Here is a 144,179-nt window from a genome sequence, read left to right on the forward strand (position 1 = left end):
CTAACTGATACGCAGGAAGTTCCACCTGAACACGAGGAAGAACTCCTTTACTGTGCAGGGGATCTAGCACTGATACAGATGGCCCAGAGAGCTTCTGGAGTCTCCCTCACGGGAGATACTCAACCGTCTGGATACAATCCTGTGCCACGTGCTCCTGAGTGACTCTTGCTTGAGCTGGGAGGTTGGACCCGATGACCTCGTGTCTCCCAGCTTGACCCACGCTGTGACTGAGCCGCGGCCAGCGGGGCCCGGCGCTGCCCGGTGTTGGCAGCCGGGTGGCCGGGGCGCGGTGCAGGGCGGCGCTGGCTGCTGGGCTCGGCGGGCAGCGGGCAGCAGCACCCGGCTCTCGCTCCCGCACTGTGCTGAACTGAGAGCAGGCTCGAAGCGGTTCCCCCTCGCCCCCGGCCAGACGTTTCCTCCCCTTCCTTTGCACTCCGTTTTCACGGACGTCATGTGCTTGAGGTTACGTAACTCAATGTTCTGTACAGGGTTTACGAAGATGTGCTGATTATCTCTGTGGAGAGGGAAGCCAGGTGACGTGAGATGATGCCTTAGGGAGCTACGGTTTTAGAGCACAGACTGAATGCTTGCTGCTTCAGGCCAAAATCACCAATGTAAAATACAGTGGCTAACGTGCTTTACTGACCTGGTAGAGGCTCCCTCACGTAGATTTTGTCTCCAAGGTTTTGGAAGACAAGGTAGAAATTAAAATAAAAGCACTAACTTTATCCATCATTCTTTCTATCCAGCATGCTCAAAGTACAGAGCACTTGTGCTTGGAGGAAAGCAAGAGGAGAAATATCAGTGAGAGCTCTTGTTAAACCAATGTCATCAACCTACTTTATCTGAAAGAATAAGTTATCTTTAGGTCAGTGGCTCCTGAAATGTCTGGTGGCTCACGGCTGCACTGTACTTATATGTAATTCCAGGGATGATATACAACTATATAACAGACATCTTGTAATGATCCTAATGTTATGGTGGAAAGAACAGATCATTATCGTTGAGCCTGATAGTAGTTAAAATATCTGTATATGAAACCTAGCTGTCTTAAATACAGCAGACAGTGATAGCTTTACCAGCATTCTTCTGTAGAATGACAGTTGCTTTTCAGGTGAATTCCATTTTTAGTTTCAGGAGAGAAGGGCTGTAGTTGATATAATCATTTCACTATGATTTTTTTTTTAAACCCAATATTTTAAAAAATTACTTTCTTTCTGAAAACGTTTGAAGTTTGTCATAGAGTATTCCACTACCAAATACCTATTTGTGGTGCTGTGCAGACTGAATGGTTGCAATTATAAACTGACTTTTGTGAAGTAATTATTGCAGTGGATTCATCCTAAATAAATGTAAGCAATTATCACTTTGCTTGGCAAAAATACCGAGCAACAAAAATGAACAGCAGTTGGTTGTGTGTGTGGGAAATGACCATAGCAGTTAAAAAAGTTAATACATATTCACTGCAATAAGGTGACATGCTTTGCTTTGAGAACACCAAAGCACTTCAGCCTAAAATGATACAATAAAGTGCATTGACAGAATGCTGTGAAGGACTGATGTAACTTCTGCTACATGTGATATGCACATGGGAAAACCAAGAGAAACAAAATCACTTTTTATTTATTTTTAGGTTACAAGCAAAATTATTTTTGTAGGGATAGTTTAGAAAAATCACTAGTATTTAAGATGCCTCGGAGTTTATTACAAAAATATCCCTTGTTTCCATAGTCTAGTATATATGTGTACGATTCACAAAGTAATCCTCAATGTTAAGCAAAACTGTAGAAAAGAGTAACCTTCAGATAATACTTGCTGGTTATGTCCAACATGTGTTTTGTGCTTCCATCTTGGGGAAGTGGGAGTAGATCAAGAATTATGAGGAACTTGCTTCAGTATTAATTATGGAGTACCTTTGTTCCTGTAATACTGTAAGAACATGTCATCATATACTTGACTTAAATAGGCTGCTTTGTTTAAGAAAACTGCAGCTAGCTGTGTACCAGTTTAGAGTGTAGTTAGTTGACTGACTGCTATTTTTGTCTTCCTAAAATTATGTTACATTAATTTTGAAAGTACTGATGTATTTTGTATGAGTTGGGAATACAGGGTGTCTATTTTTACACTGCAGAAACTCATACTAAAGCATTATGAATTTTTTAAGGATACTTTTAAGAGGAGAAGTGAGCAAACTTGTCCTCTACTGTTTGGCTTAAAAAAAAAATTCTTGTAGAAGGAATTTTGATTGGCATAAGCAAAAAAGGCATCTCTAGTGTTTGAAGTACTGTGTGAACAAAGGTAAATTAAGTCAAATGGAAAAGCATGATCTGCCCATAAGTTCTGTTAATAATGTAATCTATTGTTCTGGATAAGAGCATTCTTAAAGCATGCTAAGTAAAAACAGATTTAAAAGATAAATCTCCTTTGTTTGCTCTAAAGAATTTGAAGTGTATAGAATCACCTATTTGCCTGTACAAAATTACAATTGTTTATCATTTTCTGAATAGCAGAGAACTGTCTTCTCCCTCAAAAACTGTCCTAAGTCTGTAAGGAAATAGCCATCTGCTGGAAGATACCTTCATAGCCTTGCCCCAAGAAGGAGGTATTTTGTATTTGTTTCTGAAGATTATTCTTTACCTTTTGCCTTAGTTAAAGTAATGCTGATTTTTCAAGAGTTTAGCATTCCTTTGGATAGCCTTCTTAGTGGAAGTAATTGGTGCAGGGAGAAAAGAGAAAGTGGGAGATCTCAAAGTACGCAAATACCTTAATAAATAGAAAGGTGACCTTTAGGTAGGCTGAAAATGATACACATACTTTTCTTTTTTTTTTTAATATTCTTAGTATGGAGGTTCTTGTTAGACTGAAACAGATGAGATTCACTCTTGGTTTTGGTTGCGTCATGGAGGGGGGATTATGTTAATATTCTGCCTGCATAATAAATGTGATTGTCAGTAGGCATATAAAAAAATGTGCCTGACTTTCGCTTGGAACCTGTGAAACACAGTGCATCACTGTAGAAACTTGTCTTCTTCCTGCTCTGAAAAACAGTGCCCACTCCTTCCCACCCCCAGTCCCCAGAAACTTAGATAAAAATATCCACCAAATCTATACATTCTGAATTGTGTGAAGAATATTGATGTGTTATTTCATTTGTAGTATTACAAGGGCTGAAGTAGCTGAATGAACCACAGATGTGAAGTTGAACTAAAATGTTTTTTTATGCACTGAAACACATGCATAACAGAGCACAAAAGATCATCTCAAAGGTGAAAAAGAAGAGAGGCAATGTTGTTGAAATACAAAGTGTTCTGACTGATAGGATACATTAGAGATAGGGAGTCAAGGACAAATTCTTCTGCATGTATGTAGGCAAGCGCTGGCTTCCAAATGAAGGAGTGATTGTTACGAGTGATGGAGAGTTGTTAGCTTTATTCATTATCTGGAACTGACTGGATCTGTTCAGTAATGGGAATATAGCAGCAAGCAAGGCAGATTTAACTAGAAGAGGTTAAGTTTTAATAGGAAACAATGATTATCCAGTTGGTAATTGCCAGGAACAGGATAGGATCTAGAAATGTTTACATGTTGCTACCCACTAAATTATTTTGAAGACCTTTTTCTTATTCTCCTTGCTCTTATCATGGAATCAGAGAATTTCTAAGTCTGGAGAAGTCCTTCAAGTCCAGCCATCAGCTTAGCACCACCACCATGTTCACCATTACACCATGTCCTCCAGTGCCATAGCCACACATATTTTTGAAGACTTCCAGACACAGTGACAGCACCACTTTCCTGGGCAGTCTGTTTTAATGCTTTACAACCCTTTCCTACTCCCAGAGAGGCTAACCATTATCTTTACAATTTTTTGTGATATTTTAGCTGTATGGTCTGATCCTGGAAGTCATGCTGTATAGCTTATTTAGTAGTAAATACTTTTTTAGCGGACTATAAAAGTGCAGTTGGGAGTGAGGAGCCTGTCTTTGTCTGAAAACTTGTGTGTCTGCATAAATGTCACTAATCTGATTCAATTCATTGCTTGTATTGCCTTGTCAATAATACTAAATGAACACAGTATGATTTATGTAAACATATAAGCTTCCTTTTTAGCTTATGACACTTCTGATGTCCTTGCCTTTTAATACGGTGTGTAGATTGGCATATATTTGCTACCTTGCATAAGTGCTTGGATTGTCCCATTAAAAGGTATATTCCTATGACTGGATTTCCTACAAATTGTAAAATTATTAAAGTTGGAAAAGACCTGTGAGTCTGAGCTTTGACTAAACACTATCATGTCAACTAACTCATAGCCCTAAGTTTCATCTCTCGTCATTTATTGAACACTTCCTGGGATGGTGACTCAACCACCTCCCTGGTTAGTCTGTTCCAATGCTTAACCACTCTTACTGTGACAAAATTCTTCCTGATGTCCAACCTGAACCTGCCCTAGCACATCTTGAGCCTGTGTCTTCTTCTCTGGTTGCTATCTGCCTGGGAGAAGTGGCTAACCCCTGCCTGCTATGATCTCCTTTCAGGTAGTTGTAAGAGAGTGATAAGGTCACTCCTGAGGCTCCTTCTTCTCCAGGCTAAACACCCCCAGCTCCCTCAGCTGCTCCTCATAAGACTTGTGCTCCAGACCTTTCATCACCTCCATTGCCCTTCTCTGGACACGCTGCACACTCCTCAATGTCCCAGGTCAGAATCTGCTGTTGACCCCCAGGTGTTTTTCGGCTGGGCAGCCTCTCTGTCCCAAGCCTGTCGCAGTGAATGGCATTGTTGTGACCCCAGGGCAGGACTCAGCACCTCACCTTATTCAACCTCATACCATTGGCCTCAGCCCATCAATCCGGCCTGTCTAGAACCCTGTACAGATACTTCCTTCCCCCCAGCAGGTCAACACTGCCACCCAACTTGATGTCGTCTACAAATTGAGGGGGCACTCAATCCTCTTGTCCAAATAATCAATAACAACATTAAACAGGACCAGGCCCAGCAGTAAGCCCTGGCAAACTGCAGTAGTGACAGCTGTCAGCCAGGTGTAACTCCATTCACCAACACTCTCAGCCCAGCCATCCATCTAGCTTAAAACCCAGAAAACTGCACCTGTCTAAGTCATGTTCAGGAAGTTTGTCTAAGTTTGTCCAGGAAGAAGATCTGGGAGAGAGAGAATATCAAAGGCTTTACTGAAGTCCAGGTAGTCCTTTCTCTCATGAGCCTTTCTCTCATCTGCTAGGTAGGCCACTTGGTCCAACCTAGAGACTTAATTTTGGTGGAACCCATTCTGCTCCAGAAGACAAGTATTACCATTGCTGGGATTTTCAGAGATGCGTGCCTGGCTCCCCATGAAGCTTTTACTTGATGGCTCTATAATACGCTATCACCTTATTTTCCAATTTATGATTTGCGCTGATTAAATAAAATGTAAATTTTTTGCAATTGTTTTGTATGCTTGTTAAAGATTTTATTTCAAGTGGTAAAAAATTTCATAAAATCAAAAGAATAATGAATCATTATATTAACTACATGGTATCACATAAATGTTCAGAATTGTGTTTAACATGATTTTTACCTATATCTTTATGAAAAATTCAATAGATAAATAATTCACTTTTGCACACAGGATTGTGTTTGAAAACAAATAAAGCTGGCACATATTCCTTCAGTCTCATATAAGTAGAATGCATCTGAATTTGTGAGAATTGTTATGTAAGTAAGAACAGCAATGGCCTGCTACTCCATTTGTACACCAGAGTCAGGTTTTCTAAAAGTAAAGTTGTTCTCTGTAGAAATATATCCTAAAAGTGGGACCAATATACCTGCCAAAAAAAAATAGTTAGAGATTCGGTAATTCAGTGACCTTTAACTTTCCATAAACAAATGTTTAGCTAGTAAAAACAAGTTCTGCATAGAACAGTATTTTGGGTGAAATAATCGAGATGAATGCAGCCTCCATATCCAATTATATTCTGCATTTTTTGTTTACATTAACAGTGAAAAAAGTTCATGGATTTCAGTAATTGATACAAGTATTTTAATTAGGCCCACTACTATAATTCATTTATACTTGAATGATATTACACTTTTGCCAGTCTTCAATTTATTGGAGCTACTGCTGGGTCCTCTTTCTTCAGTAGAGAATTCTCATATTTTTAACTGGTTTATTTTTGTCATGTGCCAGGACATATACAGAGCTGGTTTAGAACATTGTTTTCATAACTAACTGAAGTAAACTGGCTCTGACTTCAGCTTCAAAAAATTTGAGAGATTTTCATCTACACCCCCTTTATTTGTCCTTTACTTGCCAGTGCCTGCCTGATGCTATTTTTGTCTTTGCCTGAGTCATACTTGAGTTTATTCCATGTCTTCTGCTTTGCTTTAGACAGAACTATGCATTTAAAATAATTCCATTAATAGAATTCACAAACAACTTGTAGCTGTACTGACTTCTGTTTTAAGTGTTCTCTCTTAATCATTTCCCAATGTGACCAGTGTTCTCGAACAAGCTTGTTCCTACCCGTTACCAATGTATGGGTAAAGTTCTGCATTCTGATAATGTGCTCTTCTCATTCATGCTAGGTAACTGGAGAAACTCGTTAGAGAGAGAGGAATCTCCTTCCCAATACACATATGTTTCATGATCATAGTCCATAGGTTTATGAGTTCTAGGAAGCATAATTAATGTTCAGTTATTTGCTGGAGAAAGACCATGTGAAATAACAGAATAAATGGACATCTGACTATCCATTTTTGTCAATATGGTAGGATGGAGACTTAAGAAAATGTATATAAGCTGTTATGCATAAATAGGAGGTAGGAGGACGAGGGTCTCCCATCTGTCATACCTAGACAAAATTAATTCAATGCTCCTCACTTGCGTGGTTTCTGCTGACTTGCCAGTAAAGCAGCTTTGATCTGTGTCCATAAGGTATGGATGTGTATGCTTTCTGTGCAGATCATCTCTGTACCATTGCATGGATAAGCAGAACTTACCTTTCTAACACTGTAACCTGAGTTAAAGGACTAACAAACCATCAACCATTCTTCAGGTGACTCAGTCCTATGGAAGAGTTGCAAATTATCACACAAAATGCATGGCTACCTCTTAGACAGTAGAAAAGTCTTGGCTATCTTTGCTCTTCCCTTTGTGAGCGGATTGAATGATGTGTGTAGGACAGGAGTTGCAAGTTCTGTAACCAGGTACATGTACTTTGAAAGGGAAGATGAATAAAAGTGTAAATTTAAAGGATCTGAAATCTGATTTTTACTGAACAAGAATTAGAATGGGTAACTCCATGGATACACAATGTTATTGGGGAATTAATTTTGTATATTTCTAGTAGGGATTGTGCCTTTATTATTGGTGTAAGTGTGATTTGAACTAGATTGCCGTTTTCTAGCCTTCAGCAAAGGGCTGCTTTTGCCATATAAGTTTTCTATACTATCAGTATAAAGATTTGGCTGCAGATTCCTAGCGCTTTCTTCATTTGAGGATCTTCATGAAAAAGGAAATACTGTTCCTGCTTTTTTTCAGTTTTACAAGTGTCGGGGGGGGGGAGGGAGATTAAACTACCCACTTCCAGAAGTAATCAGCGATACTGATGCATGGTTCAAAACCAGGTTCCAGGCACACGGAAGTTAACTTGCCATAAAATGTTTATTGAAGCATATGAGGTATTATTCCTCTTTTGCAAAGATTTTGAGGGGAAAGGCGTGGGGGGGGGAGGAGCACGAGAAGGGCATACAAAGTCGTTGACTAATAAATCACCATGAGTTTTCATACTTGCTTCTGTGGTTCCTCAGTACCGTGGGCAGTAGGATTCTTTGGGTTCAGGTACTTACCTGCCACAACAAAGTGTGTGTGAAGGTTGGGCTGAGGGGAAGCGCCCCGCTAAGGTACTGCAGAGTCACAGAAGTGGTCAAGTTGGAAGGGACCACAGTGGGTCATCGGGCCCAACCTCCCTGCTCAAGCAGGGCCATTCCAGAGCACATGGCACAGGATTGTGTCCAGACGGTTCTTAAGTATCTTCCTTGAGGGAGACTCGACAGCCTCTCAGGGTGACCTGTGCCAGTGCAGTCACCCGCACGGCAGTTCTTCCTCGTGTTCAGGTGGAACTTCCTGTGCATCAGTTCGTGCACATTGCCTCTTGTCCTATTGCTCCCGGGAACCACCGAGAAGAGCCTGGATTCATCCCCTTCCCCCCACCCCCCCTTAAATACTCGTATATTTTACACAGGTATGGGCTGCTCAGGCGTGAGTGGCTGATGCGGGGGGCGGCGGGCGCGGCCGGCCCGGCAGGTTCACACGCCTCGCCCGGGGCTCCTGCGGCCGTGCGGTTGGCATGGCCAGCCGGGCCGGGCACCGCGCTCCCCGCGGCGGCGGCGGCGGCGCTTGCGCGCGGGCGGGGCGCGGCGGGGCCGGTGACGCGCTGCGGTGCGGGCAGGTCCTGCCGCCGCCGCATGAGCACGGCGGGGGCGCAGCGCGGAGCCGCCGCCGCCCGGCGCCCCCGCCTGAGCGCCGCGGGGTGAGTGGGAGGCTCTCCGCCCGCCGCCAAGGTGAAGCCCCGCGGGCGGGCATCGCCTCGGGCGGCGCGGAGCGGGCCGCAGCGGGGGCAGGGCCGCGGCCGGGATCGGGACCGGGACCGGGACCGGGGCGGGGCGGGGCGGGGCTCCTGCGTGCCGGGCTCCCCGGGGCTGCCGGGCGCTGGCCCGTCGGGGAGCGGTGGATGCGTGCGGGGCCGCTCGGGCACGGCGAGTCTCTGCGGGAGCCGCGCCCTGTGCGCTCCCGCCCGCGGACATGGTCGCAGGCCCTACGGTAGGAGCGGTGCTTGGTGTCCGGGCCTGGCGGGGGTCGGGTCTGCCCGCGGCACGGGGTGAAGCCGCCGGTGTCTCGGAGCCCCGCGCGGCCACGGGACGAGCTTGTCCCTGCGCTTCGTGGGGCGCGCAGCCGGTCCGTGCGCGCTTCCCGCTCTGTCGAGCGACCCTGCGGCAGCACAGGCTGCGGGTGACCCCCGGCCCCGCCGGCCCCGAAGCGCTGCGGCTATGCCCCCCTGCCCCGCCGGAGGGGTGTCCCAGCGCGGGCACTGGGTGGAAAATGCGGCGGTTGGGATAACATTTGCCTCGTCTGCCGTGCAACTTGACCTGCCAACGTCTGCTTGACTTAACGCTCCGTGGGTAGGAGTTTGTTAACATTTGGGGTTTGGTTTTTCTTTGTTTTTTTGCGTTTTCCTGCCTTGTCTTGCAGTGGTGGAAATCTCGCACAACAAGGATTTCTTTGTAGGCGTCGGTTCAAATGCTCAGCAGAGAAGGTCTGAGAAATAGGCTGCACATCGGGGTGGGGTAGTGTTTTTCTTCAGTGTTAACTGTTCTCAGGCACCGAGCTTTGTGAGATGTTTAGAAATCCTCAGCTGGACCAGCTGCTTGGATACTTAGAACAGTAAGCTCTCTATAGTGTTAAAGGCAGAAAGTGAATTCCTGAGTACCTGTGTGGTGTAAAAACACCGTGTATAGCCTTGTGGTGTGAATGTTGATTTTTGTGTATTTGTTTTTCCAGCATTGTGAAATTAGCTATCCAATGAGAGTATTCCTGTGAACGATGTTTCTTTAAAGAAATACATGCATGCACTACCTTTATAGGTTATATGTCGTTGAAAGGCTTCCCTGTTTTGCAGGTAGCTTGCAGTGTGTGTTTTGTATGATGCTGGGTGACTGGATGTTGCTGATAGGATAGCCCCACCTTTTGGTTCATCCTTCAGTGAAATCTTACTTATGACCAAAGAGTTTTTCTGAAAACTATACCTCATGCTGTGTCTTGTGAGTGTAAGTCAGTGTTGGAATATTTTTTTATTTCTTGGGCTGGGGATGGCAAGATAATCTCTTTTCCTGGAGACTTTCCTATTTAATGTCAAGATAATTTTAACATGTAGTTTCTGATGTTTCAGTTCACTACTGTGATTGGTTTTCTTATGCCAGCATAAATTAAGCAAAATACTTTTTTATAAAAAAAAGCTTCATTAAAAAAAAGATTCTGTCTATTATTTTCAAAAGGGGTGGAAATGATCTCAAACCAAGGAGTAGTCTTGGTGTGTGAAGTGACACCTAATATATGTTTGTGTGAAGCGAAACATGATCTTAGGCTTAACTTTCAGTTCAGATGTTGGAGGTGCCAGTGCTCATATATTAGTTTTCATGTTCAAGAAATTAACAGATTATTTTGCACATTGAAGCTTTTGAGCTTGAAAAATACTCAGTTGTCATGGCAGAAGATTTGTATTAGTTACATTACTGCCACTGGGAGCAACTTCTGTGAAATTTTGTGTGAGAAGCTACATCTAAAGAGAAAAAGGAGAAAGGCTCTCTAAAGTCCTTGTAGCTTACAGAAGAGTTTGCTATTTCACCTTGAGTTTAGGTTTTACTTTAGGAAAGGCTTTCAGCTTGTCACTCAACAGCTTGTCAGCAGTGCGTCTCATGATTAGAAACTTCGCAGTCTTTAAAATTTATGGTGATACTCTGCTCGACATAGCTGGGGATCACCTGTTTTTTGGCTCTCGACAGGTTATTTGAAACGTCTTCTTGAATTCCAGTGTCTGTGAGCTGCTTTCTCTTAGGAGATATCTCCTGTGATATGAATTGCTAATGTCTAGAAACACTGAGCGCTAATCAAGTCACCCTGGCTCTGGAGTATAACTGCAGTAATTGAAGTGTTGAAACTCCTTAAACAACTTAGAGGGGAAGTCAGGTTTCTTGGAGTGAGTGTGAGAGTGCTGAGCTAGGCAGCTGGCTTGTGTGAATGCTTAGGAGAGATTTGTGATGGCAGTGTATCTCTGGGTATGTTTTCAGGCTCTGCAACTATCCACAGCTTAACTGTCCAATACCCTGTGCTAAGCATCAAGAAGATTATGAACTGTCCAGTGTGTGTCCTGGATACGTGGATGATTCAGCATGGTTTCCATTTGGAAATGCAGTTAACCATAGAAAAACTGGAAGCAGGGGGGAGGAGAAAGCACCCAAACATCCTTCCTTTCTTTTGCAACAGCTGCAGAGGCAACAGGCCTGAAAATGTAATCCTAAAACATTTAGTGTGTTACTACACACATAAAACTTCCACTACATCCTTTATAAAACTTAGAATTTCTGAGAAACAGGACATCCAGGGGTTTGCATACTGGAGGTAGGTAATGCTGTTTCAATTGTTCCAAGTGTAATTCATGAACTGAATGGTGTAAATCAAGATTTCGAAAGTGACAACATTTGCTGAGAGTATTATGGGTTGTTATGATTGTGTTTTTGCACAGTAGTGAGGTTGAAGGGTTTGAAATGTATTTGAGTAGATAAATCTGCAACATGGAGCCATGTTGTTTTTTTGGTTTTTTTTTCTTTTTTTTCATCTAGATTAAAGCCAGGATTGAGGGTTTACTTCAACTCAGTTAGTGAACTAGGAAGTTTAGATCTGTAAGTTGATTTTTGTACAGACTAACCTTAACCATCAAGACAGTGTAATCCAAAGGAGCAATCACTGGGTTAGGTGTTACAAAGCGCCTCTGACGCTTAGCACTGAATGAAGCATTTCCAAGAGCTGTCAAAAGTTACTAGGTTTCCAGTTCTTGTTCAGTTCTTGGTGTAGGGAAATACTTAGTCTCTGCTATGGTTGTCCTTTTCCTTCTGGCTATTTTTATTGCATCCTTCTCCCTCCCTGTTCCATTCACCTTCTACCTGATGAAAGGGCTGGCTGGACAAGAAATAGCTGATTTTTGCAGTTTATCTGTCGGCTTAAATCACGTAAGCTTTGAACGTGATACTATGTGACCCTGATGACAGCAAGTTTGTCATATCTTGAAGTAACCCTATGCTTGCAATTCCAGTAACTTTCTAGGAGCTTCTTTCCAGCCAAGAAATAAAGTACTCGTGGTTTATTTTGCTCCTTTCCTGGCAAATGCTTTGCTTGCTTGTTTGCTTAGCTTTTTTGGCTACTTGTGTCAGACTTTGTTTTTATAGTCAAGTGGACTAGTGGTAATGGCTGCATGACATAGTTGGCAACCTGCTGTGAAGGACTTTGGTGCTTCAGTCTTCTGTGAAGCTATATAGATGTAATTTTGAATGTCTGATTGTATGCTGCAGTTTATCTAGTCACGTCAAAAAGTCAGCATTTTGCTATAATGCAGCAATGGGTAAGCTAATCAGCTGACTTTTTTGTTCCCTGCTATAAATATTTATAGCAAATGGCATAAGGGAAAGGCAGTAACTGATTTTCAGAAGTATTTTTTCTTTGACTGGTAAAGGCTATTAGGCTGTTCATTTTGTTTTAGATTTACAAATTAGATTCTGTGGTGGTTTTGATTGGCCCAAAACATCAGTGAAGTGTTTTTAACATCTAGGAGAAATTTGGACCCCTCAGAAGCTGTTGTAGTAGGCCTGGGGAGGTGTCTGAGGGGTGGGGAGTGGCACAAAGATGGCTCCTGTGTGTCCTGAGTGAAAGTTCTGGAAGCTTTTACATCAAGTCTGGCAGAGCCAATCTCTGATGACTCTGAAGGTGATGGACATGCTGCCGGCCAAGTTGGGGCCAATTGGAGGTGCTAGTTACGCCTCTGTGAAAACATATTTAAAAAAAATTCAAAACAAAGCAGGCACACACTTCTTTCACTTTGTAGTTGGAGGAGGAGGAGGTGCAGGTGAAAATATGTGACGGAGAACAGCATGGAGATTGCCAAGGTCAGTGAAAAAGGAGGAAGAAAGAGGTGCTCCAGTGCTTCCAGCGCTGGAGCTGAAACTTTCTGCTAGCTGTGGTGGAAGCTATGGGGGGAGCAAGAAGTTTCTCCTGCAGCCCATGGAGTCCATAAGGATGCAGAAATCCACCCACAGCTCACTCCAGAGGAGGAGGTGGATGCCTGGAAAAGACTGTGAACCAGTGGGAGTCTCATCTAAGAGTTAAAACTGCAAAAGGCCTTGACTGGGAAAGAAAGGCCTTTTCCTTGCTCCTGGCATGGAAGCAGCCTGGCCTCAGCTCAGGAGAGTCTGCACAGCACCTTATGGACAAAAGACTCATGTTGCAGCAGAATTCGGGTGGGAATGTTGCTCATGAGATTGGACCCACGCCAAAGAAGTTCTCAGAGGACTGTCTCTCGTGGGAAGGACCCCTGGCTAAGTAGAGAACCTCTTTTCCTGATTGGACTGACCAGAGGACCCCTCAACCTGCCCCCTGTCTGTGTTGCTGGTTTGGAGAGAGGGAAGGGGGGGGGGGTGAATGCAGAGACTGCTTCTTAAGAGGGTGGGGGTGAGAGCAGAAAACTGTCTAGAGAGAGAGAATAAAACAAGTAGAGATAAAGTATTTGTAGTAAAAGAATTGTAGTGATGAGTAAATTTTAGAATCTGCTCTGAAGACTGAAAAGAAACCCCACACCCTGCCCCCCCCCGGCTTGTTAACTGTAAAAGAAGAAAGGGGGTGAATACTATAAGTTCTTAAGAGGGAGGGGAGAGTGAACCAAAACTGTATGAAAAGTTTATTTTTGCCTGCATTTATCCTCCAACTCTGTTAAGTAATTAAACACTTTTTGCAACATTAAGCTTGAAGCCTAGTTGCCCTCTTTTCATGCGTCCTCCTGGCAAATGTCCAGTCTCAAATCCATGACAGATTCTCTTCCACCAAAAACTTCAGATTATTCTTTTCTGCCTAGAGGAGTTGGGTAGTCATTAGATAAGGGATTATTTTTTGTGATTTCTTCATAAAGTTGTACAATTACATCTGGAAGAAAAGTATCTCCAGTTTTTCTATCTTGAACAAACTGTTTCTCATGGAAGAAATACTTCTGAGGTACTTCAAGGTATATTATAATATTTTGATGGCACTAAAGGCTTTTGGTACTGCTGCGTTTTAAAATCTTAGGAAGAGATAACTGTTCAGTGTTTACTCAATGCCATTCTGTCCTATTTTACAATTTAATTAGAAAACAGCTGGTCCTGAAAATTGACTCTGTCTGGGCTATTGACTAGGACTTTTAATTTATATGAAACTTCCACAAGGTAAGGTTTGGCATGGAGTGGAAAGTCTCTGGTTTGGTTTTCCAATGCTTGTAGAAGGTTCAGGAACTGGGCTAGGAATAGTCAGCTTCAGAAAACAAATTCTCATTACCACATTAGTTATAATTCTTTATGTATATGGTTCTCTTTACTAGATTGTGAAAGAGTACAATGCAGTGTTTGCCAGTTTGAAACTTAATGGTGAAGCTTGAAGGATTTCCCCTGATTTTTATGTTGGTTTATAGTTAACTGAAACCTTTATTAATTGTACTGTGCATAGTGTTTTCAGGACATAAAGTAGTTGGTACAAATAACTGGCATCTCCAAGTAGCTTTCTGAGATTTTTTGCCTAATATTAGGTGTCATGTTCTTATTAAGGGAATTGTTCACATCCAATAACTATTCTAGTTTGTATGGCTTTAAAAATATCTGCTTTCTCAGAGGAAAAAAACCCAGAAAACAGCCCACAAACAACCAGGTTTTCAAAACCATAGTTGTGTGAGTTGTCACTTGGGACACTGAACTTGAAAACAGTGTGTCAGGTGTGAAAGAGTAAAGGGTTAAATATCCAGAGGGGCTACTTAGGATATAATTGCTGAGACTTTTGCAAATGGACAGTCCTCGTTATGGTGCAGGAAGCTGAGATGATGAGACTGCACGACTGTATTAATAGCAGTGGCCAGTTCTTACTGCTGTCAAAGGAAGAGCGTTCTGCTGTCCTGATGAATAATTTTTTTGTGTAATGTCAGGTAACATACTGCTCATTTCTGTATGGTGTGTGTTATTTGTATGGTTTTGCCATATTTAGGATGCTGATCATCATGGTTTTTACCTGCTCTCTACAAGCTTTTTGGGTAGGTTGCTTTTGGTGCAGACTCGACGACTCTTGCTGCCACGTGTTGCTGGTTATCCTAAGTTGTTAAAACTATATATTCCTATAAGTGTAAATTTACTTAGGTGAATAGTCTGTTCTTGCAAACAATTTACTTCTGTGTTTAAAAATGTAAACCACAAGTGGTATTTTGGAATTCAGATTGCCCAGAGCACGAAGAATGCTGCAGAAGTCTTTTTATATGGTTTTGTTTAAATAGGCTTATAAGTATTTTGAAAAAGAATATTTTGACCTGTGAACAGCTTCTGAGACTTTGGGATGTATGAAATGAGATACTATGAAAGGTGCTTTTGCTTCTGATTTAATCTGCGCTGAACTGGGGGAACTTCTGTGAGAGGTGGGAGTGCTTTTGGAAGCATACCTTAGAATACAATCACCTGATCACCTTCAGGGTTTCAATGTAGCTTTTTTTCTGCCTAGCATTTGTGAACTTCGAAATAATTACATGTTTTCTCAATTCATACAGATGATTTCTCTGTTTAATTTTTAATTCATTGCGTTTTGACACTATTCTGTCACCTGAGATTTTGTATTCCTCCCTTTTTTTGCATACTAATTTGCCTCTTTTTATACTGTAGTATTGAGCAAAGATTTTGCTCAGCTACTTGCTTGCACTATCTGATAAATAAATACACATCAACGTAATGACTTACTTGCTGCAGACCTATTAATGGTTACTTTTTTTCACCTTTCACATCAAGAGTTCATGGCAATCATAAGTGAAGTCCGAGCTTTGGCTTAGAAAATATTTTGGGATGCACCGAGCTTTGGATACAAAGCAAAACATGGAAATATATGTATATAGATGACCAATCTTACAGGTTTTGCAGAGCTATTGTGGTAAATAAACATAAAAAAAAAAATTCTGTTTTTTCTCTTGATGAGTATAATTTGGTAAGTGGTTTCAGCAACTTGTCTATTTATGATAATAAATATATATTTAATAATTATATAGTTTATATTTAATGATTACATAGTTAAATAATTATATATATTTAATATATAATGAAGAGACTAAAAATACATATTTGTATATAATGTTCATTAAAAAATAAGTTTCTGGAAAATAAAACGAAGAAAATAGAATATAATTCAAGTACAACAGATTAAGTAGTATTGATAAATTTCGTGTATCCATACTTGGTTTTGTTATTTGTGGTTTCACTTGGAAAAAACTGTGTTCTTTGGAATGTAGTTACAAAATACATTGCAGAAAAATCATAGTATTAGCCATGGAAAATTTCAGGCATCTTTGGCTCTTTCAAGTAATCTGTTATCTGGTTGTGGGGTTTTTTTGGTTGGTTTTTTTGGAGGGTTTTTTTTGGTTGGTTTTTTTAAAAATAATTTGGTTGTTTTTCTTGTGTGTGGTTGCTTTATTTTGCTGGTCTTTTGGGGGGATTTGAGAGGTTTTTTAAGTGAAGAGAGTGCAAAGATACCTTTTTTTTTTTTATTGTTAGTTATCCTACCAAGGAAGGCATGTTGTGTGTTAAAGTGTTTTGGTCAATTGAAGCATGTGAATTCTGTTTATGTAAACTGAGAATGTCCTCCAGCTTCACTGACAGAGAGATTTTCCTTGTTTTCCTGAGAGAAGTAAGCAGCATTTTAGCATAAAATCTCTCCATGGTACCTCTTTGAGAGGTCTGATTTCTGCCAGCTTTGAGGAAGCAAAAGCTAACATGAAAGTAGAGGTGCTGCTGGTTAAAATAAAAATTTTGAGCCTCAGACATGGCATTACTGTGTATTTAATTTCTTTTAAATTCGATGTTATCAAAACGACAGCAGAAATGCTCGGCACTAACGTATTGTAATGGTGACTGTGTGTTTTTTCTTACCATGATTTTAAATGAAAGCCTGAAATTTGGTTTTGTGTCTGCCTTTTTTATTGTCCATTAGTGGTTAAGGGGAGAGAAAGGGAAAGCAATTTATACTGAATACACTTAATGGCAGGTTTTGGTGCAATTGAGCCTCAATTATTGTATTGAGTTTAATTTGTTTTCTTCAGTTTTGTTTAAAGATAGCTCTTTCCTATCATGTATAAACTCCACCTGTTGGTTTGCAATACAAAAAGGATATACTCAGTTTCCCCTGAAATACATGCATCAGTTTAAGTACCAGAATCTTAAAAAACATTCAAGAGAATTATGTGACAGTGCATGCAATATATATGGTTAGCAGCATTTGTTTGTTTTTAATTCACTCCTTCTGTTATTAGGTACTATGCACCAGATACAGATGGTGGGATCAAGCTGCCCCTAGCAATGATTTGGGACAAGAAACATCATGAGTATTTGATGTGCAATACTCAGTAATTGCTGTAAGGGACAAAACCTCAGTTTAGTAGTTGTCAAAGAAAAGCCCAAGTCTAGGAGTTCTTTCATTCGCAGGAGAGAAACTGGGGCTGAAGCTGTTTTTAATAAAAGAGTACAACAATATCTGGATTCTGTGGCTCTGGTCATAGTCACTGTATGTTTTCTTGCTGGAGCCCTGAGGTCCAGTCACTTTGCTAGTGGAGTGGCATTAATGTCCAGCATTAAGCACACAGTATCAGGATTACTAATTCCCCTTTCACCCCACATACAGGCCACTATTGATCTTTGTAGAATATTAGGTTTGGGTTGGAGGGAGGCTAAAGACCATCTGGTTCCAGCTCAACCAGCTGGGGTGGGAGTTTCTTCTGTCAGATCAGGTTACTCAGAGCCCAGTCCAGCCCTTGAGTGCTGCCAGGGCTGGGGCATCTACAACTTCCCTGGGCAGCCTGTTCCTGTGCCTCACCACCCTCACAGTAAAGAATTTCTTCCTAATGCCTAACCTGAATCTTCCTCCTTTCAGTTTAAAGCAATTGTATTGCTTCTTGTCCTATCACTACATGCCCTTGTAAAAAGTCCCTCTCCAGCTTTTTAATAGGCCTTCTCTGGGTGCTGGAAGGCTGCTCTAAGGTCTCTGCAGAGCCTTTTCCAGGCTAACAGTCCCAACTCTCTCAGTCTTTCTTTATATAGGAGAATTTTTCCACCACTCCAGTCATTTTTATTGCCCTATTCTGGACTCATTTCAAGTCCACATCCTTATTGTGTTGGAACCCCCAGAACTTGTGTCAGTAAAATCTCTGACTCTTGTTACAATGTCTGACCAGAATTATTGCTGCCTTGGAGAAGTTGAGTATATTGCTGTTGTTCTAGTACATATATATCAACTGAGTATTCAGGAAGATGGAATTTGTACAAGTCCTCTGTAGACACTTCCAGTAATGCCTGATAGACACATCTGAATATGAGGTGTGAATGAAAAGCTGTAAGTTCATTTCTTTATCAATTGTTTTTAGCAAAAGAATATTTCTTTGTGATGGTCCTTGCCATTTTGTAGAGTAGTTTTGTGGTTAGAGTATTTATCCAAGAAGTAGGAGTTCCATGGGTTCCATGTTATTCTTACATTTTGGCAAATGCCGAAACTTTATGTGGAAGGTAAATACTGGAGGGGATATCCTCTTTCCTTTTGCATGTACTTTGTCAGTGAGTGTCAAATTTTCATGGTATTGAAGAGGTGGATCAGCAGAGAAAGTGACTCAGTAGTTCAGTGACAGAGAATTCACCTAGGAGTGAGGCAAATACATGCTGTTCTCAGGAGGAACGGAAATGTGAAAATTATGTATAACTTCATGCAGTCCATTTAATTTATTGTACTGTTGATAGTGTTACTACAGCCAGTGCAGCTTTCTGATTTGGAACCTTACTTGTCTGGAGAAATTTCCTGTGGACTGCCTATTTTCCTGTGTAGATGGAAGGATGGATGAGACAACATTTCACAGGCAAGGTGGAAAGGCAAAGGGAGATTGCAGAGAATCCAGCATCTATCAGTTTGGAGTTGTACCTAGTCAACACTTGTTGATCTCCTCTGCTTCCCTCCAGCTTGAGGTCCTTTCATTCAGTTGTTGGTCCTTTACAAGCAGAACTAATGCTAATTTTTCATCTGCTCTGCTACTGCTGGTAGGCAAGTAGCATTGTTTAAAATACCTGTAAATTCATTCACCTTCTGCCTTTAGCTTCCTATCAAGTGTTTATTCAAAATAAAGATACTATCAAAAGTTTTAAATTAATTTGGAAGGTTTTTTCATCACCTAAAGAGAACTTTAGTAAAATATTAAAGATAATTTTTTTTTGCTTTAGTATGCATAGATGTTCCACCACAACTCTCTGGATTGCTGCTGTGTGCATTTCCCTTTTCATTTTTTCCCTGCTCCTTCTGATTGGTTGTTGGTTGTGTTGGTTTTTGTTAGCTTTGTTCTTGTGCTTTTTCTTTTTTACTTGGCTTTTACTCTTGACTTGGAGCATCAGTAAGCACTTCAGTGCTTACTGAAATATTTTGTGGTGAATTTAGACAAACAGACTGAGACCTCACAGTTCAAGAGGGTTCAGCTCAGTAGCTGGCTCCACTTGTACAGCAGTTCAGTACACTATAATATATAGACACTATTGGCACTGGCAGACTGTTCATCATCTGCATGACAGCAGGTCATACTTTTGCTGCAAGCAAAACAGCACTTGGCTATTTGAATCCAAGAGTCTAATTTCCCCCCAGTAAACCCGCAGCCTGGTTGAAATAACCCAGACTTTATAATTCATGAAATTTTCAGTATTGTGGTGGACACTGCTCTTCTCTTGTAACTATTTATTTTCTTTAAAGGATTTCAAGATAGCTTACACTTGAAGGGTACTCAGACAGACTTAGGACACCTGTTAACTTGAGTCAAGCTGGAATTCTTGTGAAAAATTAAGCATTTCTTCCTGACTGCTGGGAAAAGATTCCACTTTCAGGTGAGTCTGGAAATAAGCTTGCTTCATACTTCATCTGCTTTAGGCTTTTAGCAGGAGTTATTTTGATAATTTTAATGTGCTAGACAATAAGGATTTTTGAGAGGTTTTACACCTTTCTTTGGGGAGAAGGGAATGGGGGGCAGCTGTGTGTGTGTAATTGGCTGGACTTCTTGCCTGCATTTCTCAAGAGAAGACTGCTTTATCTTAAACGTTCTCAGCACCCATATCTTTGAACATCCATTTCCCCCTTTTCTCTGTCTTCTACATTTAAATTAACCACTGTGCTCTTGGGGGACACTGTTTTTTTCACAGTGAGAGTATTTGTCTGTCATTCATGCTAGATCTCAAATGGAAGTACTGATGTTCTGTTAATGGTCCTGTAGACTGCAACCTTAATTACATGGAGGAACCATTTGAGGCAGCAGTGTGCTCTGAGGACACTATGTCCTTAAATGGGTAGGAAAATTGAGTCCTTGGCATGATGTGGTTTCTGTCCAAGAAATGTATTCAGGTCTTGCTTAAATAAGAACACCAAATACTCCATGTTTCTCACTAGTCTAGTTACTCTAGTCTTAGTACGTCTAGTGTTAGTTACTCTATAGATACATGAAAAGGCAGTCAGAAATAGTATGTTGTGGCATTGGCATCTTGTAACATTGTCAAATAAGTTCAAAAAGTGTGTTTATTGGCTTCAGCAAAAACTTGATAAAATTCTGTCATTGTCAGGAAAATAATGTCTAGTAAATGACTGATAGAAGTTTCTGTTTTATTGTAATAGGACTTTCTGAACTTTGGTAGGCCTGAATTATAATGCAGAATCATACTCCATGTTAGAAGGCAATGGTTTATTTTAAAAGCTCGATCAAACAGTTCTGCTTGAACAGAGAAGAGCTTGTGACTGCATGGAGAAACATAATCAGTATGAATTAACTTCTTTAGCATTTCTAGTGCAGGGACGTTCAGTATGGTGGCAGCATTTTATCTTTAAAGAACAAAAGATGTTGACAATATGTAGTTGTTTAATATCTTACAGGTTATGAGAGATGGTGATTTGAAGAATCATATTTCCGATATGAACAAAGTAAAAACCTCAGCTGAAAAAAGGTAAATACAAAACTACAGTCACGTCTTAACATCAAGCTATTTGAGATTTGTGAAAAAAATTCTTTATTTTAATAAGAAGATAAATAAAATACACATTGTAAGTTCCTAGTAGGAATGTCTAAGTTGATGTCCTAAAACACTGACAGAGTCAATATTAATGCAAAGTATCTTCACATTTAATAAATAACATTTTATATCTAAATTTTCAGTTAGTGTTAGACATGTTCAAATATAAAATACATATTACATTTAACTGAAAATTTAATTAATAATTTTGTTAACATATTGGCATGCAAAAATTATTTCTACTGAAGGAATTAAAGAAGTTTATAATGCTGTGTAAGAAGTCATGAATTTGTCATAAGATGTGTGTCATCCTGGAACAATCTTGCAATCCAACACATTGCAAGGACAAATCAGAGTGGGATGAAGAAGATGTCCAGTTGAAAAGTTATGTTTGTTATTTTCATGTGAACTTGTTTTAGCAAGCATTTGAGAAATTTTTGAGATTATCTCTGGAAGGCAGTTAAGAATCAGGAAACTATTTAAAGGCTTTCAATCTTACCTTTTTCTTAAGGTAGCACAGATTAAACCACCGTGTTAAATCAAACCATCTAATCAGATTTTAAAAAAAAGCGAAGTCAGCAAAATTGGGAATTTTTCTTCAGTCTTAGTTTTTTGAAGTAGCAATTATTGTCTGCATGAGGGGGTGAATTTCACGAAGAGCATGCTCTGATGTGAATTAGTTTTGTATCTTGGCATCTATTCAAAATTTGAATTTAAATTCTTGTATGTAGAATCATCCTCACTTTTGCCAACTTTGGGTGCAACAGCTTGATATGAGACTGGTTATTCCTGTTTTTGTGAGGGGCAGATCAAAATAAATGGTAAAAAACCTCTTGTGTTTTGTTCTTGGGGTAGATTATCCCCTTAGGCATGATGATAAGCAAAGCAAGTTCTCTGTCAGCAATGAGTATTCTTGAAAATACTACAGATTACAATGCATAAAATATACTATCACAAAGAATATTAGTTGTTTGCAGAGTAGCTACTTAAGTGCCATTTATTCTTCTTATAGAGATAAAATGAAAGTTTTTATCCCTGCAATTGAAAACAGTTGTTGCCTAAGTCATGAATAAGTTATGGTGACTCTGTGTACAGAGATAGCTATGAACTAACCAGAAATACCAGCTCTCTAAAGATTACTTGGTAACTGTGGAAGTGGTTGGGAAAAAAAATAGTTTGAAATTATCTGCGTTGGAATAAAGAAACTCATGAGAAGCCTGCCTGTTTTAAAATAGGTTTTAAAGGCTCACTGTAACATGTCGAAATACAGATCTGTTTGCTGCGGGGGAAGAAGGAACTCCCTTATACATCAGTGTGCTGGCTGACTGCAAACAGCAGTTTCAGAGGAAGTAGGTACACTTGAGAAACTGATGACATCCTTCATTTGACTATTATATTTTGTAAGGCTTCTTTCAAGGTGAATAGCCAAGAACCATTCTAAGATAACAGAATTTTTATAAGCAGCTGTGACTTAGAGTTATCTTTCTGTTTGTGAGTAGATACTTAGAAAGCTAGAGTGATGTGTTTTAGCATTTGCGCCGTGAAAGTGGCATACAGTGAGTAATGGAGGATTGTAAATGTAGCACTTCTTCATGATCTGAATTTGAATGCTTAAATCTTTTGGAAGTGAAAAAAATGTCCCTGTAGTGAGGAATCTTCCTTTGAGAAGATGTTTTCTTGTTGAGAAAGTTCTATTTCAAAGTGAACCTCTTGTTGAGGTAGTTCTCTTTCAAGTGTGACCCTCCGAAGTCCTCTGTTACTCACTTTCTGGGCATGCTTCCTTCTTATCTACTTGTAGCTTTCCTGACCAGAGAAGAAGGAAATCCACAAAGCTCTCTGGGTAGCTAGAGTCATGTTGTAAGTTTTGGTAACTGTTGAGATAACGACAGGGGTGTTCAATGCTTCCTTTATGCAAGCAAAGTGGTGGTGTGACAGGCATTTTAAATTGTGGCATTTGAATGTGGGAGGAAGAAAGAATTTCCTGCTTGGGGAGATGGGAACTGTACATAGTCAAATAAGCCTGGTGAACTTCATCTCAAGATGCTTAAAGTCCAAATCTATCCTCAAATCGTAATTATTGGTTGTTTTTGGACAGAGTGGAGCACTAACTGGGTACCAGATCAGTAGTAGTTGATTCTGTCAGAAAGAAATGGTGTACAGTTTCTTTTTGGATGTTCTTTTTCTGGTTATGGCTTATGATGGGAAATATTCTGTTTCTTTACTAATGATCTGTAGGAGAAGAAAGTTGTTAAAATTACAGAAAATTTGAAGCTGGAAAGATCTGCAGAACTACTGGAGTACCACATTATTTCAAAATACACTTGTGAAAACAACTACATATTGGATGGAAATATGTGCAAGATACTTGTGATGCAATGATACAGTGGCACAGCTTAGAGAGCTGTGTCACTGGAACAGATAAAAGACACAGCTTGGAGATCTGTGTCACTGGAACAGATAAAGGACAGTCGCATTAGTAATAAGTGCCAGAAATGTCACGATTAAACCTCAGGGAGAAAAACGTTTCAAATGAAGGGATACAAAGTGTTAGAATGAGATTGCCTTTGGTTATTGAGTCATTTTTGCAGGTTGTCAGGGACTGGTTTGGCATATATATGTCATGAAGAGTTTGTCCAAATCTGAGGCGAATAGTTTTATGGTGTTACAAAGTTTCTCCTGGTGCTCCTTAGTAATATTTTTTAGTAACTGCAGGCAATAGAGACTCTATGTAACCCTCAGAGTTCTCTTGTAAGAAGGTTTTAGAATGGATGGGGTGAAACATGTCACTCCTAGTAAAAAGAAGGGTTCTTCACCTTGTGGAAAACTAGTCTCATATTGTCTCTGCTGCCTTCCAGCGTCAGTGACAAGCTCAGGCACTCACTGCAGCTGGAGACAGCTGCATGTTAGTGTGTGAGGTCAGTCTGGATCATCTCATTCCTCCTGACAGTGGCTTTTGACTGAGTGGAAACCATAGTTAGTCCTCTTCTAGTCTGGTGGATGATGACTCACATTTATATTGTATACTCCAGGCAGATTTCTTGTGTGACTGGTTTGCATTGCACTTACACCTAGTTTGACCCTAGGTTTCCTTTAGCAGATTAGTCTCCTTTAGTTTCAGATGTCTCATTCTACACACTAGTTTATTTGTGGTGCAGTAATACAGAAACAGCTTGGATTGGTGCTTCCGAGGAGTGACCACCAACAGAGGAACCCCTGGGCTTTTATGCCTTCACAGTCCAAGCATGGGAAAGTCCCAGCTTCTCCTCCTGAGTCTTTGGCTCCTTCTGTGTCTGGTCACCATGAAAGTCTGGCCACAGTCTTCAGGGTATTAATTTGAGGTTCTGCAATGTTGGCAGCTTGAGAGAAAGCATACCTCTGACAGGACAGAGCTCATTCTGACTGTTTCTTGCTGTTGGATTTGAAATACCAAATTCCATGGTGCCTCTCTGTTTTGGAGAACTGTCTTCTAGGTTTGGATCCTGAATAGTTCACTGGTCAAAGTACATGTGTTTGCTTTACAAATATGAGAGAGTCTCGTTACAACTTGGGCTTTCATTTTGTTCTGAGGTCAAATGGTGGTCACAGTGATATTACTGACTCTGCTTCTGTATGTCTGGCTGGCTGCCATAATTACTGTCCTATGGCCTTTTTGATGTGCTGTGCAGGCATTGAAAACTGTCAAGTAGTTGTAGAACCACTGTGTATATTAGTACAGAATATTACTGTAGAATAATATTGGTAAATAAGAGTATAGTTCTTGTTTTAAGAAGAAAACTCAGCTGTACCTAAGAAGAAATAAGGACTTTCATTTATATTTCAGCATCGGCTGGTGTTAATTTTCAAGGATACTTTATTGTGTATGCTGAAGACGTGAAGTGTAGTTGACTATATTTATGTTGGAAGACTTTGTAAAAGATGAATAGCCTAAAACCATTCTAAAGATATCTCTCCTGTAATAAACACTTATTGCTGTTGATAGAAACTCTTTCTCTGGGAGGAGATTATAACTCTAAATCTGAGAACTTGAATTGTTATACCACCCAGTACTGAGATTGACTTACCGTACCTAAAACTTTTAAAGCTTTTATTAGCTATGGAGAAATTATGTTAGATGCCAACTTCCTGTACATGGTAAATTGCTTCCATGTGTCAGTGTTGCTTGAATTTTCCAGGCTACAGCAGTCAAAAATCAGGTTTGCTCTGACATTTTAGTGCTTATAAATGAATTTTATCTTTGAAAAAACTTAAAAAAAATATTATTCCTGAGCATCAGCTTTGCTTTCTTGGCAAACTACATTTACTTTCTTTTAAACTGCATTTATTTCATTGTGAGACCAATGAAAAACCACAATGGTAATAATACACATACACACAAAAGTTGAAGCAAAAGTTCTCTTACACATCGGCTTATGTGTGGGTTGGTTGGACTCTTAATTGTTTTCGTTGTGGATCTGGTGAAGATAACATCCTATATAAGTTTGCCAATTTGTGTATTGGATCAACAGAGCTTTATGGATTTCATTACAATTTCGGGTTAATTTCGGAGCATTTCAAGTTCAGTGGATAAACAAAGAAGGAGAAATAAGCAAAACAACGCTTATGCAAATGATAATGGCTTTATACTATTTAGCCTGTTGTTGGATGATGAGAAAGGATTGGAGTGATTATGCTTTACTTATACTAGGAAATTACTGTTTCAGCACCCAAGACAGATTTAATTTAGATTAAGAAAGTGCTTCGAAATCAAAGTCTAGCAAATAACTGGAAAGGTGATACACTTAATTCACATTATAAAATCACTTTTATTTAAGAGTTGTAATTAATATAACCATTTCTTATTCCTGTTGTTATCAGCTTCTAAGTGTCATCTGTGATCTGAAACTGATTTCTAGCTATGCTTCTCATTTAGATGTCAGTGTGGAAAAGTGAGAGTGGTGGAAGCAGTTTCCTCAGCGGCTCTTACATCAATTTACTTTCTTGGCAGTAGAATGTTTGCACTCAGATACCTTTTTCCCTTGATTTTAACATTTTAGTAGAGTTAACTGTAAGTGTGAAACATTTACGCAGGTGTAAGCTATAAATCAAGGAGTAATAATTCCTCATTGTTATAAACAAAACTAACTGTATTTGTAAAGCTAATGTTGTAGAATTTAGTTTTATTGTAGGTAAAGCAATGTGTGTGTAAAATGAGTTATTGTTGATTATTGTAGGACTATTATGTTACGAATGATGAAAAACCGAGGTAGTTAATGCATGGGACTCATAGTTTCCTGTAGTTATTAATTGCATGACTACGATGAAAATGTTAAACATCTGTTTAAAAATCACTATCATGTAGGAATGTGAATCTCAAGCTTATTCTGAATAATTGTTAGATCTTAAAGTAGAGAACAAATAAAACACATTCTAGGCTGACTCTGTTTAGAATACTATAAATATTTGGAGCAATTCTTTCTTTGTCATCTGCCTCTATCTGTATGAATGCCTGGATTGCAATGGTGTCTTACCCTAAAATACATTGGCAAGGCAATTTTTTGTTGGCAAATGTATTGAGTTTGCTAGGCTGGTTTTTGTAGTGAGGATTGGAGGGGCTGCAGGGATGGCTTCTGCGAGAAGCTGCCAGAAGCTCCCTCCATGTCCGGCAGAGCCAATCCCTGGTGGCTCCAAAGATGGATGTGCCACTGGGCCAATTAGAAATGGCGATAATGCCTCTGTGATAATATATTGAAGAAGAAAGAAAAGCAGCAACAAAAAAATTTGCACAGTTTTTTAGTTACAGACCAGGGAAGAGCTGAGTGAGAGCATGGGGGAAGAGCAGCCCTGCAGACACCAAGTGAGTGGCTTTGGTGAGTGCCTAGCATCTGGCCAGCGTCAACTCACAATAGCAGGACAAAATACCCTTGTATTCAAAACAAATCCAAACTTGGATGGAAACCTTCCTAAGTTTTTTTTCTTCAAAATGGTGTTCTTTTTCTTTAGCTGGTGTGTGCGTTTGCTCACTTCACAAATGACATCCTTTTCACCCATTTATGAAATGCCAACCCAGAGACAAGCAGTCTTTCGGGCTGTTTGTAGGCAGCTTTTCCTTGAATAGCAGGTTTGATAGAGTATGCTGTCATTTAATATAAATTATTAAATACAAGTCACTCTAGATGACATGGATCAGCATTTGAACCTCCAGCTGCATTTTACTTGCTACACCTGATTTCCCTGTTCACAGTTGGTCTTGGAGATGCAGTTACATACAAGTAGTCTGGTCCAGTGCAGGCTTTACAAAATTTGTTAATTTTATAGAATTAAGACTGTTTTCCAATCCAAATAAAATATGGAAGTGAATAAGCCACACACATTACTCTAGCATAGAATTGCTGTTGTTAGGGTCTGTTTTTCTCTGATTTAGATGGAAAAATTATATCTTTCTTGTAGTGTTTCTTCCAGTTCTCGGGCTACATCCCTGCTGTCACAGCTGGAGAAGATCAATTCGGACTCTGTGTTAGAATCAGACAGTGCCAGATATGTTACCTCAAAGCTCCTTCATCTGGTTCAGAGTCAAGGTAATAATTGAAGCTTTGTGGTTTTAGTAGTTTCCCTTTTATTCCTTCCTGCTTGTATCTCCCTTGCTGGACTTTAGTTTTTGTTTAGTCAACTTGATTATCATCTGTTTATGTCACTGATGGTTGAAAGCATCTGTTCAAGACCATGTTTAATACTATCTAGTATAGTGCTGATAGTGCTGAGTCCATTTTGTATTGTCAAATAGCTGTAATTTAAGTAATAATTCACTTCATATGTATATATGCCTGCATGTATATGTGTGAGAAGTAGACGTATCTGGAAGGGAGCTTTCTTACAGATACTTTTCTTTACAATTCTTTATTTTAGGCTATCACAAGAGTGTTGAATAAGTGAAAACAAAAATTAGTTTTAAAATCGCTGAAGTCTTTTACTTAGTTTTATATATATATATATATATATATATGCAGTTTTTAGTAGGTTTATTATTTGCAGTATAGAGTTTCTTGTCAATTTGTAGATGATAACATTTTTTTTTTTTTCTGCAAGCCAGTATTGGTCTTTTTCTCACTTACAGAAAAAACAAGGAAGGAGATGACTTCCAAGGGTTCCAGTGGAATAGATACTATTCTGTCAACCCTAGAGGTAAAACCTTTTAATTTGTGTGGTTGGGGCTCATAGCAGTTTTGCATTTTATCATTATGAAACATATGTATTTGTTACTATATTTCTTCTATGAAATGTGTTGTTATCCTATGGAGTCTTAAAAGTTGTGTTGGTCTGTCATGAATAGATACTGTCTTAAAGTAACCTGCTTGTGAATTTCTCTCCCTTGTATTTAGATATTCTAAGAAATTGCTTGTCAGCTATCAGTTCTAATTGATGTGCCATACTACAAAGTATGTTTTAATTGGTTTTGTGGTTAATTCGGGCTGCATATTAAGATAGTTAGTTGGGTTGGTACATCCTAAGTTCTACTTGATTTTGTGGTGGCAATATCTCCTAGCTTTAAGTATCTAAACCATTGTATTAGACTGCTGTGTTAAACACAAATCTTCCTTTTTTTATTGCAGAAATCAAAAGATCCTCAAACTATTCTAAATATATTGAATATTCTCATTGAGGTAGTCTCAGTTGGTAAGTTTTCGTTAAGGAATAATATATTATTATACTTGTGCAGTGCATTCTTCTTCGGATGTTTTTTCTTTGTTTTGTCTAGTTGTCTTTTATTGTTGTGATGCCTTAAATTGCTAGAAAAAATTTTTAGATGCAGACACACAGTATGGGATAGGGGTTTTACCTTGGTTTAATAGGATCCCAGCTGCGCACCGACGAACAAGCAAGCCCAAAGGCCAGCTCAAAAGCCCCAAAAGCCAAAAAGCCAAAAAGCCCCAAAAAGCCAAAAGCTAAAAAGCCCCAAAAAGCCCCTACGATATCTCCCGTATACAATTTATAGACAGCCTAGATTAGAATACTTATCTAAAAGTCTCCAATAAGAAGTTTAGCAAATGAAGTAACTGCCCCCTTATTAAAATTTCCCCCCCCCCCCCAAAAGATTGCTACTTAGTTTACAAAAAACATGTCTCAGTGATGGGGGCTCTGTTCAAGGTTGTGCGTCATGCTTTTGAGATTGTGGGGATTGTTTCGTCTTCCCCAAAGGATTCTGAGCAGGGCAAGGGGTACTAGGGTGATAGAATGTAGGGTTAAGATACAGGGAGTGAAAAGTGCAGGAACGGGGAAGGGTAAAAGGTTATATATAAAGGATATAAAGAGAGTATAAAAGTAAAATAAAAAAATACAAAAAACCCATCAGGCATCAGTTGGGTTTTTGGAAATCTTCATTATTTTGGTTTCTGTTTGTTGTTGTTTGCTGAAGCAGATTTATGTGCAGAATTAAAAGAATGTAAAGACTGAAGTTACCTTTCTAATAATCCTACACAGTAATTTATGTTGCTAGATTAAGTCCATCATGTCCTTGCATAGTGCAGTTTCATATAAAGAAAACATTGCTGTTCTAAAGACTAACTTCCTGGTAACTGTATCTTAGATATTTAATTGTTCTTTGGCTTTAAACACACCAGTTCAATTTTAATTTCTAGGTGGTGGTCGGAGAGCAAGTGTCTTAGTCACCAAAGGAGGGACACATATCTTGTTACAGCTGCTTTTGACTGCCAGCAAAAACTCTCCACCAAATGAAGAATTAATGGTGCTTCTTCATACTCTCCTTGCAAAAATTGGTCCAAAAGGTGATATTATGACTTATTAATTACAGTTTTATAATTGAAACTTAATTAAAATTTTATTTTCTTTTATTGTGTAAGCATCCACATACTCTGAATTGGTAGAGGAGAAATAAAGAATGAGTAAATTAGAGGGGAGGAAAGAGTGTTGAAAAGTAGATAAGCAGAGTTGACATCAGTATAAGAAATTGTCATTTAACTTCTATTTTGTCAATGGTAATTTCAAAATTAGTGTGATTGATCTTGTATTTCTTTGATGTCAGACAAGAAGATTGGCATGAAAGCAAGAATAAATGGTGCCCTAAACATATCATTGAATTTAGTGAAGCACAATTTGGAGAACCCCAGGCTAATATTGCCATGTCTTCAAGTATTGAGAGTTTATTCAACCAACTGTAAGTATTGCAGAAAATAATTTTCTTTTCTATGTGAATGGAACTTTTTATCTAAATAAGGTTAAAATATCAACTCTGAGTGCTTGTTTAATGTAGTTATTTAAAATACTTTTTTTCTGAGAGTTTTATTTTTATGTCTTCAAAATGCTGAAATTCTAGAAAAATGGGGTTATTTTCACCATTGCTGTTGGATGTGGGGAATTTTGTGCTATCTAATTTGCATAAATGCTGATGTTTAAAGCTCTGAACTGGAAATGCTAACATTTTGCTTGCAGAATCACTTAGAATTAAATAATTACTCTCTTTATTATTCATGTTCATGTTTTTTATTTCTGAAATTTTATTTATTTCTTTATTACCAATATCAAACCTGGTTCACACAGAAAATATTTTAATTTAACCTAAATATTTCTTAATTTAACCAATTCCTTTTTCCTTTCATTCAAGAGCTCCACTGTCCACTCATTGGACTCAAATTCTTCCACAACAGCCTAATTGTTTGGGCAGGCAGTAGGAAGTTGATGGAAATAGCGTGGTTTTTGCTGGATCTCTGCTTCAGTTAGATGCTCTTAATTTTTTTCATTTAAGCCTGAAATGGTTTGTAATCCTCTTAAATAGGTGCAAGAAAGTGAAAACGTGATCACATTCCCCTGAGAAAATGGATTTGATAATCTGTAAGATTATGTTTTCAGGTCATTCACATGAGCAGCTGTAATTCATAAAAGCCCTAATACTTTCAAAATGTGGAAGCTTTATTTCTGTTGAGCTGTCTGATAACGGGGAAAACACTTCTAAATGGAAAAGTTTATATGTAAATACAGGTAGTTACATTAGTTACATTGCTTAGCTGAAAATGTGCTTCTTCCTGAAAATGGGACTGAGTCTCTGATTTGACTTCCTCTTAGATCAGTTCTGTTTTTCTGTATTCCCCACTCTTTATAAACAGAAAAAGTAGTAGTTTATATTATTCTGATGAGTAGTACTTCTTAAAGTTTGTGTACAGTTATTATTAGAGTAAGTCCTAACATTACTTAGATTCTGGTATGATGTTGCTGCGAATGATGAGGAAATTGCCACTTGGGTTCATGTACTAAATTCTACACTAATAACAGCATTTATTATACTGAAGTGAATTCTTAGCTGCTCTCTTCCTACTTAGTTAGGAACTCAGTCAGGAATTGAATTTCTGTGCCTGTTTCAGCAGTTTGTGTTTTCAGTTGGCTGTTGGACTTCAAATGCACACTTTTAGCACATATTTCTCTAACATAGGTCTTGGCGTAATTTCTTCTCATTTACTTCCTTTCAAAAAGATTATTTTTATAACTTTTTGTTTTTAAGAACATGTAGCTCAGGAAAGCTATACTAATTGACATTTTTAAATTTTATAGCAGACTCTTGGATTTCAAATCCTGTTGAATATACCTGTCTGTCTGAATACTGAAGGATAGTAGCAAGTCATAGAACCTATTAGACATGGAAGTTTAGAAAAACTGCTGTTTCCATAAACTGTGAATTTCTATAAAGAAAATTCTTCTTTTGTTGTATCTTACGAATAAAGAAAGCAGAAGCCTGCGTTGGAAGTAGTATGTGATTTTATTTGTTAAGTAGTAATTAAGTTTTCTTCTTTTCCAAGATTTATCAGGATTGGATTGTCATGCTAATTATGTGCAGAATAGTGTCTGCTTGTCATTGTATGTCTTAAAGCATAAAAATGTCTAGCATTTTTTGTAATTCAAAATTAACTTGTGTGAATTTTAATTTTTGAGTATATTGATTTTTTTCTTCTGCCTTTCTTACTACATTATCTTAAAATGGGTTGTTTTTAACTATTCCAGCTGTAAATGCAGTATCTCTGGGAAAGAATGGAGTTGTAGAACTGATGTTTAAGATCATTGGCCCTTTTACTAAAAAGAACACTAGCCTTATAAAGTAAGTAAGGTTTCTTTAATATACTATATTGTAAAACGTTGTATATTGTTTCAAAACTCACTTGTAAATGAAAAATAATCTTTGAGAAATCAAATGGTAATTAATATTTGAAGGTTAAAGTGGAGGGAGATGGGAAGGAGAACCACAAATATAACAGTTTTTAATCTTACCCTGTAAAGTAACACAGAATATTTGAATGTCTAGTTGCAGTACCGGTAAAATAATATAAATATTATTTCTTTTGTCTCTAATATTCCTGCATGGAAACTGTACAGTGTTTATCCCCAAATCATAACAAACAAATCAAGACAATCCCATCATTTTTCAGTGTATTTCTACAGCACCAGTCTGACAGAGTTCAAGAGCATTTAAACAACGCTCTCGAGTACATGGTGTGACTCTTGGGGATGGTGTTCTGCAGGGCCAGGAGTGGGACTTTATGATCCTTGTGTGTTCCTTCCAACTCAGTTTAATCTGTGATCTGCTTTGTGTTTTCAGTGTGACATTATCCCTTTTATTTGGTTATAGAATTTTCTTTCTGTTTTTCTGCAAAGCAAATAGACAACCAGAGCAAGAACATAAAACATAGAATAGGAAGCCCCAGCAATATCTTTCTAGTGGGCTATTGTGTTAAAAAAAGTAAAATTCACTGTGTAGCTGAAAGTGGTGATTTTAGATTTCCACTCCAGTGATGGCTGCTAGATTTTAGGGGTTTTGTTTGGCTGGATTTTTAAAATTTTGATTGGGTTTTTTGTGTGAATTTAGGGTAAAAAAATAGCTAAGTGGATGTAACTGAAGATATCCTTTTATGTACCCCACTGTTTTGAAGTACATACCTGTGGAAAACTGAGTTTTTCATCTGGTGAATGAAATAATAATCTGCTACTGTGCATATTCTAACTTCAGTACAAAAGAAATAGTGTTATGTTATCAAAATCTAGTATTTGTGGTCAGAGGAGTAGCCTTCAATAAACATATCCTGCTCCTTTAAGGCCCAGCAAAAATTCCACATAGGAACTTACTGTTCTATGGTGTGAATAGTAATGATACCCTTGTGTATGGTCTGAGATCAGATGCTTGAAGTCTATCTTCACAAAGAGTGGGAAAATAAGTATATATGTTTTGTAGTTGTACAGTAGAATTGGGAGAAGACCTTTGGGTACAAGAAAAATTTCACGCTGACCATCCTGTTGTAGTACAGATTGGTGAGCTTTGCTTCTCGGTATATGCATATACTGCCCATATTGACCTACATTTTTGGAATAGTGTCTTTTACTTTGTGGAAGTCCTTGTCCTGCTGCTAACAAAGACATGAATTTCAGAATATCACAACCAGTGAGTATTGGTCATAAACATTACATTGTCACTGTTTTCTTGCAAAATCTGGAAGTTTATATAGTCATTGCATTGGTATTTTTAAGTTTTGTCATCAGACTTAAGATACAGCAGGCATATATGATCTTTTAGTAAAGTAAAATATAAAAGTGAAGTCTGTGCTACAGTGCAACCTGGAAAACATGAAGTTAGAGTTTTCATAAGTCTCTTAGTAGTAAATATTTTGTATAGTTTTACAGTGCTGTAGATTAAGCTTGCTGATTGGTTGCTGTTTGACTTTTCTTGTTATGTTGACAGGGTTGCTTTAGACACACTTGCTGCATTGCTAAAATCAAGTAAGTGTTTGACTACAAGAGACTGTCTACTTGAGCTATATATGGGGGTGTGTGTGTCTGTGTACATCAACAGAGTAAAACTGACATTAAGTTGATAGCAGAAACAAAATTAAGACTAGGAAACTTAGAAATAAGTTTCATCTGCAGTCTCTGATGCTTTATTTATGTTGCATATACACGTATGTTCAATAATTGGTTACTGTCTTGTCAGTTATTCAGCAAAAAGGCTGCACTGCTTCTGGAGAACTGATCTGGATCCAAGGTGGAAAAATATGGTTTTGCATTCATTTACCTCAGTCCTTCAGTAATGGATGCCTATAGCTTAACTTCTGTGCATGTTTTTTACATATATATCTGAAAATATCTGTTGGATGGCTAGGGAAAATACAGGTATTCAGTACCTTCCAGAGTAATTAGGACTTGGGTCCTAATAACAAGTCTGTCAGTGGTGCTCATGAAGTAGAATTAAGGGTAACAGAACCAACGGTCTGATTCCAGGAATGGACTATCTCAGCCAGCAGCAACTGATCCTCAGAAATGTCATCTTTGCAGATTTTGAACCAGCATTGTTACTAGAAAGGAGTAAAAAACTAATTTTTTCCAGTTGTGTTAAAGCGACAGTATTCCTAGTAGTTTTAGTGAAGTTGGATAAGAATTGAGGTGTGATTAGATTTGAAGGAAATGATTTTACACAAATGGTGGGAAATTTCTGTACCGACTGTCACAGGGTGCTGAGTTTATTCAAGTTTATTCAGTGTGACACCTTGGTCTTATGGGTTTGTGTGTTTATGAATTTTGTAGTTTCTCCTTGGGAAATTAAAGGAAAGAAATTTTTCCAAATCATTGTCAGTATTCTATTCTGTAAATTGGAAGTTAAATTCTAATATTGGGGAGGTAAATGAGGTGTTCAAAGGCTGTATCTTTAAAACAGCAGGTCTTGTGCATTTATTTAGGTATGTCTTCTCCTTAGAGGTTTTGACTTATTACTTCATACACTTTATGAAGTAAATAGTTTCATAATTACATTAATCTATTATGTATTCCAGTTGTCATACTGATTGCCCAGTATTTGGGGTAGAAGTATTTTGAGCTTATGAAATCTGAGTGATAATTGTAAAACTGTACAGGCTGTAAGTGAAAAGTTTCAAATCGTGTATCTACACAGTGCATGTGGATAGTGATAGATAAGCTTTATAGAAACACTTCTGTTTTTTAATTTGCAGGATGATAGCATCTTACAATTGCCTTTTAAGTGTAATGCATTGCTGTTCTTCTGGTAAACCATGAAAATGCATAAAATGTTCTAAAAATGAAGTTTAGGCAACTGGTCACAGTTATCCAGTCGTTTCTGTTTAGGTTGATATTCAACTCTGTTAAGTGGGGCTAAAATACTACTCAAAATGAAACAATTCAGTTACCTGGATAAAAAGAATAATTTAAATAGTGAAAGTAATATTTGAAAGTAATATTGAAGTTCCTGGGCAATTTTAAATTTTCTTTCCTAACTTTTTTTTTGCAAAGAAACAAATGCCAGGAGAGCAGTAGACAGAGGATATGTGCAGGTGCTTTTAACGATTTATGTTGATTGGCACCGTCATGATAGTCGACACAGATACATGCTGATACGTAAAGGACTGTTACAGTGCATTAAAAGTGTTACAAACATCAAACTGGGAAGAAAAGCGTTTATTGATGCCAATGGGATGAAAACTCTTTACAACACTTCACAGGTGAGTTCATCCAGGTTGGGGTTTTTTTATGTTGTTTTTGCCTCTTTGGCTATGACCTCAAGTTTGTCATTTTTTTTAATGAGATTCGTGGTCATTCCTGATTATGAGAGTAAGGATTATTTTCTGTACCAGACCGAACAATTAAAGAGTACAGAATTAAATTTGTATTTGCTGTTATTTTGCGATAGCTAACTCTGGGAGGTGCGGTTGGACTTAGTTTTTAAAACAAGGGGGTGAAAATGCCTTTTCATTTTGAAGTTTGGATTTTTTAAAAGTTGAGTTTGAGTTGGTAGAAATTTTTCTGCCACTCAAAGAAGACATGAACCAATCTTTCTGTAAATAGTATATAAATGTAATTTGACTTTTTGTTTGAGAAGTACTTTTTTTTATTTTCCTGTTAACAGGAGTGCCTTGCAGTAAGAACTCTTGATCCTCTTGTCAATACATCCAGCCTAATAATGAGAAAATGTTTTCCCAAAAATCGTCTTCCTTTACCAACTATTAAAAGTGCTTTCCATTTCCAACTCCCAATTATCCCTGCCAGTGGTCCTGTGGCTCAGCTATACAATTTGCCTCCTGATGGTATGGTGATTTTGTAATACTTTGTCTTTGAGTTATGTCTTTGCTTTATGGAAGGTGGAATCAATTACACTTATTTGTGTTCTCTGCTAAAAGGATGCTGGGACTCTTGTCAACTAGCAAAGGGTCTGTGACTGTTAGTTTGCAGCACCAATTTCTAATGTTAACTTTTAAGTGATGGAAATTTTGTCCAGACACATGTGGTTACAACATAAAAGAGAAAACAAGAACTGAAAGATGATTTTTGCCAAACTCTGAAGTGTAAAGAATAGGCTGTATACAAACTAAAATGGTCTTTCAGCTCATTTAGCATATACATTCTCCTATGTGAAACGTGTTGTAATGTACATCCTGTCTTACTGGAGCATGTATTCCTTCCTTTCTGATAACTCAGGATGTGGTAAATTTAGATTAACATGTGCCATTTGAGGCACTTGCTTTTTTATGTTATTGTGGTTATGCTTTCATTTGCATGATGAGAAAATAGAGCTGCTTTCTTGGACTGTTGCTGTCTCTTAGGACACACTGTACTGCAAAGCATTTATTTGGTTCTTTGTAGGAAATGGATTCATCCCATTGTGAACACCTTTCATTATTTTCAGATAATACATATTCAGATATAGTAAATAAGTTCAGACCTGGTAAGCAGCTAATGAAGTTGCTGTCAGAGAGTTCCTTTAAAATGAAGAGGCAAAGTCAGTCATTGATATATTTTATTCACAATATCTCCTGAAACAAAATTTGATCATAGTCTGAAAGAAGTAAGTTATCATATTGGGGTTCATGTGGGTCAGGTTCTGGGAGTTCAAAATTTATGTTTTATCTTCAAAGTAGGAAATAGATTTAGAAGTGTGTTTCAAAATCCACAGACATTAAATCTCTATTTAATATAGTAGATTGGTACTCTATAATATCTATTTAGAAACTTCGTAGTCTGCTGAAGTAAATTATATGGTTTTTTTATAGGTTTGTTATCTGTTATAAAAAGAAGTGAAAAATCTAAGAAACAGGATACACAGTGCTTTAAAAGGAAAAAAGTTCTGTATTAAAAGTCATGTGTAATGTGGGGGGTGGGTAGAAGTCTGGGTTTATTAGAAGTATAATCTTGTATAGTTAGTACTGTGAAAGCAGTACATGTAGTCATTCTGAGCACACTAGAAAATCAGGATAATTTGTAAACCTCTGAGTGAGCCTTTTATTGACAATCAGCAATTTTTCCTGAGTGGAAAACACTATGAGAAAACATAACAAAACCCCCCAGCACTACTTTACTGGTTGGTTTTCATATCTTTTTGAAGGAGTAAGTGAAAAAGAAAATAAATCCAGAATGAGGAAAATCTTCTTTGAGCATGTATAACTGGATTAAATGTATAATCTGCCTTACAAAACTTTTTTGTATTGTAGTGGATGATGTAGTAGATGAAAGTGATGATAACGATGATGCTGAAACAGAACCAGAAAATGAAACTGAAAATGATGATGACAAGGACCAACATTTTAAGGTTGGTAGAAACAAAATTAATAGCCGAAAGTCAGGTATAGCAATTTTTAATTTAAGTTGCTTGAATCATGTATATAAACAGATTTTTAGTGTTAAAAGCAGTTTGAAGAGGTTTTCAGGGCAATTTCTAAAATGAAAAAAGCTTCAGAAACTTAAGGAAGGTGGGTGCTGCTTGAAAGTATGAATCGTTGTTCAGATAGTTTCAGCATTTTTATCATACTCTGTTTGTTTCACACTTGATGTGTCTGGAGTGCAGTGGAGCAAAACTGCAGACTCTTATAGCAGTGTTCTGTTCCCAACTTGTATTTCTCTCAGCCTGCTTTTCTCACATAAGCTGGTCCATATGTAGGAGCTGCTGTAACTTTATCCAGCATTCTATGTTGGAGGCTTAGGCTTACTAATAATACTGAGTAGTTTGAATCTTCATGGTGAAAGCTGCAGTTCAGCTAATTCTAAAATAGTGGTAGTTATCTTTTAAAGCATGGTGCTGTCAGGCGTAAAGGTGAATGTTTCAGATTATTGTAGAAGTTCATTAATTTTGAATGCAAGATTAATTTTTTCGGGTGATCTTTCAGAATGACGATATTGAGACTGATATTGATAAACTGAAACCTAGACAAGAATTAGGAAGACCCACAGAAGAACTGAAAATGTATGAGCGATTTTTCCCAGAGCTTTCAGAAAACTTTCAGGTAAAGTACATGATTTACTTTCAGGTAAAGGACATTTCTGGCCATGTCAGGTTGACTCTGGAATATACTTTGATACTCTTTTTTGGGTGGATAGTTCCTCTAGCCCAGAAACATGGGTCTGCAGTTCTAGATCTACATATGGGAGTACTATATCCTAGGTTATTTAGTTAGGTGTTACGGTTGCTTCAGTCTGTCTGTCAAGGGGGTACTGGGGGCAGATGTAAAGGAAAACTTTGTTTTCCGATGTCTTTTTATGTGGTTATTGCGCACGCCAGAAAGTCGAATAGTAAGGAAGGAGGTGAGATTTCTGAGAGTGCTTCATTGTATTTGGTATCTCCTTAAGTGCTGTGCACCTGCTTAAAATAGGTGGTTAAAATAACTGGGCAATTGCATTGAGTTTATACTTTGTTGCTAATGAACTACTTGTTTATTGCTTTGAGGCATTGTAAAAGATGAAACTTCATTGCTCTGCTTGTGTATAACATCACTGTCATCTGTTAAATTACATTTGTTTTGGATTATTCAAAAACTTACCTCAGGAACAGGGAAAGAGAAGTGTTTCTAAAACAAACAAAACTTGGGAGCTGTTTACTTTTTTTGGTTAATTTTTAAAATTGTTTTTCCACCTTGTTTTCTAAGGACTGGGACTTAGTTTCCAAGGAACCAAAGCCTTCTGTACCTGATGCAAATTTGAGTGGACCTATTGTCGTTCCTACAGCCAGTCAGGAGCACTCTGCTGAAGTGAACCTGTCAACAAAAGGTGTTGCTTTGAAGGAGAGCAGTGCTTTATTGACAGAGGAATACAACAGAAGACCAGTGTTTCTGGAACTACCAAAGAAAGATAGTATGAAAGACAGTAGTTTACATCAGCAAAATGATCAAAGAAAGGTGCTTCCATCATGCCAGTGTCTAAGCCAAGAAATTGTGAAAGGCTTGGACAGAATCAGTCTCCAGAGCAGCGCAAAAAGTGATCAACATTATGGTACAGGGTGTGTAGTAAAGAAGGAAAGCAAAGCTAGCTTTACCACACTTGCTTGTAGTAAACCCTGTGAACATGTTTCACCTTGTGGAGGTAGCCTCTTTGAAGGATCATCTGTCCAGCTGGGAAAACTCTGCTGCACTGGAGTGGATTCAGAGGAGGAGGAAGATTCCAAATCTAGTTCATCAGGGGAGCAGGTTGTGCTTCAAGTTTCTGATATATCACCAGTTCATGACTGTGATCTTTATATTGAAATGGTAAAGAACACAAAGTCTATTCAGGAATATTCAGAAGTGGCCTATCCAGATTATTTTGGCCATATTCCACCCCCATTTAAGGAACCGATTCTTGAAAGGCCATATGGGGTGCAGAGGTGAGTAACCATGCTTCTTTTTTTTGTTGCTGTGTTCATTCCTTTCAGAAACAGTGTTTAGAATGAGATTAAGCTCTATCTCCAGAGGTCCCATCCAGCCCTAACTGTTCTGCAGTTAGCAAGCAATGTTACAATGTTTACTTTGACATCTAAAACTGTTTCCAGTGAAAAGCAATTTGAAGGTAGGTGAGTAGAGATTGATCAGGGTGGAGCCATAAAGAAGAACTCAATCTGATTCTGTAATTGTCAATTCTGGAATTTGGTTTCTACATATGAAGTTCAAGTTCTATTCTCCCTTTCTGCCTTCCCAGCATTTCTCATGTAAATTTTGAAGTTTGCAAAATAACAAACCAACTTACAAAATTCCACCACCAAAAAAATCCTTACCTGGATGCTCCTTTGAGTTCTTGGCAAAGATAAGAAGTTAATAATTCAAAGATTCTTCATCTCTTGTCCCTGCTGTGCTAAAAATCTATCTTTCAGGAAAACATAGTGGAAAAAGTTAAAAAATTAATACACTAAAGTGTTTGGCTTTAGTGTTCACAGTGTAAGAGAATTTAGAGATAACAAATGCAGAGGATGCAGTTTGTGTTAGGTCCTGCAGAATGACATACAACAAACACATCAACACACCCTTTTATTTCTTCGCTGAGAGATATTAGAAGATGATGAGGAGTGATGAAATTCTTAATTATTTGCAGCAGAGGTATGAAGAGCTGGCTCATATACATAGTAAGTTACTTTAAAGACACGGGTACGTTAGCAGAACATGTAACAGTAGCTATGAGACCTTGCCACTTGCCTTATTATGAGATTGAATGCTTTTGGCTTTATACTGTAACCAATTTAACGAGTTTCTTCATATTTAGATACTAAAATGATTAAGAGATAGGTGTCTTTAGATGGTTTAATAAAAATCCTTCAGCTGTTTCACATGAGTCATGAAAAAGTGATCTTTGTAGTGAAATGACAAGTGCTGCAACACTAAAGACATCATGAATATATTCAGTGTTGAAGGAGGAGAACCTTCCCTAGCAGGTTATTTATTAGATAGATTCAGATGATTTAGAAGGGAGATAGTCTTGAGACAGGAATCACCTAAGGACTGCATTGTAAGAAAATCTTGCAAATCCCCATGTATGTTTTTGTAGGAATTAATAATTCTGAATTTTCCTGAATAAAATTGGGTAAAGTCAGGTACAATTTGTCATTCTAGTCCTCGTTGTTAGATATGAAGCACTGGAAAAATAAACCTTGTGGGATTATACATAAGGCTGATTTCTATACCATGAAGATAATTTTAGCATATATTTTAACTTGAAATGTTTTATTTTTATTGTATTTTTTATGTTGAAGGTAACTTTTTGAGGTCTTGGGTGAACAAGAGTTAAATATCAGATAATATTGCTAAACTTGAATCAAAAATCTTGCATGACATTTTTAAGGTACACTGTTTTAAGAATTCAGTTTTCTACAAATGACTCAGTCTTGTTACTGCAACAAAACAAGCTTCTGAGAAGGAAACTTGTTTTAAGAGGGCTTAATCTTTTACAAATTCATAGTTTATTGGAGAGTGGAAAAAATTAGTTTGGTAGGGGACACGGAAAAGCTTTAAAGTCTTTTACAAAGCTGTGTCCAAACCCTTTTGACATTCAGTGTGATCTATGTTCTCTGTAATGTAAGCAGTTAGTTACTGCTCATTGGGTAAATCTTATTTACAAAGCAAATGGTTGCTTTAATCCATACATGCAATTTGAGAAAATACTGGGTGGGGTCTAAGTTGTGACTTAATAGATTTTGTTCTTACTTTTATTAGAACAATGTGGGGTTTGAGTTTTTTTGTTTTAGTCTTGCAATGTGCCAGGAGATGAAATGCTTTTGAATTTGTGCTTTGAAGTACTTTTTCCTTTTATTTTAAGTTTAGTAGCATGTAATATTGCCAAATGTCTCACCAATTTATTATTATTTGGAAAAATGAAATTGATAATAGTTGAAGTGTTTTATGTTACTATTTCTTTTTAGGAAGAAAATTATGATATAGTAAAATACCCTATAAATTTGGGTTTAAATTTCTATTTTTTTTACACCTTAAAAATTTAGTTGAGTTGTTTCGGGTTTTTTTCTGTAAACTTTATTATTTTCTAATCATCAGGATCCACAAAGGACTAATCTCTAAGTACAGGGCTCACATCAACAGTGTTGGTTCTAGTTTTTTTCTGTTAATTGTCTTGAAATAGCTTATCTTCATTTTTTGGAATGTGACGATATGCACTACTACTTTTCCTTCTCATGAGCATCTTGAATACTATTTCTTCTTTGTTTTCATCTACATTGGTTATTATAATGGTATTTAAATGCCGTTATTATTTATAAAATACTTGTTATGGATTTTCATTTATGGATTTTGTCTTGGCGTAACACCTATGATGATAGGAAGTGTTATGGCTTTATAAAGCTGAGGCATACTGAGATCTAATGAGTTCTCTAAGATCAAGTGTAAGATCAAAAGTCTGTAATTGTTTCCTAAGGTGAACCTGTTCAGATGGATTGTGGTGAGTTAGCCTGGTCACAATATTATCATTATGTTGGACTTGTGACTTTTTCAGTTAATTTCAATTTATTAAGAGGTGCTGGAGTTGTTCACTTACCTTCTCTTTCTCATTTGTTAATAGTTTATTTTAATTAAATTGATAATTTCCGGCCTGAATGTACTTTACCATTCTGTTTCTGTATTATTCGTTGTTAATCTGCCTCCTTTTCTTCTTATTGCAGGTGCTGTGCAAGCTTTTCCACACAGCTCTGCCACTATATTTCATTCTTGAACTGCAACACATTCTTACTTTTCCAAGCCAGGATCTAGATACTGCCAGTTGGGCAATGGTTTTATGATCTGGATAAGCATACACCTGACATTTGGCTGACATCCCCAAATTCTTTCTTATTTGTTACCTAGTCGATAAATGAACCTAGAACTCCAGAGGTGAAAAGCTAGTTCACTAACACACTCACTGTACAACCTACTCTCTAAAACGCTTTAATTTTGGTTATGGTAGGATGTGTATAAGCTACTAATGTTATCAAGTGTTGTCCTGGATTAAAGCATTAACATAAGTAATGTTTGAGTAATTCCTGCTTCTATTATAAAGTATGAAATTGCATTTTTTTCCTTAAGATAAAACCCAGTGAGTTGTGTGCATGAAAATTCAGTTCCTTCACATACAAATATTGGATTCAGTCAGCTGTGAATGCAGGTGTTTGAACTTAAGTACACTTGGAGTTTGTGCACATAAGTGGTGGTGAAGCTGAGGCCTCTGGAGTGTCCCACTGTCTTCATGTCAACTTAATTAGTTTTCCTGAATGAGGCAGTTCTTCTTTTATGATTGAAAACAGTAAGTGACAATTTAAATGAGAACTCTTGTTTTTTGTTGTTTTTTTTAGGACAAAAATCTCTCAAGATATTGAGAGGCTCATTTATCAAAATGACATTATAGACAGAGTTGTGTATGACCTTGATAATATGGGGTAAGTTTTTTACCTTTCTGTAAATGATTCAACTAATACTCTAAGCCAGTTCTACTTTCTCTGTGATGTGATTTATAGTATTTACAGCAGATCTCATTGAAAGTTTTATCTGACATAACAGTGTTTCTGCTATTTAGGCTGTATCTAGAGGAAGAATCAAAATAGTTTCTGAATTGCCAAGTGAGGACTAAAAGAAACATATCTGCTTTAGCTAAGTTTGTTTTATTCATTTTGGTCTTTTCTACTTGTAGTGGTCCAATAACAGAGGAGGCAGATGTTTTGAAGTTCAATTCCAAATTTGAATCTGGAAACCTGCGCAAAGTTATTCAGATAAGAAAGTAAGATATTTCAACTCTCCACTCTTCAGGCTTTTTATTTCTACTTCTTAAAATGATTGATATGTTTTTGTTAATCTTCAGAAATGAGTATGATCTAATTCTGAACTCGGATATAAATAGCAATCATTATCATCAGTGGTTTTACTTTGAAGTCAGTGGAATGAAAACTGGCATTGGTTACCGGTTTAACATCATCAACTGTGAAAAGTCAAACAGCCAGTTCAACTATGGTAAGATATGTTTCCCATACTTTGAGAAGAAATACATAAAAAATAGCTCTACTAGACAGCTTAGCTGTTTCCTTCCCTCCTCTATAGGATTATCAGTATTCATGTTGTCAGTTTAAATTATTTATTTTAATAGTATTGCTAGAAAATCTTTTGACAGCTTTAGTTAAAAAGAAGAAATGCATCTTACACCAGCTGTGAGTTTTTAAAATGAAGTTTTGTTTCAAGTGAGGCCAAAGTGGAAGAAATTTACAGGTAACTGCAGCTAAAATTGTCTTAGGACTATTGGGCAGGGGAGGACAACACCAAAGCTTGTTGATTCACACAAATGAAGAATGACAGTTGTCATCATTAATCAATTTCTGCATAAGAGTAGATGTGAAAGTTAAATGGAGACATTCCAAAACAATTTTGTCTTATTGATGGTAAGGAAAAATAAGTCTGCTTTGAAATGCTGGGGTTCATTATGTGACCATTGCTGTCTTTAGTAAGCAGTGTTTGCAATGTGTACCTCATTCAAAGGTTTACAAATGGCTTACTGAAAAATACCTTTCTTTTGCTTGTTTAGGAGTGTATATGTAGTGTCTGTGTTACTCATCTTAAAACCATTTGTTTTTTTCCTGCTGTATATTCTGACATTTGTCCTTTAAGAAGAAAGAAATTTCTCTTCTTGCCCCCAGCTTTGAACTCTTGGTACAGAGTACTATTGTGTTCACCTTTGTCATACAGTTTCATCCATTGATAGTCACAGAACACCAGGTAGTTTGACTAGTAGTAAGATGCTTTCAAGTTATTGACTAATCTTCATCAGTTATCTTAGATTTTTTTTCATGTTGTGCATACTTACTTGATAATTTCTTTTGATTTCTTTAGTACACTAAAGAATCAGTCCATGTGGTTGGCTAATTATCTAATGAGTAAATTATATTCAATTAGTATGTATTATTTGCTCCTCTAACTTCGTATTAAATATTCAATTTAAGTATACTATAAAAAAAACAGACTTTAAGGGGTTAATTGTTAAAAAAAATTGTCCTGAAACATCAGTTATTTTTCAGTTATATACATGAATGGATGATAATATCAATTTTCTGTATTCTCTTTGAAGCCTTTTTGTAGTGTGAGCTGGATGGAGTAGAACAGAGGACTGCTTGTAGTTTACCATTCATGTAAACCTAAGCTTTCATGTAAACATCTCATTTTGGTCTTCCATAGGTCTTACTCTTTCCTTGAGTTGTTATTTTCTGAAAATCAGCAGTCTTTTGTCACCTGGTATAGCACACAGTACAATACTCAGGCATTCATGAAAACATACTCTGACAGTAAATAAATAAGTAGAGGTAGTTTGTATGTAAGTGTTGATGTGGTCCATTACTGCTAATATCTTTGTCTTTAATGTTAAGCATTAAAGTGAGATGCTTCTTCTTTCAGGTATGCAGCCCCTCATGTATTCTGTTCAAGAAGCCCTACATTCTCGGCCATGTTGGACTCGTGTTGGGACAGATATTTGTTACTACAAGTAAGTACACAAACCAAACATACAGTAAATCTTACACAGAAGATTTACATGAGGTACAGTTTTTGAGGAGAACTACTTGTTTCTGCATTTGATAATTCTGTGTTACTCTGTTGTGAAGAGGGTTTTCTTTCTGAGTAACTGTGGAGAGAATAGCTGCAATAGAAATATACAGGGTCTCATTTTGTCAGCACATTACTAATATTTCAGCTGTTCATATTTTATGCATTTCATAGAAATTGCACACAGTTTCTGGGAAGCTTTTAAGGGTATATATATGCATACTTACTTGAAATCTTATTAGTGATTTCCAGTAATACTGATCACGTGGTCCTTGTGATGAGCCTTCTGTAATCTGTGATGGAATTATTGTAGAGGAATTCTAAAATGCGGGATAAGACGGTACAGCATATCCATAAGTAATCCTTCTCGGTTGGTAGCTGTTTGCTTACTTTTTTTTGTTTGTTTTTGTTTGCTCACCTTTTATCAACGTGACTGAACGTGTTTATCACTGCTATAATAAAATATCTTTAAAGCTGGAATCTGTATTTAATCTTGATGTACACAGAAGAGAAATACAGTCACTAAAAATCCCTCTGTCGCTTGCGATGTGTGTTCAGAAATAATCAGTAGTATGAAAAAATTACTCTAATGTATGTATGCATTGCCTTCATGTTTTGATTTAGGAATCACTTTTCAAGAAGTTCAATTGCTGCTGGAGGCCAGAAAGGAAAATCCTATTACACAATTACATTTACAGTGACTTTCCAACATAAAGATGATGTGTGCTACTTCGCTTACCATTATCCGTATACCTACTCAACTTTAAAGGTGAGAAGCTTGTGATCTGTTACGTAAATGAATATTTATGGTACTAGTATGACATACAGCATTCATGAGTGAATTAATTTTGTTTCTTTTTATGAAATTCAAAATGCTCTTTACAAGGGAGAATTTTCATAATATTAATGTTTAGATTGACAAAGTGTGTAGGTTGTTCTAAAGAACAGTCCCTGGAAAAATAAAATTGGTGCTTGCAGGGTAAATGGGTTTTCTGGGAATCACGAAGATGATTATGTGACTGGAGTATCTCTCTTACGAGGAAAGGCTGAGGGACTGTGAAAGGAAAGGCTGTGACTGTTCAGCCTTGAGAAGAGATGACTGAGAGGGGACCTCATCAATGTCTGGATTTATCTGAAGGGTGGGTGTTAAGAGGACCCTTTCTCAGTTGTGCTGAGAAATAGGACAAGAGGGAACTGGCACAAACTGATGCACAGAAGTTCCCCTGAACATGAGGAGGAGCTCCTTTATTGTGCTGGTGACCAAGCCCTGGAACAGATTGCAGGGGGGTTTTGGAGTCTCCCTCCCTGGAGAATTCAAGCATTGCCTGGACAAAATCCTGTGCAATGTGCTATAGGATGGCCCTGCTTCAAACAGGGAGGTTGAACTAGATGGCCCACTCTCTTCCCTTTCAACCTCACCCATTTTGCGATTCTGTGATAATTGACTGAAAACAATGCTAACTTCATGTATTGCTTGTGTTAGGGTTAAATTACTTGTATCCTGCTGTTCTACATATACTTTTTGATAGCTAAAGTTGCTTTAACTAAGATAACTAGAGATCTTTTTACGCTAATGACTTGTCTAAAGAAGTCTTCTGAAGATCTTAATGCTAAGCAAAACTCTTTTGGCTAGAATGTCTCTTGGTTGCCTGTGTCTCAGTAATAAAAGCAAAGTAGGGGATTCGGTGGCCAGTGTACAGCAGCTTTGAATGCAGCTTTTCACTAAACTATACTTGCTTTTGAAAGAAGTACCTGTTAAGAGATGTTTTAAGCAACTGCTGTTTCCAGCAGCCTCTGGTGCTAGAGGTTCCTCCTGCCCAGCTGCTAGAGGCCAGCCAAGGGACCTGGGGGTCTCTGTCCCAGGCTAATGGACATGGCTACGGCTTTCCTGTTTGCATATAGGTTCACTAGCAAGTCTGAGTATGTATGCCAGAAGGAGCAAGGGACTTATGCACACCCACTCCCCCCAGGCATGGCTGGCTACATGGACTGGCACAGACAAGGCACACCTGTGGGTAACACTACCATGACTTGCTTAACAGTTACTGACACCCCATCCATGGCATGGATTGCTATTCACTAGTAAAAGTGAACTAGTGCCAGCCAGCCCACTCTCTAGAACCACAACTACATTTGTGGACCACTGGCATGGCCCATCCATGCCGTAGCCCTGCCTCAATCCCAGTCTCTCTTACCTGCTGTGCAGGTGTCCAGTTAGCAGTCTAGTCCAGCCTGATGCTCACTAGCAAACAGATGTGTGCACTTGCACACTCATTTCACAGGCACTCTGCACTTGTGGCTCTGCCCAGATGCCAGCATGGACTCTGCCTGCTTGATAGCCCTTACTTGATCTGGGGCCCATACTCGCTGGGTAGTCCACCAGCTATGTTTTGAGGGACACACTGTACTTGCCTCAGTGGCTGGACACCAACATCTTTACCCACTGCAGTAGCTGACAGTGAGCCATCCCCTTGCTTCCTTTGCTGACACCACTGACTGAAGGATGCCTACACTACCTACAGCTCCAGCTGCTGGAGTCTGCTTTGATTCCAGCTTGGGACACAGTCTGTGGTACGCACAGAGGTACTTCCAAGAGGTTGGCATCTCCAGGTACTGATGCTGAGACCCTTGTGCATTCCAGTTATTTACCCCAAATCCACTTACACCTGTCCTTTTAGTTGCACTAGTCCACACATTTCTTGGATGCAGAGGATACACAGTAAGGCTGCACAGAGAGATTACTAAGGGCATACTGTAGGGATCAGGTGCTTGAGCTTTATGTGGCAGCACACCCCCCTCTTGAATGTCTTGAATTAAGAGGTTCTTTTTTCCTCCTTGATAATCTGGTGACTCTCTCCAAAGCTTTGTCTGTAGGTTCTTAATGGCCTGCCTTTTCAGTGAGAGAGTGGTGTCTTTGGTCTTTGCTATTGTTTCCATTATGTCTCAGCTCTCTACTCTTGTTTATTGATTCTTCCTTTACTTATTACCACTTTTTGCAGTGAGAAAGTCCCTGATCAGCTAACCTTAATGAAGCAAAGCTTCTTACCTTCCATATACCTTTACATTACCATCTGTGTACAATAGTTTACCCTCTTTTCCTTCCTCTTTCTCAAAGCAGTTGGAAAACCAAACTCTTTAATAAAGAGAAGTATTCAGTCAGTCAGAGATGTAGAGACTGATATTTCATGGTCAAAATCGTATTGGAAACTTGGACATTGTTTAGAACAACCAAAAGAAAGATCTGTTAAATTGTACCTTTGAAATATGCTGTCATATGTGACTGCAAAGGATTTGAAGTATGTTTTAATTATTTTTGGGATGAAGATGCATCTTCGGAAGCTGGAATCTATGCACAACCCTCAACAGATATATTTTCGACAAGATGTTCTCTGCGAGACCCTGGCTGGCAACAGCTGTCCGTTAGTCACTATTACAGCCATGCCAGAGTCCAATTACTGTGAACATATCTGTCAGTTCAGTAAGTATGACTCTTCTTTCTCATCAACTGAAAACAATGTAAAACTAGGTATTCGTAGAAAAAATTTAGTCTTAACCACTATGCACTGTAAACATAGAAATGTAAAATACGGTTATTAAATTTCATGAAAATAAGAAGCATCAATATTCAAGATTTCCTTTGTATTTAATAATACTTGTTAGTGGTAGTCAAACAAAAATATTTATATCTTGATATATAAGAGTATATATTCATATATTTTAAATTTTTGTTGCTAGGCTTGTACATTACATTTTGCAGACAACACTTCTTGGAAAAGAATACCAGACAAGTAACACTTTTCTTGAAATGCTGAGGTTATTTGCTTGTCAAAAAAATATTTCATAAAGCTAATATCTAAGTTACTATGATTTGAAGTGAGCTTTTGTCGTTTCCTGATTTGTTTGTCCGCGTCAGTATTTGTTTTGGCTGTTGGGAAAAAGGTTGTGAAAGTCATAACTGCCAGCTCAAACTAGTTGTGTAATTGTCTGAGTGAATTTAAAGCTCCATTGTGATAGTTCTGTAATTAGCAGTCCTTTTAAAAATATTGTGGCAAACTCTATCAATAAATATCCATACTCAGTAATACTTAACTCACAATTTTTTTTTTGTATTATAATAAATGCAGCAAGCTGTTGGCTCTTTTTCCAATTAACAAACTGTTTACTTAGCTTAAGTCATATTTTGCAATTTCTATGCATATTTCTTTTAGGGAATCGTCCTTATATTTTCCTGTCTGCCCGTGTACATCCTGGAGAGACTAATGCAAGCTGGGTTATGAAGGGAACACTGGAATATCTTATGAGCAATACTCCAAATGCCCAATGTTTACGGGAATCTTATATTTTCAAAATTATTCCTATGCTCAATCCAGATGGTGTCATCAATGGAAAGTAAGCATTTATTTAGTCACACATATTTAATCTATACTCTAATTCTTTGCATCAATATTTAAAAATAAATAACTAAACTAATCCTGGAAAGATACAAATGCAATACTTAGTGATAAAAACCAGCAAACACATGCAATATTGCTATAATTTTTCTATTTTTTGGCTTCTTAAAAGGCAGTTGCATTGCTTCTCAAATTTCCGTTTTATAAAAATATTTTCAGTTGTTCATGGATGATAATCATTCCTATGTGATTTGACATGACATTTCAATTGTCTCTCTGTCTTGGATTTTTGTAAGAGGTGTGGTAAGAGACCACACCTGCATTTAAAAAAAGCTGAACAATTTCATGGCCCACATGAAAAAAAAAGTGCCTTATATTTGAGAAAGCTTTTTACATAATTTGTTTTAAAAGGTAGTAAGTAAGTAGGTGTGCAAGACAAAGGGTGAGAGAGTATCCTGTTTTGATTAAAGTTTTTAATAGTAGTTATTTCACTTGCTACCTTAATAAATTTAAGAGATATTTCAGAACTTTTTGAAACTGCTATGAGTAAGCATTCAGCAGTCTACACTTACTTGTTTGCCTGCAATTCATATGAAATGGAAATTTTGCTATGGTGAATCTACAGATTCTAATAATTTTTATAGGTAGTATTTTAAAAGGTTTTGTGAACAAAATAATAAAAGTAAAACTAATTATAGATTTCAGTAGAACCTTGTCTTTATACATATATATAAAAGCATGTGTATACTACAACACCTGTAATTAAATAATCAGGATACAGGGACAATTAAGAAAGCTGTCGCAGCAGACACAATCTAAAGACAAAGGTATGGAAGATTACTGTGTGATCATGGAATCCTGCACATTTAAAAGTTCTTTCTGATAGCTGACAGAATGCAGAGATGGCATTTTTGTTTGCTAGGTTTTTTGTTTTGTTTTTTGTTTTTTTATTCTTGTTTTTCTCTCAGCTCCTTGTCTCCTAACAACTTCACATTTCAAATATTAGATTTCTTGTTGGCATTAGTCTTTAAATTACAGCAGTCAAAACACCAAAACTGTAAAGGTACCATACATTTGAAATTCCTGATTTTTAACTAGCATTTGAATAGAATTTCAAGCCTTCAGTTTCAACAGCAAATAAGCAATATTACAGTTGACTTCACATAAGAGGTTACGTCTAATTTATTTTGAGGTTATCTGTAGCATAACTTAAAATACCCCAAACATTTCTATTATTTGGCATGTTAGAAAATTGAAGTTTGTTTCTTGCCGGACTCCTTCCAAAGAAGCAGTGGTGATGATGAAAACTTGAGGTGGGGGGGAGGCTTATTTAAAAGTATGATAATACAGACTACATCATGCGTTTTTCCACCCCCCCACAATAGCCACCGTTGCTCTTTAAGTGGAGAAGATTTAAACAGACAGTGGCAAAATCCAAATCCAGATCTGCATCCCACTATTTACCATGCTAAAGGGTTACTGCAATATCTGGCTGCTATAAAACGTTTGCCTTTGGTAAGTATGTGTGTGTAAGCAATTCTGAATCTTTTTAACTTTGTCTATGTAGCTAATCCATAAATTAAACATTTTAATATGGTCTTGTAACCATGTCACACTTAAATTTGAGTTGGAGAACTGGGCTTCTGCAAACCCGTAGATATAAATCTGTTACATTGGCTAGGCTTGAAGGCTAAACCTTCCTTAGATGAAGACACTTCTTGTCTTAACACACAAGTTAATTATGTAAGGAATTGTGTTGCCTAATTCTTTGGAACTTTTGAAAGTACAAATAAAGAAAACCTGTCTTTCTATTACTTTCATAAAATGTTAATTCTATATTCCTTGGTTTTATTTTGCCAAATGATTTATTGTAGGTCTACTGTGATTATCATGGTCATTCTCGTAAAAAGAATGTATTTATGTATGGCTGCAGCATCAAAGAGACAATGTGGCATACAAATGTTGATGCTGCCTCTTGTGACCTGATGGAAGACCCTTGTTACAGGGTGAGTTTGACATTTGTACTTCTTTTATTTGGCATGCATTTGGAACATACTTTTCAAGTAGGATCCCAGTATTATCCTGTGCAAATAATGATTCTATAGCATAAGCAGACGTATTTAAAATTATATCTTTTTAGTTCATGAGTGTACTTCAAAGTACACTTAATGCACTTTAAACATTAAACACTGTACAGACAGAGTGCTTTTTTACTGTTTGTTTCTTTGCACCAATGTATACTTTTTTGTGTTTAATATTACTTTTATAGAGAATAGATGGAAAATACGCTTCTCCTCATTTATAATTACCTCATGAAAAAATGAGTCATTGAAGCATGGCAAACAATAATCTAGCAATAAGGAAATAAAGAAACAGAGTTGTTCTGAGAAATACATATTTTTGTATATGGAAATATGCAAGATACCTTTGATAAGAAGGTGTAGTTAAAACATGCGCCCCTGATTAGGTATACATAACCAACTTGCACACACACAGCTTTTGCCTTGTATAAGCTTTAAAAAATGTCAACAATTTAGATAATTACTTGTTTCTTAGAGTGTTACCTGTTTCTTCTCTGTATCTCCCTCCACTGCCACCTCATGGGAACTGCAAACCTGTGTGACCTAAAAGCATCCAGGCCCCGTGGTTTTTTGAAAAGATTCAGAGTTAAGCTTCAAAAGCACGTGAATGTGTGTTAAAACACTTGTTATGCATCCTTGAGTATAAATGAGTACAGATGCTTTCTGATTCTATTTGCCTCAAATCTCCCTCACTTGCAAGAAAGGAAACCTATTGCAGTTTGATTTTCTTGTGTGATTTCCTGGGTGCTGAGCCGGATGCCAATCACATCTGCTGCACTAACACATCTCTATGGGGTTTTGTCACTTCAGTCTGCACTACTCTAGTGCACAAAAGACAGTAATCAGTCAGGGCTGTGGGAAAAAGCCTTTCGGTTTCAGAAAGGCAGACTGAAATGTTTGGGCAAGCTTACGCTAATGGGTTATGTACTACTGAAATACTAAATTTGAAGCAGTCATATCTTTTGTCATAACTGCCACAAATAAAAACTGGAAAGAACAATCTTTTTGTGTTAGTCAAGTACATATATTTGCATGACCTTTTCTGTGAAGCTGTCACGTAAACAGCTATACTGAACTTTGATTCACATTCTTGAAATAAAATACTCACCTAGTGCTTTGCTGAATACGAATGAATTTTATTAATAAAATACTGCTTTTGTTAGATCTGTAAATGGGATTTCTGAAACAGTCTGCAATTGCATTAAATACCTATATGGAGTATATGGTACCGTTAATTTGAGCAAACTTAGCTTGTTGAGGTAGGAGAAATGGTGATCAGCTGAAGAATTCTCTTGTATCCTGATTCTTACCTGCATGTCTAACAATTTTAGTGACTGAACCTGAAAAAAAGAGGATTTTAGTAAGTAGGAAAAGGCAAACCTGAAGACACTGTCACTTGAACATGCTGTGTTTTGAAAACTCAAGATGGAGAATTGTTTCTTTCTTGTTTTTTAAATTCAAACTGCAGCAAAACTTTCTGGTAACAGTTTGTGATTACATGGTCCCTTGTCACTTTCTTCAGCAAGCGAAGTAAAAGAATCTCTGTATTTTTCAAATTGCTGTCCTGCAGGCACTGCCCAAGATCCTGAGTCAGACTGCCCCAGCATTCTGCATGGGCAGCTGCAGCTTTGTAGTAGAAAAGTCCAAGGAATCTACAGCGCGAGTTGTTGTCTGGAGAGAGATAGGAGTACAAAGGAGCTACACAATGGAAAGCACGTTATGTGGGTGTGACCAGGGCAAATATAAGGTATGAAGATATGTCAATTAGATATCTCTTGCTTTTTAATTTCTTCTGTTTGCATTTGTATCTTATTCTGTAACCCTGCTTGCTCAATGCTTGCTTGCTTTAAGCTTCTGAAACCTTTTAAGGTCTGGATGCACTAATGGTAGGATTAAATGATAAAATTTTCAGCTTCATAGGTTGCATAGCAGTTATGCTTATGGGCTGTTCTAACAAGATTAATATTAGTCATTGCTTGTAGCACATGTGTTTGCATGTAGCTAAAAAAACCCAGAACTGCTCTGTCCAACGGATTATTTAAATTGGGTAATAGTAAATGCCAATACTATAATAAAAATTTCCTTAACATATGGCAATTTCAGACTTCACCATGGCAGATCATGGTTCTTCAGCAGATGTTTAGCAGTGTCCCTTACAGAATTTTCCCATATAGCTTGGGAAACAGTCTTACAAATCATAATGCTTTTATATCAGGTTACCAGCAATACAAATTACACATAATCTCTGAACTCACACAGTTGTTTGGTCTCTTGACGTAAAGTTTGTTCTCATTTTTTTTCCGTGAAAAGTGTTAACAGATCTGGGCATCTGAAAACAAAAGGTGACCCTGTGTATAGTGTCTCATTAATAGACAGCATTAATGGAAGAAACTGTTTTCCTCTGCTTGAAAGCTGAGTTTAGGAATACTAATCAAGAAAATGATCACAAGCGTCAAATAAGATGCTTGACAGAAGGGAGATCAGAAGGCTGGGATCAAGGGTAGGGTGGGACAGAAACAAAAGGAAGAGTTGGAACAAGGTTTATTTAGTATATTAATGTATACTGCAACATCGGTGCTTATATCCCTAAACAGTAGGAAGACAGATATTTTGTCAGGAATTTCAGTAGGCCTGTGAGTACTACATTTTGTCAATTAAAAACAGAAGCATTCCTGCTGTTGTCCGAATATTCCTCAGATGACATCATTATGTAGCTTTAAAAAAAGATAACTCCTTCAATTTGCTTATTTTGAAATTTCCAAAATATTTTTAACCATGAACTAAAACTCATGGCTTTAGCAGTGTTGCTACAGGAAGTACTTAAGAAAAGTGAGTTGAAGATGCTTTGTGAACAAACTTTCAAGATGCTTAAACCTCCAAAGCTCTTTTTCAGTAATGAAAATAAAAAGGCTTAATTCTGTGGAAGAATCATTTACTCAAAAGTGAAGAGCATTCTTCTGTGTAATACAAACTAACCGATGAGATTAAATTGCTCTTCTGTCATTTATTTTATGGGGCAAAGCGATTTGTGAGATCTTAGTCATCCTTTGAACAAACAGGAAGATTTTTAATTTTTCTTCACTATGATCATGCTCAGACTTTTTAAGAAAATGTATCTAAAAAGCCAAGGTGACTGGACTTAAGCAAAGAGCAGCATTTTTCCAGTGAGAAGATGAAAGAGAGGAACAGGCTTAAACTCAGGGAGGTTTTTTTGGAGGTGGGGGCAGTTGTTGCATTGTTTGATTTGGTTTTGGGGTTTATTTTGTGGAAGGAGTAGGGCCAGTAACTGTCAATAAACTTGTGGTATAAATCAGATTACATAGATCATAATATGTTATTAGAAAACAGAGAGAAGCTGAATTGTAGAAATTCCCTTCCCTCCTACTTCCCATTCCAAAGGACATGAGAGTTCAGATCTGAGGGATGGAACCATAAAGGTCTAAAACACTTTATTGGTCTTATTCTGGTTTGGCATCCTTGCTGAATTTTGTTCAAAGCACAAAGAGGATGACTTAAGAATTTGGTTCTGTATGGAAGGAATACTAAGTTTTTGCCAAAGCTGAACATCAGTTTTTGGGTTTAATCTTATTTATTTTACTTGGACAGTGATGATGGTAGACTCTTTTCAGTCAGGAAGCTGTTGAGCTGAAGTTAGCTGTTCTTACCTGAATTTAGGATCTCTGGTGACAGAGTTATCTCTGGAAGCAATTTTTTTTTTAAACTGGTCACACGGAGTCTTTGTAGTGTTTTGAGAATAAGTGCTGCAAATATTGCCCAGTCATCTGGAAGTCAAGATATGGAAAAATAAACTTTCAGGTGAAAGGATTCTCCAGGATCTACTATAGAGCATAATTAAGACACCAGACAAAAGAACAACATCTTCAATAATTCAAGCCACCTGAAAACTGAAATCAATCCCTTTCCTGATTGGAGATGAATGAATTTGGGGGTATTGCTTAACTTTTAAGTTAATCAAAAAGATTTTGTTATCTGGCAGTCTTACGATGTACATAAAGAGAAGACTTCAGGAAATAAAGATTCAGTCAACAAATTTCTCAGTAATCATGATTCTTCAGTCTCTAGAATTTGAACTCTCAAAAATGGTTGTAGCCTCTGCTGAATAAGAAAACAGAAGACCTACCTGATACTTTGCTGTCCAGTTGACTTCTCCAAATCTTTATGTGGCTGTTTGCCTTTTATTAAGTACATATAATAGGAATATTCTTCTCCACTTGAGGTCACAGTCTGCTGCTCCTTTGTTTTGCGTCTTTGCTTTCAGGTAGCAAATTTAATTGCTGAGATACTGTATTGATATGAAGGTATCTTCATTACATGCTTAGTAAGTAAGACTTCAACCCTCCATCTAAAATTTTACTGCCTAGAGAAAAGACAATTGCATAAGATGTAGAGAAAAAGAAATGAAATTAAGTTTTTTAAAAAAGAAGCTACTTTCAGATGGCTTGAGCTTAAAAGCAATGCCTGTAACATTTAAGGAACTTCAGTAGGCCTCAATAGACCTTAAAGGTGCCAGAACAACAGTTGAAGATCATTAGAAGATAAAGAAAAGCGTAATCAAGGCTTCAGTGAAAATGAACTTCACCTCAGGTCCCTTAGTGAGGGCAACTGATGATGATTATTTACTGAACCAGACTTTGGGTCTCATTTCATGGAAGTGAAAAGGTTTGGCTGATGGAAGAATCAATTAAGAAATTTGGTATTTGTCATTTGTGTGGTATTGCATTCTCCATTGGGATTTAAAGAAATGAAAGAAGCAAATGGAGACTTTGGCATAAGGCTTTTATCACAATTGTGTGGACCCTTCAGTGTAGTAAGTTCAAGATTTATCCTTCAGGTGTTTCCCAGTTATCCACCTCCAATTTGATCCATTTAGGTTTCTCTTTAGTTACATCCTCTTTCTGCTGTGCTAAAAATAGCAGCCACAGAACATGCTCACGCTATTTATCTTTATAACAATTGTCTTTGCACTTTCCTTCATGCTATACTCTTGTCATTCTTCAACTTAGAGACATTCCTGTTAGACATCGTGTCTATAAGGAGCCTGGCAACTAACGATAAATTCTTCAGCAAAAAATGTAGACAATAATTGGAAAAGTTTCTGAACCATCAAGTTCTGCACATTAGTAATCTGTGTAACAGTGAGATTCCTGTTACCTTTCTCCCTCCTCTTCTATATACTTGTTGCCTCTTGACCTTAATGTTATTTTAATCTCTTTGGGGCAGGGACTGTGTCTTCCTGTGATTAGCGTAGTGGAGCCCCAGCTATGATTGGGGTCTTCGAAAGTTAATGATGTGCAAACAAATACAAATCAAAGATAAGGTACTGCACTGAGTGAGGAGAACTGATTTCTGTTCCCAGCGGGGTCAGTGACATGCTGTGAGACACTGTGCAAATCGCTTCAACCCTCTCTGCCTCCATTTCTCCATCAGTACAGTGAGGATAATTCTTCCTTTATTAATAAGTGCTTTGAAACCTACAGCACAAAAGCATTATGAAAGAGGTAAGTAGTATTACTATTAAGAATAATACTCAAATATTCAACTCTTGTTCACTGCTAACAGGTTTCAGTACCATTTGGCTGGAGGATGGCATTGTTCAGAATCGTGGATATAGCATTATCTTTCTTGTTACTAAAAAGCACTTTGTTTATGAGTACTACCAAGGGAAAAAAAGAACTCAGAAGAAAATCAAACTTTTCCTCTATTAAGTAGGTTCAAAACAGTACATGGAGAATATGTGTGCTGTATCATTTCTGGAGCAACATACTTTCTATTAAACCTTGCAATTTAAAATGCAATATCAATGTGGCAACACATGCAAGGCTTGTGTGGGTTTTTTCAAGCTTTTGGTAAAAAAATTCCTACTTCATTCTTTTTTTCTTCATGTATTTTTTCATACTTGATGACTTATCTTAGAACCAATTCCTGGCTCTTCTGCTTCTCTGTTTTGTCGAAACTCCTTTTTATCTAATCAGTGCATTAAGAGGTTTACAAGATCCTAGCTAAAATCCTTTTAAATTCTCCAGATATACAGAATTTGCAAAGGGGAGGTTGAGTTGAGTTGTGCCACTAATTTGCTAGTGTACATACAGTTAGTAATAGACATTTACATAACTGTTGAGGCTCAGTCTTGATTATTCTCTTTTGATAAAGTAGTTGAGGTTAGAGGTTATGTCCCTATATGCTGGACTTCTGCCTAAATTAAAAGTGTAGAATTACCTGATGGGAAGCTTTATCAGGTATATAAACTTGGAGAGCGTTACATCAGTTCTTCTTTCTAAACAGTCTTTGCAAAGGAAAATGCCTGGCTATGTAATTCAAGTTAGAAAAGAGCTATGGCTTTTGAGAATGTGTTTGTTGGTTTTAATTACTGAATGTGCAAATAAATGCTTTCAGAATTAACACATGTATTCTCTAACTTATAGGCGGGGAAAAGACATGTCTCATGGAGTAACTACTGCTTTAGATAGTCTTACCTATTTGTGAGAACATAGCAACGAACTTGATCACAGCTATGATATGAATTCTTTCATTTGCTTTCATTCTGATTGATGGAACTTATGTTGAGGAATCTTGTATTTGAAATTAACTTTTATAAATCTTGTCTGAAGTTTTAAAAAATAATTTTTACTTACGAATCTAGACATGATCTCTGTCTCTATTCCAATACCACTGGGTAAAGATCTGTCAATACTTGGGTGCTAGTAATATACACTAGGAAGCTTCAAAAAATGTAGTTGTGTCTGTTCAGCCTTGGAGGAATCATGTAGGTATTTCTGTGCCTTCTCTGATACTCTTGCTAAGTGTTTACTCTACAATTCTTACTTGTTCTGTCTTTAAAGCAAGAGAATGTATTAATTGAAATAAGAAAATGTAAACCTAAAGAGTTGTTCTGCAGTATGTATGTGTCCATCTGCATATACCTATTCTGTATTTTTAAATCTTATTTTCAAATTAGGGATTGCAGATAGGTACAAGAGAACTGGAAGAGATGGGAGCAAAATTCTGTGTTGGCTTACTGCGTTTAAAAAGAATGTCCTCACCTTTGGAATACAATCTGCCTTCTAGTCTGTTGGATATTGAAAATGAGCTGATTGAGTCAAGCTGTAAAGTGACAAGGTAGTACACTTTTATTAAATTTACTTTTTCTTTCGGGAAAAAAAATGCAGTTTTTCAAGTGGGTAAAGATTCTTTCAAGAATATTTTTCCACTCATCAACAATGATGATGATGATGATGTGTTGTGACCTGTTACTGTAACAATAACCTGAATATGTTAGAGACCTGTTGTGTTAATTTAGTTGCTTCAGACTTTGAAAGAAGACAGAGTTAGATTATATGTCACATTTGTTGCTGGGATAAAGGGTAGCAATTTTAATGCCACTGGGGAGTTATTACAGGCCATAAAATTCAGTAGCAGGTCTTGGGTCTCGATTGTCTCTTTGAAAGTGTTTTTTTTTTCTTGCTATGGTATTAAAAATGTGTTTAAACAGACTTAAAGTGTGTGAGTTGAAGTACTAAAAACGGTAAGTTTTTCTTCCAAACTTTTTTTTCTTGTTTCTCCTCTGGTGGAGACATATAACAACACTTGAAAAATTTAAAACATGTGAAGTAGTTTGGGTCACAAAAGAAATTTATATGCTCAGTAGCTATGGTACTAAGTTGCCAGTTCCTAAAGCTCTAGATGGGCTTGCAAATGCACACGTTGCATCTTTCTGTTCATGTAATTCGTTACTCAAATATCCACATGTACAGGGTAACTAAAGATGGACAGTAAATAAGTGATTTTTGAATGTACAAGCGTATTTTTCCTAAAATGCAGTTGACAAACTAATAAAGCAGAGTTCCAGGCTTGAAAAAAGCATTGCATTGGAAAGGAGTAAGATTTACATGGTATGATATTTCTAGTTGGCACACTAAGAGATGAAAACATTTTTGTCATGGTGTTGGCTGTAGCTCTAATTTAGTTAAAGCAATAGAGCGGAAATCTGGGGAAAAGATGAAATTCGTCACTGCTTTTGGGCAGCTGAAACAAGGAGGTACTTGACACTATGACTTTCATTGGCTGTAAGATTAATGATCAACCAACTATTATTGAGACTCTGTGTGGAAATGTTTATAATCCTCTTTTGTGAAGAAAGTAACTAGTGCTCTGGAACTTAAAAAAAAGAAAGGCCTGTTCAGTTCCACCCCAAAGATTAGGTAATGAAAATCACAAAAATAATTGTACTGCAAGATAAAATTTTTAATTGGAGAGAGATCATTAAATAACTATTCAGTGTATTAAAAGTGAATTTATATCTAGAAAAAAATTTTAAAAAATGGTTTCCCTTAACATGACCTTTGGGTGTTACACAGGTACAGATGGTGAAAGTTAATAACCAAGTACTTCCGCACTAAAGAAATAGGAATGGGAAAACAATCAGATTCTGAGCATGTATGAGTTAATATTTTTAATCAGATACGGAACATTGACATAAGAAATATTGAAGTTTATTGGAGAATTCTGTTTGATTTTTCTAAGTCCCGGTGCCTTTATTTCTTAAAGTCATTAAATGTAAATCTAAGAACACTAAAATAGAAAAATAAGTAGCATGAAGTGAGAAAATACTTACGGTGTTCTTAGTATTCACCAAGCAATAGTGTATAACTATGTGAGAATCTGTGATGGAAAAGCTGAAAGTGTAAATTCCAACGACTTAGTTTAAAATATGGCATTAAGACTGAGATGTGTTCTGTATTTGTACCTGGGTTTCTGAGCAATCTGGTGCCGACAGCAGGGGGATTGGAACTAGATGATTGCTGAGGTTCCTTCCAAACCCAAGGCATTCTATGATTCTGTGATTCTATGATAAGCAAGAAACTATAATTTTGTTCACAGAACCGGCACTATTAGCAATAAAAGTGCCTTATATCATCTAAGTTTGCACATTACCTTCTTTTGTTCTTTGCCAAAGGGATCATTACTGCCATAAGTGGAATTCAGAGGCAGTCCCATTCTTTTGTTGCCAACGGCTCAGAAGCAGAGTTTTGCTGTATGCCTTAGGCCATCAGACTTTCTGCCTCAATTACTTGGAAGAGTCTGTCTAAAAACAAAGCAATTTTGTTCTGCTCCCTAGCAAATATGTCCATGTGACAGATGGTCCAGATATCCTAGGAATCCAGATTTCCTGTCTGTGGTAGCAGTCATTGCATGTCACAGCAGAAAGTTCAAAAACCTATACTGTTTATTGATGATGATGCTCAAGGGGGGAAGTCTAATGTTACTTGTTTTTAGGGTCTGGCTTATATTCAGAACTGAGACACATACTATGAAACAGGTTTTAGTTAAAGGTCAGCTCTTCTGGAGCTGGATAATGGAGGTACTCTATTTGTCTATTCTGGATATTATTAAAAATAAATTTTGTTAAAATCTACTTTATACAGTCTCAGTAAGTAATGGGCAAGAGCACAATGGATATGTATTGATGAGATCATCCCTCCTCCAAAAAAACCCCAATAAAAAACTGAAACCATCAAAAGAATAGGATGAGGAATATCCAGATTTTTAACAACTGAAGAAAAGCATAGTTCAGCATGGACTTTCCCCTGGTCTTTCAGAGTTTATGGGCTTTTTTGGGTTGGGTTTGGGAAAGGAGGGGGTGGGGTTTGTGGGTTTTGTTGGTTTTTGGGTTTTTTTTTTGGAAAGGGGGTGAATTTAGATTCTATGTAAGTACTACTTTTGTTTAATCACTAAATGAGTTTTCAAGGCTATGCTGTATTTTCTTTGTACAATGAAAGAAAAAGACTAGAGACTGCCTCAAAATCTTGCAGTTCATTTAAATTCCGTAATCGTTATTTTGCTTGTAATCTTGGGAGTGAGATGCACTCTAGAATGTTCTGCCAGAAGGCTATAACTAATTTATGTAGATACGATGAGTAATCGATGCAATTTACGTAGATATGGTGAGTATCAGTTCCTAGTAAGTCCTCTAATAAGACTCAGCACACTCTTTTCACACTTGCCAGCTCAGTGATAATGAAATTTGGAGAAACATGTGGCTGATATTTCCACATACTGTTACAACTGAAGTACACAGGAATTGGGCTACCTAGCTGTGTGAGACTTCACTGCTGTTTGAAGGATTAATTTGCTTGGTAGGATTTTGTTTCTTATCCCCCGCCCCTCCTCCTTAGCCCCTGTAAGGATATGTGTAGTTTTCTGTGCAGCAGAAGTCCCTCTCCATTTCTGAGTGCTTTGAAAAACAGATATTTATTTACACCTCTTGAAACCTATATGTCAAGTCTGTGGAAGATGTTGTTCATTTGTCATTTTATTCAGCCCTTGTATCCAAAGTGCTGATGTTTTAGTGTTTCTGTATGGTTGTAGACAAGATATTAAAAAAAACTTCGCAGTCAAGGTATCCATTTATTATTACTTGAGTGGTGGAAGTGTACAAAGAACCTCTGTCAGGAAGTGTTTGTAAAGCTGATTTCTATTCTTCTTCAGAGACAGTCATGGGTCAGAATATAATCACACAGTTTTTTTGTTTTATAAGCCCAACCTTCAATTCCTACTGTTCTATTACTATAAAAGAACTGCTTATACTTTCCTTACGCTCACATGATTTGCTGTTTTTTACTTACTATTAGAGACAAATGAAAAGCTACCTAGAGAAAAAGCAGGTAAAAAGTTCATCAATAGAAAATACAAAACAGGATAGTTTTTACATAGCTTTAACATTCCTGTAGTGTTACAGTAGAGCAATTAGTAAGATTGTGGTTATTTCCTTTATTTTTGGATATTACTGGTATTACTTTTTACCAAAGCACAGTTTTAATGCTTTAGAGACTAAGCAGGCACATTCAAACACAGAAGCACTGATTTTATTTTTTGCAAGTGATTTTGAGGGTTACTCAAATTCTTTTCCAGGTTGTAATTAAAATGACCAAGTACATGTTAATATTTTAGAATATATTGCCAGGATTTCATTATGCATAGGCTTAATTTCCATGAGCTTGTTTTGAACCATGTCTGAAACAAGAAAAATAAAGCAATAAGTAGATTTATTTCCCTCTGGCAGTGCACTTTAACATTCTATGTGATGAATTAAACCCCTTTTTTTTTTCTTTAATTATTTCCAACCCATTTGACAGAGTTTTCACCTGAGTTCCAAATGGAAAAGATTAGATTAAATGTAATACTGATCTTGTATTGACAATTACAGTTGTTGTGCTGACAAGTTTGATAGGGTCTATATGCAATGAAACGAAAACATGTGACTGCAGTCATAACTGTTGTGACTTGCTAGACTTATCCTTTGCTCAAAAACTTGACCCCTTTTTGGAAATTCTAGTTAATTTCAGTGATTCCTTTGAGGCTCATTGGTGTGTTCTAGAACATGGTGTGGTTGTGTTTGTTAATTTGATTTAATTACAGCAGAGAAGCAGACTGAGCTTTGGGACCCAGTGTGTCTAGAAAATGGTAGAAAAAGTAGACAACCAAAAGGAGCTGTGGGAAGGGAAAAACTTGACGAAAAATCCATTTCCTGTTCTTAGTCTTACACTTGAGAAAAAACATCAGACTGGTGAGGCAAGGAGTGAGTGGTATATGCAGTGGGAGTGTATGCAAAGTCTTGCAAGGGATTTCTTCTCTAGGGTGTTAGATAGAAACTGGTTTTGTCCTATTTTATTTCCCTCCCCCTTAATAACTCTTAAACTTTTCCCAGACATTTGTGTACTCCTAATCTTCTTCAACTGGGAATGAAGATTTTTTCCTTCTTACTAGCTTGCAGGGTTGGAGCTTTTGTTGGCCTTTCTTCTAGTACTTTAGGAGTACGGCTTTGTTAAAAGGAAGGCATCTCATGCTGGCACCTTTTGTCCAGTCTGTCCTGTTCCGAATGTTGGAAGAAAAAGCTGTAGAACAATCAGATTCAGAATTCCACTGGTGGGTCTGGTAGCAGTGCCCAAGCACTAGGGCCCTTCTCTGGCCTCAGTGAAAGCGATTGCTTTTAATACTGTGTAGGCTGTAGCATCAGAGTACTGTTTGCCTTCTCTAGGGCAAAATAAGGAAACTAGTAATCAAGCAAAAAAGCCCTGAACAAACTGAAAAAAATAAGCGTGGTGAACAGCTTATATAGTCTTCATACCATTCTTAAGTTTTCTTCTACTCCTGGTGGTGTGATCCAAATACTGCTATGAGGTATAGTTAATGATTGATGAATCCCAACTTATTTGATTCAGTTTTGAATTTCATTAGAACACATAGAAGGTGGTGATATTACTTGTCATTAAACTGTGGAGTAAAATTTTGTAATCCTAAAAGTGAAGATATTTAAAAAGAATAATTAAAGGGGATTTGGATGTCCTGCTTCTTATGGCTTAGAAAAGAGTTGGGTACGTTCTCCCCTTTAGCCTTGGAAGTTCCCATGAGAAATTATCTTTATTACTTACAAAAAACATGTAGGTTAAGAGCAGCTGAACTGGACAGTACATGTAGTTGCATATGTGATGTTGCCTCCTGTGGCAGGATTGCTAATCCCTAGAAGAGAATATAGACATTAAAGAGAAATTAAAAGGAACAGTATGGGGAAACAATTCCTTTTTGATACTTTGTAACTCTCTCAACTAAGTTTTTTTTTTTTTTCTCCCATGACAATGCAGTTTTAAAAATTATTAGTTCTTCAGAATTCTCTCTCCTGCCTTTCCCAAGTCCCCAGGTAGCTGCAACTCTCAATACTTTGACAGAGAATATTTCTTAATATTTTCTTCCAAAGTTTTAAAATGTATGCACATCCCCTGTCGACTTAAAAAACTGCTGATCTCTATGGGGTTCAAATTGGTAATGCTTTCGTCTGCCTTGTAGATTAATTTCTCTGTAATTGAGTCTTGTGGATAATGAAAAATCCAAGTATATAGTTCATTGGACAATTAAAATTCTATTTTGAAAAAAATACACGATGTTAGTGAGAAGGTTTATTAAATTTTAATATGTTTGGAGCACTAATGTAAATAAAAAACACATAGGTATTATCATTTAAAAAAATAGTAGTGTTATGGTATGGCTTGGATGGGAAGGGACTTCAGGATCATCTAGTTCCAACCCTCCTGCCATGGATAGGGATGCAACCCACTAGATGAGGTTGCTCAGAGCACTGTCCAACCTGGCGTTGAAACACTCCCAGGGACAGGGGCTTCCAGAAGTTCTTTGGTCAGTCTGTTCCAGTGCCTCACCACCCTCACAGTAAATAATTTCTTCCTTACCTTTTCTTTTAGTTAAATAACGTTCCTTCTTGTCATACCCCTTTATAACTATGTAAAAAGTCAACCTTCCTCTCTCTTTAAAGCCCTGTCTAGGTACTGGAAAACCATAGTGAGGTCTCGCTGGAGCCTGCTGTTCTTCAGGCTGAAGAACTCCATCTCTCTTAGCCTGTCTTCTTAGGAGAGGTGCTCCAGCCCTCTGATCAGCTTAGTGGCCTCCTCAAAACTTGTTCCAACAAGTCCATGTCCTTGCTGTGCTGGGACCCCAGACCTGCATGCAGTGTTCCAGGTGGGTCTCACCAGAGCAGAGCAGAGGGGCAGAATCTCCTCCCTTCCCTGCTGCCCACACTGCTTTGAATGCAGCCCAGGACATGTTTGGCTCTCTGGGCTGCACGTTCACACTATTGACTCGTGTCCAGCTTTTCATCCACAGGGCTTCACAGGGCTGCCCTCAATGACTTCTCCCAGTCTGTGCTTATGTCTGGGATTGCTCTGATCCGATTACAGAACCTTGCACTTGAACTTACTGGGCTTCATGAGGTTCTCTTGGGCTCAGTTCTCAAGCTTGTCCTTTTGGATGGCATCCCGTCCTTCAGGTGTGTCAGTTGCACTGCTCAGCTTTGTGTCATCTGCAGACTTGCTGAGGAAACATTCGACCTCACTGTCTGTGTCATTGAGGAAGACACTGCAGAGCACTGGTTCCAAAACAGAGCATGAGGGACCCCACTTGTCACCAACTTCCACATGGACATAGAGCCTTTGACCAAAACTCTCTGGCTGCATCCATCCAGTCAATTCCTTATCCATCAAACAGTTCACCTATCAAATCCACATCTCTCCAATTTAGAGATAAGTGTGTCATGTGGGACCATGTTGAAGACCTTACAGAAATCTGGGCTGATAACACAGTTTGATCTTCCCATGTTGACTTTTGTAGTCATTCTATCATCAAAGGCCATCATATGGACAAGGCATGATTTGCTGTAGCAGTGAGATCCATTCAGGCGAGCTTAGAGTCTGAAATAACCAGCAAACCCCCCTAGGTCTGATGAACACTTCAGGTTAGGGTGACAGAAAATTGTCCCCCCGACAAGCTTTGAGGCTAGCCTCATGAATATGGGTCAGGAATCAGAGGTATTGGTTCCTGGAGTTCTCCTCCTCTTTATCCCATATTTAGTTAATAGCTAGAATGTTCCTTTACCCGCAGTGTTATTATTGGTTTTTAAAGTTCTGTACCTGCCCCCCTTGCACCCCTATTCCCCAGTTTATCTGCCAGTTCTGTATCCCTCATGCTCCTCTTGGTTATCCTCTCAAAACCTCTCCCACCTTTACATCCCTCTTAACCCCATGTTTGCTTCCGTTTGGCGCTCTCTGTGCTCAGAACCCAGCAGCTTCCATCCCCCCGTATTCCGTCCCGGTCCCATCTGCCTTCTCCTCCCCGGTGTTCCTACCAATAAACCCTGGATTCTGAGAACCAAGAGACTACATCTCCTTAATCGCCAAGGCTCCTGCTATCTTGCCTTCGGGGAGTCAGCCCAAGCTCGGGTCCCGCGCATCCCGGGCCTGCTCCGCCACCTGCAGCATGGAAGCCACCCGGCGGGGACCTCTTTTGGTGATGTTTTCGGGGTCCTCCTGCCTTCCCAGAGCGAGAAAACCTCAATTTGCTCTTAATCTCCAGGTGTGGGGATAGAGGAGAGCACTGTGGTCCTTATCCCTTCAACATCTTTCCAAGGGACGTGAAATCACTTTTGATATTTCACAATTGTTGCAGTCTCATTCAACCCTACGTGATGGAGTAGGAGTGGTTGATAGTCCTCCATTTTTACCAGTCTTGGTAGCCTCTTTGTAACATGATGTGAGGCCCTGGTGGGCAGCAAATCTTGCTTGAGAGGTTGGATGGTAAATGGCTGCTTCCATGCATCCCAGTGAGGACTCACCAGTAATTAACATGCTTCATGCACTTTTGGTGGCACCCATTCTCATATAAATGGTTGATTGTACCAGTTTTGTAGCATTGTCCTTTTGATGTTCTTGATTACTTATTGTGTAGTTTTCTGCTTCCAGCCTCAGAGTGCTATATTTGTTATGCAGGGGCATATCAGCAGCAAGGGAGAGACTCTTCCTTTTGCTCCAAGCAGAGATGAGAGCCCAGTCTCCCTTGCCTTGCAAATTAACCCAGCCTGTCTCAGGATTGGATGCTAACTTGCCTTCTGCTCCCAAGGTCTTAAAGCAGCACTGTCTCTCTGCCTGTGTCAGTGCATAATACCGTGCATCACTCTCCTGCTTGGCTTCCCAGATAGTATGCTGCCTGATGAGCTCCTCACGCAACATGGCAACCTGCTCAAAAGGCAGGTTATCTGTCTGGACACACTGGCACCCACGACACCTGCCTCATGGCCCAGGGTGACTTTCAGATCCTGGAGTTTGCTGCAGTTGAGGGTCTGGGTCGCTCTTTTTGTCTTCAGCAAGCCTGTCTTGGTCTCTTCCTGGAGAACTGCTGCGCTGTGTCCTGACTGCAGCACCACACCCTGGTCACTCGCACTCTCTGAGGCCATTTCAATCTGCTGGCGACACCCACACCACGCTCATGAGATCTGATGGCTCCTGGTGGGTCTCTCAGCTCTTACTCATGTATCCCTGACTGCAGGAGCCCCCTGCCCAGCTTCTTTTAGTGCTCAGTCCCCAGAACTTAGAGTGGCTGCTGCTCCTGTTGGTGCTATCACTGCTGTGTGTGCCTCGCTGACCTTAATAATTAAAGTATGTTTTAATTAATAATTAAAATAGACTTTAGAAAACAGTTATATTCCTAAATTCAGTGTGTTCAATATCTGGTGGTGGAGAAAATACTCTTTAAAGGGATATTCTTGAAGTTCTTCATAAACTTTGAAGACCATAGCATTATATCAGGTGTATTAATCAGGCATTTAGGAATTAATCTTTTTACGCATAAAATTTTGTTTGGGTAAGACATGCAGAACTTCAGAATGTCATATAGTATTCTCTTTTAACAGCCATGACTTTAAAGAAAATAAATTGTAGATTGTAGCATCCCTTACATTACAATACTGTATCTGTGGGATAAACAACCTCTGCTAACCTGCGAAAAATAATAGTTTCCTTTTAAAAGGAAAAGGAGGAGGTGTAGGAGTAGAGGAAGCAGGATTATTGAGCAAGTTAATTAGAAAGAGCCCAAGGGAAAAGTTAGGAAATTAAAACCCATAGAATCAGCATGACAGAAGCTAAAAATATATCATCACAAGATACGCTGAGGGTGGGAAGCAGCAGGGAGGCAAATAAAGAATTTGATTAAACAGTAAGACATTTTTTCAGGTATTTGATTTCTACATTTCTTGTGATCTAGCCTCAGTGAAACAGTGGAGTAATAATTACACTTTGCAGACTCATGCTAACGTTTAGAACAGAGATTGCTGAAAAGTTAAATATTCAAGGCTAACATTTGCTACATCAAAAGAAAACATGTCATGGGAAAGCAAGTATATGAGTTTACAATTGTATCCAACCTGTGTCACATACAATTTTGTGAGGAATGAAAATTTAAGGGGAAGTGGAAAATATAATCTAATAAATGTTGTAGTAATATTTATTTTTGGTAATTAACAATTGAGAAGTCACAGTGTGTTGCTCTGGATGGTAGTAGAAAGCTAAGATTATAATGAAGCAGATTAGAGAGCCAGCTTTTATTTTAAACATTTATGTAGCTTTCTAAGTAAGATCTGTTCTAATCTTTGATCTATTCTAATGGTGCTTCTCTTGAATAGAGAAAATAACCTATAATGTTGATTTTTGTTTTATTAAATGTGGAAAGCGTCCCTCAGTTCTGGATGTACATGTGCCAGAGCAAATGTCTTAATAGTACAAGAGTTAACAGGCTGACTTTTTATGACTGTCCACAGTGCCTGAATTTTTAGAAGTTAGGAACATGCCTACATGTTTACATATACATGAGTAGAAAAAATAAATGTATGTAAGTATTAAAAACCCTATATTGAATAAGTATACTTGTGTATTTTTCAAGACACTATAACACAGGACTTTTTATATGAACTTACAAGACACTTAGAACAGGTGAACTATGTGGTTTCCCTGTGTGTCCAGTTCTGTGTTTTTTTTCCATAAGGTAGGCTTTGTTGGTTGCTTTCTGTTAACAGGATCACCTATGTTAGTTTAGTACCTAAACAATGACATTTACTAAAAAGAGTGAAAAGAAATTTTGAGAGCTTTATTATTCTGTATTATACCTCACTAAGATGAATTTTTGTAAATGATTACTGTACTGCATTAAGTACCTTGTCACTGGTTAAATATTTCTCCTTGATGTAGCCCATTGAAGTTTTCTGTTTCAGTGCTCAGAATTATTACTTAATATTGGGCCAACATTCAGATTTAATGGTTCCATTTTCTGTGAATTGAATTACACAGACTGTTCTCCAACTGCAATGTGGATTCCTTGCATATGAGAACTGATGAATCAATAGCTCTGTTAAGTGATTAGAAGTGAAAACTGAAAAAAATCTATGGACTTGTCAGCCTGTGATACCTGTGATGAAGTCCGTTTCATTTGTTTCTTTAAATAAATGAAACATTTAAAATTTTTATTTCTCTGACCCGTTTTTTACTTAGAGGAAATGTTGGTAGGTGGTGACTTCCTAGCGCAGAAAGCGTCACAGGATAAAAGCACAAAAAATTTGTATTCCTTTGCTGATTCCACCACGGGTTCTTCATGCAAAGCATGTATCCTTATAGTATGTTGGGTTCCCCATATGTGAAATGAAAGATACTTCTTAGCAAAGATCCTGGTTATTTTCTTCACTCTTAGTCTCTTCTAAATGGAAATAATTTTATTTTGAGCTCCCAATTCATTAACCAACAGTGGGTTATAGCCCTAGTTACAGCTTAAATTACCTATTAAGTATTTTGTTTTGTGGAGCTTTCTGTTTTGCATAGCTAATTGAGTACAGGCTTGTTTAGTGAACCATGATATAGATTGTTTTGAATGTATATATGTTCTTTTCCCCCTAAGCTAGGGAATAGTTCTTCTCCCTAGCTCCTACTTCTTCAAGTAAAGTATTTGACTTAACTTTCAACAGTGAGTACATGTTACAGTGTGGCATGTCATTGAGGCTGGAGGTAGAGGAAGAACACTGTGAAATTTATATTGAATAGGGATTGCTTTTCAGATTTCAGGTGATGCAGTTGAGCTCCTGAAAGGTCTTTAGAAAGAAGTGACTAGTCCTTCTAATTATAAAGCCACAGCCAAGCTAGGTTTTTGCATACCTTAAGAGAAAATTCATTGAAATTAATATGCAAATATTTCTACAGGTTCTGTACAATGTTTCTCAATAAAAACATTCTCATTGTTACGTATGAGTTCTTTATGATTTGATTATTAGGTAAAATGCAGTACAAAACCTTCTCAGGGGTTAATATGAATGTAAAAATACTTAAGAAATACTGAGGAGTAATTAGTGTTTTTAAGCAGATAGCTTTATATGTCCCAAGTGAGTAAAACTGGGTCTAAAAACCACTTTTCTGCCTCCCCCCTGCACCCTCCCTCTGTTCTAGGGAGGTGAGAGGATCAGAGAGTTGTATTTTAACCTTTTTCCAGTTAACTCTAAAGGTATTAATCCTCTTGCTCTTGGGGGCCATTAGTTGAGGGCGTAGACTATTCTGTGGGTGGAGTATCAGTTCCTTAAATTCGTTGCTTCAGAGTTGCAATGCTTGACAAATTTTAAGTTTTACCTGTGTGCAAATGTGTGAGACTCTGATATGAGTTTAGTGACTTGTGTGCAAATGAATTGTAGGTGTAACCATGACTCCTTGTTCTCTCATCTCTGATATGTATAAAGTAATTGCTTACAGTGCTTTTCAGCAAAGTGTGTGTTTCAATAAAATACAGAGGTTTGTTTATACCCTACAGCAATGGCTGTGTCCTTACATAGTTAGATTCTTCTTCAGCAACTTCTGATACTGCTATGTTTATATTATGTGCTTACAGGCCATTAATAAAGTGGATCTGTCATGGCACATTTGGATAATGAGTTGTATATGACTGAGTAATTAGTTCAAGGCATGGTTTTGTCTCTCAGTTGTTTCACATGCAACTAAAAATCCAATCCCATTTCAGGTAATCTGCCCCTTTCCTGAGGTAATTTTTGGATTGTTGTATGTCAGGAAAGAGACAGGGCATACACTCGGAATGTGTTAATCCAAATAAAACTTTTAACATGATTCATGGAACTTTTTATTTGTTATAGCCCCACTACATACGTTTTGGATGAAGATGAGCCTCGCTTCCTTGAAGAAGTCGATTACAGTGCAGAGAGCAATGATGATCAAGATGTTGAATCAGCTGATAATGCAGGTGATTATGAGGCAACTAATCAAGATGAAGGACTTTCAGACTCAGATTCAACAAGGATACTCCTTTCTTGAACCAGCTTTGCCACCAGTAACAGAAAATGAAGTATCCTGGATTTCCAGTCATATACTTCCTTGCTGTTTTCTACAAAGGGGATAAGCTTCAGTTAACAAAAATAACTGAGGCCTGCCTAGCTCAAGGACAGTAAATATTTCTGATAAATTTGCATTTGTTTTAGTTAAGGAGTTCTGTGTATTCTTGAAACCCTAATTTTATTTCAGTTCATTTTCTACTAAATAGTACCGCATGGCATTTTGTGTCCTTAAAACCTATCTTCAGAAAAATGGATTATAAGTTTTAGTGTGTCAGAGTACAGAAATGAACTTTTTTTGTGGTACAGTTCTTTGAGTTGCTTCCTGAAAAATACATATGTACAGATTTTCTAAATTAATTTGTGTATGTCTGTGTATATGCGCGTGTGTATACTGAGGTGAAGAGGTTATTTTTCAACTTTATTTCAATGATACTTGATTGTGTTTGAAGCAATGGAGTGCCTGCTCTGAAACCATTCAATAATTACTAAATTAAAAATGAGAACAAGATGTAAGAATTATTGCACTTGTTTCTCGTTTCTGATGATTATATGGTTTTGCCACAGCATTAGGTGAAAATTTTAACTAATGTCTGTTCAGAGTTCAGGAATTTTGCACAGTGACCAATACAGTCTGTGCATAAGAAGAAACTAGACTCTTGTATAAAACTCACCCATAGAATAGGCATGATTTAATTTGAAGAGGTTTTCTTGTAAAGTGTACATGTCTACAAGAAGAGGTCAGGCATGTATACTCTATGTATGTACAGCTACACAGCTGCTCAATTTTTCTTCTTGAATATGCACGTAGTTAAAAAATGTTCACTGTACCGGGGGCACATCAACTATTTACCAAATTCAACTGCTTTAAGGGGGATAGTGCATTTCGGTTTAAACCATTTTTGCCTGATTGCAGCCTAGTGCTAACTCTGCTCTGAGAAGGAGATTGGACTGTAACTTCCTGAGGTTTCTTCCAGGCTGAATAATTATTCTGTGGTTCTGTATTCTTCATGCTTAAAGTCAAGCTGTGAGGTATGGGATTTACACTTCCCCATCTTCCCTCATCATCATCTAACTTATTGCCTCTTGCCTCTGCTTAAAATAAGAGCTAATAGAGAAATGAAGGTAGTTGTAGTCCTTGGTTTACAGAATTGATATGTTTTGCAATGAAAAATACTTTTCAAAAATTATTTTTACTTGATGTGACCCAGTTGTGGCATTCATTTTCTGCTGCATGTGCAAGGGCTTTAAGAGCATGAAGAGTAACATTTCTAAGTTATAGCAGGTTTTTAACTGATGAGGACTTCATGTATGTTTGTTGTTCCAAATAAAACTGTATTTTGGAGGTGAAAGGTGCCTTCAGTAGAGGGATTAAATAAGAATAAAATTTATTAGAATTAACTGTATCAGTGATCTTCAGCCAGGAGATGGATTTGCACCAGGATCTGTTCTTTTGAATTCAGCATTGTCTGGTGACGCCTGTTCATACCTTCCTGATTATGAAACTGGGGAAGGGGTTTTGATCACTTGTGATATGCTACTTTTATTTTTGTTTAATGGCTTAAATTTATATTAATAAACTTGCAGAGAGATGTAAGGATGGAAAACATGCTAAAGTTGGAAACGTTTAGAGTCTTGTCCCTTTATAAGTTTTTCTCTGTAGTGAATATTATCTTTCCTTGTGTTCTGTGAACCACATACTGTAAATAAGAAAATATATTTAATACCCTGTTGAAGAGGAGCCCGTTGCATTGAAAGTAGAGTAATTTGGGAATCTGTCAAATGGAAGAATTAACCTTGCAACAGAATCTGAATTATCTGTCATTCCAATGACAGCAGCTCAGAATGCTCATATTGCCCTGCCAGTCTTATGCTACTTATCTTAAAATAGATTTTCATCCTTAGGGCTCCTACTTCAGTGGGAGTAGTATTCATAAATAAATTTATTCAGAAATAATTTCACTTAAATTTCAGAGAATGCAGGATGCCACATGTTTAACTCAATTGTGCATGTCTTCTTGGGTTTCATTTGAATTTGTATTAATCTTGGAACACTATACTGCTGGCAAGACTAGAAATATGCTTCATCCATTTAGAAAGAATTGTGTCGTAGTAGTACAAAATTGTCTTTTCCTCCTGACTAAATAGGCATATATGTTCTTCTCATGACTCCTACAGCTTTTAATCTGCATAAAGAAAGAGTTACCAGTTATATCATGTCTCAGGATAACGTGTTTATACATTAGATTCTAGTACTGTTATGCATTAGATGTCACTTATTTGTTACATGTCACTCTGGCAGCTGTTGGTCAGAGCTTCTACCAGTGCAATTCCAATGCAAGAGGTGAAGCTTTGTCCCTATCTTACGCATTGTTGAAAATGCAAAGACTGTTACCTGATCAACATTTTTCAGTAGTTGCCTTTGGAGAGGTAAAGTCTCCATTTGTGCTCACGGGGATGCCAGTTCATGGGATGAACTGCTGCAGTGGTAACTGCTTCATACTGTTGATCCCTTCTCTAATACATGCTGCTATTGTTGCAGTGGTGTTGACAGACACATGCTGGTGCCCCCATTTATGTGTTTTGGTGGGAAGTCTGGTGTTTAGCTAAAAATGGAACAGCTAACACTTGAGCACACATTCCATTCTGTTACGGTGGCATTCATGCTGAATAAATGGGCAGAGTGATAGCAAAGAATGGCATCATCTTGGACTGTCATAAATCAGTCATTCTGGCATGGTCTATCCCAGACAATTGTCTGTCTTTATTCTATGCACTGGCATTTCAGTGTGGTTTTGGTTTTAAACGATGCTGTTTGCTATAAGCATGACTGGTTCTGTATAGTCAGAGAACATGTCTCTATATCTTCCTCCAGTAATAACGACAAATAAGACTATAAACAATAATTACATCCGTGTCATTTACTGTCTTGCTTCTAAATAATTGCTGGATGATGAGCTATTCTGTTCCCTGTCTTTGTATAATTCAAGTTGCATCACAAATTTTGTTATTGTGTCTTCACTGGTGACATCCACTGGCTAATATAACTTACAGCAGTTTATGCCAAAATCTGGCCTGGTCATTTTTCGAGGTGGATTGCTTTATCAGCCTGACTTATCAGGGAGTTTGGTTTGACTCTCAAATAAGACTGCAGGAGCAGTAAACACTGTTCACAAAACACAAAAATACAAGGTTTCAGGTACTTTCTGTTGTAATGCTGTGATAGATATAATTGTTGCAGTGTTATTATGCATGCCCCTAATACCAGTACTTATTAATAAAAATGCATAATAAAGAACTAATTACAATCTTTTGCTTCCCTATTATTGGTTAGGGATGATTAAGGATTTATCATCCTAGCATTTGCAGCAAGTTCCTACCTGTAAGGATAGGGGTGTGCTTAGTGTTTTAACAAGGAGAATATTTTGTTCTCTGTGAAATTAAAGTCAGTGTGCTGCAGGCTTAGAGTAGCATTTGCATATTAATTGACTGAATTTTAACTATCCTAAAAAGTTTGAGATTAATCAATGTGTAAAACCTGTGAAGGCTTTGGATGAAACACAATGAAGGTCTTTGCAGAGAACACAGAAGTGCGTTCTGGTGAGAGTCTTTCCCTCCTACACAATTAATAGAATATTAATCTGATCTAGGAAAGGCACAAGTTTATTCCTCAGTAAGTCAGCCTGTTACTATTCAACTCAGACTGCATTTGAGGAAAAAGTTATTTTTACTATATATGTTTTTATCGTAGCAGTTTTAAGATTTCCAGAATTATTTGAGAGAAAGTTCAAGATAAATAGAAATCTTCTAGTTCTGTGCAGCTGTCTGGAAAGAGCAACTGATTACTAGGAATCATCAGTGTAACTTTTGGAAATGTTTGTAGTTAACTTAATTACACCTGTTATTTAAGTTGAACAGCTTCACAAACTTTATTGTCTAAATGGTTTTAAGGATCTACAATAGTTGCAGTGACACTTAAATTATTCTTAGGATATCTTTCTTTGATCTCCGTGTTTCTAAGGTCATCAGAATGCAAATCATTTGAGATGTGACCTTACATCCTGTTTGTTTAAGTAAACTAACTCTAGGTTGCTTTGAAAGACAGGTTTTAGATACAAAATGCCAAGCAGCTGTGACATCTAGTAAAGAATATATTGTCTTGGCTATTTTTAACAGTATCATATAAAGAATTCATCTAGTCCCTACATAATACTTACTGACTATAAAAGACACCCCCTTATTTCTTGCTATTAGAGAAAGTTAGGTGCTCTGGTTTTTTGCCCTTTTTTTTAAACATAAAAACCAAGCCAACCAAAACCCTAACCAAACAAAAAAACCCAAACCAAAACCCCACAAAAAATACAATCGTTTTAGTACACTCGGTACAGCTCTTTTACAGCTTTTAAAGCAGTTCAGAAAGAGGCATTGGTGCAGAATATGAGTTTATCAGCAAAGGAAATGACACACCGTAAGACTGTTGATCTCAATTATGTGGTTATCAAATGTCAACCAGCTGCTGCTTTTTGTTGCCCCTGCAACATTCTTACCACAAGATGTTTGTGCTTTGTGTATGCCCTTCTTTCTGGCATGGGGTTATTTTTCATGCAGCATTTTTCATGGTAGATTGGAAGAATATATACACTAGCAGCACCTCATTATTACATAACTACTGTAAATTTTCACTGGACTGAATGTTAACTAATAAAAGAATCTGACTAATAAAATTCCACAATAGTACTTCCATACATGGAACGCAGCTGTTAACATTGAGAGGGGAAATTGACTTAAAATGACTTAAAATAGGACTTTTCTTTCAGTCTGTCCCTGCAGACTTACAAAGTTAAGATAATAAATTACTAAGGTAGCATAAAATGCTCTCAGATTATATAATTGCATTTATGCTCATTTTGTTTGCAAAAGAAAATGGGCATGAAAAGATTTCAGTACAAACAAGACATGAAGCACAGAGCAAGGAAGACAAATGATCTTTAATATTTTGTATAGTATTTGCTTTGTGCATATTTACATATATCTTAATGACAGTCTAGCTGACCCCTCAGATTAAAATGGTTCAGTTGTACGTTTTGTGAAGATGAACTGGAATGAGACGTCCTGCACAAACCTTCAGCCAACAGTCTGCCTTAATAATTGGCCTTGATCCATCATCCCACACAATTTAGTACTTTATACTGCCAAATGAAAAGTCCTAAACTGGGTCAGACAGTATTCCAAAATAATAAATGCCTTGGGTTTTTGTCCTGTGAAGATTGTTGCAAGTTTTTCAGATTCCCTGTAACAATCACCCTCCCATTCTGGCTTCTGTATAATTACAAAAGGCACAAGTTCAATTTAAAAGGACCTTGTGTTTGTGTACACTTTTACACCCATTTGGTTTAAGCCATATCTGCTCTAGGTTACTTTGCTCTTCTAACGCATCCAGTCTAGTCAAGTCAGTGCTTTAGCTTAAGTGATGAGTGATGTTTTCCTCTTCTTTTGGGTCTGACCCCACTGTTGACAAAAGCTTTCTGTTATGAATCACATCAGTCAGTATTGCTTGAAAATGCTGCTTTTATCAAATGTACACTTGATTGTGTTCCAAAATGAAAGGAGACTCCCCAAATCATTGGTTTAAGTACAGTAGCTCATTCTTCAATATGTCAGGTACTTGTTCCTTTTGTCGAAAGACTAAATGTTGAGAACATAAGTGGACAATATTTTAGAATAATAATTTTTCAGATCTGTGAGTGAGTTCAGAGATATATTAATTCCATAAGTCCCTTTGTGCTAAGCACCTAGACCCAAAATCTAATAGGGAGATAGATCAAATCTGATGTACTCATGCAGGGGGTCTCGTGGTCTGCTAATTCTATAAGGACGCCAAGTCACTTGGTGTTCCTTCTCACACAGCTTCCTGTGTTGAGGAGAAAATGCTGTCAGTTACAACAGAGGAAGAAGTCTTCACCTTGACATCATTCACCTCACTGCATCTGCCTCACAGACTCTAGGGTTTGGTGGATAGATTTTCCTCTGCCTCTCAGCTATGCTCTGTGATACAGTGGGAGGGACAGAAGGATAAATTACAGCTAGTCATTGTTAAGGTTCACATACATTAGTGCTTAAGAACATCCTTCATGACTTGTCCACCAGGGAAAGCTGGCTGTGAGCAAAGCACCCACTGGCAATGAAGGAAAATGTAAGAAGATAAACACAGTACCTTTGGTTTGTAGTCTGTGAACAGCAGAGGCAAATGGGTCCTGGGCAATGGCCTGGTGAAACTGCCTTTCCACAATCCCCGTGTGAGCTTCCCACCATGCTGTAGCTGAGGGCCCTGATGGAGCACTGCTGCCTGTCCTGGGGCCAGCTACTGTGAGAACATTCTACATGTGAGAACATTCCCATGGTGGTATGAAAGGTAATGCTGGAGATGTGAAATGGGATTATTGACCAATCAAGAAAGAAAACACCAGCGTAGAAATCTTAGGGGAAGACCAGAGAGCAGCTAGGTGGGAGTCACTGGCTGAGCCACTGGTGCCAGTGGGTGTCAGGTGTCTCTCTGTGGGGCTGAGCGTTGCATGGAAACCTCCAACACCTACCTGGCCCCCAGAGCCTTCTTGGAGTGATCAGCACACTTGGACTTTGGATAGCAGATCACTAAATTCCAGCTGCCTTTGTCCATGATAAACAGTGAGTAAAAACACAGAATCATAGGATTGTTTCAGTGTAAAAGGCATCTAAGATCTTTTAGTCCAGCCCTTAACCTAACAGTCCATCCCTAAACCATGTCCCTAAGCAGCACATCTGAGCACCTTTTAAATAGCTCCAGGGGTAATGACTCAAGCACATTCCTGGGCAGCACATTCTGATACTTGATCTGATACTTAATCCTTTCAGTGAAGAAATCTTCCCTAGTATCCAGTCTAAAAACTTCCCTGGTGCAACTTGAGGCCATTTACACTTCTCCTGTCACTTGTTACCTGGGAAAAGAGACTGACCCCCACCTTGCTACAACCTCCTTTCAGGTGTTTGAAACAGGATTAAACTACAAAGTCATCCCTGTTAAATTTAGTGATTTAAATCTCTTAGCACTTAGCAGGTGCTCATACAAATGGAATAATACAATTGGAATCCAAGAACAAAACTTTAGAAGTATTTTCAAATTTGAGGGTGGAAAGAATGTGTCTGAGATCCCAGCTTTATGTGTGGGAAGCCTTATGTGTTGATTGAGCACTGGGGTTTGCAGGAAGAGACATTTAAGCCAAATGTGTCTGCTGGAAACTGATTAACTCTCAGGAAATTTGAAAAGACATTTTCTCATTCCCAGCTGAAAGGTTTTATATGGCTCTAAGTGCTAAGGATTTAAATTATGCCAAAAGAGGAAGAGAAGAGGTTATGGTATGGCAAAGTAAGGACATGGCAAAGGGATTTCAAAAGCTTAAATGTACTCATTTTTAATGCATAAAAACAAAAGGGAGAGGGGGCCATGAAACAGTTTAGGTAAAATAAATTCAGTATATTTTCTGTGATCCCTGAAACTCTGAGTTTCTAAAATGTAATTCCTCAGTGAATTTTTAAGCTAATTGAATTTCAGTATTGTCTTGATCAGAAAAAAGTATTTGCTGGTATGCAGGGAGAAAAACTAGTACAGTACTGTTCCTTGCAAAAGACCACCTACCACTTCAAGGCTACAGCCATGTACAGCATGAACTCTAGCCTGTATTCTCTTCTTCTTTTTAGTGATGTTCTTGAAAGCTTCTTTCATAATGTAGGTCAATGCATTTTCCAGCCCAAGGTTTGTAAGATGGGAAGGACATTTATATTACATCATGTAAAGATGCAAAATATTGATTGCTATAATAAAAGCTATGATGACTGGTAGTACACTTAGAATGCGTTGCCTGATAGTATTATACACGTAAAAGATTCACATCCCCACATGATGCCAGTTATTAAAATAATCCCCTGAGAAAGGGGAATTATAAAACTGTGAATAGCAGCCCACATGGCATTCTGCAGTGTAGCACGTTTCAAAGCTGCAAGACTGTTCTGAGGAGAATTTATTCCTTATTTTTGTACAAGGTGCCTGTTTATGCATCTTAAATTTCCTTATTTTCACCATGCACCTGGCTGCCAGTAAATATGTTATAACAAAAAAACCAGCAGAACGTTGCACACCAGCACTGTGGAAGTATTGGCGGGGAAAGCCGTGTTTGTGGACAGGAAAGCCATGTTTGTGAACAGGAGACTTTCCTGGCAGCCCTCTGAGTGGCAATTAAAGGTCATATTTATATTGTGTTTCCCAGGAAACTCTCTTTTTGAATGGGTGTCTTTAATGATGAGGCAAGCCTTGGCCTAATCAAGTGGTGAAAGAGGTGTCTTCCAACAGGCATTGACCATGAAATGCTAGCAGGAATTGTTAGGTACTATTTTTCCTGTACCTTCTTCCTCTGGTTTGTTTAATTTACACTGTTGTGGTAGTCAGTGATTAACCTATAAAGGAGGTGATACCAAAGGTGTCTATATGACAGCAAAAATATCCAGTGTGTTTCTTTATGGTGACACAATTTCCATGTTAATATCTTTCTTTTCTCTCAGACTGGGAAAGATATAGGACCTGTGCTACTGAATCAGGGAAAGGGTTTGCAACCTCACCTCTGCCACTAGCAAGTGTTGACAGCTCTAGGAGAGACATGAGGAGCCATTTATTCTAGCCACAACATAATTGCCCCTAGCAGAAAGAGAATATTTAAAACCCTGCAGTAAAAAAGCTTGTTTGTTTCCCTTAAGTAATTGTCCATATTTACCCAGTGTATGCAGATATCGCTATTTCCAATACTGTTTAATATTTTAAACGAAGTGCTGTGGCAGTTTTAACCCTGTGAAAGTCCTGTGCTACAGTTTTTCTGTCATATATTCTCTGTTAGCTGTGTCCGAGATCATAGGTGGCCACAATTCTCTTGTATTTCTAGGTGGAAATGGCTGTAGACACAAGCCAGTGAAAATCCAAGATGTCTGTTAAGGCTTAATCAGAGTGCTAATAATGTGTTAAGCTATTATTGTGAATTCAGCATTAACAGGCAGGAATCTAAACAATGGAGGGGCAGGACAGAAGCCCTCTATTACTTTGACTTTGCTAAATAAAAATACAGTGGTGAGCATCACTGTATTAAAAAATATATATATTTCTAGGACTCCTGCAAGGAACTTGATTTTTGTTTCAGAATACCTGAATAGTGTGAAGTTAAGAGGCAGGAGATCCTGCAATGAACAATAGGTATAAAACAGCATACCAAATACACTCATTAAGAGTCTCTTCCATGCAATGAACAAGGCACAGATGCAAGGGAAAAGAAGTTTATACCTAAAGATTGCATCATATTTAATAAGCATATGAGGCCTGAACAGAATATGCACAGGCAAATTTGGAGCTGTTGAATGCAGCTTTATTACTACATTAATGCAAGTTTTTATGGAAAGCACAGTTAGCTCTCACTTCACTCCAGCAGCCGGTAAATGCTGTTTCAGTCTCACTGTCTTCAAATGATATCATCAAGTTATACATGTTAAAAAAAGGATAAAAAATCTGACAAGAGTTTTTTCATCTCTATACTAACATGTGTAGAGCACATAGACATTTTGACAGGGTAACTGTAAAATACTATCAGTTCATTTACATAATAATAGAGCTCAACATTCCCTAAATTATCACCATGCAAGAACTCAAACTCCTTTTTTTATCTTGAGCTTATCATGAAAGGAAAAAATGCAAAATAATTATGTTTAAAGCAGAGTGAGAAATAGTAACTTGCAAAAAACAAACTGATCTCCAGTGTTAGGTGCCCCACTTGTTGGGAATATAAATTGCTTTTATTTTAAAGGTTTTTAAAGGGCTGTTATCCATGCTTTTGTGTGCTCTTTATGTCAAGGCAAAAATGGATAATTGCTCTTCCGTTCCATAGACCTTGGGAGATACAAAGTTCTAAAAAGCAGAAGGAGGATTGCAAACTTGAAGTTTGTGTTTGATGTTTGGGATCATAATTAAAATTATGAAAGCAACTCTCTTCAGTGTCACAAACAGATGAAAAAAACGTCATTCATGTCCTCATTAGCCTAGAAATGGACCACAGACAGAATTAATTTTGGGATGTTTGTAATGTAGACATGCAAAAGAAATTTCCTGTCTGCTGTTTATTTTTCCCTACAGCAATTGCTAAAATTACCAGAGAAATACAGAAGATATGCAAATATGAAACACTGTGTTTTGGTGAGTCAGCATGGCTGAAAACAAAGACTGGGATAATTGGTAACTGGTATCAAGCTTTATAACAAAAAGCCACAATCACTATCTTCACCTTTCCTTAGTTTTGCAGAGGGTACAACATTTTGTTAAAGGTGTTCTTAGCAGAAATAGAATAAACTGATTGCCCTGAGTTTTGGTCCTGTCCAGAACAATAAAAATTCTATTTTAAAAGGTAGCTCTTTCTTTACTTATACTGTGTTCTGAGATCTAATGGATTTTAATATGGGGAAGAGTTTTAAGCTAAAGGAAGGAAAGATTTAGAATAGATGTTAGGAGGAAATTCTTTGCTGTGAGGGTGGTGAGGCACTGGAACAGGTTGCTGAGAGAGGTTGTGGACTTCCCATCCCTTGAATTGTTCGAGGCTAGGCCGGAGATGGGACTCTGAGCAACCTGATCTAATGGGAGGTGAACATGCCCATGACAAGGGGGTTGAAACTACATGATCTTTAAGGTCTTTTCAACCCAAACCATGCAATGATAATACCAACAACCTAGTATAGCAGGTGAGAATTCAAGTAATGGAATTTGTCAAGTTCTCAGCCCATTTTTCAGAGAGTAGATGTTTCACTTGATCAAGTTCCCTCCTTTAAGGTATTTGATTTAGTTCTCCTTTTATAAAAAAAAAAGAAAAATAAAAAGAAATAAGGAGAAAGAAAGCAGATTCCCCTGGTTGCAAGATGGCAGTTGTGCTCTGAGGTTGTTTTCACAGCCTTGCTCTCCTCTGCAGACACACTCTGTACCATGCCATGCCTCCTAGGAGAGAACTCAGCATTTGTGGGGCTGTGATGTGCACAGCACAGCGCAGCAGGCAAGTGCTGTCTGCTCATAGGTCCCATGCACAGCAAACTGGATGTGTGGAGAGAGAGAAGTCTTGGGAAACCATATCCTGGAGGGCTGGGACAAGATAGGAACTTTGGAGATGGCAAGGTCCCCATGCCAAGGCCAGAGATGGTCCCAAATGGCTCCAGGCATACAGCTGGAATGGGTGGGGGATGCAGAACAGGGTGAGACTCTGTGGGCAGGCAGATAACAGCGAGGGCAGCCAGGGAGCACCACTCTGGGGCTGCACAGAGGGACTAGAGGAGAATCTGCAAGGCATGGGATCTCTCTGGAGACCCCACAATGCATGAGAACAGTCTCACTCAAGGGGTCTCATGAGTTTGTACCACATTCATCAGGCTCAGGAAGAATTAATATTCACTCTTATGAGATCTGCTTCAGCATTCTGACACAAAAATTACTTACCTGGGGGATGGTGTGTCTTGTCTTTCCTTTATGCTTGTGTAATAGGCAAAGACAACGTTCCATGACACATGCACACCCTTCCAAAAGCATAGAGCTCTTGAAAGCTTGCTGTAGAGAAGTATGGGGAAAAGAGAGAAGCAGACTGAGGCCTATTGTAGGCTTGGAACAACTATTTTTAAACTTTGTTCTCTCTTTGTTTGCTCTGTTCTCATTTGGCTTACTACCACAGGGGAAGAGGGGTAACATTTAAAATTCACATGATGTTTAGCTCTGTGTTTCTTCTGTTTCCTCTAGATTGGAGGATTTTCATTAAACAAATTAACTAATTTTCATCTGAGAGAAGTCAAGAATGACTCTGTGGTTTGGGAATATAACCCCACTGATGATTCTGATTTGCCACAAGAAACTTCCCCTAGAAGGGGCAAGGTCTGAACTTTTGAATTTCTTTCTGTAGTAGTCTAGCAGTCATTGCTGTTCTCAAAAAAGAACAATCTTCCATTTCAGTTTTGTGTTTATGTTTCAAAACCATGAGCTGAACTAAGAGATTGCACTCTTGTTTGCTTCAAGGTCTATTTTGCTTAGCTCTTGGTGCAGAGGAGCTGGCAGGAAAATAGATATGATTTCAAACTCCTCTATAAGACCCTGGATTTTAGTCTATCAGGGACAAAAGAGTTTACAGAGTTGGAGCAGTTTTATCTTGGAATTAGATTAAGCATTGAAAAATATTTCCTTTTTGCTTTGAACTGTTCTTACAAATTATTTCTGTTATAACAACTTTGTAAGAAACTGTAAATGGTTACATGTTGTGAGAGTTAACAATTCAGCCTAGACTTAGCTAAAAAATAGGTTGTATGACCCCATCTGTCCTGTTAGATGAGATATGCTTCTTTCTCTGAAATTCATAAAGTATGTAATAGACATTTAAAGAAGCAATTTTTATTAATCATTGATTCTATTATTTATCATTGCTGCAGTCTTTAATTTTGAAGTTTTATAATCTGAGTTTATACTATCTCTTCTGATTTTTTAACTGCAAGTTTTATTGCAATTTCAGGAGAAGAGAAGCAATGACAAATTCTGCCATACTACATAACAAACTAAATACAAGAAAATGTAACAGCTAAACAACTGGGTGGTAAATATTAACTAAGCTATTTTTTTTTTCAAATTGACAGGTTCCTTTAGTACCTGATTCAGGACAACAGTGCTCAGCATCTGCTGGGCTTAGCATTGTAATGGGGAGAACAGCACAGTGAAACCTGTGCACAGCTAATGCCTGAATACTACCGTGACCAGCAACAAAGGCAGCTGATAAAAATTTCAGTTTCTCTAATTGGTTAGAAAGGACACTGCTGAAAGACTTTGGTTAATATAGTAAACTGCCAGATCTGCTAACTGAGAAATAAACCCTATTTCAGATGCTTGATAATTAAGCATATGAAGAAAATTCAGAGATTTGAAGATGATTATATTGCATAAAGGAACATGCCCTGAAGCTGAGCAATATCCTCTAACCCTACTGTGTTACATTAGGCTTTCTCGTAGGAGAAAAACTTATTTTGAGTTAACAGGCATTGTACCACCTCAGTCATAATTAATGAAATAGCTCCATACAGCAAGGAAAACAGCATCAGTTATTTGCAATGGACTGCAAACAGAGAATTGCTTCATTTTGCTCCAGAGTCACTAAGAAAATTTTTTTTCAGGACTTGCTGAAAGTATTTTTATTTGAAAAGGATTATCAAGGTTCCCTCAGCTTTTGTAGGTCTATGGAATAATATTTTCTCTACTTCACAGTTTCATAAACAGTGTTTGTATAGCTTGAAACATTGAGGACATGTATATTTTCATTAACTGCTCTGTCTTCACTTTTTTATAATTCTGGCTGCATGTGTTTAATATTCCCATTAATAATATTTCTCCTCCTGACTAACTGGTGCAGGATTGCTGTTCTAATTTGACAGTAAATATAGGAAAATCACAGATGCAGGTTGAGACATTGAAATTATAAGCATTTGGAAGAACAATGAAAAACAGAAAAAATCTTATTTACAGACAACATTGTGATTGTCTGTGGTGGATAATGTGAATGGGTGCGAAGGCTCTGTCCCTCTTTAGCAACTACTTGGATATGGCCTTGGGACAGGGGATTCCAGAACAAACTACATCTGAGGCCAGGAAGGAGAGACTCATAAAGTAGTTTTGAAGCAGAGCCTGGCCTTTGCACCCGACCACTTTCAGGATATCAGGACATAGGTGCAGTACATATCAATAAAGAGATCCATTTTGTCTAAAACTGACTGTGGAATTACAGTAATGATTACCGTCTGACATTTAGGCAAATCACCATCCCTTTTCAATGTTTCTCTGTCAGCTCATTAACTGAACCCAATGATTCACTCATCTTAGCTATGTAAATACAACTGAAAACACTGCAAGACTGAGGAGCAGGTTAAAATTTGTGTGACAATAGCTATGACCTGTGAGTCAACATTTCTCTTTTCAACTATTTTGTTCATTTTACAGCAAATGAAAGCCAAACATTCTCTCAAATACCTGGGAAAAAGAGCCAGAATTGCCTATGGCTTGCATGTGTGAGATGATAAGCTACCTCTTCAGAGACCAGCAGGAGCTGTTCCTGCTCCCCATGCACACAAAGGCAAGTAAAGAGTCTGTAGCCTTTAAATTTTCCTAAAAGCAGTGCCTTGATCTGTCTATGGCATATGCTTGTCCACCTGAGGCCAGACTACGTCTGTTATGAGCTACTTTCTCTCTGTTTGACTTTTGTGAGTTACCTTCTTTCTGCTGGGTTTTTATGAAAACCATGGAATGAACAGCAATAGTCAAATGTTCCTTGATCTTCTGGTTTGGTTATGATTCCGAGATGGTCCCCCAAACCAAAGAATTATTAATGGTGGTTACTGTTGTGTTCAAATACCAGTTTTATCCTTGCTCTCTCTGAGGACTGTAGATCCTGGCAACCAAGAAAATCTGAAAAATATCTGCAGCCTCTTTTTGGGGTGTGTGTGGTTGGACATGCACAGGTGTGAGGAGAGACAATAAGAAGAGGGTCAGGCCAATAAAACAAATTAGGAGGCTTGAGATTCCAGGTGCAGCTGGCTATCAATCTACCTGACACATTCACTAGCACAAAACCACAAGCTCTTGTCATATAACCTTCGTTTCTGTCAGATGTCCCTCTATTTTTCTCTCTTTTTTAGTTAATATCATGTATTCATCATGGTCTATTTTAAATAAATAAAAGGAAGTAGTGGAGCATGTATTTACTTATAAAAGCAAATACATCTAGTTTTAAGACTTACAACTGTATACACAACAGAAAGTAGACAGAAAATGAAGTCATGCAAAGAGAAGCTAACCCCCCTTTAACTGCAGCTGTGTGACTTTCTGCACCATATTCTTCAGAAATTGTTTAGTCTGTTTTACTAAATCAATGAATAAGAAACATCATTCTGTGCAAGTACTGTGTTTTAAAATGTTACTGAGAAGTATCTTAAGATATGCTCAGCAGCACATTTCTTTGAATGCATGATTTTTATGGACATCAAGTTTCTCTGCAGGCTTCTATTACCCTGTTCTTCAAGAACATTCACAGAAGCAGCATTTTAACTCAACAGGATGGCTCACAGGCACAAACTAACATACTAGTTTGATTAAATGACATACAGCCATAAATAAGATCCTTGCAGAACTTTATAAATAAAACAGAAAAAATTAAAATCACAGGTGTTTGCATCTAACATAAAAGTAAACTTGTTATCACATTAATGCAGTATATGTAGAATATTTGTATTACTCTATTTATGTATTTCCAGCCATGGTTTTAAATCCAGTTCACTCCTTCATGGGGCAGATTCCTCAAACAACAGAAAATGGACTTGGTGTCAGTGTATAGGAACTAGACTTTTTATTTGGCAGCAAATTTACAAGTTTAACAGCAAAAGAAAAAATAACTCTCATGAAAAAAATTGTGGTAATCAAAATGAGATGTCAACAGTCTGGAAATAAATTTTTAAAGTGAGGCTAATATAAAAATTATTTTCAAAATGAAAAACTAAATTATTCCATTCTTGACTTGTTCAACAGAATGTTAATGGAAATTCTTCCACTTTCTTTTCTTCATGAGAACTGTTGCCAGTACTGAATATTTCTGTAAAATATTGTTGTTTTAACAATTAATAACTTCAGGGTGGGGAAACAGAGTTGGTAAATTTCTGATAATCTCCGAACAGTTGGGTCTGCACATGAGAAGTAGCAGCTTGTGGGATGCCATGTAAGTAGTAATCAGCTAAAAGAAGAATTTTGATTCAGGTGTGGTTTGAAGAGAAGATTTTTCCCATTTTTATGTTACTAATTATTTTATTTAATTTCTAGTTAATTCATGTTGATTTTCCACTCAGTCTTCTCCAGTGTAATACTGAATAGCTTTTTAGGCCAAGGAAAGCTTTGTTTGCCAATGCCATAAAACAGCTACTGTTTTTCATATGCAAGTGAGCTGTACTTGTGCAGGGAAGCATTAAGAATGTCCTTCATTACAAATCAACAAGGTCACACTGTTGTGGGAGATGTATCACCTTTCCACAAGCTTTGACACACCAAAAGAAGCTGTCTGGATAGTTCAAGTTCTTGCTGATGGACTAACTTTTTATGTAGTTTTATGTAGTTCACTTGTTTGGACAGCTGGTCCTTTTCAGGAATTATATATAATAAGTCTATGCAAGACACTGGCTTGTTTTGTAATCCCTTTCTGGGAAGCAAATTGGTGGTCTCAAGTCAAAGACCAGTTTGAAGGGCTGCAGTAACAAAATCCACCAGACAAACTGCAATACCCTGGCATCTGCAGCCAGGAGAGGTGCAAGCAGGCCGGAGAACCCACCTGTTGTATGAGGCAACCCTGCTTTCTTTCCTGGTGAGCTGCTGCCGATGGGGCTGTCCTGGGAGGGGTACTTGCTGCATGGCAGCACTGCCAGAACAGGCCTGTCTGTAGGAAAGGAAAGCAGAGCCCCGGAGTCCTCTGGGAAGGTGCTGTGGCAGCTGTCCCCTGGGAGATGAGGTTAAAGGAAAGCCACGCAAAGTACCCCTGGGGTCAGCTTGGGCAGTGTGGGAAGCTGAAAAAGTTGGGAGCTGCTATGCCTTGCTTTCATGAAGCTTGATGAGAGAAGCAGAGAAATATCTGATGCCTGAAATACGGTGCTCCAGGGGAAGTTTGAGGGTTTGATTTTTCCATAAAATTAAACTAATTTTCAATCAGGCATGGCACCATTTGTTTAACTTCCTTCCCGCTAAATGTTGACTTTTGTATTTTTAAACTATTTTGGTTTTCTTTTGTTTTTTTTAACCTTCTCATTCAGAAGTTGTGCAAAATGAATCTATGACTGTTGCATAGGATTGACACAAATGCATAGTTTTCTAGTTTCCTTTTGTTCTAAAGCATGTAGGAGGATTTTTTTTTTTCTATTCACATCCTCCAACAAACTTTCCATGTAGGTAGTACTAATCCAAAAGGCTGTCTTGGAAAATTTCTGACTAAAAGGTAAAAACTGTAGAATGCTATGTATAGCTGAAAGCAAAGGTTAGTTATAACAAAAGTAGTCCAATAAACTTAATTCTCTTTGTTGTGGTGATTGGAGGTTCAGCACTAATGCAGTCCTCATTCCTGGGCAACTTGGAGAAGAAGACAGCTGTCTGCATGTCTCAGTTAGGACAACCACAAATGAATCCCTAGGAATATGATTGGGAATTAAACAGCATAATTAGTTCTCATCTCAGTCTCTGCTGGAAGTTGCATGTTCTTAAGCACTTCGTTTATCCTGTTTATCATCCACTGCTGTCTGCTGTGTGGATGTAATCTTCACATGGCAGAAGGAGAACAGGATTCTTGTGTCTGCCACAGAAACCCGTGCATGATCCCTCTTGTTTATGGGCTAGGTGTAGGGAAGAGAAGTTGTATTTCAGATGCCTTAAGGGAAAAACCTGGGCTTTGAATCTAAAGCAGACATCCGGAAAAAAATTCCATTTTAAAGATCTTGTTGCAGGGCAAAACTATTTGGTTTAGAAATTGAAGCTTTAATGCAGTTTGCAACAGGATACTCAATGAACTACCCTTTACAAAATAGGCAATAAACTTCTTGGACTGCTTAGCTGTAATACATCTCTTGTGAAATTATTGCTGCAACATTTATTCTACCTCTTATTAACCTAGAGGTGAGTGAGGACTTTTCAGGGGGTTCTGTGGCTGCTTTTTTTGCAAAGTGCTGAATAAAACTACTTTTGTTTCCCAAATTTTTCTTCTGTCAAAAGAATCATTATTTAAGTTGTACTGGCCATGAATGGAAATGTTGACAATAAAACACTTTTCACTGAAAACTGCCCATCAAAGTGAATCCTACAAGCATTATCCATTTATCCTGTAGTTTGTATTGACTAATGGGGGCCTAATTGGACCCAAATTCCCTAATGCAACACATGCATCTCTAGGCCTTTTGGAAAAGTTATTTGCAAACTAATACTTCAAGCCATATTTCTACAGCGTTAAACACATGAGAACTTTCTGTTTCATTTTCTGTGTTGTGTGTCTAATTTTATAGGAGAAATAGGACAGTAACTGTAGCACATGCTTGGTTTTTATATTTTCCTGCCAGTGGTATTGGAGTAAAAATCCCTGTGTTCATGTTGGGAGAAGGAATGCAAAGAAGCTGTGCTTGCTTTTTAATCTGCTGATTTGCCATGACTTGATGTTTCTAGAAGGCTAGATGAACAGGCTGGACCTGCTTTTGGAGAAGTATATATTTTTAATTGACCTTTTCTTGTTTTCTTTTACCCCGAAGTCAAAAGGAGAGTTTCCAAATTAGTATGTGGAAAGAACATACTAATGTGTTTCTTGTCAAAATGATTTCTTGAAAAAAGGGTTTATTGGTCCATTGCAATCTCAAAGCCATCCACAGAGAGAAGTAAAACCCTTGTGAAAGAAAGCAGTGCATCACTGCTGAGTTATAAAGAAAGATCCTAAAAAAAGATAATTTAAAAACTTACTGCAAAGTGCCACTAGCTCATCTGCCTTCAAACGAAAATATCTTGCAAAATCAAGATGTTTTCCTTGCTTTTTGCTAGCAGCAAATTACTTAAAAGGCAAAAAAACCCCAAAAGAAGATAAATTAGCAAATCACACAAAAGTTAATCCAAGACATGGAGAATGAAGTTTCATCCCTTTTTTGTAGGCTGATTGATTTAGCTTCTGATGATTTGTATGAAAAACAATTAGAAACATGACTTTCATTACTGAATTGTGCCTTTGATTTCTTTTCTCAACTGTCACTTGTTTATTTATTCAAGCTGTCATGACTCTGAGTCACTTGTGATGTGTGGAACAGCACAGCTGAGCTGACTGGAAATAGTTCCTAAGAGGTTCCCTCTAGACGAAATCAAAATATGTCTTTCCTGACCACAGTGTTCCTTGTGTGGGATCAGTAGAAAACCTGCATTTTAGGGGCATGGTTTTTATACCATGTTGATTCCCACAGTGAGCCATCTGAACAGACAGATCAGATTACTCCCAAGGAAATATTACAGAATTTCTATTGGTTTGGCCCTGTGGGACTTCCTGCTTAGGAAGGATTGTGATTCCACTCCTTCCCTCCTTCCTCTGTATCATGACGCATCTTTCAGTTATTGCTCCTTTTCTTACTACAGCTTTTCCCAGTGCAGTACTTGGCCTCTCTCTGCAAATAGGATACCTATCCTCTGCATGCTTCACTTTGCAAATAGTACCATGGCAAACTGAGTCTGTTTGTCCTAATTTCTTTGACACTCTGTATTCTAGGTAAGGGGAGTCTATCACTCCCCTTATAATAACGAGTCTATTACTCCCCTTATAACAACGAGTTAATAAAACTGATTATGCATGCTTAATATAGAAAGGACACAAAATACTATAATATCAGGCAACTTATCTGTTGGAAAAAAGTTTATAGCTGGCAACTCTCAGATTATTTTCTCCAGCAGGTAGGAAGACGATGGCTCATGTGGTAGCAGGTCTGTTTTCCCCTCTGACTGCAGAGAACTGAAGTAATCCTTCCTACCTGATGTTTATTGATCCCTCCAAAGTAATCCTGCCCTTGGACCTGGTAACAACAATCACAGAAGAAGATAGGGCAATTTCAGATTCTAAATTTGTAAATCAGAAAAATATTTAAAGTTATGGTGGTCATTAAGAACTAAGGGGAGTGAGGCAAACTGGGAACTACTTGAAAGGGAAAGTAGATTTCTGACTGCAGCATGGCATGAGAAATTTCCTTCTCTGCTCCTTCTTTCATCTTTTGGAGGTGATTTCTACCATAAAGATGTAGATATCTAGATTGGAAAGACAGGATATGAGGGAACAAAGGTGCTTCTCTGGGTGCTCTGGAAATTGCAGAGGTCTGACATCTGCTGGTTAGAGAGAATTCTGTATCAAATTCTGGCTTTCAGCTCTGACTTTACTATTTTAAAGAAGATTTTGAGACTTTTGGTTGTTTAAACTCTGAGTTTCATTTTGGTTTTGCAAATCCCATGGAAAAATTGTGGGAGGTTTCTCTCTTAGTAAAAGCTATGAATGCCTGGTAGCTAAAGAAGTGGTGTTCTCAGAAGGGAGGCCATTGCCTTGTAAAAAATACCCCAGATTTTTCTACCTAGAGCTGCCATCTTTCTGACTGAAGGAGGTATCCTTCGTGACATCCTCTCTGCCATGTTCTTTGGGAGAAACAGATGGTGCATCTCCTTGATAACTGCTTCATGAGAGTTGCACTGATGGAGGAATCTGCTGGGCTACATGTGGCTTGAATATGGTGGAGGAAACCTCTGTCTCCCTCCTCTCTTCTGTTTAAAATCTGAAGAACAGTCTTGTTCCAGGAAAATAGGAAGTCTGTCCTTATGGAGATAGCAGAGCCCACCCTTTTCACTGGGTCAGTGTGTGATCCTTGCAATGACCTCTTAAAACAGATGTGAACATTTAATTGCAAGGGTTAGTGACTCATACTTAGCTCATGTAAGTGTTATTAGAGAGGGACTAAAAAATTTCATCATATTTATTGGTGCCTCTACATGCAAAGGAATAGAAAACATCTGTTCCAAACAAAAAAAATTTTCTACTGTGTTTGTTGCAGGATCCCTTAGCACCAGAGAGGTCTAAATTCTGGAGCCATACCCATTCATAATTTAACTTAATTGCTATTCATTTGAATTATAATAGGTACAAATTTATTCTGTAGTCTTTTTAGGATAGTATTGTTAGTGGCAAGTTCAGAGACTAAACATTTTCCCAAATATTTTAACCATTTCCTGCTTTTTGAGACAAGAGCCTTGTTACTGCACACATTAAAACATCAGAGGGCTTAGCATTTGAGAATGAATGTTTAATAGAAACAAAGCCAACACTGTGATCATCTCTTCTTTTCACTCTCTGAAAATTAGTGGCAGACAAATAGAGATAAAAAGTTTAAATGGTGAGGTATGTTTTTTTTTGCATTTGGAATTATGGACTTCAACACATTGCTGGATGTCTGCGAATAATGACAAAAAGCAAAATACAACCTGCCTATCTCAAAGGAAAAGTTGACAATGAAAATAAGGTAAAGAGTAAGTCAGATTATTCTGTTTACAAAATTGCTTTAACAAGAAGATTATGTTTTTATAATAAATCCATGATCATGCACTCCTTTGCTTAAGAAAGTGAAACTGGTTCTGAAGTGTTTTACTGTCATTTTATCTTTTGGCTTGTAGAGCAAAATTATTCTCTTAAAATTATTTAACTTAAAAAGTTGTAAGCTGAAAATGTTGAAATCAGTGGGAAGCTTTCTTTTAGCTGTGTACCAATTTAGTTGTGTAGACAATTTTAGTTGTGTACCAATTTCTTTCATGCCCCCCCACCCCCCCTTTTCTTTTTGCTTCTTTCTCTTCATTCTATTTTCAATATACATGTAGGAATAGAAGGAGAAATAGGAGGAAGTCTTAGGAGGTACAGTATGGCTACCACCTGTTTTCACACGCTCTACCTTCCTTCTGAAATACGAATTTCTGTTCAGATGTCTTATATAAAAAATAACACTGGGTTACTGGGTTATGATATTTCTGCCTTTAAATCCAAACAATAATGTCCAGATACTTCTGTCTTTCAGATGACAATATATATTGCCTCTAATAACAGAGGAGGATAGCTGACTACATTTCAAAACCCAGTATTTTGGTTTTGTACACAGAAAAGTACATCTTGGCTTCTCAAAGCAATTTAAAAAATAGCCGATTTTCTGTTTACAGACAGGAAAACAGAAACACAGGAGGACTGAAGGATTTTTCAGAGAGATTTCTATCTACAGCAGGTCTGAAAACAAACAAAAAAATCCTGACTGAGCATTCTGTTATAACCAAAATGTATAACTTTTTCCACATTTGAATGCTGATATTTCTGAACTGACATGCCAAAATTGTGGTCAGAGAACACTGCAATATGTAGTTTGGGTAGGTGGTAAAGGCCATGCCCTTTCGAAATAAAGATTTACCAAACGAAAGTAATTGGAATGAATTTTTACTTCTGATGCAGTATTTGAGAATGCATCTGAGCAGTTCTTTTTATGTATTTCTCACAAAAGAACATGATTTCTCTCCTGCCTGCCCCACCCGCAAACAATAACTTCACAGACCAATGTGAGCAGTATATGACATATGAGTAGACCATATTTAGTTATTCATTGGTGAAATAAATGCAGGGACAATCTCTCTTGGTAGGATGTGCTGTCTGCGTAGTGTTTTTTCTGATGGCTGGGCTTTTTCTTTTATTGTTTCTGTTTCCTCAATTTTTATTTTTCATAATCGCAAGAATAGCTGCTCTGTTTTCTCAGCTGAGAAGCAGACTTGCTTGTCTCAGCGGCAAAAGAGCAAACTGGGGGTAGGATGTTTTTTGCAGACTTGTCATGGTCACTGCATTGAATGTGATTTCCTGTTGGCTGATCTCCTCCCCAGGCATGGGAATCTCTCCGGGCTGGCTGCAAAGAATGCTGATGAGTGGCCAGGGTCTGAGTGCTGGGTCAGTGGTGGGGAAAACCAGCCCTTCACAAATGGCCCCGAAGCACCAGCAGACACAAATAGGAAGGAAGCTCATTTTGGGAAGGCATCTGCTGTTACAGGAAGTCCATCTATTCGGAAAGCCTTTGTACAGAAAGTTTTACACAAAAGGCAGAAAAGTCAAAGAGAATTGATGTTCCTTTCCCAGGTACCGCCTGTCAAGACACGAAATGCATCCCAGCATCCTTTGTCCCCCTTTCCACACTCTCGACTGCAGATCTGAGCATGTGCCTGTGCTCTGGAGTAAGATGAGGTGCCAAGGCATGTGCACCTGCCTCACATGCATGCAGCCAGTGCAAACATGAAAGGGTGGAAATTCTGCTGCTTGTACCATGGCAAGAGCAAAACACAAATTAAAAATAAGAGGTAAGGCAGGAGTGGCACGCCATTGGAAGACAGGAAAATCACCCCTGGGGACCTGGTTTTGCAAAGGGACTGTGAAATGCCCAAACAAGTGGGCTGTCTTCCTGGGTGCCTAGTTTTTGATCTTTGTATGCAGCTAGTAGATGCTTATAAAGAGTATGTAAAATCACCATTAAATCTTACTAACTTTTTTTACTTAGAATATTGGAGTTTTTATCATTCATATCCTTAAGTACTCAAAAGAAATTAGTTAAACATTAGATAGAAACATGTTTATTTTCCCTTTTGTCAGTACATGTGCATCCCTACTCTCTTGTGCTCTCTTTTCCTCTCTTTCTTTTGTGTTTACATCCTCCCAGACAGTTCTTGTGCTCACAGCTTTCTTTAACAGGACTGTTTTATTCTTTGTAAAATTGAGACTTATAAAAGAAATAAATCTTGCTATTGTTCTCTTGGGGTGCAGCTGTGCTAAACTGTAATCATGGGAGTTGAAGCAGGTTTCCTCTCACAATAACACTTATATTCATTTCCTGACACTCTTCCTTAATAACATGAGTGTCTTCAGCTGACCAAGGGGAACAAGAGCCCTCTGCTCAGCACTTCTGAAGGTAAAATAACACTTATGCAGCACAGAACAGTTACTCTTATGCTACAGTATTTTTTTTTTTTTTGTATTGGATGAAGATCCACTAGATCTCTAATTTCCAAGTTAATACTTCCATTTCCTCCTGTTCATCCTCTGTCTGAAGTTTCTGCTACTCCTGAGACATATTTTTACATGGAGAACTAATTAATCCAGGTCTTACCACCTACCTTACCTGCTTCTCTTTGTCTTTTTCCTCAAGGATGAGCACAAAATACTAGATCCAAACATCTGAGAAAGATGCAAAATAGAGCTTTTCAAGTCTCATGAAGATGAAAATACATGAGACTTCCAGCATATTGAGGCACTTCTCTGACTTCTGCAAGTAAGAGTGAAATGGGTATATTTGCATTTCAGATTTTCCACTTGAAAAAGTTATTGGACTAGTAGAATGGTGTTAACTGCATCTCTATGTCCAGACCTTTCGGTAAAATATTTGGCTAGATATTAGTCTGATTTTTGTCAGTGATATATACACAAATCTGATATTCTCACTTTGGAGGACAGATCCTAGAGATTGATACCTTAATGGTTGACAAAAAGATGTCTTTTTCTCTTTTTCTTTTCCTGAAATGAATAAATTATATTTACAGAGCAGCCAAGGTGTTACAAACATTGTTCAAAACAGGAAGAAGTAAGTTTTTCTCACTTTTATTTCAGAAGATGTTGCTATGGAAAGCAATATCTGCTTTAGATAAGTGTGAAAAACTGCGCAGGAAACTAATATTTTTTTAATGTTAATATTTTTAACCAATAAATTGTCTTTATTTGTATATGAGAAGGATTTCCAAGCCCTTCAGGAAAACCTTAGTATATATAAACACAAAATGGCCTCATGTTGTGTTTGCATCTTCCATGTCTGCCCTACAGCTGACACATCCCTCTGTATCTTCTAATGAAGACTAAAAACACTGCAAGACCTTATTATTAAAACCTTTCCATTAACACAGGGGAGGGCCTGGATCCTTTACTAAGAAAGAAAACATGAGAAGATGCTTTTTCTTTTTTTTTTTCCTTTTTCCAGGGGAACAGGGTAATGAAAATGACAATCTGCAGGATGCAATGCCTTGGTAAACTGCTGGTGTGGAAGGAGCTGCCAAAATGAAGAACACCTGTGAAGGGCTCTGTACTATCTCATCCTCACTGTGTCTCTCCTGTTATACACAAAGCCTACTTTTTGCAGAGTGCTGTCACAGACCTTTGCTGTGTAATCCTTAGGGGCAACATAACAGATCCAGTCAGAGAGAGTGGGAAGACTGTTCAGCTGATGTCCGTGGCAACACTTGTCTGCTCTAGAGTATTCACAAGTGTTGCTATTAAGTATAGCATTACATGGATTTCAGAGCCTGACTTCAGGAGAACTGGATGTCACACTCCTTGATACACAAAATTTATCGTGCTCCAAAACAATAGTCAACAGTGTTTTGAAGGGCTATGACATACTGGAGAAAAATGCCTGGCACTGGAAATCATATGGCCTGACTTCAACTCTTTGTAAAGCTGCAGCTTCCTATGAGGTCTTGGGAAAGACATCTCATGTACATTTAATGTGTGTCAAGTTCTTCAGCATGAATAATTGTTTTCAACATCTGTGAACTTCTGTGAGATCTACAGTGGAAAAGCACTAGGGAAGCTCGATCTATAACCCTATTCAGAGCCCTCCAATCAGTAATCCAGATGTTTCTGGCATGACTCACTCCGAGCTTTGTCCTTCTTCTACCAGCCTTAAGCAAAGCTGTGTGCATGCGTTCTGCCTGAGGTTGAATTGTTTGTGAAAGGTTGAGGAGAAAAAAGTATAGCTACCCTGTTTTGAAATGTGAGATGAAAGGAAGGCGGAAGAACCCTAAACAAACAAAAATGAGCAAATGAGTCCCGAGGTTTTTATGTGAACATCTGGTAGTACCAAAGCCACATGAGGCCAAAGTCTGAATTTCTGATTCTAAGCAAGGACTTAATGAATATAATAAGCACTACTGATCGTTTCAATGAAAGATTTCTGGGATTTAGCAAAAATGAACATTTGAAGGCCATCATTTTAGTATGGTTTAGTTCCAACCATAGCGATGTTTTCAATCATGATTTGCCAACTTTTTAACCGAAGTTCATACGCTTTGTTCCTGTCTGGATGGCTGATTAGTCTCCTTATTAAAAATACATGAAATTAAAACTCCTGCCAATGGTTTAAAAAAGCCTCTTGCTGCTATTTTAACTTTGTCCCTGACCTTTACCAAAACGTAAGTACAAGGTCACTTATATTACAATTACCTGAATAAAGGTAAGGAGGTGTTTGTAGATTTACAGAAAGAAGGTTTGAATCTTTAATTGGTTACTCAATTACTTGTTAATTACTGATTGCTTAATGATAGAGAGTTCACTCTCTACCCATTATATACAAAGGAAATGTCTCATTTTAGCATAAAGATGATGTAATACTTTCTCCCGTCAAACCACAGAAAAGCAGTTTCTCTGATTTGGATTTAAAATGGAAACAAAAAATTGCCTAAAAGCCAAAACCTGCCCTGGGATGCAAACACATCACTGCCCCCACCACCCACCCGGAATTCATTTGGAGACAAGTGCCTGTATCTAAAAATAGAATTTAGCCCCCAGTTTGGGTTAAAATTCAGTGTTGTTATGCCACAAATGAAGGTGTTATCATAAGTTAAATCAATGATGATCTCCTTCATTAGCACCAATTTAAAAGGCTGACACCCCCCATCCCCCCTACCCCCTAAATTTATATGTAGAGCTGTGTATTTTGAGCAGTACAGTAGATTTGGACTTAGTAAATCAAACCTGAGAGAAAGGATTTCTTATGTGACTTAACATATTTAATAGGGAATACTTCTCTGGTTAGGGAAGTAGAGACAAAGTTATCACATTAGTACTAATACAATCAGATTGCCTGAAAACTATATAAAATGTGCCTTTGTGGTTTTGCCCTGTCTATGCACTTGTCTTGGTTTTGGAGACAAAGGCTCAGGAGGAAAGGCTCTGGGGTGAACACCTCCTCCTAAGGGAAAAAGGCTTCGCCCTTTCCAATGAAACAAATTAACAACAGCAAGTGAAAATAGTGAAAAACACCTGAAATATTTATTAACACAGGATGAAGCTAGGGAAAACAAAGGAAAAAAAAAGGAACAAGGACCCGCAGCAGCCAACAACACAGCCAGCGAAGCTGCTGGACTCCAGTGACTCTTCGGCCTTCACTCTCGGGCATGGCCTTCCTGGGAGCTCAGACCGGCCGGGGCACCCCGCAGCTCCCCGGGCTGGAGAGAAGGGAAGGGAGGCACGGAGGCCCGGGGGAGGAAAGGAAAGAAAACAAACCCTTTTTCAAAACTAGCAGGAAGCGCAGTGAAGAGAGCAGTGCCATGTCGCCAGTGCACTCCCTCATGCAACCCGGTGGAGAGCCAACTGCCTCACGAAGTCCCGTAGAGAGCTGTTTCCCCTCAGTCTCTCTCTCCCCAGCCTCTCTCTCCCCAGTCTCTCTCCTCACAGTCTCTCTCCCCAGTCTCTTTCTCCCCAGTCTCTCTCCCCACAGTCTCTCTCCCCACAGTCTCTCTCCCCACAGTCTCTCTCCCCCCAGCCTCTCTCCCCAGTCTCTCTCCCCGCAGTCTCTCTCTCTCCCCAGCCTCTCTCTCCCCGCAGTCTCTCTCCCCACAGTCTCTCTCCCCGCCAGTCTCTCCCCCCAGTCTCTCTGTCTCTCCCCAGGCCATTGCCCCGAGCCGCTTTCACAGCCAGGCCGTTGGGCCGAGCTGTTTAACTGACCCTGCCGGTGCTGTTGGGTTGAACTGACCGTCGGCTTGGCCGTTTAACCAGCTCCAGCCCCGAGCCCCGGGTCCATCCTAAAGGTGCAGAAGCCCTGGGCACTAAGTAGACGGTTAAGGAATAAAGTAGCTTCATAGTGTCACCCTAGGATGGCACTCATCCTGCACAGCATCAATACCAATTAATCCTCCTTAATCTGAACCCATCTATCTGGATTTGTACCTGTCATCAGCACTTTTGAAAATTATCCATCTTGTGTCAGGGCATTTTCCAAACAAAGAACAAAGAAGTCAAAACAAAATATTAAGATGTACCTTTCTTTTTCGTGCTTACGCTGAAAAAAAGATGGGCAACAGTTAAAAATTTCCAGAGAACTGTGCTGGGTATGTTGCCAACATTTTTCTGAAGTAAAAGTGTAAAACTAGAGTTGTTTCCTTCTTAAAACATTTTCTTCCTTCTACAGCTTTTCTATGCCTGTAAAATGGAGCTCCAAGGATATAAAATACTCACTGATCAGAGTTCTGTCTGCTTAATATTTTTTAGCATAGGTACACTGGCAATTTAGTTGAAAGGCAATATATATAAAATGTATAGTGGCAGGAGAAAGGTTGATTTTCTGAAATTTTTCTTTTAGCTATGTAACAGTACAGTTAAAACCACTCACAGGATATATATGTAGTGATGGGCAGCATATGGATAATCTGATATAAGAGTGAGTAAGTAGCTTCACTGATTTAACTCTTCTTTGGATCTATATTGTTTTAACAAAAAGTGAAAATATCTTAAGTATTGCATGTTTATTTGAGGCATGTTTGTTTGATACGGTGTGGTAAGTACCGCAATGGCTTTCTTGGAAACAGTTTGGTCAGAATTAGAAGGTTTCTTAGTCAATGATGTCAGAATGCCATATTTTGGGTCAGAATGCACCTTTCATGGGGAAAATTCTGGAACTGAAAACTTCACCTTTGCCGAAGTGCATCTCCAGTGGATTCCCTACCTCCCAAGTATTTACGGGGCATAATTTTATGTGATGTATTGCATTTGTTTCATATTCAGCTGATTAAGATCAAGCTGATAAGCAGAGTGTAAAAAAAACCCTACCCAAAACTCCCCAAAAACCAAAGCCCCAAAAATCAACACACAAATGTGCTTTCAACACTTGTTTTCAGGAGTTCTGTTACCCTTAGCAAAAATCCACTGCACAGCAAATGTTTCCCACTGTTTGCAATAATGCTGCTGCTAATCATACTATTTATGGGCATTATGGGCATATAAACAGATAAAATGATTGGCATTTAACATGATACTCTTGTGTTCTTTGTTGCTTAGTGTTATATACAAAGACAAAAGGATACAGACACAGATATGTACTGAGCTATTTTTGACAGTTGGAGAGGGGACGTCTATGGCAAGTTAATCCCATACTAGCTAAATTAATGCAATCTTTAAGTTTATATTGGTTTTTCTTCCCACTACACAAAACCAGATATTGAATAATGTTTATTTGTCTGCTGATAGTTTTTGTTGAGGCAAAACGTGGAAGACAAGAAGGTGATCAGAAGTGGTCAGCGTGGATTTACCAAGATAAATTACTCTTGAACAACTTGATTGTCTTGTATAATGAAACAACAACCAGTATGACTGAAGAGAGAGCAGCAGATGTTGTTTACCTTGACTTCAGCAATGCCTTAGACACTGTCTCTCACAATATCTTCATAGGCAAACTCATGAAGTGTGAGTTAAATGAGTGGACAATGAGATGGATTGAGAATCAGCTGAACAGCAGATCCCAGAGGGTTGTAATCAATGGCACAGAGTCTGGTTGGAGGCCTGCCTCTAGTCATGTCCCTCAAAGGTCAGTACTGGGCCCAGTGTTGTTTACCTTGCTCAGCAGTGACTTGGACAAAGGGACAGATGCCTTCTCAGCAGCTCACTGATGGCACAAAGCTGGGAGCAGTGGCCAATACCCCAGAGGGCTGTGCAGGCCTTCAGAAAGGCCTCAACAGGGTGGAGAGATGGGCAGAGAGGAATAGTCTGAAATTCAACAAGGGCAAAAGCAGGATTCTGCACTGAGGAGGAATAACCCCAGGCACCAGCACAGGCTGGGGCTGATCTGCTGGGAAGCAGCTCTGTTGAGAAGGAACTGGGGGTCCTGGTGGACAACAAGCTGTCCATGAGCCAGCAGTGTGTCCTGGTGTCCAAGAAGGCCAATGGTGTCCTGGGGTGCATTAGGAAAAGCATTGCCAGCAGGTCAGGGGAGGTGATCCTGCTCCTTTACTCAGCCCTGGTGAAGCACATCTGGAGTTCCATGTCCACTTCTGGGCTCCTCAGTACAAGAGAGACATGGAGCTCCTCAAGTGGGTTCAGCGAACAAAGATGATTAAGGGGAGGTAACATCTCTCTTACAAGGAAAAGCTGAGGGAGCTGGGCCTGTTCAGCCTTTAGAAGAGATGACTGAGGGGGACCTCATCAATGTCTGGGAGTGGTGAAGGGAGGGTGCCAGAGGATGGATCCAGGCTCTGCTTGGTGGTGCTGAGCAATAGGACAAGAGGCCATGGGCACAAACTGATGCATAGGAAGTACCATCTGAATTATGAGGAACAATTTTACTGTGTGAGTGATGGAGCACTGGAACAGATTGTTGAGAGGTTGGGGAATCTCATTCACTGCAGAAATTCATGAATTGTCTGGACACAGTTCTGTGCCATGTCTTGAGAAGGGAGGTCGGACAAGATGACCAGGCAGGCACTGAACTTGCCATCCTACTGCTGACCAGCTGTTGAGGAGCAACTGAAATGCTTCAAATACCATTAAATAGATAAACACTATAAATCCTCATGTGTGACAATATGATTACATGCATAATCTTGTCCTGAATTTACTTGATTCTGGATCCCAAACACTGCCGTGATTGCAAACCCTTGTGCTCTTCTTGTTTTTATATTTTAGGTAGCCATCATTGGTCCACCAGACAAAGAGAGGGCTCTTTGTGCTAGGCAATCTTATATATTTAGTTATATATTTTCTATAAGTTTACATAAGAAGCTTAAAAAGCATTTACAAAATTGGTATATACTCTGACAGTTCATGGGACAGGTTTCCCAGTAAGGTGGTGGAAGCGCTCTGGATATGGACCTGGAAACTTGCTGTAAATATCCCTGTTTGAGTAGGGAGGTTGGACCTGCAGAGGTTACTTCCAACCTTAACCATTCGGTGATTCTGTGAAACTTTCTGAGAAAAGAAATTAGATTTGTCCTTCCTAAGAAGCATATGATACACAGAAACAAGACAGACAAGAAGGCAAAGCAGTAAAAAGATGAAGGAAGTGATTAATTTCTCTTGTGTTTACAGAGAAAGGTAATGATTGACTTAAGGTGGCTACACAACATCCATGCAATTCTAAGATGTGAATTTGGATCTCTTGAAATGTCATTACAGCAATCAGTTTGATTCTGTTTTCCTGAGCTGGAGATTTTCTGTCAAAGCAGAAATTTTACCATCCAACTTGGAGTTTTTGTTTCCTACCCAATTTCGCCTCTGCGTATGTGACCAGGAAAATATTTGACCTTCTAAGATGATGAACTCTTTACCAGCCACTGAAATCAGCAGTGGTGTGAATGTTAATGAAACAGTTAATGAAAGGCACTTAACTGTCTCTTTACAGAATCAGACTTAATGATTAAAACCCCCACCTGTAACACCTTTTCACAGAAAAAAGTAGCAGTGTATAAAGGGGGCCATTGGAGCTTTAGCCCCTACTTATAATTGTGTTTCAAATTACTCTGAGATATTAATTTTTCATTCCTTCTAGTGCAATTTTTTAAACTGAATTTGGACCTTAAAAAAGTAATAAATGTGAAATAGTAATTTCTTTTACAGGAGGTTAAAAACAACAAGGAGACCGACAGTAGCTGAAGGAATTAGAACTGAAATCTGGAAACCATGAAACATGGTCTTTGTATAGACCTGATGGGAAAAGGTCCTTTAATCAGAAGTAGAGCATGAAGAACTCTGTTGGAAGCAGACACAAGGAAGCTATGTTTAAAACTATGTTTGAATGCTCCTGAAAATTTTTCCCTGAAGCAGATGTGAAAAGGAAGAAGAGGGAATGACAAGTGATTCCATATGACTTTTTTTGGAAATTACTTTTTTTCCAACATCATCTCTGCTCAAATCAATTTCCCTTAATGGAGCTGACCCAACTACTGTTTTGTATTAAGGAGCCAGGTGTTCTGCTTGGTCTGTTTTGAATAAATGGCAGAGTATATCTAAAATACAATTTTTCATTTCTACTTTGTCATATTTATTTGGCCTGTTCCTGTTTTAAATTGATGACTTGGCTAATCTAGAATAAAAAGGCCTATGCTAAGCACTCTCAGCTCTTGTTTGCTTTAATTAGAATTTCAACGTGATGTTATCTTCCAAGTCAAAGCTGACGTTTATAGCATTCGAAATATAGTTGTGAGTAAGAAAAGGACAGACTCTTTTTGGCCACTGAAGCTAGTCAGGATTTTTTAAATGGTTTTACAATATGAAGTGCAGTTTCTAAAAAATAACATTGCATCAGGAAGTTTTCCATTTGTCTGCGATATGACATGTTGATGTTTCACATAAAGTCAGCCCCAGTGGCTTTGAAATATTTTGTTTTGTTTAAACAAATCCAAATATTTCTGTTCTATTAAGTAAATTAGGATGGATTTCCCTACTGTGGCAATCTGCTGCTAGGGAATATTGCTGTGTTCAGAGCTCATGATGCAGTGTCATCCTTCCCCTGCTAACAGCCCACTGCTGTCTGACTGCAGACTTCATGGGAGATGTAATCTGGCCCATAAGGACCTTTGGAAAAATCTAATAAGCCACAAGTCATGCGGTCAATGATACAACAGGTCTACCCCCATGAGCATTTGCAGGAGTGTGTGAGTAAGTGTCCAAATAAGAACAGGATGAGGTAAGTATTTCTGGCATTAGCAGGACTTCTGCATTTCTACAGCAACCTGTACATTGGCATGGGCTTGCAGAATACATTGGAAACAGAGGAGTACTGTCTGAATTAATTGTGTCACACTGCCTGATGCTGATTAGATAGTGCTGTACTCTTGCTGAAATAATTGCTGTGGTAAATTCAGTGCAGTTTTCTTTAAGAAAAATCGGACATAAACTGCTTCCAATAGGACACTTTCTAGTGTTTTTTGTAGAAAGGATTATTTTCCATAAAATCAAATGTATGCTGACTAGTCTTACCTTAAGTGGTCTGTTTTAATGTTATTCATATGAGCATTAGAAATACAGAAGCATTTGACTTTCATCACTGTATAACATAAAATCCACACGCTTTCAATGGAATATGGTCCTGGTTTCTTGTTGTGGCAAAAGAAGTAGGAAGTTAATCTAGGTGAGAAATTACTCTACATAGGAAAACACAGAAAATTACTCTAGGTGGCTCTCTGTATAGTAACACACATCTACAGGCCAGTACAGGACATTGGAGGTTTATGCAAGTTAGAATTTTTCATTGCTGCCACCTTTGCCAGGGATTTCCAAAAGACAGTTGAAGATGTCCATGGACTTCTCCGAACAACAGAAAACAGGTGTGTTACCACCCCTGGATCTAAGCACCAACAGTATTTTCCCAGTGGTTCAGACAAGGAGTAAATACTTGCTGTGATGTGTTGACATGTGCTTCTCTGTGGTCTTCACCCAGGGTAGCCTGTGCTCCATCACCTGGAGCACCTCCTCCCTCTCCTTCTTCACTGACCTTGGTGTTCACAGGGTTGTTGCTGTCACATATTTCTCACTGTCCTCTCTCAAAACTGGTGAGAGATATTTTTTATACCCTTTCTTACATATATTTTTCCAGGGGCACTAGCAGCTGCACTGATGGACTATTTACCTCTGGCCAGAAGGGGTACCATTTTAGCACTGGCTGGAACAATCCATATTGGGCATGGGAGAGTCTCTGACCTTTCCTCACAGAAACCACCCCTGAATTGCCTGCTGCCAACTCTTGACAATACTTTGGCATAGATCATTTGGTAGAGGGACTGTTCCTTTTTTTTTGTAGTGATGCAGATCCATAGTCCTCCTTGAACACAAAATATCTTGACCGCACATGAGAATTACTCTTTAGACCCAAAGAATTGTAGTCTCCTACACCTCAGGTCATACCTTCTTTGCTCCCCACGTGAAACTGCCAGAGCTCTTGGTGGGACACCCTTGTTCTCCATGTCATGACCCATGTTGCATGTCTAAGCCCTTGCAGCTGTGACTAGCACCATGCATTGTTTTGTTCCGAGTGGCAGCAGTGACAAGGTGCATGAGCTGTGTTTTGGGTGGCATGCACAGATTAGATTGCATGGTTTTGATACTATAAGGGTGAAGGAATTCAGTGGGTGCCTAGCTTTTTGAGGCGGAGAAGACAGATCCAGAAGCAGTGTGAGAGAAGGTATTTTCCAGGGCATTGCAACAGTCTGACAATGAGCTGTCACATCTTGAAATAAGGATGCTTTCTACTGCTCCTGTGGTTCACACTGTTTAGAAAACTATCCAGCCCTAATTTCTGGGCAAGTTTTGTGTAAGAAAGAGAGGAGCTTGCACAGTGGGATGACAAGGATAAGTAGCTCACTGTTACTTGCCCATTCCCACAGCACTAGAAGTTTAAGAGTGCTGTGTTGGGCTGCAGAACACTGGCTGTGGGCAACTGAAAGGGAGACTTCTGTGTTAGAGCAAACCTATTATCAAGCAACCACATCAATTGGCAAGGGAGAAGTCATGCATGTCATCCATCTGGATATCTGTAAGGCCTTTGACATGGTTTTCCACAATATCCTACTGCCTGGATGGAGATCAGTGATAAGTGGGGCTCCTCAGGGTTTTGTATTGCAATTAGTGTTGCTTAATGTCCTCATCAATGACACAGACACAGGGATCCAGTGCACTCTCAGCAAGTTTGCGGATGACATCAAGGAAACTATTGCAGTTGACACTCCTGGGGACAGGATGACATCCAGAGGGACCTGGACAAGCTCAAGAAGTGAGCCCATGGGAATCTCTTGAGATTCATCAAGGATTCATGTAAGGTGCTGCACCTGCACTGGGGCAACCTCAGACATAAATACAGACTGGGAGAAGAACTCTTTGAGAGCAGCTCTGCACAAAAGGACATGGGTGTGCTTGTGAGTGAAAAGCTGGACATGACCTGACAATAATGCACTTTCAGCCCAGAAAGCCAATTGTACCCTGGGCTGCACCAAAAGAGGAGCGGCCAGCAGGTTGAGTTATTCTGCCTCTCTGAGCCACTGTGATGGGACCTATCTGGAGTGCTTGTCCAGCTCTGGGGCCCTCAGCACAGCAAGGACATGAACCTGTTAGAGCAGGTTCAGAGCAGAGCCACCAAGAGGATCAGAGGGCTGGAGCACCTCTCCTATGAAGACAGACTAAGAGAGTTGGGGTTGTTCAGCCAGGGGAAGAGATGACTCCAGGAAGACCTCGTTGCAGCCTGTCGGTACCTGAAAGGGGCCTACAAGTAATATGAGGACAAAACTTCTAGCAGAATCTGTTGTGATGGGACAAGGGGTGATAGTTTTAAACTGAAAGAGCGTCAATTTAGATTAGATAAAAGATTTTTTTACTATGAGGGTGATAAAACACTGGCATAGGTTGTACAGAGAGCTAGTAGATGCCCCCTCCTTGGAAACATTCAAGCTCAGGTTGGTCAGGGGTCTGAGAAACCTGATCTAGTTGAAAATGTCCCTGCTAACTGTAGAAGGGTTGGACTTGGTGATCTCTGGAGGTCCATTCCAACACAAACAATTCTACGATTCTATGATTTATCTGTCCACCTGTACATACATGCAGACAATCCATTGGTAAAATCAAGGATGTATTAAATCAGGTTATTTTCAGGTAATGTACTTTCTTGATATTGTGTCATACTGAATCAAAGTGCCTAGCGTTGTTGAGATCATATCCATGGATGCCAGAATGCATAAAAAAGATCAGGGGTGGCTGGATTTGCTAAATCCTGTTTAACATTTATAAAAGATGGGAGGGTATCGACACACTTACTAAGGAAAACACGGGGCAGTGAGAGGCTATTTCTTCTCTTGGCTTACTCAATTCATATCTCCGGTGAATTTAGGTCATGCCATTTACTTCATTGTGTTTATCACTCCCCTGGTTTCCCATCTGTTTGTGTTTCTTTTTAAACACTTATTTCAGTCATTGTTTGTGCTATTCTGGAGACTGAGCTTCAGAAAAGAGAAATTATTTTTAAGGAATGGGCAAGTGTTATATTTGTAAAAAAGCGTACTTAATAATTCCTAGTATTTATCAGTTCACAGCTGTTCACTTCCACATAGTGCCTTAGAAGCTAGTTGCCAAGAATTAGCTCTCAAAAATTAGAAATTCACTTTGCACTGCCATTATACAAAACCATAGGTTACCATTTATTAAGAGAAAATAAATTCAAGTCTATATGGGTGAAACCCATCTCAGTAGCCTGTGGACCCCTGTAACAGAAACACAAGACACACAGAGAGCTGTGGGGTCTCCATTACCAGAAGTCAAATAATGACCATTTAGTGGGATTCTATCATATTACAGGAAAATACCCATGGTAACTTGAACCCCTACAGTCATTAAAACAAAATTCCTTGAAATATTAGTCCATTTTTATTGTTTATGTGTTGACTTAACTCAGATTAGAAGGTCAGACTGTCCAGATTGCTTTTCGCTTCTGTCTTAGTGAAAGATAAATAGTTTAATTTTCTCACTAATATTTTCAGTTGCATGACCTGATGGAATACTAGCAGGCTGTACAGCCCTCTCCTTAGCACTGCCTCAATGTTATATTAATTTCCTGGTCATTTCCTGGTGACCATTTACTATGTCACTTAACTCCCTTGTCTTTTCAGTTTTTCAGGCATAGTCTTTTTTAAATGCAGGATGGTAATAACTTTTTTGGGTTTAAATGGTGGGTGATAGTGGTTCTTTCCCATCCCCCAATTACAGCAGTGATACCAGGAATGTCAGGCTGTGTTCAGGGACTGTCATTTCAGCTGTAAATACCTTCCACAGGTCAGGCAGTTCAAAGTCCACTGGGATAAAGAAGAAGAGCTTGGATTTCTAATGCATTGTAGTGAAAAATCTTTGGGTTTTTTTTGTATCCATGTGAGGCATTTCTGTAGTGCTTCTTTCAGCTATGTACAGTATACATGTCACAGAGAAACTGCATGTATTAGTATCACAGAAGCAGTGATACTTTTAGTTATACACAGCCATAAAACACAAGCATGGCTGCAGAGACTTAATTTCTGATATAAATAACACACACTAGAGAGTTTGGCTAAAGACATGTTAATTTCTTAGCAATAACAGTCCCCTTGAAGATATGACCATTGCAGAAAATGTAAGGTAAAAAGCCTGTCATATGGCTTGTCATTTACCTGAATATAAAAAAGCCTTTTCCTTTTCCAAACCTTTTGTATGCAGTGTTTTTTTTTCAGGGCTTGCTAGGTCTTTAGACAGATACCAGTTTTACTAGTGTATACTACTCCAACTGCAGACCACTGTTTTGTGGGGCTACCCACAGCGACCACACAGAACATTTGGGGTTAACAGGGGTTTTTGTGTGTGTAATATTGCATTGCATATTTCAAGGTACCTCTTCTCCTGTTTGCTTCTTAGATGGGAAAGGATGAGTTAAAAAAAGAACAGCTGAAAGGTGAAAGAATCAAATACAAAACCATCTTTTCTCTCCTAGAAAAATGTTTGCAAGAAAGAATATATTTATTTCTAGGCTGAAATGATGTTCACACCATGTTTGCTTGGAAACATCTTGCTCTTTCAATGGCATGCTTTGGTTGGTAAACAACCATTAAAATTCTGAGCAGATCTGCATAGCTTGCAGGAAAACCTCTCAAAACAGCTGCAGCTTCCTTTCAACAGATGGGAATTAATAATAGCCTTTGTTCTCCAATCTCTTCCATTTTTACCCACAAAATGGGGTGAAAGCTGCTTTTCCTAGACCGCGGGTGCCCGCAGGTGTGTGAACACTCCTGTAGTGGGAGCTGTGGGCTGCAGATGAGCACTGGAGGGTGTGTATGGCACCAGCCTCTGTCTTTCCCCTCCCCCAGTAAGGCCTCTGCAGATAACAGCGCCGAGCCTAGCTGATATAGTGAGATACAGATCTGGTTTCACACCTCACGTCCCTCTTGTCTCTCCTCTCCATACGGGTGAACTCACTGAGGATGCTTTTGGTGCCTTCTGTGTCTCCAGATGTGTGTTTGGTACTGAGGGTACAGCTTGGTGCATGGCAGAAGTGCCACAATAGGCTTGGAGATTTCCAGCTAAGGATGATGATGCATCACCAGCATGGATGATGCCAGCTCATCCCTGCTGGCAAAGAGAAGCTGGCAAGTGGTGTGAGGCATTCCTGAGCCTGGGAATGGTGTCAACCCCTGGCCTCTGTAGATCCCTGTATTGATGCGGGGTGTGGGTCTGTGCCAGTGGGTGACTGTAGCTTAGCCCTTCTTTGTTGACCCAGAATGTAGTTTTGATAGGCCCTCTATCCTATGCTTGATAATTCTGCACTTTTGTCTCTTACAGTGGAGGAATTGCCAGGTATGTCTCTTGCTTCCAGAAGGTAATTTCTATAAGGCCTAGAGACTGAGCTGGGCCTATGTCTCTAACACCTGGAGCCACTGCCATCCATCCCTTCTGTCCGCATCCCACCAAGAAACCTTGTGCCCTGGACATTTGGCCTTACACCCTCCAGGAGTGGGACCCGACCATTGTAGCAGCTGCCAGCCCCTTTGAGATGCCCCCAGGCAGCGCTGCCCCTCGAGACCGCACGGCATCGAAGACAAGAGGGAAGTATGTGAGATGCAGAGACAGAATGTTCTTGGCTCCCCGAGGAAATGAGAACCTGCCAAAAATCCCTGGGAGATCACAGCATGCTGCAAAATCTCCCTGTTCAGCGGCACTTTCCCACCCTCCCTATACGAGAGGATAAACAAGCACGGCTCGGCGAAGGCTGGGGCGAGATGAGGCCTCGAGGGGTCTCCTGGCGGCGGGGTGGGAGCAGCGAGGGGCAGGGGAGTGTCCTTCAGCAGCAGCCCCGCAGCTCCTCAGCCACTCAGCCCCTCACTCCCTCAGCCCCGCAACCCTCAGCCCCTCAGTCCTGCAGCCCCTCAGTCCCTCACTCCCTCAGCCCCTCAGTTCCGCAGCCCCTCAGTCCCGCAGCCCCTCACTCCCTCAGCCCCTCAGTTCCGCAGCCCCTCAGTCCCGCAGCCCCTCAGTCCCTCAGCCCCTCAGCCCCGCAGTCCCTCAGCCCCTCAGTTCCGCAGCCCCTCAGTCCCGCAGCCCCTCAGTCCCTCAGCCCCTCAGCCCCGCAGTCCCTCAGCCCCTCAGTCCCTCAGCCCTTCAGCCCTTCAGTCCCTCAGCCCCGCCGCAGCCCCCGCGGGTCCGCCGCTCGCCGTTAGAGGGCGCTCCGCCGCCGCGGTGCGGGTGGCGCGGCCTCAGCACGGCCTCAGCGCGCCCCGGGCTCCGGCGGTGTCCGCTGCCGGAGAGCCCTGCCCGCGCAGCGCTGCCGCCCGCGCCCTCCCGGGGGACAGGCCCAGCCCATTGCTCTGTCACGACTTGTTAGGTGCGTTAAATGTTGTTAATTGGCCTCTGACGCTGTGTTTAATTTCTGTTTAGGAACCTAAAAGTAGTGCTTCAGTATTGTGATTCCCCCGTCTCTCATTTTTAATACTGAGCAAACAAATCTTTACTGCTGACTAGTAGAATCTGCAGAACACATCCGTGAATGACAATCTTTCTGTAGTGTAAGCTGCAGAGGTCTGCTGAATTTCTTTCATACTGCCATTTGATTCAAGAAGGGGAACATATTTCTAAATCCTTTTAAATTTGGGTAATTTCCTTGCATTGTTCAGAATTGTTTAGGCCTTCTAATTTTTTATGTGCATGTTGATGATGTGTGCTACAAAATCTTTTTACTCCAGCTATTGTCAGATGCCCAACTGTACAAGGATGTGAGGTTCTAACTCAGATGGCAGTACTAGGGATGTTGCACGGAAGCAGGATTTTCTGCATAGTAAAATCTCAAACAGACTGAATTTTCTTTTCTTGTTCTCTTTGCCTACTGCTGCTCTGATAGTATGCTATTCTTAATACCAAAAGGAAAAAAAAAAACGACTATGGGATATAAGAATTACTGCCACATGTATCTGCTCTTTTTTTCCTTTGATAATGAGATGAAAGCAGGAAGGCTACTTTTGCTGTTTGATGACAAGTGGATTGAACTATCAATTTAAGGACAATAGGAAGCATTTTGATGTGGAAGCATGACATCTCTTAACATCTAGCAAAAGAGGTGTATTTTGGACTAGGTAGGGATGTATCCTGTATTATACTTAGAAGAGAGCCGCCTCCACTTTCCATTACGAATGTTTGATGTTTTGCAGTCAGCTAAGGAAAGTCTACAGTGTTAGACTTGCAAGGTTTTGGGAATACAAATTTAGTTCTCAGGTAAAACCAGTTTTGCTTATTGTCTTATGGGCAGCAAGCACCAAGTTCCCCAAGCAAGTAAGTCCCTGTTATCCTCCAAAGGCCAAAGTTTCCAAGGGATTGGCAGGGGGGCAGTAAGCAATTCAGACTGATCACCATCAACAACCATGTACTACTGCTGTTGCTCTTTTCTGATGACTCACATAATAGCATTGTTTGGTTCCATTTTATAGAGAGAACAAACATTGCCTCAATGAAAGAAAAAAGGAAACAGAAGCAAACTGATAATGTTTTTACTTTCTAAAAGAAGAAGAAGTCAAGATGTCTTTCAAGGATGACTCTTCTTTGTGTACATTGGTTGAGATGCAATCAGTTAGTGCATCTGAAGTGCACTCAAGATAAATTTAATATAAGTTCATATTAGACCTCAATTTTTTTCCAGATTCATAAACATTTAGTCAGAGCTTAGACACATCATGTAGCTACCTGAGTCATAAATTAGGCAGAAGTCAAAGAAATAAAACTCAGATCCTTGCAAATTCTATCCCAAATTCACATCACTCTAAGTATGTATATGGTTTCCCTGTAATCAGTTTGCCATAGGGAGAAATATATATGGAATTGCAAAGATAAGTTCATTTCTCCCAAGCAGGAAGATTGGTTTACAGGGGTTCATATTCATATTAATTTCATTATGACTGGTTATAAAGAGATTCATACAAAGGTGGCTACACAGGACACATGCACAATATATAGCTTGTCAGGGACTTAAAACTGTGAAAACTGTTCCAAAACATCTGCTTTGCTTTACTGGAAAGGTCTGTTCACTTTTCAGGGATAAGACCCAGAAGAAATGGTGAAAGAAGGAAAAAGTGTATTTTTTGTATTTTCTGTTCTGCCTTAAAACTGAAGTGAGTAATAAAACATATTCAAAAATTACATTAGAAAGAATTTTGTAATAAAATGGAAGGTCTTGTGTTTCAGCATCAAGAATAATAAAATCAAATGACCTGAACCAGTGAATGGTGTTGGGCAATACAGGAATCCATGTGTATAGAGTAGTTATGCAGCGGATGATTTCAGGGAAAAGAGGACAATCAGAGCAAAGTAGATTGCCTTTCTCAGATACACAGGAACAAATAGAAAGCATTTTACCAGTATGCTGGGGAAACAGCAGTCCTTGGTAGAAAGTCCATCTGTTAATAAATCGGGAGGGAGACTATATTTAAAAAGACTTAGCATGGTTGAAACACTGAACTTGCTTTGCTTTCATCTGAACAAAAATAATAGACAAACTGGATGGAAAAAAGAGCAGTAAATGAAAAAAAAAAAAAGTGAACAAAGATATTGTAAATCTAAACACATACAGGTCACCTGGAAGACACGCATCCTGAGGTGTTACAGATACTGTTTCCTGAATAATTTCTTCTACTTACAACTATTTGAAAACAGTGGGCAACTGTGGAAGTGCTGAAGGATGGAAGGAAAGGGAATATCACATTCCTTTTCTAAAACAAGATGCAGACCAATTCTAGCATTTCTACCGAGGTCTTTGAGTCCCAGCTCTCCCCAAAAGGTAGAGCCCATAGGAAAACCCCCTTCCTCCTTTATCCTGTTATGTCTCTCTCAGATCAAGGAAGCACTTCAGCCCCTCAAGCCCAAGATTGTTTTAAATTATATGTAAACTTATTTGGGTCTTCATCCCTGAGAAGAATGTTTCTGAATAGTTAGACTCTTGGCAATGGAAGATGAACATGCAGATACACAGGAGATGCTGGAGAAAGAGATGAATGGGATATAAATACTCTTTTCCTTGATATTAAACATCCGGGATTAGCACAGCAAAATTCAGATGATCTGAAAACTCATAGAATGAAAATATATTTGTGCAGTGCATCACAGTTTCAAAAGTAAAGCCAAAAATCTGCAGCAGTATTTAAAAAAATACAAAAATAACCCAATTGCTCAGGCAGGATGCTATTGATTTTGTCTTTTGTATGCTGAATAAACTGGGGAGGTACAAAAGAAATAATGAGATTCATTTGCTATTTTTAATATGCAGCAATGAATTTTAGTCCCTAAAGTGCCCCAGCGGGTGTAGATGTGATTGTGGAATAAAGAGATGCATGGAAATTCAAAATGATGAACAGCTCAACAAAAACTTGCAATCTACTGGCATTATGAAGAATATCAGTATATTATTAATTGTGGTAATTTTTTTCCTGTTTTGAGAGAGAGCTCTTCTCTTTTGGGAATGTAAATATACTCACTGCAGCTTTATTAAAGGGTTTTCATAAAGTAAGTTTCATTAAAGGGAAGATCTGCAGCATTTCATCATGCCTCTAATGTCTGATTTGGACAGATCAGCTCCTTGATCTAAGCATCTGATACTTGTGTAGCCCTGATTCAGGGAAGCATTTATATTCAGAAGCAGCCCTTAGTATCAAACACAGACACAAGCGGTTTTCTAAATGGGAAAGGCCTCAAAGACATATTTAAATTCTTGCTTGGCTCAGGACTTGCTTGCTGTCTTTTATGATGCTGTGAAACAGAAACAAATGTGACGATTACTGAAGTATGAGCTGTGAACTGCAGCAGTTCCAGCTGGAGAGCCCTCCTCTATGAGCTTCTGACTGCCCTTGCATAGCCTGAGCCTAAAGTAACTGGGACTCTGCTTTTTCTAGGTTCATTGCTTTTTCTTCCTCGGGGATCTAGAGGAACATAAAACCCCCCAAATTAAATCAAAACCAAACAAAAAACTCACAAGCAAAAGCAAGGCCACATATACAAATTTGAGTTGTTGAGTAGAAAGGAGTATCTGCATGTCTGACCTGCGAGAAATTATGCCTTGTGGGAATAATGCTGTTTCATGAGGAGACTTTACTTTGTAAGTGTTTTACTTCCATGGAAGAACTCAGATGATATTTGCAGAGCAAGATTTCCCTGCCTGGAAATTCAAAACTCCCTTTCTTCACTGCAGAGCAGGGTGAGGTGAACAGGGCTGTTCTGGGGGATCAGACTGGAGTCTGCTAAGGAGCACCCCAAAGCAGGGAGGTTTGACCAGTTTTAGGACATGGGGCAGTACAGGGACATCCATGTGTGGGGCACAGAGCTGCTCCACTGCTGAAGGCCCACAGGGGAGGGGTGCAGCGAAGGGAAGCACTTCTGCTTCTGCCTCTCCATTTTGCCTTATCTTGTCATCTCCTCCTCTCCTCGAAGTGTGTCTCCCTCAGCCCCCACAGCACCACAGGAAACCTCACCCACTCTACTTATTTTTGCCTGTTGGCATGTGGGCAGGTATACCTGCCCTGTGTGCCTTAGCTCAGCGCTGCATCATGGAGCAAGCACTTTTGTTCAGAGCTTTTTTTAAAGCTTTTATAATTGAAAAAGAAAAAGAAAAAGAAAAAGAAAAAGAAAAAGAGAAAAAGAAAAAGAAAGAAACACGCACCCTGAAGCCTGAATAGCAGCATTTCTATCATCTGTTGTCATGACACACAGCTGACGTGGGAACACGGCAATAAGGCTGACTGCTATATGGGTTTAATTTTGGTGCAGAAATTTGCTAGAAGAAGCTTTCAAAAATATCTCTGGGTGGGAGGAAAACAGGTGGGTGCTGGTTATGTGTATGAAGCAGGAGGAAATAGTTGTCAATCTTACCTAAGCATTACTCCGCATCCATCAGCCCTTTGGTACCCTCACTACTCAACAGGGGAAATAAATGATACCATTTCTCTCTGCTCCTCTCTTGTGTTACTTCTGGAGAAGGTGTTGGTGAGCCATAGGATGCAGGGAAACTGAGCATGGAATGACTGAATAGAACCATGGTTGTCTTGGTCATGCGGTTTCAGTAAAGATATCTTTGCAGGAAGGCGATCACATATCAACCACTGGAGCCAAGTGACAGTGAGATCCACTCAGGAGAGGCTTCTGGGCCAGTAGCATCTAAAATGACAGCTGACATTGGAGATGGGTGGTGAGTAGTCTATGGTCTGTAGGTACTCCTAGGCTAAACCCAATCTCTGTGCCTGTCTGTGAGTGGACTCAGTTCAGCCTGTTATTCAGAGGCTCTGTTCAGCCCTGTGTTCCAATGCCGCATGCACACTTTTGTTTCAAAATTTTCTCTTCTGTCCATGTCAGTGTACCTAGGTAAATCAGACCTAGTCTGGTTTTTAGACACTTCTGAACTATCACAGCTTCTGATGGATATGAAGGAGTGTAGGTGTTCAGAACTATTCTCTAAAAATCACTCTTCTAACCTGTTTGAAGCTCATTTTCTTTTACTGCAATTACCCTTTATTAGCACATTTCTCATCTGTTAGTCATCTTGACTAATGACTTTACTCATCTATACTAGTTTACTCACCCAATTTCAATACTTTCCTAGATCACAGGAACATTTTGTGACTTCATTAAATAATCAGTTAGAAGCTTAGACATCTTTGAATGAAAAATGTTGTGTTTTATAAGAGCAAAATACTATGATTACATGACTGAAAAACATAATCTAGTGTAGGAGGACTTTCCTTCTCTGTATTTGGTGTTTGGATATCCATTATAAATATGGTGGCAAAATTGGAAACCCCAGCTCTGAGAAGTTTGAAAGAGGACATCCATACTGTCACAAGTTGGTAGTGTGCACTGAGATTGAGGCAGAGGAAGAAAAGGAAGAGCGTGTTTGGAGAGGAGGTGCATTTAAGCAGAAGGACATTTAAGCCTGTAGGAACAGAGTAATTCAGAGTACCTCTTGTGGAGCAAAGCTCACACCTATTGTAGTTGTAAAGCTGAGGGCACCATGGCATTTTATTTTATCCTCTTTTCATTGTGTTTCAACACAGTTTGAAATTCTGGCTTTTCCCATACTTATGCCTTTGTTTACCCAATGTGTGAAATTCTCCCTTCTACAGTCCCAAAGGAGAAGCCTTGTTGAGTTGAAAATTTGACGGCAATGTATCCTTTGCATATTTTCTTGGCTTTTTAGGTTTGGTCCTCTCTCTTTGTACTCCTCTGATTCTCCTGCAGCTTTCAGTTTCCAGCCTCTACACAGAATATCCCATAATACGCTCAATAAAAATTGAATAGTTTCCACTTAGAATTCTAAAAATGGTTTGCCATTTCCAGAAAGTGACAGTATCAATGTTATCCTCAGTCTCCTATGCAAATTGCCACCCTGTTGCAACTCACCAACGTGTTTCATATCTCTTTGAAATCAGGCTCCACATTCTTCCACTCAGATGCTCTGGGACTCCTGACTTCCTACTGGAGGTGCCCAGACCACTGGGATTCACCTTGCTGCTGGCCAGAGTAGATCTTAAATTATTTAAGTGGAATGAAGAGTCATCAACTGGGAAACTGTTCTTGACACCCTCTCTTTATGCAGGAAGAGAAAAAAGAGGATCTAGTTGGTTTGTCTGAATTCTTATCTCCTTTCTTTTTTCCCTTCCCTTCCCTTCCCTTCCCTTCCCTTCCCTTCCCTTCCCTTCCCTTCCCTTCCCTTCCCTTCCCTTCCCTTCCCTTCCCTTCCCTTCCCTTCCCTTCCCTTCCTTCCCTTCCCTTCCTTCCTTCCCTTCCTTCCTTCCCTTCCCTTCCTTCCTTCCCTTCCCTTCCCTTCCTTCCCTTCCCTTCCCTTCCCTTCCCTTCCTTCCCTTCCCTTCCCTTCCTTCCTTCCTCCCTTCCTTCCTTCCCTTCCCTTCCCTTCCTTCCTTCCCTTCCTTCCTTCCTTCCTTCCCTTCCCTTCCCTTCCCTTCCCTTCCCTTCCCTTCCTTCCTTCCTTCCCTTCCCTTCCCTTCCTTCCCTTCCCTTCCCTTCCCTTCCCTTCCCTTCCCTTCCCTTCCCTTCCCTTTCTCTGAATTCTAGAGGGCTGGGAAAAAATAATTTCCAGGTTTGTCACTGGGGAAACATAACCATCTGGGAAAAATATAAGCTCTTGCTGTAGGGTCGATATAGCTTCCCATGCTAAACAAAGACATTGATTTTCCCCTGCTTCTTAGTTATTGCACTTCACATAATTTTTTCACGCTACCTTGAAAAGACAGCCTGGAATAACATTCTTCCTATATAAACAACTCTGTCTTTAGTAGAAATGTTTCTTTCCTTTGCATGAGTAGCAGCCATGTGCTCTCAGTCAGAATACCCTAAATGAGAAAGGACTCAATTACATTTTTAAGAAGCACATTTTCTTTGTAGACTCTCTGCTGCCTGCTCTAGTTTGAAGACAAAATGACTGCCTGTCTGAAGACAGCAGATGTCTCAGAGATGTAAATGTTCACCAATCCTGAATCAAAGCCCCAACATAGCTGAATACCCCACTGTATAGAGACAATATTGACTGACTTTGTGTTTGTTTGCTTTTTGTGTAGGGGGTTGAAAATGCTAGTGGTGTTTAAACACCTCTTTAGAGTCATTACAAGATATTGTGCAAATAGTTATTTTTCCCTGGTAAGCAGGCATGAAATGCACATTTGCTTATCAGAATGAAACAGTTCCTGGGGAGGCCTTGATGTCTGTCAGGTGAATCATCTAATCTCCAGATTTAATGTATTGAACTGGGTAAATAAGTCACTTTTTTGAGATATCTAAATATACATTTCCCTAAGATCTTTTTGAGTTTCTAGGGTAAAGAAATCATTCTTATATAAAGATTGAGGTTTTGTTTAAAAGGTGATTACCTGAAAATATATTTGTGATATAACCATGTTGTGCATGGTTATATGCACGACAAACTTATTTCCAACATTCTTCCCCATTAAAAGGTTTATTGCCAAGCTGCATCAGCCATTTAGGATTTAATAATCTGTCATAGGATATTTCCCCCTCCTACTTAGGAGAAAGAGAAAAGCAAAAATAAAACAGATACAAATTTTGCAGTCAACAAAATTGTCATACCTCTTAGGAATGTTTAAGTTATAATATAACCTGACAAAAATAATGAAATTAAAATGCAAAATCAACCCTGTGTCCTTAATTCACCCTCTTGTGTTTTTCCTTATTATCATGCAGAAGAACAGTGCCATTTCTGCAGTGAATCTTTTCGACACTAAGCTTCCTTGCTGCATTTTCAAGATGACTTATTCTGGCTGTTAACTACCTCCAGGACTGTTATGGTAAGTCACCTAGTCCATATCTGCCAAAGTGCAGTTAATCCCTGCTGCACGTTTGCAAGGGCTTATGCTGCCTAATGTAAATGTCCCGTGAGAGCTGGCTTTCTATTTCCTTTGCTTTATCACTGCATTATTTTTCAGGCTAGAAAAATGTTAAAAAAATAGATTTAATCAGGATCTTTCCCCGACTTCATTAATTCTGTATTAAAAAGAGTGTTTGGTTTTTCCCTGCAGCTGCACAATCTTCACTGTATTTCCATCTCTCCCTGGCTTTATTTGCAGCTCCCACCTTGAAGATCCTGGTTGGATTTGAAAACCCTTGTGGTGACTTGACCTGAAAGCACAAGCCTCAGGTGCATGTTTTTTCCTCTGAAAATAACATTCAAGCTATTTTACCTTTTCAGTCACTCCACAGGAAAGGGCATCTGAAGACCCAAACCAACTTTCTCCATGGTGCCTCCTCAGCCCCAGAAGCATTGTCCCTGTCTGTCCTCAGTTCTTCCCATGAAGCCCACAAGACATAATTTGGTTGTGGTTAGTGCTGGCAGGGTCTTCATGACGGGCTGGTGCCATGATTTACAGTCTCTGAATAAGGGAGAGATGCTCAGCAAAGATCGTGCATGGCGGAGTCACATGCAGCTATGTCAGAGCAAATCTTTGAGAAACTTCCTGCCCATGCCCATTTTGTTTTGTAACCACTTGTCCAGGCCATGTGTTTCTCAATTAAACAAGGGATTTGTTGGCTTTCTCTCTGTGTTCTCAGTGATTTTTCCATACTACATTTAATTTTCCCCAAGGTTGGGCAGGAGAGTAGAAGGAAGAAGCAGAGAACGCTTTTTCAGAACTTTTATTTTCATTGATGTATAATATGTGAATTATGAAGAACACTAGTGGGAATATACTTATTAAAAGTAAGTAGCAGTATGACTGGATACAGCCAATCACCAAGAAACAGATGATAGGACATCACTGTAGAGTCCACTCTGCTGTTATGAAGCTGGAAATAAAATGCAATATCTAGTAACATATCTAGCCTTTAACATTTCCTTTATTTTATTTCCTTAAGCTTTAACTGTGATGTGAAACTGAGCCAGGAAGGAACTGCTTATTAGCCTTGCTAAATGTATTGTTCATGGCAATTCTGAACAGTTTTGCTGGCATCCAGAGGACTGAACCATGCACAGGCTGGTTTTGAAGACTGTGATGAAGCAGAGTCAAGCTGAAGTTCCTAAATATTGTCCGATTCTGAAAATAAGTATCTGGAGCTCAAATTTTCCCTTGTTTTGTATTTATAGGGAATTTTGCTTGATTTCATTGATAGTATAAATATTTAAATGCTGAGCACATTTATATTGTTATTGATAGTATAATGAGGAAAGGAAAATGAAAGAACTGGCCTATCTGTTCTTACTTAGACAACTGCATATGGTTTTTTCCTGTTTATTCTTACATCTTTTAGTGCTGAACAGACAAGAATACGTCATAGAAGTTTTCTTCATTGTCTACCCTTTCTAAAGGAAAGTAGCCTCCCCATTCTGCAGGTGATTGAACCAGAGACAAGGTCAGTGCCTATTTGTCTAGCACTCAGACAACTGAAGCAGGAGCTGGGCTGCTTTCTCTGACACAGAAAATTTCAGCAAGCCAGTGCCAGAGGGTACAACTGGAGGGAATACCACCATTTTCCAGCCCCTTCTGTTTATATTTGCATTGTGATCTGGGGCTAGTCTGTGCACGGGCAGGACATGTAGGAAAATTAATAAAATTTTACTTTAAATGTATTGGTAAAATTGCATTACCTCAATCAGGTGGCTTAAAAATTTTTTTGAATAGGCCTTAATTGTGTTTCTTTTAATTCACTGCAATATAACGTGGTTTACCTGATCCAGTTTAAATCTACACCTGAAATTAGCTCAGCTTACCTTTCCTTAGCATCCCCACACAGGCAGGACCTGATTTTGTTTTCTAGGTGTTAAAGCCATATTCCCCATGTAGGAATGACCTAATTTTGTTTTCTAAGTCTTGAAGTCATATTCTACCTTTTCTTCTCAGTTCAACTGGGAGATGTCTTATTTCTGCACTTCACAGATGGCCATATGCCCTGCCATCATGCAGTTAATATAGCCAGCTCTTAGAAAGGTCAGTGATATTAGCAGGTTTTGTCTGTACAGAGTTACTTGAAAAACTGATTATTAAAATAAGGTGTGAAAGAACAGGCTGAGATAATAATTCACAGAGTAAAAATGATGAAATGGCAGAGTAATTACAGCCTGCAAAATCCAAAACCCCAAATCTGACCACCTGTGGGACTTGTGACAGTTTCATTAAGACGAGGAGGGACTGAAGAGAGGCTGTGATTAGGGGCTTTTAAAAACCGTTTTCCTGGCACGAGGATGCGGAGGAGCTGGGTTTGCACTTGGTGGCAGTGCTCTCCTGCCCTGCCAGCAGCCCCAGCTGCCTGTACTGTGCTGCTGACTGCAGAAGACACAGAGAGAGTGTCATGGCTCTGCACAACCCGGGGCTCATAACCTGCCTAGTATTGTTTTCTTAATTAATTTTAAATACTTTTGCTTTACTCTGATAGAGCTCTGCTGGTTTAGAGTTTTCTTGCTCTCTAAAGGACTTCCTAAAGAGAAAGGGAGGAAAGAAATTTCTGGAAATGGGTGAAAATGTTTGTAATTATTGTAGATAATTGTTGTCTCTGTCATCCAGAGTCCCTTGAGTGTAAGGGTAGATGGCAAAAGAAAAAATTTTGGGATGTTGTAGGGACACACTTGGCATTTAATTTTTACCTGGCAAAGCAGTGACCTTCATGGACTAGCCCTATTTTTTGCTCCCTTTCCTCCCCTTTTTTCTCCTTCCTTTTTCCTTCTTTCCCTTCCTTTCTCCTTCCTTCCTCCAAAGCAGGCTGTCATCCTGTAAGGGAAATGCTCCCCATTCTTAGCTGTGACATGTTGAAAGTAAGGAAACACACTAGCCTACAGCAAACATGCATTGCCAAGGCTTTTATTGGCTGACCTTCAGCTTTCCAAGAGGACAGGAGAACCGGTGCTGAAAGTCAGGTTCATTGCAAGGTTAGTTGTCAATGACAGCACCAAAAACCAGAGAATGCTCTCAAATGAAGCTCTGGTCCTTATGGGACTCACAAAATTACAAGGATTGAGCATCCTAGACCTGAGCTGTTGCCTTTCTTTCAATGAGACATCCATAGCACCACAGGTGTTGAGGGGAAAATAGTGTCATTCAAATGTCCTGTGCCTTGTGTAATGAGAATCTTGCATTTATGTAGTGTCCTGACTAACTGCTGCTAACAGATGTGAGTTCTCTAGCACCTCTTTAGGGTGAGCTCACTTATGGTCTTGCAGCACATGGTAACATAGACCTACTGACCCCTCTGATCTACTGGAATAAAGTAGAATTAATGTGGTGTGGTCAATTCTCACAATTTTAGTATGAATTTCGTAGCATTAGATATTTTTCTCAATGCTTCAGTCTTCATTCACATGACATTTAGAAAAGCTAATTTCTCTTCTTTTAATGGGAACATGGCTTTAATGTGTGGCTTTTCCTCTTTGTGTGGAGCAGATTGAAAACGTGGAAAACAAAGGCTTTGATTATACGAAACAAACTCCCGCCATTTGTCCAGGAAAATGTAAGGCACTTTAGTGTCATGATTTTTGCAGGCCTCAGATGACTAGTAGTCAAGATTAGTGGAGTGGTCTCCAGTTCAGCTGCACAGAAACATTTTTAGCATAACAAAATGAAATGTGTGATACTCTGCAGCTGTTCCCTCATGGTATATTCGTTGGTAATGCACTGTGGTGGAAAGAACTATGTAATCAGAGAGTAATAATGCTGGCATCAAAAAAGAAAAGGTGGGTCAAACCTGACCATGTAAATACAGGATGAAATACGAAGCTTTGTAAAAATTAGAGAGAATCTGGAGATTGTCTCTATAAAAGCAGCAGGAGAGGGAAATCAAATGGCTTTTTGAATGAACTTGTTCCTGAGAAGAAGGTGAAGTTCACCAGACCAGATACAGTGACACAGGACACATCTCTATCTACTCAGATTTGGAGGTTGATTATGCACCATATAAGTTCATAGTCTGTTCTAGGTGCAGAGGTTAAATATTTGATGCTCAAATGGGCCCAAAGCACAGAAATAATCTCTTTGCCATGACACACGGTGAAAGGTGAGGCTAATGTGGTTTCTGTGGCTGCCTGGGGCAGGTCGTTCAGCAGCAAACATTGTTCATGGATTTATCTATCAGAAGAGATGAGCCTCATTGCATTTACAATTCAGTGAAGCTCCTGATCAGCCCAATCTCAGTAATGAACAAAGGCTGTGAAATAATTTGTATCCTCTATTAGAGACAAACAAGCAAGAACACCACTTAAGGAAGCAATATAAATAATGAATGAGTAGAGAAATATGGCCCTTTCTGACAGAAATGATGCTGATTTTAATTTGTGTTTATGGCACCTAAAGTAATGGGCACATGAAATATGCATGGAGAGAAAGAACCAGGAAAAAAATCCCTGCAGAACCCAACCACAATCCCCTGGACTCTGACCAAAACTTGCAATGGGAAAAATGTAACTAGGCAAAAAGAAAGCTCCAGTAGGAAGAGAAAATAATAAACGCTGGAAAAATACAGTGCATATCTTTCTCCGGTGCCTGCTGCACTAGTAGGAAATCAAAATGCTTTTTAGGAAATGAGCTCGAAGTGTGAGATTGCCTAGTGAGACAGTCTTTAGCATTTGGAATAATGAAGTCAAATCTTTATGGAGGGAAAGATAGTGTTTCAGTGTTGCTTGTGTATAGAAAGTCTTTGTTTAAAATATATGAATCCTTCTTTCAGGAGTCACTCAAAGTTGTTTTCCTCTAAATTTAAGAATAGTATGTCATAAATCAGAATAAAATAAGGATGTAGCCCATCATCTTGAATCTTCCTCTGGGAAAATAGTTTAAGTTTAGTTAATTTTTTTCTTGAAGAACTTTTTAGAAATTTGTAAATAAGGACTGAAATAATTTTAGCTTTCATAGTTGAAATTACTTGCTCCTGGAGATTTTAAAACCTAAGGAGTCTACAGAGGTATTAATATATCTGAATATGATGAGTAGGGCTGTAAAATTATACTTTTTTTTTTTTAATTGAGGTGGTGGTCAGTAATGACCCAAACCTGCAGTGATCAGATTACAGGATATTGGGGTTTTTTTCATAGAACAAGAGTGCAAATATTTTGTTTGAGCTTGACCACAGAATCTGGTTTCCCAAAGCAGTACATAAGATTTTCATCTCAGGAAACAACAGGTCCGGTCTTTGAGCAATGCTTGGAATGGAATGGGATACACATATGTATATATGTGTATGTGTTATATACTTGAATTTAAATTGTGGGTTTTTCTAAATTAATTTTTCCACAACACTGAAATGGTATCATAAATTTCATAGCAGGACTTCTACATATCATAGCAAGACTCCTGTACTTTCTCTTCACAATTGCCTAAAACCATGTGTCTAGAACAGCCCTGTAAATGTGTAACCTGCATATCAAAATCACACCTGCAAAGACAGTGTCTTATCCATCAAAGTGTTTGTACTGAGTTTGCATGGCATGGTTTTGGTAGCAATAGGGCTACAGGGCTTCTGTGAGAAGCTGCTGGAAGCTCCCTTCCTGTCTGACAGAGCCAGTCCCTGGTAGCTCCAAGGACTGATGTTCTTCTGGTCAAGGTTGGGTCCATTAGAGACAGTGGTAATGCCTCTGTGATAACAAAATTAAGAAGAAAGAATTTATTGTGCAGTTGTACTTGCAGCCAGGGAAGAGCGGGGTGAGAACATGTGAGAACCCTGCAGACACCAAGGTCAGTGGAGAAGGAGAGAGAGGAGATGCTCCAGGCACCAGAGCTGAGATTCCCCTGCAGCCCTTGGTGCAGACCATGGTGAGGCACCTGTGCCCCTGCAGCCCATGGAGATCCATGGGGATGCAGACATCCACCCACAGCCCATGGAGAAGCTTCACAATGGAGCAGATGGACACCTGAGAAGAGACTGTGAGCCCATGGAAAACCCCTGGAAAGAGGGGCCCATGCTGGAGCAGCCTGTCCATGAAAGACTGCACCCTGTGGAAGAGTGACCCATGCTGCAGCAGTTTTGGGGGCACTGTTGCCCATGGGATGGATGCACATTGCAGCAGGTCACAGAGAGGTGTTGCTCAAGAGATGGAGCCACATTAGGGAAGTTCATGGAGAACTGTCTCCCATGGGAGGGACCCCAGAGCAGTGCAGGGGCAGGACTCCTCTCCCTGAGCAGTGGGAGAAGTCTCAGGTGATGAACTGACCGTAACCCCCTTAGCTGTCTCTTGCGCCGCTGGGTTAGGAGGTAGAGCTGGGAAGGAGGGAGGGGTTGGGCAAGGTATTTTTAAGGGCTTATTTTACTTCTCATTATCCTGTTCAGATTTTGTCAGTAATAAATTCACTTCATATCCGTAAGTTGAGCCTGTTTTGCTCCTGATGGCTTTTGATGAGTGATCTCTCCCAGTCCTTATCTCAACCCATGAACTCTTAGTTATATATTTTTTTATCCTCAGTCCAGCTCTGGAGGGGAGTAAGAGAGCGGTTTAGGTGGGTGTCTGGCATTTGGCCAATGTCAACCATCTCCATGTTATAGTTATGAGTCATGGAGAAGCTGTACTGAAAATTGTAAGTCCCATACAAAGTGAAAGATAATAGTCCCTAGAGAGATGAAAGCTTACAGGAGAGAGAGAAAAACCTCACTCCATAACAAGAAGAAGGTCAGAGACAAAACTTTATGAGGGTAAGGGCAGCAAAGGAATAGATGTTCTGATTATTGTGTATCCATCTCTAAGATGCTAGAAAAATGTCAGAGTGCAAATTCTGTCCAATGTGACTTTGGCACAGGAAATTCTGCAGGATCGTGGCATTAACAGGCATGTGGACAGAAGATGAAGAAGTAAGCTGCTTGCTGTCTCTTTCAGTTCCACTGGTTCAGTGAGCTAGTGAAATGAGCCCATTGTTTGAGAATTCATGGAAGTATTCAAGTTGTGGCATTGCTCTAGCAGTACTCATCAGAATTAATAATACATCTAAGTTAGAAGGGTGCTGTGATGCGCAGTGTCCAGGGTACGCAGGGGTCCTTGTACAAATCCTCATTATGTTTTTTTCCTGATTAGTTGAAAGATATTGTCCATGCCAAAGGGGAAATTATCAGTCACGTGTGAGCAGAGCTGTGCTGGAAGCAAGAGAGAACAGGTGGGAGAAGGGTGCAAGCCAGGGCTCCCCTTGGAGCTTTGACTGTCCTGGCAGGTGAAAGAACTGGAACAGTTCTTTTGTGTTTTGTTTGTGTGCCTAAAAACACGTTTAAAAATGCTTCTATCTTTTCTCAAAGAGGTTCCTTAAGTATTCATGAATTATCGTGTCATTTTTGTTTCAGCTGGAAGTCCTCTGCAAGTCCCATCTGAATCTCCTGAGAAGTCTGGCCACTCAAAACATGCATTTTCCAGAGAATATGCTGAAAAGGAGAAAAAAAAAAGGAAAAAGGTCCATGTCTAATGGCGAAACCGCTTGTTTGCAAGAACTTCTCACAGATGATGCAAGAATTTACTCTTAATGTCTTTGGGTCAGATCCTTTCATTATGTGAATTGGAATATATCTCTATGTAATTCAGTCTTTCTCTTTCATTGATGCTTCAGAGATTTTCTTTGAAGTGCCTCCATTTGCACAAAAAAAGTCGTGAGGGTATGGCCATGCCAAAATGTGTCAACAGAATACAGGCTTGGATCTTCAGCAGGTGGAGGTCAGTATATCTCCATGATTTAAGTGGTTAATATAGGCCTTAGCTCCCATGAAACACATATACATTCCAGCAAGGACAAAGGAAGAGTTCCTCATTCCTTTGTAAGGACTCCCAGACAGATATTTCTCCTTCTCACCTGTCTCTTTCTCCAAAACAGTCCACAGAACCCAGACTGTGACATTCAGCAAGCACTGGATGCACAGGCATGGTAGCAGAAAAGCCTCAGCAAGCCTAACATTCACTGTATAGGTAAAGGAGGGCTGTAAAGAAGTGTCCTTTCCAGGACTCTGATGGGAAACATAAACAGGCAAAACTGTTCTTTCCTCACATGCTGACTTTTTGACTGGATTTCCTACACAAAGGCCTTTTGGGCACAAGGCAGCATAAATGAAAAAAATGCGAAACTACTGGTAAAAATGTACATGCCACTTAGCTGTTCTTCAGAAGGGTCTCTGTACAATGAGCAGGGATCAGACCTTACAATAAAAAATACACATACCATGTGCAAACATACCAGTTACTGTCTCTTGGTTTGAAAAGCTAAACAAATGTGTTACATTTTATTGTCTAGAAAAGCAAACACTGTCCCCCAGCAGGTAGGATCATAAATTTTGTTGCATTGTGCTCTGCAGGCATCCTGAGCTTCAAGCAAACCATGAGAATCATTTCTCAGCAAGTCCCAAACTGACAGTAAAAGCAAGAAAGATAAGTAACAGAAAGAAAAAGCACAACTGTCATGGAAAAATGGACATTGTTTTCAAAAGAAAAGTAGCTTTCTCTGTTCCAGGGCTTTTGCTTTATTGTCGTCTGTGCTGTAGTGCAAAATGGTAGACTCAAGATAAAAGGCAGTATTCAGTGCAACAAGAACTCCTTAATAGTTATTAACAGCCAGTGATGAATTTGCAGAAACCTTCCAGATCCTTTCCTAATGGGACCATTGCTGCCTTGGTCCCTTTATGTGCATTTAAAAAAGAGGTAATCTGGGATTCATGATGCTGGTCAGGAAGTAAGACATCCTCAAGAAGCCCTCCTATCAGACCTCTAGCTTTTCAAGTTAACCAACATCCTCAATAGCAATAAATTTCCAACTGTCCCACCCACACCTGTGATGTGTCATGGTTGTCAGGAAGTCTATCTGTTTTGTGGTGCGGGAGTAATCCTGCCAAGGAGGAGGGTGATTCTGGAGGGCCAAGACTTATGAGCTACACAAAATTTCTTAGAAATATCTGGAGCAGATTCCCTTTTCTTGTGCAAGAGGAACAGGCAGAGTAGAAGATGTTGAACTATTAATAGAAGCCAGCCCTGCTAGGAAGGTTTAATGTCTTCAAATTCTTAAACATATATTAAGAGGTCCACCATCTTTGCATTTAAAGAAAAAACCACACTGATTTTGCAAATATATTTATTGGGAGAGCTGCTTAACTAACTTTGAACTGTGCTTCAGCTGAATACTTCTCAAACAAAGCCAAGCAGTGAAGCACAGAGCAGATGTGTAAAGTGACACCACAACCCCAATTGTGTCATGCACAGCTTTGAAGTAAGTTGATCTTTCTTTGATAAGTCACTCAGATTATTTGAATGTTGACCAGGAAAGTGAGTCTGCATGTAAGAAATAAGTTTTTCTTTGCAGTGTGAAGACAAAATTTCCTAGAACATGGGCAGGGCAAGAGCTAAAATCCCTGAGTGTTTTTAAGGACATTGTTATGAAAGGTAATACTTTTAGTTCTTTGGAGGAGGGATTTTCTTGCCACCAGGACTGTACTATTTCAACAGTTATTTTAATGAAAACATGTCCAAATACATTTGTTTAGCCAGTTTTCTCTCCTCTTTTATGGAGCAGGAAGTTTCAGAATATATGGTTTTTGAAAAGCCTATGTGGAAACTGCACTGAAAAGACTTGCTTTGAAGTAATGGCATTCTTGTATGTTATCATACTGAAATGCTAAAAGAGCACTTTGAAACACAAGGTTTCACTTCCATATGTTGATTCAACACAATCTTTTTCTTAAAGATTTAGTCTATCATCACAAAAATCAGAACATCAGTAAACTCAGAAATATACTCGAAAATACAAAATGTGTGATCCCACTATCACTAGGAAAATGTCCCAGTGGAAAGTATTAGCCATTGTCAGAGTTCATTAAAAAATTCTTCCCATTGGCTTTAACTCTTCATTACTTGCCAGAAGAGGAAATTTTTCTACACTATGTATTTTCTTCTCATCATGGAGTAGAGACACCACAGTTCTTGCTTCAGTTGTGTGCAGAGAAAATTGAGAATGGAAAAACACCCAAAGTCTGCTGACGTTCTGGAATTTAATGGGGAAGGCTGGTCTTTTGCACGTGGGACTGATATATCACACAGCAATTTCAGGTGGTGCCAACCCCGCACAGTTTTTTTCAGTTCAACTGCTGATTGGCCATGAGCTACACCAAAGCTGCCAATTTAGATTCCTAAACAGGCCCAAGTGACTGGCCCTGACTCCATGCAACGGCAAGGATGTGAGGTGTGCACACAGCTAATTTGATCATGTCTTCTCCCTAGAAACTTTCCTGGCATTAGGCAGCTTATGACTATCAAATATTTATCATAGTGTTGGAAGACAAAGCAAGAGCTAATTGATGTTGTCTCTAGCAGAACCCAACACTGCAGGCTGTTTGATAAGAAGGGAAAATTTCCTCGGCACTTCAAGGAATGGAGCTTCTCAGCCCAGGGTCTTCTTATTTTTCAAAATTCCCGTTCATCTACACAAGGTTGCCAAGCCATGCGAAGATATTTACTGTGTGCTCTACAAATTGGAAAGAGAGGCACACCATGCAGGACAGTCACCATCACTGTCCAGGCAGTGCAGGGACAACCAGGTCTGGGAAGAAGCACCAGAGATGCTCTGGCTGTCCTCTGTCACTGCAGCCACAATAGGAATTGAAGGGACAGTGTTAGGACCCAAAATATTCTGAGCCAAGGTAGAAAGCCACTTCAGCCTTTGGAGAAAGGATGCTACCACAAGCTCTGGCTTAGGGCTGGGGAGAAGAGTGTTTTCTGTGATTGTCATGGTGTGAGAGTACTTTTGATCCTGGACAAGTCCGAGATCCGACAGAAAAGAAAAACCCCAAACAACAACCCACAAACAAACAAAACTCCACCTCCACATTAAATTAAGGATCAGATTTTCCATATTTTAACTCTCTTGATTCATCCAGCCAGGTCCTTCCAACATGATTTTTGCTGCACAAAGAGCTTGTGGCATCTAAAGAAATAAGGGCGTGGGTCTTGAAACACTTAGTTAAAATTTTGCCTCTTCACAACCTTGTGTATTTTCCAGCTGACTAATTCATGTTTCAGTGCCTCAGACGGTTCATCAGTGAGGCAGAGTGACAGCAGTGTCCCAATAGTAGTAGTGACTGGGGAATAAAACCATGCTCCTGAATATGTAGATTATTAACAGTGAAAATGAGTAAATACAAAGAATAAAAATATGCTCATTTTTACGATGTAGTAGTTATGTAAAGGACTCTGATTTCTGCTAGCTAAGAGATAGAGCTCCTAGGGACTTTGTGAGGTAAGGTTTTGAATTAGTTGCAAGTTGGCAGCTGTTGGTTATAGTCATCTAGGTATGTATTTGTATATCTGAAGAGTATGGTAAATTACTTGGATTTGATGCCTGTTTTAAAGGGTATTTAAGGAGTGGGTTGACTGTAATGTGCAACACAAAGGGATAGAGATTGTTCTGTCCATGGGGATAATAACTCCAAATCTGTGGCCATCTATTCCGAGGGGCTTTACAAAACCAGAAGCAAATTAAAACCACAGGTGAAGAGATATCATTCTTGGTCAGTGCTATGTAAAGTTCATTGAAGGGTTGTGAGCACTGTCCCTTACTCCTGAAGAAAGGCCCCCGCCATCCTCATAGACATAAATCTTGTCTAATCTCAACAACACTTTGGGATGGATTGTGCCATTGGGCCAGACATTTGCATGGAAAGGATCTGTTTTTGTTTTCGTATTGACCTCCAAGGATGCTGTATATGACTTTGTTTCCTGGTATAACATTTTCCACAATGTAAAAACTTACCTTCAAAAAGAAAAATGGTTTTGTTTTGCCATGGAGATAAGTATAAATATTGAAAGCAGGCACAAATAAAACAATAAACATTCACAACTGGACTTTGAAAAGTGCTTTATTTTGGAATACATTCTTCCAGCATGTGTGGATTCAGAGATATATGACCCGCCACTGGGACTGACAGCCAGGAGGGTTTCCAAAAGTGGTCTGACCACACAGCATGGTGTATGTTATTCAATGCTTGCCCACACCAAACTGTTGGAAAAGGTCTCCCTCTCTCTCTGACACAGACTGCAGTTGTTTTAGAAGAACAAAGCTCTGTAATTCCTGGCATGATTTCTGTTGCAAAGACGTGATAAGCTGACAGACACCAGAGTGCAGGGTTATGATTTGACACACTTGTGGGTGTGTTCCGCTTTGAGGAAGTGTCAGGAAAGCACATGGGCTTTGTGTGTATGTGCTTGTCCTGAATTTCTGTTGTGATGACTCTGGCTATCTGTCAAGCAAATCTCATCCTGACACTGATTTCAAAGCCATTTTTTGGTTTGCACATAGGAAGTTCCAACAAGTAAATGTTGTGCAAACTTGCCAAAGCCCCTTCAGAGGGAACACCTGTGGGAATTTTTTCTTTTACTTGGGGTGTCCTGCAACAGAACCCTTGGTATTCAAGCATGGCTTAGGGCCCAGCCATTCTGGGGGAAAGTACTTGGTTGTGAGACCAGGTTACTGAAGCATAAGGGTAAAATATCAGTTTTATAGATTTCTTAAACATGCATGTTTTGATTTGGACTTGAAATGACTACTGTATTTCTCAGTGTTTTTGAAATTGTGAAATTTCAAAATTGTGAAATTGAAGGTATGGCAGTGCGCACCAATACATAGATGCTACATAGTAGCATAGGTAGTATAGCTTGGTATAAACTCTGTACAAATGGTTGCATTTTTCTTTCTCCTGACAGAACTAAAGTCATAAGGAATTAACAAAAGGCTCTTATGTCACCTTGTAACACTCCCCTTACTTCTGGGAAGAGACGATTCCTGAGGAAAAAAAATGTGTTCTTATAGCATCTCTGATAGAATTAATTTTGAGATAATGAGGGGTCTTATTTAAAAAGATACTATCCACTCACCTCTGTATGTATTTATTTATTTACTCTAATTCCTTAACACAAAAGAACTAAGTCCATTCCAGCTGCCACTTCACACGCTGTGTTCATTCTCAGCCAGTCCCTGCTTTTGTTTTACACACAGGTTGACAAGAGAGAAGAAGGCGGGAACACTGCTCACAACTTTTTGCTGGCCAGGAAAACACTCACAGCATTCCCAGAATTAGTCTCCAAACTTTGTTTACCAAAGAAACCTGCTTCATTTTGCAAGATGTGTGAAGCAGAAGCCCTGAGTATCATGGCTTAGTAATGCTATTCCCCAGTTTGGTGCCTACCCCTGCCACCCTGAGACTCCAAAACCACACAGTTCTCACAAGCTTTGCCTCCTCCACCTCTACCTGCAGATGGCCAGAGAGGAGAACTGGAGGCACGAAGGCAAAAATCACAGGCTGAGACAAGAATAATTTACTGGAAACTGCAATGAGATAAGAAAACAAACAGTAACAGCAACAAAGTTAATAAAAAAGGTGGAGAACTCAACCAACCACAGCCACACCCAAAGTACTCCTTCCAGTCGGGACTAGTGTTATCCCACTGCTCCTTCTGCCAGTTTATCTCCATTGGAAAAGGAGCACCCTTTGTTTTCAGACATGAGAGAGAGTCCATTTCCCCTGCTCCTGGCAATAATGTAAAATGTTATGGAATATAATTAATATCATAGTCACATGCAGACAGGTCCAAGCTCTGCCCCCTCACAGCTGATCTGGACCAAAAGCCAGTACACTAAATCAACAGGGTTTATTACATTCACTTCAGGAGAAAATGGCTGCAAATGTACATGTGAGTATTCACTGGGTGATAAACAATTCTTATTGTATGTCAGCTTAGCTTTAACAAGGAACTTGTGTTTTCATGTTAAAACAGTATACAGGAGTGAAAGACTATCTCTTGCAGTTTATGGTCTCTGCTGTAAGCTTGCACTGTAAGTTTTGGGAAGTTAGCCCTATTCTTCACCTGTAAAATGTAGAAAACTTGACAGAAAAATACCTTTTCCCCAGTGAATATAGGGAAAGATTTGCCCATCAATGCCTTGCAGGATATAAGAGAAGTCTTCTGTATTTGCTGTTTCTGAGCTCCATTATAGTGGTTTCCAGTTTGCCTGGAAACATCACTGCTGTCATTGTAGGCAGTATATACTAAAGTATTGTATGAAAGGCTGTATTTTAAAGCAGTTAGGTTCTTTTGGGGTCTGACAGCATCATTAGGGTACTGGACTCTAATAACTTATAATTGCATAACCTGTGAATTGGGAAAACATAGAGAGGTTTCCAGACTCTGCCAATGAATTTAATCACAATTTAAAAGCTTTGTCAGATGAGTACAAAAAGGATTGTGCTGTGTAACACTCTTCTGCCCACTCAATATAGTTATGCTGTGTTCAAGTAATGTACCTGAATCAGCAGTTCAAAACACTTGAACTTTCCTGTTCCACTCAAAACCAACCCAGGTTGTTGATGGTCCACAGGACCCCTCCTGACAAGGTACCTACTAGTGAAAGAGGAAAAAAAAAGAAAGAGTAGAAAAGAAAGAACAAAAGGCTTTTAACTTGCACCGCATATGATAATGATAGAGTGCCTTCAAAGAGCACTGGGGTTTTTGAAAATCACAGGAGTGCAAAGAGGTCACTCATAGATATTTGAATTATTAACATATGTGTAACCATTAAAGAAAGATGTATTGATAGAATATCAATGTGATTAATTATTTAGTTACACAAAGTATGGCATAGAAAACAAATTAAGTATTCCCCACAGTTTGTGAAAGACAAACCTTGAATAAATGCATCATAAAAGGGTTTGTTACCACAAGGCCTGGTAATAACAGATGATCTTAGTGTATCATGACAGATGTGTTTATGTTGGTTGTGTTTATTTTGGTTACAAGTTGAGCCTTTGTCAGGTGATCTGTGGTGAGATGGAATGGAAAAAACCACAAAGAACCAACTTTGTGTTTGAGAGGAAATGTGGCAGCATTTTAACTTGTGGTTTTCAAACAAATAGGTTTTTGAAAGAAGTGTGTGCAGCTGTTTGAGGAAGGAAATCCACCTAGTAAAATATCTCACACATGCTGTTTTCTGTGTCTCTAATAACTACCACTGACAGCACTGCTAATGCAGATCCTGTGGTAAGATCAGGACATCTCTCTCTTAGTCTTTGCTGATAGGAAAAATATACCATGCTCTTGGAACTTGTTGTTCACTTTTTTTGTCAACTGTGGCAAATAAAATCTTGAATCATTGCATATCTACTTTGTAATGCACTTGTGGCTGAAATGCCTTCCGATTTTGATTCCAGTGTGTGATTATTGCATAGTTTCTTCAGCCATTGGTCAGCTATTCAAACAACTCAAGCAGATTTTTGATATTAAGTTCCCACAAGTACAAAATAAGAGTTGTATTTTTCCCTATGAATGTGATATTAGAAACATTGAAATAGTGAGCATGTTTTTTGGAAAACCTCCTAAGGCCTGCCTTTATTTTATTTATAGTTTGTGGGCACTTAGCAGAGTTAGGTGCCCAGTACTCAGTAGTGTGTTTCATCAACAGTCAGCCTATGCATGCTTCTCTCCCTGCAGTGTTGGAGGACTTGCAACAGCAGGTGAGCTATGTGCTGATGTTTTTAGAGAGAGACATGACAATGGTGTCAATATATAGATATCTGTTGGTCCCTTGGCTGAGACAAACTGAAAGAGCATGTCCTCTTCCCCAGGCACTGGGGAGGAAATTCTCTCCTACCTGTCACCCTGGGGGCACACTCATGGTGACTGGGAAGCAAATATCTGTCCACAGCACCAAAGGGCCAGAGGAAGGAGAGAGTCCAAAGACAGCTAGAGGTAGAGTGTCTGAGGCACAAGTGAAAACCAGGAAAGTTTGGGTACCTCTGAGTGTAACTTCAAGAGTGAGCTGAACTGCAACTCAAGTACTGAACACTTTGAGACACACTTCGTTCATGATGACTCCAAGATGGGAAAAATGCTTTCAACTATCTTTATATCACTGTCCTGATGCCATAAAACATACTTTTGTTCTAGTGTAAAGGCGTAAGATGGGATTGAACACAGTCAGCTGGAAAATTCAACAGGAAAGTTGGTATGCATGCAGAGGAGAGAAAAAGAGGAAAATGCAGGAACAAAAAAAAATTAATTGTAGCCAAGAATTGTATTAGCAATTCTCATTGCACTGGAAATTAAATAGCTAAACAGTGATAAATAACATGACATCTAGTCTCTATTGTGTCTGAAGAACTGTATCTGAGACTTTTTTTTTTGCTTTATTTGCTTTTGTTTGTTGGGTGAAGACTTTCAGCTCATCAGTTACGTGCACAGTATTCCACCTATGTATCAGTATCAAAGAAGAACAATAATTCTGTAATTAATACTGAAGTTCATTACTCCCTTTTGGCAATTGCAGTTGTCTGGCAAATGTGGGGTAACAAACTCTGGACTTCCTAGGAAAATTAGTCTCCAGGCTATCTGGAAGCAGATGTCCCATGCATCTCACTCAGGAGAAGATGGTTATGAAAAGTGTTGGGCTGCAATTCAAACTGTAGCCATGTCACAAATTGAAAAATCTGTCTTTAACCCAGTGGGGCAGGGGCAGCTCTCGTTCAGGTCACTTCGGTCCAGGGCTCTCACAGACCTTGTCCTCCTGACTTGGGGTGTAGTGACAAGGGAACAAAGGTAATATGTGTTCCATGATCTTGGGGTGTGAAACATAGGGAGGCTGTGGAAGTGGGCTTCTAGTTTTTGAGGGAGGGCTCTGTACCTTGTTCTGTAATTTTAGGGAACTTGCTAAATAATTTAATTCTAATAGGCTGTGGGGATTTCTCACATGTAGGTCTTCTGTCAGTTAATACTTAGTAGGTATACTACTTTTTGCATGTGCAAAACACTTTACAAACATTAACTAATTGAGCCTCACAACACTCTGGGGAGGTAAGTATAAGTAAGTTATTAATGTTATGTAAGGAAGGCTCTTGGCACTCCTCTTAGTGGAAGTCTTGAGGGAAATCCTAATCCTCCACACTGCAGCCCTTTCTGATCTTCAGTCCCACTTGTGAGTTACATTTACAGAGTGAATCAGAAATGAAGCCATGCTCCCACTCCTTGCACTTCCATAAGGAAACTTTTTGTACACTGCAACTGCTTTCTTGCCTCTCACACCAACTCTCAGTGCCAGCAGAGACAGCTTTAGGGATTGCATAAGTCTTCTGTGACTCTTTGCCTGGGTCTCTTTCCTTCCTCAGAATCCAGCATCTTGAAAGGCTGCAGTGATTGCAAGTGCAATAATAACTTTATTGGAGAAGTCGGAAAGCTTGGGGGAAAAAACCTAATAAACAACACCTATAAGAACACAGTATGGGGAAATTCACTTGAATTTGTACTCAGAAAATGGAAGTTTCTACTTTGGAACCTCATCCCAGCTAATGGCAAAGATCCTGTTGATGCCATTCATGCAGGAAAAGCCTGAACAAAATCATTAGGAATCCCTGTATTTTCAGCAATGTGTGGACTTTCAGCATGGAATTTCCAGGAAAGACAGTGGAAACTGTGCCCAAATCCTGCACGTTCAAGTTGATAGCACTTTGAGAAAGCAATTCCCAAATGCAATGCCAGTAAAAGCAACATTGACCAATATGGGCTTTTTTCCAGCTTCCAGAAGAAATTTTATGCAAAACCTGGACCTGACTTTTCAAATTGCACGGAGGTCTGGCAATGTCTCATGCAGGGGTACTGTGCAAGGAGGTCTGAAAACACAGTCAGCTGTGACCAGCTAAGACTTCGGGAAGTGCATGTCAGAAGCAGGAAAGCATGGCCCACAGATCACATAATGCATTTGTGACAGGAGAACTCTCTCTGTGGCTGAGATGAAAACTGGCTGACGACTCCATTGAAAAAGCACATTCAAACCTCTGCTTAGCAGAGCTCCTTGTGAGGATTTGGGGTTTAACATTTGTAGTCATAACAGTGCTGCTAATACACAGCATTAGGGAGACATTTTGAAGCTCTGACAAGGGCAGTGAGAGAAAGCAGGATGGCAGCTGCTCTGTCAGTCACTTCCTTTTCTATGGGAACCAGCTGGCTGTTATTATCACTTATTATTTATCATTTAAGCTAGGCTTGTTATAAAAAAGTAAAAGAAACAACTCCAAAAAAAGTCCATGGCCAGCAAAAATAGCAGAAATGGTCTTTGGGGACTTTGGAAGCTTTCTGTGGTTTGATACATATTTAGGTTGATGGTTTTTCAATACACCACTTCCTCCTCCAACCACCTTAGCTGCCATATTAAAGTGATCAAGTTGCCCACAGATTTACTAAACAGAAATAAGCAGTTCACTTAGTCTTTAAACCACATAAATACCAAAGAGGGATTTCTCCAGTTTCCAACATTCATCTTGAAACTACTGCTTAATCATTAGACTTCAGGCATTTTTTTTTGTACAACCTATAAGCAGGCACTTAAAATCTCAGTCATCTCCCGCTAGAAGTGAAATAAGTATGTCCAGTGCAGTAGAACACCAAGGGCGAGGGTCTAGTAAAGCTGAAGAACCTTGAAAGGGTTAGCTAGCTGAAAAAAAAGTTCAACATGCTTGAAGATAATTTGACTTTTTGGAGATCCTTGTTTTTCAGGAGCTGTCTGTGGCTACTTAATTACATGTTTTCAAGGGAAAAAGCCTATGTACACTTCACTGAGGCATGTATTGGCTTCTGTGCTTTAACTCTGCACACAGTGCTGTCTTTGCTCTTGTTTGAAGGGGATGCACATGTGCACATTGGTGTGTGTCTGTGTGCATTTATTTACCTAGGTGTTCTCTGGAAATTGAAGAAAAACACTCTTTGTTAAAGACTTTTACATATAAAATTGTTTAGTTGTTAAAGGAAATGTAAAGACACATTTGACTGCCTTTCACACTAAGCAACCAAGGAGCAGAGCACTAGCATAACCATTAGGAGACACCATCCTGCACTTTACCCCAGCACACTCTTTACAAAGGCCACCTCACTGCAAGCTACCCTCTGCCAGGTCCCTCCTTAAGACTCCTCTCCATTTCGATGCCTTTAAAAAACATGACAGCACTAAACAAACAAGTGGTATAGAGTAACTACTGTTTGTTGTGCTTATCTGTGTTGGCTTGCCAGGACCCTCTGCTCTTCTCATCTGCTCATTACATCCACCTGCTATCTATTGTCTTATGACTTAAATCAGGCCTTGAATAGATGTGTGTGCAAGGATGGATATCAATTTATTGTGCAGCAGTACAATCTCTAGAGCAGCCAGACAGTATCCATGGACAGTACTGCAGGACAGCCAAATTATAAAAATCAGTATGTCAGAGAATTGGAGAAACTGAGAAAATAAGTGATAGGCTTTTTTCTTTAGCTGAGGCCTCAAAAGTGTTTGGAGCGTATCTCATTGCCAGGGAGCAACAATTAGCCACCAAGCAGAGGTTAACCCAGGTAGTTCAGACAAGCACGGGATTTGAGGCTCCTCCAAGGTACATCAAGGTGCTGCCATTTGGATTGTTCAGGGAGCAATACAGAGGAAAGCCTTTTTCCATACACAGTGAAGGATGAGATGCTCCCAGGTACTGCTGTGTGTCCCAAGGTGCTGTGAGAGCACCTTGAAGTGTTTTGCAAGCATGTGGCTCAGCAGGATTTGTCAAAGATACCCACACCAGTTGGTAGAAACTTGCCATCCATGCATTTTACTGGTGTTTGAAAATGTTTTCAGTTGTGGTTTTTGCTGCTTTTTTGTAGGTTCTGTCCCAAAGAGCATAAGGGCAGCAATCTGCCCTCATTCTCCTGGACTTATGGAAAATTAAAAGAGGAGATCCGCAGAAGTCTTTTTGCATTAGAAAAAATGTAATTTTTCTCCTGTTAAAATATTTGCTTGGGAGCATGGTTCACTATGCAATCTTTTATCAACTTTTCCACTTTTCTTTCCTACGTACAGTCAAGTCCAAGTTTATACCTGCTCCTGATTTTCTTCCTATACACACACTATGCTTGAACACCAGATGTTTTTGCACCATTCAACTACCTGCAAAGTCATTCTTTATTCTTTGTTCTGATAAACAAAAAGCAGTTTTGTCCCTCCTCGTGCAACAGTTCAGAAGAGTTTAAAACAACCAAAATGTTTGACATTTATGTCAAACTGTATTACTACATGTTTGTGTATTATTTCTGTAAGTATTGCATATAAATTTCTGAGGGTAGAACTTGACCCATCAACATCTTTCACCATGTGCCAGCATAAGGGAAAATGAGTTTGTGTTGCAAAAGAAATTTGTCTCAACACAGAGTGGGAGTATATCACACATGCACCATTGTGCATTGATTTTTGTGATTCAATGTTTTCACTAAGAGGATGACAATAATCTGCACAATTAATCTCTTTCTGAAAATCATTCTTCAAGCAAGATTTAAATATTTATGGGTGATCAGTGGGAATATTTGGTTTATAATGTCTTTGTTTCCCTTGGGAAGTGTGCTTCAGCCAGGACCTGTAACTTGCAATCAGGCAGCAAGCATACAGGGAAGGAAGGTGCAGTTCAAGCATGTGCTTGAATTTGAAGGATTCTCAAAACTGGCTGTTCTATTCACACTCAGAAGTCATCATCTTTCAATATCTTCTTCACATAAAGCAGGAGTTTTATACTTATGTTTTAGGAGAAATGGGTGTGTTTTCATGATGAACATGATGGTGACGGGGAGAAAATAGTAAGTTGAGATGAACCCTGCAAGGTAGCCAACTAACCATGAATGGGCGATATGAAGGTCCTGCAAAGCACCCACACTAAAATGTGGGACTCAGTTCTTCTTCAAGGCCAAATTCACTAGGAAAATTAAGTTTTTACAACCATTGCCTGCAAAGCCTCAGCTGAAGTTACAGCATTTGATGTTTGTGCCAGCATGGAGTCTTTTGATTTCAGTGTTGATACAGAGCTGGGGGCTGTTGCTTGTTATGGTAATAACAATGTTCTTTCAGAGCACAGCCACTGTACTTACTTGGCAGACTTTATTCAAAGATTTCTTTCATTTAAGGAGAAGAGACAATATTTTAACATGGGAGCACTAAACAAGCAGAAGCCCGTATTTTGACTGCACCAGGTGAATTCTTGCAAATTTTCCAGCGGCTTCTTTTGGATTTGCTTTGGAGAGTTAAATCCTGGGAATCATGTCCTCCTCACACTCAGCAGACCTGAGCCCAATCTGTCAGGCATCTGTAATTCCTTGCCTACCTACAGATTTGTGTTAAATATCGAGTCAACAGTGACAGGGAAAACAGTGTTTCGATGCATGTGAATTATGGTATTTGAGAGTTACAGTAAACTGCTATTTTAAACGAAGTAGCTAAAAGCCTGGTGTGATGGAAAGTACAGGGAGATTTAAGTGCCCTCGATGAACTGAGTAGCACACTATTCACAAAGCTAATGTCTGCTCGGTATTATGCCAGCCAAGCTCCCTGACATTCTTAAAGCCCAAGTTGTTTGCAAGGTTATTATTAGAGATTTCTCGCTTTCTAAAGCCAAGGGAGGAAAATAGCAATTGAGGTAAATGCTGCAAGGCCCTCAGACTGTGTTGTTGTTTGTGATTTACAATTCAGATGCAGACATCCAGTTCTGGTAGAAATAGCCTTGCTGGAGCATTTGACACTGTGTTTCAAAAGGTACTTATTGAACAGAAACTGGAAACAAGAAGGGGGTAGTTGAGCTCCTGAGGACTGAAAAACAAGTCAGCCTGTCTGTGGCGTGAGGCACTCTCCTGTTCCCCTGAGGAGAAAGCTCTTAGTGGATTTCAGCTCCTGTGATGACAATGATGTTATGTTTCAAGCTTCTTACTGCTCTGTAAATAACATTATGTTAAAGAAGTGTCTTTGGGTAGGCATACAAAAGTGGAGAAAATGCATTTGATTAGAAAAAATTCCTAGTATTCATTGTAAAATGGAGCATGATTGCAAGCAGTATAACTACAGTCATTGCTACTCTCACCTCTTATTGTTTACGTATTAGTAAATTTGATTTCCGCCTTTTTTTTTTTCTTTTTTCTTTATAATAGAGGTTTAAGCCTGTTCTGGCCTTGTTATTTATGTGCTGGTTGCTTGCCTCTTAGCATTTAAAAAAAAATATTTAAGCCAGATGTAAAAGTTTTGCCCAGATCTTCAGTCAGTCTGCCAGTGGCACAAGTCAAGTGAGCAGACCAGAGGTGATAGAAACAAACGTTATGTGATGGCAGTCACAGAAATCCTGTAAGCTGATGGAGAATTAAACAGTTCATTTTTAGCATACTGGTTATCTATAAATACACTGAAGTGGGGTAGGAGTTCTTTAGGGCAGACTGTTTATCTGGGTTGAAAGGAAAATTGGAAAGTTGAAAATCAGCTTGAATAGTGACAAAAATATTTAACTGTATTATTTAACTCTTTATTAAATTCACAGCAATTTGAATCACTTCTGATGATATTAGATAACCCTGAATGAGCTGTGAACTCTGATACATAGTTTAGACACCAGCTGTATGCTGTCCAAAGGATGGAGGAGGTGCTTTGAAGCATTTTTCCATGTCTGAATTCTGTCTATGCAGTGTCGTTTGCAATGAACCTGAAATAACAGAACTACAAAGAGAAAAACATTGCTATGGCAACAAACTATTTCTAATTTAAGTGAGCTTGGTGTAAGAAAAGAAGCAACAGTGTGATTTAAACAGAAAGAGACTTTGCAAAATAAGAAATGCAATAATTATTTTAAAACTAAATAATAACTTAGTCCTCTGTAATAATTTAGCTTATCTCTGCAACTCTTTTCTCTGGTATTTTCTGAACTTACAGGGACATAGAACAATGTTTTATGGCTTTAGAAACTAAGACAGGAGTTGATTGAGTCAGTCTCAGGAGAGACATAGGACTCCCTAAACAAAATTAGGTACAGAATACGCATGATTCAGGATGTAAGGCCAAGATTACAGTTAGTTAGGCACCAAATAAGAGTCCTTGTTGACAGAAGCTATCTCCACATTCAGTGAGCACCAGTAAATCCCCACTACGTCTTTGGCTGAATTGCCAAAATCATATTTTTCAAGGCATGGCTTCTCCTCTGATTTTTAGGGAGCACAACAGGACTGTTTTCCTAATCAGCTATCTCAACTAGAAGATGAACTAAGATCAAAGGCCTTAATTCACTCTGGGGGTTAATAAGAGCTAAAAAACTGTATTTCAATGCAAATTAATGCCACTTATTTACCATCCTCCAAACTTCAGCGATGGTTTCCCTGACTTTGTGTTGACTGCAAGAAACAATGCCTGTTTTTTCTATAGCCTTGCTGCAAGATAATGCTTTTGCCAAAGGACAAAATTCAGAATCTTCCTCTGATAACCAAGGACTTTCTAGTGGTTAGTATGACAGAAGAAGATAAAAAACAACTCCTTTGCTCTCCCCAAGCCTTTTTACAGGCAGATGGCTTGGCTGGTCTGTTGGGAATTTTTTGTTGCTGTTACATTTTGTTTGTTTGTAGTTTGTTTATAGTTTCTTTCAAAGGATAGACCACTCTTAGAAAAACACATTGACAAAAGTATTTTGTACTTCTGTGTAATGCTCTGTCTTCTTCTTGATTATCTCAGTCACTTTTGGGAAGTCCTCAGAAACAAGTCCTTAGAGTGTGTATGTAGGAATGTACTGAGCTGTCAACAAGAGACATGGTATGCTCTGTGTAAAGCGATGATGCTGCCTGGGCTGCCTAAAGGAATGGACTCTGCTGCCTCTAGCCCTGCAGGAGATGGGAAACTTTCAGGAAAAGGCACTTGGAACATGTAGGTGACCCTCATCTTGAAAACATTGCCTCTTGGTGATCAAAGGTCTGAAAAGATGTAGCAAGCATGGATGACATCTTTTCAGCTCTACTCAGCTACTTCAAAAGCTTCTGGTTTGCAATTAAGGCAAACCAGATGATTCAAAGAGTTATTTTTGATGAAAAAAAAAGTGATGGCTTAGTTAGCCAATCAATTTCAAATAGGCTCTGCAGTGAATAATTGTCAACTTGCTTATTTTCTATTGCCACAAAACACAATCTGATTTGACTGCAGGAAAGCAGTGTCTTTTTCTATAGTATTTGGTTACAGTCTTTCAAATGAGTGCAGCTGGGGGAGGGCAGAATGTTAAAAAATGCTGAAATCAGAAAAAAAATTTGAGTGATTCAAGCTTGCAGAATAAGGCATAACCTTTGGTTTTTCTGCTTCTACAGAATAAAATTACCTCTGTAGTCAACATGGTTCTTTTTTAAGTATATTTATTGAGCTTCTTTGGTAAAACTGTCTTCATTAACTCAGTTTCCCTGTTTTGGTCTTGATTTGGTTTTTTCGTTTGCTTTTGTAAGAGAGTGTTTCAATCTACTTGCAGTAATTTTGTTTACCTCACAGCTGGACACTCCAGGAAGATGTAATTATATTTACTGCATCAGTCTTGTGGCAGATTTTCTTAAGTAAATACATTATTTTGAAACAATAATGATTTTTATGCAGAGTATTTAATTTATATAACCAATTGTTAGAGTTAGAAGGGACTAGTCATTCCCTTATCAGACCTTCTCTCATTATCCTAAAATTCCATTCAGTCATTCCTTCATGAAACTCAATCACTAGTGGGTAGAGGTGGAATAAACCCTTTGCACAGATACCAAATCTTGATAAAAAGAGATTGCCATGAGGTTATCCACAACATCTTCTAAGTTTCCCAGTATACACGTTTTGGGCATTAATACAAACTTACATTTTTAATTGTTGGATGTAAATTGTTCATTTGTCTTTATGTGGTAGACTTGCTTGCCAGCACCCTTTGATGTATCTTTCTGTAATATTTTTCTTGTTATTTATAATTTGTCCAAACTCTGAGCCATTACGGACTTTATTTACCTCTTCATTCTTCCTGTATTTCCATGAATCAATCCCTCCCAGACTACACAAAAAGGAAGAAAATTCCTTACAAAGTCCTGTAATGGGAGATCTCAAATTTATTGTGAACTGTGATATATTCATTATAGAGACACTGCACTGATGCAGTGTGTTTGCATCAGGTAGTGTTTTGAGGTATGTCTGGCCTCACAGGAAGTTAACAAGCTACCTTTATCAATCAGATGTGCTCCAAGTTTATCGGAATCACCTGTTTGTTCTGCAATTATCTTGAATCTACAATTTTATTTTCAAGGGCTTGGAGACTGTAAAATATTGAATCTCTTTTCATGTTTCTGCTTTCATGTTTCATGAGATGAAGTCAGCAAAAAAAGTGTATTTTAAAAGAAATGTAAGTCTGATTTCTTTTAAAGGATTTGGTACTGGTGTCAGTGGTATTAGGTGGAGATTTGGAGGGTCCAGTGTACTAGCTCTGCTCTGGATAGACTGGCATTACTCAGAAATAATTACATTTCTGTAGGATGTATTTCATATACTTGCCTTGCAGAAAGATATGGACTTGAAAAGCACAGAGGAACCCTAGAGAAAGCAATTTACCATAAAACATCTCCCACCACAGATGGTTTCAAGCTGAAATATATCACAGTGTATTTGTATTGCTCCCACTGATGGCAATTTTTAATGCACTTCTCATGGTAAAGAAATCTTTTCAAGACAAGCTTTGTTTGATAGGAACTTTCTTGAGCTGAGGGGAATGGATGATAGGAGTGGTGAATACTACAAAGAGAAATGTTTAAGACAACCAAGAAATCTGTGAATTATGAAAGAAAAAGGTCAGCTGGAAGTACTATTATT

General features: G+C 38.9%; 1 protein-coding gene and 2 long non-coding RNA genes across 14 annotated transcripts; all 3 read left to right on the plus strand.

Annotated features, from left to right (window-relative positions):
- The first annotated feature begins 8,411 nt into the window (after positions 1-8,411).
- AGTPBP1 (ATP/GTP binding carboxypeptidase 1) lies at positions 8,412-74,652 on the plus strand. Of its 11 annotated transcripts, none has more exons than XR_014846962.1 (28): positions 8,412-8,553; positions 19,580-19,710; positions 20,744-20,814; positions 27,307-27,434; positions 27,971-28,038; positions 28,467-28,530; positions 29,493-29,639; positions 29,897-30,028; positions 31,864-31,957; positions 33,590-33,627; positions 35,149-35,357; positions 35,762-35,939; positions 37,341-37,438; positions 38,013-38,129; positions 38,769-39,481; positions 42,920-43,003; positions 43,255-43,341; positions 43,423-43,571; positions 45,000-45,087; positions 45,771-45,915; positions 48,471-48,624; positions 49,355-49,535; positions 50,923-51,052; positions 51,412-51,543; positions 53,189-53,365; positions 58,595-58,755; positions 61,644-61,772; positions 71,150-71,272. XR_014846962.1 is itself a non-coding variant. In XM_085043080.1 (27 exons), exons 3-27 carry the CDS (start codon positions 20,747-20,749, stop codon positions 71,325-71,327), a joined length of 3,720 nt encoding a protein of 1,239 aa, XP_084899206.1. In that variant the 5' UTR covers positions 8,412-8,553; positions 19,580-19,710; positions 20,744-20,746; the 3' UTR covers positions 71,328-74,652. The 11 variants fall into 11 exon arrangements, 8 of the variants coding, with proteins under 8 accessions (XP_084899206.1, XP_084899211.1, XP_084899213.1 ...); XR_014846963.1 differs by lacking the exons at positions 61,644-61,772; positions 71,150-71,272 and adding exons at positions 64,961-65,163; positions 65,308-69,484; XR_014846964.1 differs by lacking the exons at positions 61,644-61,772; positions 71,150-71,272 and adding an exon at positions 56,996-57,137 and having other exon boundaries at positions 58,595-58,732.
- A 24,185-nt stretch (positions 74,653-98,837) lies between these two features.
- Positions 98,838-103,147, plus strand: LOC146424729 (uncharacterized). Its single transcript, XR_014846783.1, has 2 exons — positions 98,838-99,158; positions 102,655-103,147. It is a non-coding gene; the product is annotated as an uncharacterized LOC146424729 (long non-coding RNA).
- A 7,135-nt stretch (positions 103,148-110,282) lies between these two features.
- On the plus strand, positions 110,283-126,080 carry LOC146424730 (uncharacterized). Of its 2 annotated transcripts, none has more exons than XR_014846891.1 (6): positions 110,283-110,419; positions 115,148-115,255; positions 118,279-118,382; positions 118,662-118,732; positions 119,839-119,940; positions 125,833-126,080. It is a non-coding gene; the product is annotated as an uncharacterized LOC146424730 (long non-coding RNA). The 2 variants fall into 2 exon arrangements; XR_014846892.1 differs by lacking the exon at positions 110,283-110,419 and adding an exon at positions 114,753-114,888 and having other exon boundaries at positions 119,849-119,940.
- The last annotated feature ends 18,099 nt before the right edge of the window (positions 126,081-144,179 follow it).

Source organism: Lichenostomus cassidix, chromosome Z, assembly GCF_008360975.1.
Source record: "Lichenostomus cassidix isolate B80296 chromosome Z, HeHo_3.0, whole genome shotgun sequence".
In the NCBI taxonomy this organism is placed as follows: domain Eukaryota; kingdom Metazoa; phylum Chordata; class Aves; order Passeriformes; family Meliphagidae; genus Lichenostomus; species Lichenostomus cassidix.

Excerpts from the sequence above, each read along its gene's own strand:
- AGTPBP1 (XM_085043080.1), top strand. The coding sequence starts at position 20,747 with ATGAGAGATGGTGATTTGAAGAATCATATTTCCGATATGAACAAAGTA. Across the intron at positions 20,815-27,306 it reads AAAACCTCAGCTGAAAAAAG|TGTTTCTTCCAGTTCTCGGG; the intron begins GTAAATACAAAA and ends TCTTTCTTGTAG. Across the intron at positions 49,536-50,922 it reads GATGGTGTCATCAATGGAAA|CCACCGTTGCTCTTTAAGTG; the intron begins GTAAGCATTTAT and ends CCCCCACAATAG.